Source organism: Lissotriton helveticus, chromosome 10 (assembly GCF_964261635.1).
Source record: "Lissotriton helveticus chromosome 10, aLisHel1.1, whole genome shotgun sequence".
NCBI classification, from domain to species: Eukaryota; Metazoa; Chordata; class Amphibia; order Caudata; family Salamandridae; genus Lissotriton; species Lissotriton helveticus.
Genome location: NC_136071.1, coordinates 459,904,834 through 460,049,012, shown reverse-complemented (window position 1 = coordinate 460,049,012; position 144,179 = coordinate 459,904,834).

Sequence of the window (144,179 nt, the reverse complement as noted above, 5' to 3'; positions counted from 1 at the left end):
AATATGTAAGACATATTTTAACTTTACAGAAACATACAGTCACTGGATGTTGTCATCAGTGATGTCATCAGTGATGTCATTTGAGATGTCATCAGTGATGTCATCAGTGATGTCACTGACCATGTCATGAATGATGTAATATGTGACATGATCAGCAGTGGATTGCGGGTGCGCGATATATAGTTAGTGCAACTAACTATATATGCGAATTTCAATGGTTTTGTGTGAGTAAAATAAGGTTTTGTAAATGCTAATTCCTAACTATATATGGTCTATAACCTATGGTTTTTTCAGTGAATTTTCAAGGTTTTGTAAATGCTAATTCCTAACTATATATGGTCTATAACCTATGGTTTTTTCAGTGAATTTCAATGGTTTTTTAATAGCAAATATCAAAAGCTGTAAAATGTATTCTTCTTTTAAAGGAAAAATATATTTTATATCTATTTAATATAATTTTTTTATGTATATAAATTTTTTGAGGGAACAAATTTATCAACTATCATGCTGAAGAAGAGTGTGGGGAAAAAAAAACAAAGAGGAGGACTAAGAGGAAAGAACAATCAGTTCAAAAATACAATTGCTTTAAAGCATGAAGTGCTTTTCCACACATTTACATTTAAATAACCCATATTAGAACATACAAAATATCTACAGAGGAGACGGTGTACATTGAATTTTAGACTCTTCATTGGTACCTACATGTTAGTACTTACATCACCCACACAACACAACAGCTCTATTCAGAGCTACCCTACCTCAAAGCACTCTAAAATATTATTTTACTATTTCCCTTGGTTTTCCCCTTGTTACGCTTTCCGGAACCCTACCCGGTGCGCGGTCCGGGCGCTAACCGTGCAAAAATTTGAAAAAAAAAGGTGTTTTTTTTTTTACATATATGGGCCTCCTCAGCCACCCCCAGAAAACCTAGGGGGTCAGGATATGTCTCCCGTGCCCCCTTATACCCATTCCCAACATTGTTTATCCTCCATCTTGTGACTAAATTCGTCCGAAACACAAGATGGCGGACTCCCGTTACGCTACCGGTGAGCTACCCCTTTCGCGTACCGGGTAGCGCTTCCACCGCAAAAAATCGAAAAAAAATGTATTTTATTCTTTTGCCCCGCGGGGGCCTTTAATAGCCCCCACATCAATCCTAGGGGGTCAGGAGGGGTCTACCTTGCCCCTTTCATTCATTTCCCCCTTCGTTTATTTCCACCTATTGTCTCTCGATCCTACCGAGAGACAAGATGGTGGCCGCTCCGGACTGTTTAGAATGTTGAGAGTCACCGGAGAGCCAATCCGCTTCTCCTCGCGAAGTTCCGTTACGCGTCTGGTACGCGAACCGGGGCGCTAACCGGGACGCTGTCACAGATATATATATTTTTTTGAACGTTAATTTCTCAAAATCCACTGGAGCACATATCTTGAGACCTAGCAAAGGCACATCGGGCAAACAGTCTCTACAATTTTGCCAAGTTTCATAGAAATCCATTCAGCCGTTCGAGCTAAAAGTGAGTCCAACCGCCCTATGGAAAACTCAATGTTAAAAACACGTTTTGGGACACCCCTTTTTTCTCGGCCCCCGCTTGACGAAACCCCCCCAAACTTTCAGGGGACGCTCAGAAACAAAATGTGCCATTTTCCTGAAAATTTCAGCCAATTCCGTCCATCAACGCCAAAGTTATTCAACATAGAATTTTCAGAAATCCCTATTCAAAAAAATCCTAACTATACCTACTGGCGACCGCCAGTAGGTAATATATATATTACCTACTGGCGGTCGCCAGTAGGTATATATAGTTAGGATTTTTTCTCTATGGGATTTTTGAAAATTCTATGTCTAATAACTTTGGCGTTTGTGGACGGAATTGGTTGAAATGTTCAGGAAAATGGCACATTTTGTTTCTGAGCAGCCCCTGAAAATTGGGGGGGGGGTTCGTCCAGGGGGGGTCGAGAAAAAAGGGGGGTCCCAAAACGTGTTTTTAACATTGAGTTTTCCATAGGGCGGTTGGCCTCACTTTTAGCCCGAACGGCTGAATGGATTTGCACGAAACTTGGCAAAATTGTAGGGACTGGTAGCCCGATGTGCCTTTTGTAGGTCTCAATATATGTGCTCCAGTGGATTTTGAGAAATGAACGTTTAAAAAAAGATATATATCTGTAACAGCGGACCGGGCAGCGCTCCAGTACGCGGACTTTTCGCGCAACGGAGCTTTGTGAAGCGAAGCTGATTGGTTCTCCGGCGTCTGTAAACATTCCAAACAGTCCGTAGCGGCCGCCATCTTGTCTCTCGGTAGGATCGAGAGACAAGAGGAGGCCAAAGCGAAGGGGCAAATGACCATAAGGGGGCATAGTAGATTCTCGCTGACCCCCTAGGTTTGATGTGGAGGTTTTAAAAGGGCCCCGCGGGGCAAAAAAAAAAATAATAATAATCGAACAGCTGAATGGATTTGCACGAAACTTGGCAAAATTGTAGGGACTGGTAGCCCGATGTGCCTTTGCTAGGTCTCAATATATGTGCTCCAGTGGATTTTGAGAAATTAACGTTCAAAAAAAGATATATATCTGTAACAGCGCTCCGCTTCGCGTACTTTTCGCGTTACGGAGCTTTGCGAAGCTGATTGGTTCTTCGGCGTCTGTAAACATTCCAAACAGTCCGTAGCGGCCGCCATCTTGTCTCTCGGTAGGATCGAGAGACAAGAGGAGGCCAAAGCGAAGGGGCAAATGACCACAAGGGGGCATAGTAGATCCTCCCTGACCCCCTAGGTTTGATGTGGAGGCTTTAAAAGGGTCTCGCAGGGCAAAAAAAAAATATATCGTTTTTTTGCGTGGAGTGCGCCCGGTTCGCGAACCGGGAAGCGTTCTGGGGAGCGTACTTTCTTGAAAATTAGTGAAAAAAGTTAGAGTAAAATAATAATTGTGAGTGATCAGATGTAGGGTAGCTCTGAGAAGAGCTTTTGGGTTTATGGTACATTTAGGTACTTATAAGTAGGTACCAATGCACAGTCTTAAATTCAGAGTGAAAATTCTGTTGCCCTCATCTGAGAAGTGAACTCCATCTCCTCTGTAGATATCTTGCATGTAGTAACGCAAGTTATTGTTGTACAGGGAGCCCATTCCATGGTCTCTCATGTAAGCTGAAACAGATTTGTTTACATGCTTCCTCGATTTCTCAATTTGTGGACAAAATTGGTTCGACCACCTCCATTTTTGTCTTTGGCATATATTTGAATATACCAATGCAGTCTGAGGAAAAAGTGCCATCAATTGCTCAAAGGTGTCCTTTAAAAGCATTTCCAGACCTACCCCAGTCAAAGTGCCCAAATCATTACCTCCACAGTGCACAATTAACAGGTCAGGTTTTGGCAAATGCATAAAGGTTTTCACCAATGGTATCAATTGGTGACATTTTAATCCTCTGTGGCCAAACCACTTAATTTCCACATCTTGTAAATTGAGGTTAGATAAATTCCTGTTTTCAGCGTACCTCTGAGCCCAATAGATGTAACTATGTCCAACAATCCAGACAGAAAACATGGCGAGAGAAGGTTCTCCTGCAGTCAGATGAAGTGTGGCAATGAAATGGCAGTTGAAAAAATGAGAGTGTAAAATGAAAAAAACTGAGGAGTTTCTGTGTTAATGAAGCAGTAAGAGTGATTGGTGGATTTTGATTGCTGAAAACAGAAAGTTAGGGTGCATGGATGAGTTCGTTGAAAGATGTATTTTGAGTGGCGAAGAAAAAATCATTAAATGAAAGATTGCACTGGATATGCAGGTGCACTGAGAGTTCAGAGTTCAATTGCAACATTGTTGTGTGAACTTGGAAACACCAGAGGTCTTGCAAGAGGTGGTTGCTATGCAGAAAAAGCAGAGAGGGGGCAGAGGGGGGAAGGGTTTTGATTTGAAAAAAAGTGAGGGAAGAGTTTTGATTGGGTGACATGAGAGATATGTGTGAAGAATTACAGCATTTCTGTGCTTTTGATAGCTGCAGACTCTGGAGTGCATACATTTTGCTCTGCTGAAGACAAATTGGAGTGTTTCTGAGACTGTTTTGAAACTCAAAGTATTTGCTAAGGTGAGAAAAGATTTCTTTAATTTAGATAGAAAATAGTGTGCTTTAAGGAGAAAATTATGAAGAAAGTTGTGTTTTTCAAATGTTGCTTTGTCCCAAGTGTTTTACAAATAGATTTTGTTTCTTTGAGAAATTGTAATTGGAGAAAATGTGAAGTATTAGTACTGACAGGGTTTTTATGTGCATAGGAGCTGTGGAGTGTTTTCAAATTATGACTTGTAAATCGTTTTTGAGAAAAAGCAATGGTTTTAATATTGATGACAAGGACATAATGGTGTCTGCTTCTTTATAAGGTAATTGAGAGTCTCTGATGTTATTTTTCCCATTTTAATGTAAGAAGTTTGTCTGTGGAGCAAATTGCTTGTAAATATGCTCCCACCTGTGCATGGCATATTTAGATTTTGAATGTTTGCGTTACATAGGCATGTTAAAGGTGACTGAAACATGCTGCAAAGGCAATCAAAAAACGCTTTTATGTGTCTTAAGGACATTTTAAGTCATTTCCCCATGTGCAGTGTTTTCAAATTATGAGTTGAAAATCGTTTTTGAGGTAAAGGAATGTTTTCAAAATTTATGTGCGCCATATGCCCCCAAATTTCTTTTTCAGGGGTGCAGCAGGGTGTTCTTGAGACACCCCTGCACCCTCGGAAAAATTCGTAATTTGCGATGAGGTAATTGCTAATCGCAAATTGCACCTTCATTCCTATGGGCCTCCTGCTGCATGGAAATGAATGGGTAATTTGTAATTAGCAAATAGCTCATCGCAAACTAGGAATGGTAAAGAATCGCTATTTATTCCTTAAAGTTCGCTATTTAGGAAATGCAAAAAACTTTGATGATACATATGGCGGTTCATCTCTAACAAGATAAGAAGCATAGGGATAGATTTATGATGACTGGCGCATCACCAGGGATGTGTTAGGCATTCTGTGCCGCTGTTCCGCCACCTATGGTGTGCTGCATTTACAATGCGGCGCATCATGGGGCAAAAACAGCACAGATGCGTGACGTATCTGTGCCGTAAAGGTGGCGCATTGCTGGAGTTGTATCGCAAGTGTGATGAAGCTCCAGCAAGGCTCAGGGGTTCCCCTGTCGCAGGGTTTCTGTTCTCACACAGAACTGTGGACAGAGGATTGGAACCTCGGCGAATTAGGGTGCCCCAAAACTCACCTTAGTAATCAAAAACCCCTTAGCAAGCTAGGTACAGTGTCACATTGGATATAACAAACTCTCAATGTTTAGACAATCCAGAATATGAACTTATAGTACCTCAGGATACGTGGAACTCATGAACAGTCGGTCGTTATATATTTCTTAGAAACCAGAACATGGAGTTAAGAAGAACACATGTGTATTTGAAATGTTTATTTACTAATGCCGTCTTCTCAGGCGTAGTATCTTAGATAATACAAGTACACATATTATCAGTAGCAAAATTACCAGCATAGTTACTAGTACATAAAAAGCGAATGGTGACAGTATAATAACATGCTGTAAATGAATAAGAGTTAGCAACACTTATAAGCAGCCGCGGGAGTGGAGGGAGTTACGGTGGGGCAGGGAGGCGGGGAGGGGGAGGGGCAGGGTGGAGAGGGCTCCACCCTGCCCCTCCCCCTCCCCGCCTCCCTGCCCCACCGTAACTCCCTCCACGGCCCGCAGCTGCTTATATCTCACCCTCCCTAATACACATATTATATTATTTGCTAAGAAGGTCTCTTTGGGTTGGTTTAGGGCGGGCCCATACTTTAGTGTCTTAGATTTGAAGGAATCACATCAGCATACAGCAGCTCTCTCTTCATGTGAACCGCATCAACTGTTGTGTATGTGTGTTCGGCAAAGCAATATAAAACCCGCCTCATGCCCAGAATTGGCAGAAGCTGCACTTATGTTATGAGTATGAAGTCGTGGAGATCAGACCTCATAACAATTCTGTATCGTGTTGTTCTTGAAACTTCAGCACTCGCTGTACAGATATAGTTTAACAAGCAAAGCAGATAGTAGAGCAATAACATATTATTCTCATGTAAACCACGATGAACTACTAGGTTGAAAGCTAAAGCAACAACTAAGTGTCGTGTGCAGAAGTTGCAAAAAAGGAAAAATGGCGTTTAAACCGGTAATGAGCCCATGCTAACTTAACACGGTGTAAAGATATCCAGGACCTAGATGACACCTCCCCATGATCCGGAAACGAACTGAATAAGATAATAGAAGTGCCATCTCATGAGAGCAGATTGCAACTTTATATGTGGACGGTCCGCAAGGTAAAACATTAAAAACTAGGAAAATTTAATGCTAAAGAAAAATAAAACAGCCAACTACTTTATCGAGGCTTAAGCCAATAGGCAAGCTAAATAATAAAAACTTGACAAATAAGTCAATGAATTGTCAATGAAATGCTAGTACTCAGCATATCAAACATGAAAAAGGTCTATGACATAACTGTGTATGCAAAATAAGCTGCAACAGCCTCCAATAGGAAGTCACCGTCTTCATCCGAAAAGAGTTCAGCCATCCAATTTAAAAGCGGAAAAGAACATACGTGCTCTCCCAGCACCGGATCCTCTATCACCATCAGAGGACAGCTCGGTGGGTTTTCAAGAAAGCTCTGTTCCAAGAAAGACTGTGTTGCCGCCAGTAAATTCCAGGGACCAATTAGTCCATGCATCAATGCCACAGCCATAATCCTTTCGCCAGGACAAACCAACTTGTGAGTAATGATAGGAGTCATCAGCTGATTAAAGTCGACGTCAGGAGAAACCGGTCCGCAGAGACACAAATCAATGGCCCAATCGAAATCACAGGTCAGGCAGTGAAATACAGGCTGGACACAGGTGAAGTAGGAGAATCGAAAAGATAATCCATATGCCGTGCTTAATATCGCCAACGGCATTGTGCCATAATATTCAAGCATGCGATTGCGGAACAGCGTCAGCAGCTGCAGGGCGGGAGCTTGCACAGGAGGGACATCCATATTTAAAAATGTAAAAAAGCACAAGAGCGTCCGCTGGTAATGCAAGTAAAAATGGGAATCTACCAAGCACAGTGGAAAAAATAGAATGAAAGAAAGCAGGGATGACTCCAAAGATTTTCTCAAATGAAGTCACGAGACCACTGGTAACAACTTTAAAAAAGTGCGCCAGGCCCTTTGTGGAGGACGCGTTAAAGATAGTCCGAACCATGTCGCTGAAATGCAAAGGCGAATCAGTATTTAAAAGGGTCTGCACCTCTGTACGGGTGTTCGCTATGTGAAGCACGAAAGCTTCACGGGCCGAACTCAAGGCCACCTCTCTCTGAGACAAAAGAGCTGTTATTCTTGCCATGCCGTTGAAATGTGCTCCCAAGGTTGGTATTTGTGGCCAGATTGAAAACTCCCTATGTTCATGTGTGGGAGGAAATAGAACATTTCTGCAGCAAATAACCCGTTCACTTACTGTTACGATAAAAGGAATACCTTTAATTAACCCAGAACAATCTTCATTATTGAGCATCAAATAACTACCATTTTCCAACAACTTGAACGTGGGGATGATAGCAGGAACTGGCGTGCCTTGCAACACGCAAGCCATATTTGGTCGGTGTGTGTTGCATGAACCGTGTAACTGTATGTGCCTACACATTAGTGAATGATCTGGCGTCTCAGTGCATTCCTCTCCATTCAGATAAACTTCTTGATCATCTTTGAAAATCTGTATGTGTATGGAAGCGACCAGACCTCATGAAGAAAACCACTACCTAAAGGTTCATAACGACCTATTGGTATATATTTCATACAATTTGAAAACTTATATAAAGCAAAAGGCAGCGTTATTAAACCGTGGATAAGGCACGTGGCCAAAGCAGCCAACCTTTTGGATTTATACTGGAAATGTTAAAGGAAGAATTACGGAGTAGGGCCTGTAAATCTTTAATGGAGAACCGAGTAAAATTACTCCAACCATCATATTCCTATAACTGCGGGATAGTAGGGGTGTTTAATTTTTTAGAAGTAGCCAATCCAAGGCATTTGGTCTGGGAAATTGTTTCATTCACAAACAACATATGATTTGGGATGACACATGCACGGTGCAAAGCCTCAGTGCCTTGTACCTGCCAGGTTTGTGAACCCCAAACTGATGTAGATCCTGGATATCTTTACACTGTGTTAAGTTAGCATGGGCTCATTACTGGTTTAAACGCCATTTTTCCTTTTTTACAACTTCTGCACACGACACTTAGTTGTTGCTTTAGCTTTCAGCCTACCTGCGTCAAGATCTATCAAGCAGGCGCAGGGTTTTGATGCAGCTTTGTCCTATCTGATTGTAAATGCGGCACACCGTGGGTGGCAGAGCAGCGGTGCACGTTAATTGGTGCATCCCTGGGGATGTGCTAGTTAATATGAATCTGCCCCTTTACATTTAATTATGTGCAGGGGACACAGAGTCGGTGAGGTTTATCCAAGGTTAAGAAGAGATGAGTCCTGTTCAGTGAAAAATCAGTAATCAGTTGATTTCGACCTCATCATTGAACTCTTAATTGAAACATCAGTGGATGTTGATCCCTTGGATGATTTCAATCCTGAGGATGAAGAAGAACGTGATGAGGATGCAGATTTGTCAGAATTGTATGACATAGGATGGGAAGCTGACGTGCTTGAGCCTATGGAACTATAAACATTTATTTTATAAATTTATAATAAATAAAAAGTAAATATGTAAACCATTTAATTTAAAAATAAAGACACCTTCAAAAACAGGTTATGTGTAGTGTCTTCAATAAAATATTAAAATATGGTCATAAAATTAGATCAGATTCATATATAAAACAGCACAGGTAAAATGAATATAAATTCCATTTCTTTTCTGCTATTTCTGTATTCTAAATTTGCCATGTACAAAAAATTCTTCTATGTAAAAATGTTAAGTAGTGTGTTAAGTTTTTGATGACTGTTATTAATTTACTGTTGGGTAATAGTGGTTAATAACATTTTTTATTATATTTTACCACAGATTGAACTGCAGATTATTTCAAGATTTTAGGATGCCAAGCAAAGAAAGAGTGAGAAAGGCTGCAAAACGTCAAAGACAGCAGGTGAATGAAAAAAAGCAGCAGTCCTCTAACAAAAAGATTTGTCAAGTCACCAAGAAAGCACCGGGTAAGAGTACAAAAACATTCATAAGAAATATATCTAGTAAAAAAAATATTACTACAGAAAATGTTTCAGTCCAGAAAAGGAGAAGCAATTCAAACGGTAAGGAAAGGCCAATGAGAAATGTTACTGCTAGAGTAAGAGATAACTCTATGCATGAAAGTAGAAGGAAACAACAGTTTAGGGACATTCGTAAACGAATGTTCCGCAACAGGATAATTGGCAATTTGTTAAAAAATATTAAGAAATGTCAACAGAAAGTGGTTTTTTATGAGAGAAAAAAAATAGTTGAGAAAGTTATTGATCAGGCATTTGAAATTAAACGTAAGTTATTTATTTTGACAATCAATAGAATTATGAAGCTAAACAAGGCAATTTATGATTTCAAAAGAAATAGTAGATGGAAGAGAATAGTTAATCGTAGTAATTTTTGTGAAGTTTTTTCTGAAGAATGGATGCATAGTTCAAGCTCTGAGGCATTTTTTAATGAGGAGAGTTATTTCCAGGATAATGATTTGGTGCATGCAGTTGACACCAGTGGTCGAGCTTATGAAGTGAAAGATGGTTGTCCAGTTGAAAAAGAAAAACTTGTGACAACAGAGATAGAAGAGGTGTTAGGTAATGAAGTTTTAGGGAGACGTCCTAAGGGTCCTGTGTACACCTGGAAGTGTAGTAGTATTTGCAGTGTACGACAGGATTCCATCAATTTGCTTTGTGATTTTATACGGTCATTTAATAAGAAAAGTTTGAAGCAGAAAATGAAGTTGTTGCAAGAATTAGATCCTTGCAGAGTGAGAGAAGTGATAGGTTTGCATGGTCATTCACTGGCTTGTCTTTCCAGGAGAGTATGCCAGAGTGTTTTTCATCATTTCAGGATGCTAGCAGTGCATCATAATAAAGTGAGGAAATTAGTTAGAATGTTGTATTATGCTAAGAGTCCAGCAATTATGCTTAAACAATTATGCGCTGCTCTTTTGCATGGTTCTGAAATAGATGTGAAGAATATATGTGAAGAAATTGAGTTTTTTTACTTTGGAAGTAAAGAGGAGAATGTTGAAATTGACCAAGAATAAGAGAGTAATGTGGAAGATAGTGTACAGGTTTCCAGTACAGATAATTTCCAGAGGGAAATTGCGACGTTTGAGGTGAAATCAAGTGAGAGGCCAAATTTCACTTGTGTGTGTTGTCGACGCACTTATTATAAGAATCAGACTAAGTTAGTGGATTTATATGGAAAAAGTGAAAGGGAAAATAATAGTGAATGGAAGGATTTTACAACATACTTGATGGTAGAAAATTGTTTTGATTTGGGATTGGATCAACGTGTGTGTACTTATTGTTGTAACAAATTAAATCAAAACCAGATGCCTGCTAGAGCAGTTCATAATAATCTGGAATTGGTTGAGATTCCTTCTGAATTGAAGGATTTAAATACTTATGAATCTATTTTGATTCAAAGTATCCATCCCTTTCAGGCTATTGTAAGAATGGAGCCAAAGACAGGGAAATTGCCTCCATCAGATTTACAGAGAGGATTAAAGGGAAGAGTTGTTTATTTGCCTCTAGATTTGAAGAAAAACATTAACACAATTGGAGTAGAAAAAGTGGAAGAGGAACCTCTTGTTATCTTAGTTAATGGGGTTCCGACAAAGAATAAGAAAATATGGCAAGATTTAGTAGATGTTAGGAAAGTCAAAAGGGCAACATTGTATTTGAAAAAATATAATAAATACTATAAAAATGTATATGTTGCAGAAGAGGAAGTAAGTGAGGAAGAGGATAGCGATTTGTGTGCTGGTCAAATTGAGAAAGTAGAACCCTGTACTAGTGAAGAAATATATGAACATTATAGTGTTCATCCTTTGCATTCCAAGGAAGTCATGGGGAAAGCTATTGAGTTGTTTCAAATGAAACAAGCGAAAGGGAGTCCCATTAGTGTTTGGGAGGAAAGTTTGGAAGCTCGGTGTTTCCCACAGCTTTTTCCAACAGGTCAGGGAGGAAGATATGATGAGCGACCTCATCAAATTCCTGCTTCTGAATACCGGACTTTGCGATTGTATGCAGGAGATCCTAGGTTTCGACAATGCATTCCTTATTTGTTTCATCTCCTGTTTGAAAGCGATCTGTCTGGACTGTCATATGCAGTGAACCACATCTTGAAAAGTGGTATACACATGCAAAACATCTCGGCAAGTGACTTTATGGATAAAGTCAATGTCCAAGACAGTATTTTGGATTCTCACCTGATTAATCTCATGGCGTGTCAGCGTGGTACTAATGAGTACTGGTACCGTCGTCATGGTGATTTAAAATGTATGCTGAGGAACTTAGGAACTGCCACATGGTTCCTCACTTTGAGCTGTGCTGAGTATGGCTGGGAAGACTTACTTGAATTTCTACAAGAGGCAAATGCTAACGTAGAAAACATCGAATTCAAGACACCCGGAGAACTGTGCTCTTTGGATCCAGTCAATGTATGTAGGTACTTCAATCATAGATTAGAAGGTATGATGTCTTTCATCATGAATAAGAAGAATCCACCTCTTGGAGAGGTGTTGGATTTCTTCTGGAGGAAGGAGTACCAAGCAAGAGGTGCTCCTCATATACATATGTTGCTGTGGATCAAGAATGCACCTAAATTTGGAACGGATGCAGAAGACTCAGTGATGAGTTCCATAGAACAGTATTCTACGTGTGCTGTTCCAAACGTAAAGGAGAAAAAAAGCCTAAGAGAAAAAGTTCTACATTTCCAAAGCCATCGATGTGGAAAGTACTGTCGTCGTAAATTCCGGAACAAAGACAAGTTCTACACCAAATGTCGTTTCGGCTTTCCACGACCGGTGATTTCTAAAGGAAGAGTGAACAGTTTGATGTCTTCGCTGCGACATAATGTGATGAAGAAATCACCTAAAAACACATACAATTTGAAGAGGAACGAAGAGTCTAAGTACATCAACGACTACAACCCGGTGATTTTATCCATGTGGAATGCTAACATGGATATACAGTTTGTGGCTGATAACTGTATGGCTGTGGCTCGGTATGTGACATCTTACATCACCAAAAAAGAGAAGACAGAATTGAAGGATATGTGGGAGGACATTTCCCATGAAAAGAGCCTCAGCAAGAAGTTGTACAGTTTCAGTCTGAAGATGTTGTCGCATCGAGAAATCGGAGCTTATGAATGTTCTGACCGGTTGTCTTCAGCAAGTCTCTATGCCAAGTCCAGGAGTATCGTTTGGGCGAGTGTTGGTCTTGCTGCAACGCGTAATCGAGTTCTGAAACCTGTGCGGGAAATTGAGTATTTGGCGGAAAAGGAGCCAAACAGTACCGACATTTTGAAGAGCAACATGTTGGATACATATTATCCAAATCGAAGCAGTCACCTCGAGAATGTTTGTCTGTATGAGGTTCTGCAAAATTACATATTCAAGAGGAACATCAAAGAAGATACTGAGAAAGGAGTGTATGCTGTAATAGGAAGTGAGGGATGTCTGGTCAAGCAAAGAAAATGCCACTTGATAAACCATCGAAAATTGAGTGGCGAATCTCCTGAAAAAAAGGAGTTTTTCTATTTAGCACTTTTGCAACTTTTTAAGCCTTGGCGTGCAGAAGAGGAACTGCTTGGAGATTTCCTTTGTTACGAAGACTCATTCAATGCTGCCAAGGAGACCATAGAATGTCCTGCTTTTCCCAAATATGTAGAAATGTTGAATGTGGAAATTGAGCAGGAAGCAACGATTGCAGCCAAGATTGCCAGAGACAGTTCTCAGGACAGTCAGAGTTCTGCTTCATTGAGTCAGGATCCACTAGGAGGACCTCTTATCGAAAATGAAGCTGCCACTGCTATGAATGAAGTGGAAAGAGCCATGGCACATGCTCAGGAGGATGCGGTTAACTTAGAAGAGTTGGAAAGACAACTCAACGTTGAGCAGAGGAAAATATATGACGAACTTACCATGCAAATTGATCATGTATTAAGTCATGACAAGAAAGAGTGCTCATGTACGTCGTTGAAGCCTGTCCGACTGTACGTGAGTGGAGAAGCGGGAACTGGAAAAAGTTTCCTTATTAAAGCAATTTCATGTTATTTGCAGGAAAGGACAGAGTCATCGCTGTCTTGTGTTGTCACCGCTCCAACTGGACTGGCAGCACATAACATTAAAGGGATTACTTTACATCGTTTACTGATGCTGCCAGTGGAGCATGACAACAAATTAGAATATCACAAGCTATCTGGAGATGCTTGTTTTGAAGTTTCAAGAGTCTTGAGGAAAATGAAACTTCTTATCATTGACGAAGTAAGCATGGTTTCCAATGTCATGCTTGCCTTTGTGCATTTGAGAATGCAAGAAGTTCTCAAAACAGAGTATGATGTGTTTTTTGGTGGCAAACACATCATTGTTTTCAGAGATCTTCTGCAGCTGACACCAGTGAAAGGGCAACCTGTGTTCAAAATGCTCACGCATGAAGATACCAGGAAGTGCTTAGGGAGCATTGGCAACGTCAATATATGGTTAAACTTCAATTATGCTGAACTGCATGAAAATATGCGTCAGGCAAAGGATGAAGTTTACAAGACTATTCTACAAGATGTTAGAATTGAAAAAGTGACCGAGCATGGGAAAGAAGCTTTACATGCACGATTACTGACAAATTTATATCCAGACGAAGATGTTGTGCCTGAGAATATTTTTCAGAAAGTTACTGAGAAAAAATCTGGAATATGTTTGATGCCAACTCTTGCAGAATGTGCCAAATTCAACAACAAAATGTTGCATTTAGAAAAGCAAGAGATTGTGAAACTGGAAGCTATTGACAGAGTAGAGCATATGGGATCAACAATTATTTTGTCTGAGAATCTGAAAACAAAATTGGATTCATTAGAGAAGAGTATATCTAAAACTGCGGGTTTTGAAAAGACTCTGAATGTGTGCTTGAACTGCCGTATAATTTTAAGAAGGAATTTACATGTTGAAAGAGGTCTGGTAAATGGATCAATGGGTAATGTTGTTGATTTTGTGAAATACAGAAATAGAGATGGAATTGAATTTTTAAAAATTAAATTTGATGGCATTGAGGAAGTACAGCTAATTGCTCGTTGTTCTGCTAGATTTTTGCTTGTAAAAGACTTATATGTTCGTCGTAAGCAGTTTCCTGTTTGCTTGGCATATGCGGTGACAATCCATAAATCGCAAGGTTTAAGTGTAGACTGTGCATTGGTGAATATTGGCAGTTCTGTGTTCAAGGAGGGTATGGCATATGTGGCATTGTCACGAGTTAGAACTTTATCGGGATTGTACTTGATTGAGTGTGATGTCACAAACATTTGTGCGGATCTAGATTGTGTTAAGGAATACAATAGGTTAAGAAGAGAGTATGCGCCACATTTGCCTCAGTATCCTTTGTTTGAGAAACGTGTGGTAGGCCGGAAACGAAGAAATGTGACCAATACTGGGGAGGTTGTAGCAAAAAGACGAAAAGTCGATGAACCTGAAATTATAAGCAGAAACAAAAAGGATTCTGTTGAAGATGTTGTTGGTTTTCAATTTGAAAACAGTTCTGGTGTCAACTGCTATGCTAATGTAGTGGTTAATGTTTTATTTTCTCTAGAAAATGTAAAAGAAGAGATTGTGGTCAATTCTGATCAAAGATTTTGCAGTTTGTTAAATTCTGTGTTAGAGAAATGTAGCACTGATAGAACAAACATAGAAAGTGTGTCTGAAATTCGAAATCTGTTAGACAGATGTTCAGGCCAAACACAATTCTCTCAAAATAGTCAGCAAGATTGTCAGGAGTTTTTAATGTATATGCTTGATGTATTGCATGATGAAGGTGTAGATGTAGATCACCTGTTTGGGCTTTCTTATCAATGGCAGCATGACTGCGAGAACTGTAGGGTATCAAGTACTACTAGTGTAGACTCAGAAAGATTTATATATTTAACTTTGCCAGACAGTAAATCAGTCTCTTTTAATAAGCTAGTAAAAGCAGCTGATCACAACATGGAGTGTAGCCAATGTAAATCTGAAATGATGTCCACATTATTTATACGAACATATGGCCAGTATGTCATTTTAATGTTCCAACGATGTAGGCCTGATGGAACAAAATTGACAACTTTAATTAAAAATGTTGTGGCTTCACAGTTGTCAATATCAGGAAGGACTTTTGTAACTGTAGCAATTATATATCATGATGGTCCTTCAATAACATCAGGACATTATACAGCTTATTTAAAGTGTAGAAATGGCTGGTCATTCTGCAATGATGCTGTTTTAATTTTCAAAAAATAATTGCCGTATGACCTTAAAAACTGTTACCTGGTGTTTTTAAAACCAAAATTTTAGGGAAAGAATCTCGGGATGTGCTCTGAGGAATTTCAAGAAGTTCTAATGGCTCCTACACGATTTGGCCTTGAGGATAAGTGTAGTACAGAGACATAACTTCTTACCATAACACTGGACGTCATGGAGAAATACGTGAACTTTGAATGAGTTCAGAAAAACTGTTTCTTTTTATAAGCTAATTGAAGCAGCCAATTAACATGGAGTAGAGGGAATGTAAGTCTGCAATGCTGTCTACTGTTTTACATTGCTTTGTGATTAAAAGTGATGTAGAGATTTAAAAATGTGTACTAGTCATAAAGGTAGTCTAAGTCTGCTTCATAGTAAGCAGTATCAGCGTGATAGGAAATGTAGAACATGATTGAGCAAGAAGGGGAAGATATTACTAGTCCAGGATTGTGAAAATGATCTTCAACATTTTAATTGTGAAAGTTGCGGAAATACAACATGACGGGATTGGCTTAAAAGAATTCTAAGAGTTATAAATGCCTCAGACACGATTTGGCCTTGTGGAAACGTGTGGTAGAGAGCGAGAAGTCATTTATTGTATGTAACATGTTTTTGAAAACGATGGAGGTTTTCTTTCAGAAAGTGGCGGGTTGAAAGTAATAACAACACAACAGAGTGTAAGCTGTTCATAGGACATCCTTGGCCGTCATGGAAAGTAAGTTAACTTTAAGGAGTTCTGAATTCTGATTTGTTATGTTGTATGGGTTTTTTAAACACAATCATTTTGATTGTGTTTTTTTTCCCCGCTGTTATATGATGAATACCTTCAAGTCACTGTTTTAGTGAAATTTGATACATTCTGAGAACAGCAAAAATAAACCATTTAACATGTATAATTAATTCTGTTCTGTTTGCATTTATGATGTACATGTAGAACTGTGTAGGAGGCATGGAGAAGGTGAGGCTTCTGTAAGTGTCAAAGTTGTTGCATACAGTGCTCATATTCTACGTAGTCTTTTATATTTCATTACTTTCACTGTTTCTCACTGATCTAACATTTTTTTTTTAAAAAGAACAGTAAGTATAAGGGAAGGAAACAGACAGTTATGTTAAAAGAAACACAGCTATAGGGAATAAACTAGGGATACTGTTACCCGCAATCCTCTGCTGATGATGTCACTGAGCATTTCATGAATGATGTAATATGTGACATCATCAGCAGTGGATTACGGGTAATAGTATCTCTAGTTTACTCCCCTATAGCTGTCTTTCTTTTAACATAACTGTCTGTTTCCTTCCCTTATACTTACTGTTCTTTTTTAAAAAAAAAATTTTTTGGGTTCGCTTCCGGTTCGCGTACCGGGGAGCGAACTGGGAAGCGAACTAAGAGAAATAGAGGTTGGCACAGTTCCAAATATTGTACCAATTTTTTAATAACGGGGAGGTAGTTCTGAAAAGAACTTTTTTTTTATTGTTTTTGTTGTTTTATATTTTTTTTATTATTTTTCTGAACTTTTTTTTACTTTTTTTGAATTTTTCTGAACAGTTTTATATATTTTTTGTTTTTTTTTCGGAGGGAGCAACGAAAACGATTCATTGTAAAGGGCTCAAAAGGAGCAACAAAACAAAAAAAAAGAATTTATTATTTGGGGCGTTTCGTACAAACTTGCATAGAAGAGGACATTTTGGCAATCCTGATGAGACTCCATTCCAACAATTATGCCCGCGTTAGGTGTGGCAAAGGTGGCAAGCTAACCGAAAGGTTCCCCGTTCGCAGAGGTGTAAGACAGGGTTGTGTGCTTGCACCTACCCTGTTTTGTATCTTTGTGAACGGGGTAGTTGCCCACCTCAACAGGATTGCTAATTCTGATGCCCCAAAGTTGACTGGCAACAGGGTGCCCGCAATTATGTTTGCGGACGACACCCTGCTGCTGTCTAAATCCCCGATGGGGATCCAACGTATTTTGGATGGCTTCCTAGACTTCTGCTCTGAGAGGGGATTGGAAATAAATCCCCAAAAAACCAAATTCATGATTCTAAATCCTAGCGCCCGAAATAGAGCCCCTCCCAACCTAGGAATGATCCAGTTAGAACGGGTCCATAACATTGAATACTTGGGCATTACTATAAATGAATATTTCGCTTGGTCATCCCACCAGGCCAAAATGACCATCAAACTGGCACAGTTGGCGGGTGGCACTTTGCGCCTGGCGAATAAATCAAGCTATCGACCACTTGCCCCAATTATTCACATATACAAGATGCAAGCGAGAGCAGGGGTTACTTATGGGGGTGAGCTGTGGGGCTACATTCAACACCCGAAGTTACAGGTCAGCGAGAACAAATTTTTGAGACAGCTAGTTGCCCTTCCCCAGAGTACCCCACTACTTCCACTCAGGTTAGATCTGGGTATTACTCCAATAACAGAGGAGCTGGGACTCAAACCCCTAAAATTCTGGAGGCGTTTGTGGTCTAGCCCTGATCTTATAACCTATAGAGAGGAACTACAGGAATTCCTGGAAATAGGGAAGATAAAGAAGATTCCTTGGCTGATCTATGTCAAGGGAAGGTTCGAAGAAATTGGGCTCCCAGAACTATGGACTGACCCTATTAATTCATGTACGAAAACTTCTAAGAAGGCACTTACGAGTGCCTACAACGACATGATGCTTACCAGAGCCTTCAATAATTCCTGTGAGGGGTCCTTGACAAAATCATTCCTGAAAATTAATATGGATGAAATTAGTATGTAGTAACTGGTATTGGTGTGTCATGATGTCATCAGTGATGTCATTTGAGATGTCATCAGTGATGTCATCAGTGATGTCATTTGAGATGTCATCAGTGATGTCATCAGTGATGTCACTGACCATGTCATGAATGATGTAATATGTGACATCATCAGCAGTGGATTGCGGGTGCGCGATATATAGTTAGTGCAACTAACTATATATGGAATTTCAATGGTTTTGTGTGAGTAAAATAAGGTTTTCTAAATGCTAATTCCTAACTATATATTGTCTATAACCTATGGTTTTTTCAGTGAATTTTCAAGGTTTTGTAAATGCTAATTCCTAACTATATATGGTCTATAACCTATGGTTTTTTCAGTGAATTTTCAAGGTTTTGTAAATGCTAATTCCTAACTATATATGGTCTATAACCTATGGTTTTTTCAGTGAATTTCAATGGTTTTTTAATAGCAAATATCATAAGCTGTCGAATGTCAAGTACGTGGTAAGTAAAAACATTTTCGTGTTTATGCACACTGATCTGCTTTGATTGCTGCCCCCCACCCCTCATTTCTATTAGGAGTACTCTCTCTTTGCAGATAGTGAAGGGTAGTTAACGCAGCCCTTTGCCCCCTTTGTAATCCGTCGTGCCTGCTTCTCTCTCCATTTGATTGATTGTTCTCTTTGGTTCATTCTCTATTTACAAACAAGCACAGAGTCGCAATACTCTGTTTAGTCTTTGCAGATAGCGAAAAATCGTGTAAAAAAAACAAAAGGAATCGAGCAAAATCAGTAGGCCACAAATGGGATCTCTTTTGACCTCGCTAAAATAGAAACATTAGGAACAACCTGTTGAAAATAGCAATGCGTATGTATATAAGCGGCGTTCATTTGTGTTCACAGTACCCCTTGTTGATTGTTTCAATCGAGCATTGAATTGTTCGAAGTTAATTCTCTTAAGGATCTTCTCTACCTGCAAACGAGGAAGAATAGGAATATTCTATCTCCCTTTGCAGATAGTGAAGGGTAGGTAACGCAAGCCTTTAACACGTCGTACCTATTTCATTCCTCATTGATTGATTGATTGTCCGAACATTGACTGTTTGGGAATTAGTTCTTTTTGGAGGTATTCCCTGTTTGCAAATAAACGTAGGAAAATCTTTGCAAGTAGTGAAAGGGTACGTAATGCGGACGTTCTCCCCCGTTGTAATCTGTCATGCCTATCTACTCCCCACTGATTGATGCACCTTTTTCACCCGGACCATTTACTAGAGATACGTCATCTGGCCCGACCAGAGAGCACCCCTAGTGAAAAGGACATATGCAATAATAACGAAGTGATCACTGTATCCTGTTAACAGAAACTTTACCATGAAACAACCTGGAAAGAAAAAAATAGGAAAACGAAAATCAGTACGCCACTGATGAACATGAACTTTTATTAAACAACGAACAAAGAAACGATAACATAACGTAATGATAAAACCTATTAATGTCCTAGAAACAAGAAAACGTTAAAATATGCCAGTGGTGAGAGACCAGAAAAACAGTAAGAGAAACCAAATCACCCCTCGCTGTCCCACCGCCTGCCACGCCAAAAAAATCGATAGACTAGGGAAAATGCAAGTCAGTAGAACATCCACCCCCACTCTGGAAACTTCCAAGGTGGGGCAGGGTTCCGGCTACGCCCAGCCGGGAGCAGCCCATATAAGGCAGGTCCTGCTGCCACGCCTCGGCCAGGAGATCCTAACGTAGGGTGTAGCCGAAGGAGAGGCCGAGGCCAGCGGGACCCGGCCAGGGGATTGCCTTTACAACGCTGAACAGTTGCAGGGGGTGGGGAATGTCTCCTCGACCCTCCCCTCTCTCTCCCAGTCCGGCCGCGGTGGCCCTTGAGAGTTGCAGGTAGTCCGGCCACATGCTCTTCCGGTCCGACCACCAACGGTCGGGGGGCCGAGGCCGACGGGATCCGGCTGCAGCCGATAAACCAAGAAACCCGTTCATGGGGCCAGAGCCAGGGGCGTCCGGCCGACATCCACCGGAAGCCCGGCCCGAAGACGGACGGGACACTTCTTTCTTTTATAATGGCTGCGACAACACTGGGGGGGGATGTCTTGCACATGCCTCCGACCCCCCCCTCGTCCTCATCGCCTGGTCCGGCCATAACAAATCTCAAGCGAGACGCCGTGGGGTGCACTGGGAGGGAGAGACGGTGCGAACAGGCCTCTCCCGCCTCCCCAGGTGGAGACTTCCCAGCTGCACCCTCAGCGCTCCAGGCGCCCGGAAAACGGTTCTTCCACTGTGGCCATGCTGCAACGTCTCGCCCGGCAGGGTGGAGCCCGTCCGCTCATGTGACCCCGCGATCGCCGGTAGCTGCCGAACTCTCAAAATGGCGTTCGACCTGGCAAGAGCGGGCCCAGCATAAAGAAATGGCCCGGTCACTGGTTGACTCCACCACCGTAGTCCTCCACGACCTTGAAGATTCTAGAGGAGCCGCGGGAGTCTCCGACCCCCGATGGGGAATGACTGCCATGATCGCCCGTGGAGTGACGAAACTGTATCCGCGGGACGTCGGCGCTCCCATGCTGGCGCCAGCCTCACTTTGAATTACTAGCATCCTGCAGACCTCACTTCCGGTGAAAGCACAGTGTGACCCGGTAGGAAAAATTATTGCACCCCCTCCCCTTTTTGACTGATAGTTCAAACCACCGATCCTTTCCTTTGCCCTTTTAACGGAACTTTGGACTGCCTCCCCCTCTTTTACATTTTCTAGAGAAAACAAAACATTAACCACTACATTAGCATAGCAGTTGACACCAGAACTGTTTTCAAATTGAAAACCAACAACATCTTCAACAGAATCCTTTTTGTTTCTGCTGTGACCCTGCTACAGCACAGGCATTGTCCCCAGCAGTAACTCTGCAATGCCGGTAAGAATAGCTGTGGTGCCTACTGGACTCACTCACCCCCGCGGCGCCCCACGCCGTTTTTTGCTGGGCGGCAACTTACTAGACATCACTTTCGTGCCATCTAGATTTCAGCGCGTTCTGCTGCCTTGGAACTATTCGCACAACAGACCGCTACTGACAAGAATATTTCATTATTGGTGCTGTCAATTTCAATAAATCTATTGGATAATTAAAAAGAAATTGCCACGGTCTCTTCGTTGTTTAAATGTTTTTACTGTTTTTGTTTTGTTGTATATATTTATATGTTATTAAAGTTTTATATTCCTACTACTTTGTTGGAGTGCTATATATTTTTAATGTGACACATAATTGTAAAAACTTTGATGTACAAAGAGTCATTCCTGGAATCTTCCGCTTCAGGCTCGGTCCCCTCCCCAATCACAATACAGGATGGTTTTCAGATAGTAGGAACACCTGTGGTGTGACGGATCTCATCGGGTGTGGGCCTTGATCTACTATAACTCCTTTGAAGAGGGGTGATTCTTTACAGCTGGGGCCATAAACTACATCTGCAGGGCTAGCTGATAGCCTGGACAATCGGACACAGAGAAAGAGGAGTGTCAGAGGGTGCGGTAGTGAATAGGGCGAAAGGGAGGTGTCGGGCGGGCACAGAGTGTGATTCTCAGGGAAGAGCAGCGCAGATGGGGGGAGGTTTATTGCCCATGCATAAGACAGAGAGCGGTGGTGACCAGTGCCTAGGGAAGATGCTTGCGTGGGTGAGGAGCCATGCTACGAATCGACAGCGTGCAGAGAGTGGGTCTGGTCAAGACATCTAAAATGGCTGCCATGCACGACAAAAGTGTGGCATTTCAAAAAAGGCAAGATGGCGCAGACAATGTTTTTCAACACTTCCTCATTTCCTTCGAATCGAACGTTAACAGACGTTGGGGCATATTACCAAAGTTAAGCGATATTTATCGCTAACGATGCTTACCAACCAATTTTTTACCACTAAGCATCGTCAGAAATTATCGAAGATAAACCTTACTATTATCAAGGTTTATCGCAAATGCGATAATAAACGGCCGCAATGCATGAATATCGCTAAAAACTCAGCGATATTCATGCATTACCGAGCTAATGCTCTTAGCCATGTTATCCACCTCCCATTGGATAACATGGCTAAGAACTGCTCAGGGCAGGTGTTACTTTTTGGAGATATTCGCGCTTAGCGCGAATATCTCCAAAAGTTGGTAATAGGAGATAGATATCTTGCATGTTGTAATGCAAGTTATTGTGGTATATGGAACTCATACCATAATCTCTCAGGAAAGCAGAAACTGATCCTTTTGGGACCGCCTAAAAAGGCCTAGGGGGTGAGGAGTACTCTACTTTGCCCCCTTTTCACGTTCCGAACTATTTTATTTTACTCTCTTCTGTAATTACACAAAATAGCAGCGATAAGATGCATCGGAGACACACAGTGAGAGAAAGGAGGCCGGAGATGAAGAAGACATGTCAAATACACATTGGAGATAATATAGTGGCAGAAGGGAAGTAAATATGAGTAAACTTACCATGTAACATAAAAATGTTGCACTCTATACTATAAGTCTCATTTTATACTACAATCACTTCGCTACAACCTCATAAATTAAAAATAAAAATGAATAATGTCTCAAACAATTTTTGAATTCTAAATATAAATTTATTCTTCAGAATTTTCTAAATTTGAAAGAACTAGTAACATGTCCTCATCAGCAATGTCCTCATTAAAAGTCTCCAATGATGATTCTTGTAACTCTATGGTCTCCAAACACTCGATAAATTCGCCATCAAGAGATTGATCAAAAAAATCATTCAAGTCATCTCCTCCTTGTGACAATATTTCATTATTGGTGCTGTCAATTTCAATCAATGTAGTGGAATCATTCAAGTCATCTCCTCGTGACAATATTTCATTATTGGTGCTCTCAATTTCAATCAATGTAGTGGAATCATTCAAGTCATCTCCTCCTTGTGACAATATTTCATTATTGGTGCTGTCCATTTCAATCAATCTAATGGAATCATACAAGCCATCTCCTCCTTGTGACAATATTTCATTATTGGTGCTCTCAATTTCAATCAATGTAGTGGAATCATTCAAGTCATCTCCTTGTGACAATATTTCATTCTTGGTGCTGTCCATTTCAATCAATCTAATGGAATCATACAAGTCATGTCCTCCTTGTGACAATATTTCATTATTGGTGCTCTCAATTTCAATCAATGTGTTGGACAATTCAAAAGAAATTGCCACGTCTCTTCATTGTGAGCCATTTTATTTTGAAATTGCTTGCTGTAAATTGCAGAAAAAAATAATCACTTTCATTTATCGTTTTTAGTAATACATAATATAAAACTAACTTTATCAAGTATTTAGTATAACAGAAGGACTGCAAATAAATAACAGAAAACATTTTTCAAATTATCTTCAAGTGTACAACATAGTTCCCCTTACAAATTAACAACTCACCTTTTTAAAGGAGCAGAAGTGTTAGTACTGTGTAAATCAAACACCAGAAATTCACCACCAAAAATTCCTCACAAATGTACCTCAGACAGTAGTATCACAAAATGGCTGTGGTTTCCTCTCATTTGACATATATACATAACCAATTAACTTTCATCACACACAAATACAAAACCAAAGTAACATTTTAATTGGTTCTAAATTTCAACACTTTCAAATGTGTTTTCCCCATGCAATTTTCCATAGGACATTTACATACGTCTACAGCCTGAATGGCTGAACGGAATTACACCAAACATGGCAAAATGGTACATCAAACCTAAGAGGTCAGGAAGGATCTACTATGCCCCCTTATGGTCATTTCCCCCTTCGCTTTGGCCTCCTCTTGTCTCTCAATCCTACCGAGGGACAAGATGGCGGCCGCTACGGACTGTTTGGAATGTTGACAGACGCCGGAGAACCAATCAGCTTCGCAAAGCTCCGTAACGCGAAAAGTACGCGAAGCGGAGCGCTGTTACAGATATATATCTTTTTTTGAACGTTAATTTCTCAAAATCCACTGGAGCACATATATTGAGACCTAGCAAAGGCACATCGGGCTACCAGTCCCTAATATTTTGCCAAGTTTCGTGCAAATCCATTCAGCCGTTCGATTATTATTATTTTGTTTTTTTTTTGCCCCGCGGGGCCCTTTTAAAACCTCCACATCAAACCTAGGGGGTCAGCGAGGATCTACTATGCCCCCTTATAGTTATTTCCCCCTTTGTTTTGACCTCCTCTTGTCTCTCGATCCTACCGAGAGACAAGATGGCGGCCGCTACGGACTGTTTGGAATGTTGACAGACGCCGGAGAACCAATCAGCTTCGCTTCACAAAGCTCCGTTGCGCGAAAAGTCCGCGAACCAGAGCGCTGCCCGGTCCGCTGTTACAGATATATATCTTTTTTTAAACGTTAATTTCTCAAAATCCAATGGAGCACATATATTGAGACCTACAAAAGGCACATCGGGCTACCAGTCCCTACAATTTTGCCAAGTTTCGTGCAAATCCATTCAGCCGTTCGGGCTAAAAGTGAGGCCAACCGCCCTATGGAAAACTCAATGATAAAAACACGTTTTGGGACCCCCCTTTTTTCTCGGCCCCCCCTTGACGAACCCCCCCCAAATTTTCAAGGGCTACTCAGAAACAAAATGTGCCATTTTCCTGAAAATATCAGCCGATTCCGTCCACAAACGCCAAAGTTATTAGACATAGAATTTTCAAAAATCCCATAGAGATAAAATCCTAACTATATATACCTACTGGCGACCGCCAGTAGGTAATATATATATATATTACCTACTGGCGGTCGCCAGTAGGTAATATACATTTTGTTTCTGAGTAGCCCTTGAAAATTTGGGGGGGGTTCGTCAAGGGGGGGCCGAGAAAAAAGGGGGGTCCCAAAACGTGTTTTTAACATTGAGTTTTCCATAGGGCGGTTGGCCTCACTTTTAGCCCGAACGGCTGAATGGATTTGCACGAAACTTGGCAAAATTGTAGGGACTGGTAGCCCGATGTGCCTTTTGTAGGTCTCAATATATGTGCTACAGTGGATTTTGAGAAATTAACGTTTAAAAAAAGATATATATCTGTAACAGCGGACCGGGCAGCGCTCCGCTACGCGTACTTTTCGCGCAACGGAGCTTTGTGAAGCGAAGCTGATTGGTTCTCCGGCGTCTGTCAACATTCCAAACAGTCCGTAGCGGCCGCCATCTTGTCTCTCGGTAGGATCGAGAGACAAGAGGAGGCCAAAGCGAAGGGGCAAATGACCATAAGGGGGCATAGTACATTGTCGCTCACCCCCTAGGTTTGATGTGGAGGTTTTAAAAGGGCCCCGCGGGGCAAAAAAAAATAAAAATAATAATAATCGAACAGCTGAATGGATTTGCACGAAACTTGGCAAAATTGTAGGGACTGGTAGCCCGATGTGCCTTTGCTAGATCTCAATATATGTGCTCCAGTGGATTTTGAGAAATTAACGTTCAAAAAAAGGTATATATCTGTAACAGCGCACCGCTTCGCGTACTTTTCGCGTTACGGAGCTTTGCGAAGCGAAGCTGATTGGCTCTCCGGTGTCTGTAAACATTCCAAACAGTCCGTAGCGGCCGCCATCTTGTCTCTCGGTAGGATCGAACAGCTGAATGGATTTGCACGAAACTTGGCAAAATTGTAGGGACTGGTAGCCCGATGTGCCTTTGCTAGGTCTCAATATATGTGCTTCAGTGCATTTTGAGAAATTAACGTTCAGAAACAAGATATATATCTGTAACAGCGCTCCGCTTCGCGGAGATAAAATTATATGTGTATTACCTAGCTGTTGCTAACACCAGTTAGCGACGGCTAGTAGAAGATAGCGACCATCTTGGGCCCCACTTTGCATGTGAGTGATATTTATCACTAATGACATGCAAAGTGGGCATGCCAAGATGTTAGCGACTGGAAACAGTCGCTAACATCGCTATCTCCTATTATCAACTTTTGGAAATATTCGAGATAAGGGCCAATATCTCCAAAAGCTACCACCTGCCCTGAGCAGTTCTTAGCCATGTTATCCAATGGGAGGTGGATAACATGGCTAAGAGCATTAGCTCGGTAATGCATGAATATCGCTGAGTTTTCAGCGATATTAATGCATTGCGGTCGTTTTTTATCGTATTACCGATAAACCTTGATAATAGCAAGGTTTATCTGCGATAATTTCTGACGGTAAAAAAATCGTTGCTAAGCATCGTTAGGGATAAATATCGCTTAACTTTGGTAATATGCCCCAACGTCTGTTAACGTTCGATTCGAAGGAAATCAGGAAGTGTTGAAAAACATTGTCTGCGCCATCTTGTCTTTTTTCAAATGCCACACTTTTGTCGTGCACGGCAGCCATTTTAGATGCCTTGACCAGACCCACTCTGTGCACGCTGTCGATCCTTAGCATGGCTCCCCACCCTCGCAAGCATCTCCCCCAGGCAGTGGTCACCCCCGCTCTCTGTCTTATGCATGGGTAATAAACCTCCCCCATCTGCGCTGCTGTTCCCTGAGAATCACACCCTGTGCCCGCCCGACACCTCCCTTTCGCCCTATTCACTACCGCACCCTCTGACACTCCTTTTCCTCTGTGTCCGATTGTCCAGGCTGGTCCTAGGGTATCAGCTAGCCCTGCAGATGTAGTTTATGGCCACAGCTGTAAAGAATCACCCCTCTTCAAAGGAGTTATAGTAGATCAAGGCCCACACTCGATGAGATCCGTCACAGCAGAAGCGTTGCTATTATCTGAAAACCATCCTGTATTGTGATTGGGGAGGGGACCGAGCCTGAAGCGGAAGATTCCAGGGATGACTGTTTGTACATCAAAGTTTTTACAATTATGTGTCACATTAAAAATATATAGCACTCCGACAAAGTAGTAAGATTATAAAACTTTAATAATTTATAAATATATACAAGAAAACAAAAATAGTAATAACATATAAACATTTTTAGGGAAAAACAACGAAGTAGCGGTCGGCTGTGCGAATAGTCCCAACGCAGCACAACGTCCAGATTTCCGGCGTGGGGCGTCGCGGGGGGTGGGTCATCAGTAGCAAACTGTTGTGCGAATAGTTCCAAGGCAGCAGAACGCGCCGAAATCTAGATGACACGAAAGTGATGTCTAGTAAGTTGCCACCCAGCAAATAACGGCATGGGGCGTCGCGGGGGGTGGGTCATCAGTAGCAAACTGTTGCGCGAATAGTTCCAAGGCAGCAGAACGATGGCACCAAGGTGATGTCCAGTAAGTTGCCGCACTGGTTTTGGTATCCTACAATGCTGCTCCGAATAACGGCGTGGAGCGCCCCGGGGGAGGCGGCGTGAACGGGCCTCTCCAGGTGGAGTGTCATCTGTTGTAGTGGGGCGCCCCTTTACCGTTTCAGTTGCCATTCCGTCCGTTTTTGGTCCACTGTGTCAAAAGCCGCAATTCAGCTGAGTTGCGCCCACTCTTGCGGTGCAGCGATAGGCGGCTGTCACAGGACTCTCAAAATGGCGGCAGGCTGTTTCCTTTTTGGGCCTGGTCCACTGAAATGGCCCTGGGACACCTTGGAAATCGGTCGCTTGTCTGCTAGGTCTTGGACCCCATTCTCGAAAGCGTCCCCTCCGCCTTGAGAATTCATCAAAAGTTTTGGGGGCTCCGACTCCTGCAGGCTTCTGGTGGGGAGCGGCTGCCATGATTGCTCGCGGAATGACCACGACTGAGCTACGAGATGGTGGTGCTTTCATGCTGACGCCAGCTTCAGTCTGAAACATCCAGAAACAAGGTGGGGCTTTCATCGTTTGGGAAAAAAAAAAAGTTTTCATCCTATGAAAAGTGTTGTTTTTAGGTCACATGATCAAGCCTTCCATCATTAGGAAACCAAAAGTAAAATGAACCAATGAAAAGTTTTATAAACAAGTCACATGACCTGTTATGCGGCATAGGGTGTAAAATGCGGAGAAAATACGTTGGCACGTGAGGCAGCGTCAGTAGCGGACCGATGTGCGAATAGGCCGAAGGCAACACAACGCGCCAAGATCCGGATGGCACCGAGGTGGTGTCCAGCAAGTTGCAGCACTGGTGTGGCCATCCTACAATGCTGAAAGTCGGCGTGGGGCGCCCCGTTGGCCTGTGAGTTTGCGTCAGTAGCGGACCGATGTGCGAATAGGCCGAAGGCAGCACAACGCGCCAAGATCCGGATGGCACCGAGGTGGTGTCTAGTAAGTTGCCGCACTGGTGTGGCTATCTAACAATGCTGAAAGTCGGCGTGGGGCGCCCCGTTGGCCTGTGAGTTTGCGTCAGTAGCGGACCGATGTGCGAATAGGCCGAAGGCAGCACAACGCGCCAAGATCCGGATGGCACCGAGGTGGTGTCTAGTAAGTTGCCGCACTGGTGTGGCCATCCAACAATGCTGAAAGTCGGCGTGGGGCGCCCCGTTGGCCTGTGAGTTTGCGTCAGTAGCGGACCGATGTGCGAATAGGCTGAAGGCAGCACAACGCGCCAAGATCCGGATGGCACCGAGGTGGTGTCTAGTAAGTTGCCGCACTGGTGTGGCCATCCTACAATGCTGAAAGTCGGCGTGGGGCGCCCCGTTGGCCTGTGAGATGGCGTCAGTAGCGGACCGATGTGCGAATAGGCCGAAGGCAGCTCAACGCGCCAAGATCCGGATGGCACCGAGGTGGTGTCTAGTAAGTTGCCGCACTGGTGTGGCCATCCAACAATGCTGAAAGTCGGCGTGGGGCGCCCCGTTGGCCTGTGAGTTTGCGTCAGTAGCGGACCGATGTGCGAATAGGCCGAAGGCAGCACAACGCGCCAAGATCCGGATGGCACCGAGGTGGTGTCTAGTAAGTTGCCGCACTGGTGTGGCCATCCTACAATGCTGAAAGTCGGCGTGGGGCGCCCCGTTGGCCTGTGAGATGGCGTCAGTAGCGGACCGATGTGCGAATGGGGCCAAAGGCAGCGCAACAATATTTTCTGATTTGAAGACACCACAAGGCGCTGAGATGCCAAGATCCGGATGGCACCGAGGTGGTGTCTAGCAAGTTGTGGCACTGGTGTGGTCATCGTACAATGGTAAAAGTCGGCGTGGGGCGCCCTGTTGGCCTGTGAGATGGTGTCAGTAGCGGACTGATGTGTGAATGGGGCCAAAGGCAGCGCAACAATATTTTCTACTATATTTTCGGAGTAGAAGACACCACAAGGCGCTGAGATGCCAAGATCCGGATGGCACCGAGGTGATGTCTAAGTTGCGGACCGATGTGCGAATGGGGCCAAAGGTAGCGTAACAAGATTTTCTGTATGGAAGATACCACTAGGCGTTGAGATGCCAAGATTCGGATGGCACCGAGGTGATGTCTAGCAAGTTGTGCCACTGGTGTGGCCATCGTACAATGGTAAAAGTCGGCGTGGGGCGCCCTATTGGCCTGTGAGATGGTGTCAGTAGCGGACTGATGTGCGAATGGGGCCAAAGGCAGCGCAACAATATTTTCTGACTGACACCACAAGGCGCTGAGATGCCAAGATCCGGATGGCATCGAGGTGATGTCTAAGTTGCGGACTGATGTGCGAATGGGGCCAAAGGCAGCGTAACAATATTTTCTGTATGGAAGATACCACTAGGCGTTGAGATGCCAAGATTCGGATGGCACCGAGGTGATATCTAGCAAGTTGGTGTGGTCATCCTACAATGCTGAAACTCGGCGTGGGTCACCCCATTAGCCTGTGAGATGGCGTCAGTAGCGGACCGATGTGCGAATAGGCCGAAGGCAGCACAACGCGCCAAGATCCGGATGTCACCGTGGTGGTTTCATAGTTGAGAGGCACTTCATCTGCAGTGGGGCGCCGAGATCCGGATGGCACCGAGGTGATGTCTAGCAAGTTGCTGTACTGGTGTGGTCATCCTACAATGCTGAAATGTAGTGGGGCGCCCATTTACCGTTTCAGTTGCCATTCAGCTGAGTTTCGGCTGCTCTTGATGCTACAGCGACAGGCGGCTGCAAGAGGACTCTCAAAATGGCGGCCTGTTCTTTGGATTTGGGCCTGGTCCACTAAAATTGTCCTGGGACACCTTAGAACTCGGACGCTCGATTTTTTTTTCCTTTCCTGTACATGCAAAAAAAGGTAAATGCCCGGTATGTTACACGCTTCATCTGCCACGATGAACTCTCCAGAGGAACCGAAAAAAAATATAGTTGTGGTAACTATACCATGCATCGTCATATGGAGAGGTGGCACCAATTAATTATAGTGCTGCATAAAAGAGAGATTTGGAGGAGAACCCCTGACCTGCTAGTACATTCATCAAAGAAGTGGCACTGAGAGCTTCAGAGGCAAGGGAAACGGTCCCAAATATTTAGAAGAACTTTGGAAAGATTAAAATGACATGTTTAGATTGTGGTAAATTAATTTCATGTGGGCAGATGAGTGTTACTCTAATAAATACAGCATATGAACATCATCCTAGTCGATGGTTGGTAGAGACATTTTGACTATATCCTGGACCTGCCCGTCCTCGCCCAAAATGGCGCCGGAATGAATGGGACTCGTAACTCCTTGTTGTGTACTGGTTGCAGAACCTTGAAATCACGAGATACGTATGCAGTTTTGAAGCACATGGCGGGCGGGGACGAGAATTGATTGAATATTTCGACATCCCTATTGATATTAAGTTCTGATGTGTTATTGATTACTGTACTGTTGAAAATTCGAATTAACGTCACCCATGGTACTTGCCCGCAAATGTATATCTAGATAATTTTATTGTAACTGGCCCTGTCGTATTTTAATTATAAAATGTACGTCCACCGATTCCGTAACTGTTAGACACCTTAGTTTTTGCAACCTAATGGCCCGCCCGTTACGTTCCTCTACAGTGTAAATGTCTATTCATCATATACGATTACAGTTTGCTCCGTGGCAGGCCCACGTGGTTATAGGCTCGTATTTGTATAATGAAATTTTCACAATAAAGGTTTTTAAAAGAAAACATGGTAGTAGTGTATACATTGGTAAAGTTTTTAATAATAGTCACTGTTTTAGAATCATTAAAAGGCAAGTGAAATAAAGCAGACCAATTACATGAAGGGTAAAAGGTATAATACGAAGGAACGCAGTAAAGATAAATGGTCAAGGGCTGTTGTGTTTTCTATTCCTGCAACATTAAGTGATCGATAAGAATCTCATATTCAGGCGTATCGGCGACTAAGACAGCAGGTCGACCCTCTTTTGCTCAACGGCTCCGTCATGGGACGAAGAAACGCTCTTTTTCTCGAAAAAAGAATATATTTTACTTGCAGGACAGTTGTAAAATTTCCGGGAAAGTACATTAGCCTGGAACATTATAACATCTATTTAAGAGAAAATAATGTTCGGAAGTAATTAAAAGCGTAATTTTTAGGTCATATGACCAAGCCTTTCATCATTAGAATAAGAAAAGTAAAATGAACCAATGAAAAGTTTTATTAACAAGTCACATGACTTGTTATGCTTACGTTACGCGCTGCGCGCCCCGGATGACTTCCGGATGCGCTAACGCGGCGCGTCATATGACGCATTACGTGACAACGCAGGTCCAGAATATAGTCAAAATGTCTCCACCAACCAGCGGTCGGAACACAACCCCTTTCAGCAGGCTAAATAGTTCTGTTAAATGACAACAGAAGGGACAGGCAACAAGAACCATCAGTCAAAGAGGGGAGGGCTAGTTCTTCTCTACCGGGTTACATTGGGGCGCTACCGGAACTGATCGAATTGGTAGTCTACAGTGTTTCTGGATGTTTCAGACCGAAACTGGGGTTAGCATGAGAGCAGCACCATTTCGTAGCTCCGTTGTGGCCATTCCGCAACCAATCATGGCAGCCGCTCTTTATCGTTATTTTGGGCGGGGTGGGTGGCGGAGCCGAGCTGTTTTGCAGCCATCATTGTGTGGAGTTCAGTTCATCTCACTAGTTTTGTATTTGTCATGAGGGGTTGTTCCTAATGTTTCTATTTTAGCGAGGTCAAAAAGAGATCCCATTAGTGGCCTACTGATTTTGCTCGATTCTTTTTCTTTTTTTTACACGATTTTTCGTTATCTGCAAAGACTAAACAGAGTATTGCGACTCTGTGTTTGTTTGTAAATAGAGAATGAACCAAAGAGAACTAATTCTAAAACAGTAAATACTTGGATAACAATCAATCAAATGGAGAGAGAAGTAGGCACGACGGATTACAACGGGGGCAAAGGCCTGCGTTAACTACCTTTCACTATCTGCAAAGAGAGAGTACTCCTAATAGAAATGAGGGGGGGGGGGGCACCATTCAAAGCAGATCAGTGTGCATAAACACGAAAATGTTTTCACTTACCACGTACTTGACATTCGACAGCTTATGATGTTTGGTATTAAAAAACCATTGAAATTCACTGAAAAAACCATAGGTTATAGACCATATATAGTTAGGAATTAGCATTTACAAAACCTTGAAAATTCACTGAAAAAACCATAGGTTATAGACCATATATAGTTAGGAATTAGCATTTGAAAAACCTTATTTTACTCACACAAAACCATTGAAATTCCATATATAGTTAGTTGCACTAACTATATATCGCGCACCCGCAATCCACTGCTGATCATGTCACATATTACATCATTCATGACATGGTCAGTGACATCACTGATGACATCACTGATGACATCTCAAATGACATCACTGATGACATCACTGATGACATCTCATTTGACATCAATGACCACATCACTGATGATATCATTCATGTGACAATACAATGCATCTCCTCACATTTTAATATAACCTCTGTTTCACCCAGTGTTAAATACAGAGTATAATTTTTGAAACCATTGACACACCAATACTAGTTACTACATACGTACTCACTGATTCCTACGTCTACACACACATTCACTCATTCACCCATACAATCATTCATACATACAATCACTCATCTTTACAACACTATCATATGCACTCATACACCTATACAGACACTCACACTCTGCCACTCATCCATGGAGTTACTCACACACCTAGTCAGTCCTGTAAAGAATCAATCACACTTCCATTTTCTTGTCTATACAGTTAAACATAGAGCACCTTACATTTTCAAACATATAGTAACACATACTTACTTTCTTATACAATCATTGATACAAGTACACATTGATCTGCACAGAGTCACACACCTCCCAGCCAGCCACACACACACTCAGTCTCCCATACAAATACTTGGACAATCAATCAATAACCCATATAGTTAATCATATAGCTACTGATCAACACATGCAGTAGTTTACAGAACAACAGACATAATGATGCACAAATTAAGACAGTTTAGTCACTAACCCATGCACTCAGTGAGACACATTTAATCACTCACTCATACATTCAGTCATGCACCTACTAAATCCTTCGTCCAGACAGTTATACATCTACTCATTCTTCAATATCTAAAACATATTTAAACTTTACAGAAACACACAGTCACTGGATGATGTCATCAGTGATGTCATCAGTGATGTCATTTGAGATGTCATCAGTGATGTCATCAGTGATGTCACTGACCATGTCATGAATGATGTAATATGTGACATGATCAGCAGTGGATTGCGGGTGCGCGATATATAGTTAGTGCAACTAACTATATATGGAATTTCAATGGTTTTGTGTGAGTAAAATAAGGTTTTTCAAATGCTAATTCCTAACTATATATGGTCTATAACCTATGGTTTTTTCAGTGAATATATATATATATATATATATTACCTACTGGCGGTCGCCAGTAGGTATATATAGTTAGGATTTTTTCTCTATGGGATTTTTGAAAATTCTATGTCTAATAACTTTGGCGTTTGTGGACGGAATTGGCTGAAATTTTCTGGAAAATGGAACATTTTGTTTCTGAGCAGCCCCTGAAAATTTGGGGGGGGGTTCGTCAAGGGGGGGCCGAGAAAAAAGGGGGGTCCCAAAACGTGTTTTTAACATTGAGTTTTCCATAGGGCGGTTGGCCTCACTTTTAGCCCGAACAGCTGAATGGATTTCCACAAAACTTGGCAAAATTGTAGGGACTGGTAGCCCGATGTGCCTTTTCTAGGTCTCAATATATGTGCTTCAGTGGATTTTGAGAAATTAACGTTCAAAAAAAGATATATATCTGTAACAGCGGACCAGGCAGCGCTCCGGTTCGCGGACTTTACGCGTAACGGAACTTCGCGTAGCGAAGCTGATTGGCTCTCCGGTGTCTGTCAACATTCTAAACAGTCCGGAGCGGCCGCCATCTTGTCTCTCGGTAGGATTAAGAGACAAGAGGAGGCCAAAACAAAGGGGGAAATGACCATAATGGGGCATAGTAGATCCTCCCTGACCCCCTAGGTTTAATGTGGAGGCTTTAAAAGGGCCCCGCGGGGCAAAAAATGAAAAAAAAATTTGTTTTTTTGCGTGGGTAGCGCCCGGTTCGCGAACCGGGAAGCGTTCTGGGCAGCATACTATAAGGAAAAAAGAATGATAGACTTTTCAAATACTGTATGTTAATTGATTGTTGGTTTTGTTGATTATTTTTTAATTTTTTTATTGTTTAAGCAATTATTTATTATTGTGATTGTGTTTGAAAATTTAATAACATTTCTAACATTTAACTAGTTTATGAATTACATATAAAAATGATTAAAGACTCAAACAATTTTTTAATATTACATACAATTTTATTTTTCGGATTGTTTTTCAAAATTTAATAGAACGTCTAGCATTTGACTGTCCGATATGTCCTCTTGTTGAGTGAACATAAGTTCCCACATTTGACCGTCATCATAATGAAGTAAATGATCCACAGATTCTACACATTGAACTAATTCATGGTCCCGTGATTCATCCATGAAATCTGAGTCATCATTGTCCTCAATATCTTTTTCTGTGTTGTTCTCCAGAACAATTTCGAAGGAAACATTCTGCTCACCTTCCATTTTATTGCTGTAATTTGCATAAAAAAAATATATATCAGTAGAGATAGGGCACTGTTGGGTTTAAGTTCAGACAGGTACTTGTGAGGCGTGAAGTAGTACTATTAAAAAGTGCCTGTGAAGAAGCCTAAGTAAATTCATAATTATACCACAGAAACCTAAATCAATCGTTCTGGGCAGCGTACTATAAGGAAAAAAGAATGATAGACTTTTCAAATACTGTATGTTAATTGATTGTTGGTTTTGTTGATTATTTTTTAATTTTTTTATTGTTTAAGCAATTATTTATTATTGTGATTGTGTTTGAAAATTTAATAACATTTCTAACATTTAACTAGTTTATGAATTACATATAAAAATGATTAAAGACTCAAACAATTTTTTAATATTACATACAATTTTATTTTTCGGATTGTTTTTCAAAATTTAATAGAACGTCTAGCATTTGACTGTCCGATATATCCTCTTGTTGAGTGAACATAAGTTCCCACATTTGACCGTCATCATAATGAAGTAAATGATCCACAGATTCTACACATTGAACTAATTCATGGTCCGGTGATTCATCCATGAAATCTGAGTCATCATTGTCCTCAATATCTTTTTCTGTGTTGTTCTCCAGAACAATTTCGAAGGAAACATTCTCCTCACCTTCCATTTTATTGCTGTAATTTGCATAAAAAATAAATATATCAGTAGAGATAGGGCACTGTTGGGTTTAAGTTCAGACAGGTACTTGTGAGGCGTGAAGTAGTACTATTAAAAAGTGCCTGTGAAGAAGCCTAAGTAAATTCATAATTATACCACAGAAACCTAAATCAATCCATAATTATAATAAACAAGCCTTTCTCAATGTCTAACTCTTACAGAGGGATAGTATATAACTATCTGAAAATGTTTTCAAATTTATAAAATAATATCTCATCTTCTAAAAACAAGTTTAAGTTGTGAGTGAAAATGATCTTGCAATGTAGTTCAGGAAGTAGTAGTCAAAATGGCTGTGTGTCTCTCTCTTCCTTTATATATATTCAGGTACATAGCCAATCAAATGTCAGGTAAAAAAAAGTAGAAAATTAAAGTAACATTTTAATTGGTTGTCAATTCCAACACTTCAGATGTGTTTTGTGAAGTAATTTACCTCAGGGTATTTAGAGAGGTCTACAGGCTAAATGGTTAAATGGAATTTCAATCAAATTTGTGAAAATGGTAGGCATTGGTATGTAGTATGAGGTAATCTATATTTGGTGAAATTGTCTCCAGTCGCTTTTCTGTAAACTACTTTCCCACCTTTTTTGATGGTGCGCTTCCCAGGGAGCGACCCGGTACGCGAACTGGCGAGCGCCCCGGTTCGCGAACCTTAAGCGTTACGGGAGTCCACCATTTTGTGTTTCGGTGGAATTAAGATACAAGATGGAGGGCAAATAATGTTCAGAATGGGTAGAAGGGGGCACGGTAGACTTATCTTGACCCCCTAGGTTTTCTGAGGGTGGCTGAGGAGGCCCATATGTGCGAAAAAAATACATTTTAAAAAAAAATTTAGCGAGGTTAGCTCCCGGTTCGCGTACCGGGTAGCGCCCCAGGGAGCGTACTTTGTTGAAAATTAGTGAAAAATGTTAGAGTAAAATAATAATTGTGAGTGATCAGATGTAGGGTAGCTCTGAGAAGAGCTTTTGGGTTTATGGTACATTTAGGTACTTATAAGTAGGTACCAATGCACAGTCTTAAATTCAGAATGAAAATTCTGTTGCCCTCATCTGAGAAGTGAACTCCATCTCCTCGGTAGATATCTTGCATGTAGTAACGCAAGTTATTGTTGTACAGGGAGCCCATTCCATGGTCTCTCATGTAAGCTGAAACAGATTTGTTTACATGCTTCCTCGACTTCTCAATTTGTGGACAAAATTGGTTCGACCACCTCCATTTCTGTCTTTGGCATATATTTGAATATACCAAGGCAGTTTGAGGAAAAAGTGCCATCAATTGCTCAAAGGTGTCCTTTAAAAGCATTTCCAGACCTACCCCAGTCAAAGTGCCTAAATCATTACCTCCACAGTGCACAATTAACAGGTCAGGTTTTGGCAAATGCATAAAGGTTTTCACCAATGGTATCAATTGGTGACATTTTAATCCTCTGTGGCCAAACCACTTAATTTCCACATCTTGTAAATTGAGGTTAGGTAAATTCCTGTTCTCAGCATACCTCTGAGCCCAATAGATGTAACTATGTCCAACAATCAAGACAGAAAACATGGTGAGAGAAGGTTCTCCTGCAGTCAGATGAAGTGTGGCAATGAAATGGCAGTTGAAAAAATAAGAGTTTAAAATGAAAAAAACTGTGGAGTTTCTGTGTTAATGAAGCAGTAACAGTGATTGGTGGATTTTGATTGCTGAAAACAGAAAGTTAGGGTGCATGGATGAGTTGTTTGAAAGATGTATTTTGAGTGGTCAAGAAAAAATCATTAAATGAAAGAATGCACTGGATATGAGGTGCACTGAGAGTTCAGAGTTCAATTGCAACATTGTTGTGTGAACTTGCAAACACCAGAGGTCTTCCAAGACGTGGTTGCCATGCAGAAAAGGCAGAAAGGGCAGAGGGGGGAAGGGTTTTCATTTGAAAAAAAGTGAGGGAAGAGTTTTGATTGGGTGACATGAGAGATATGTGTGAAGAATTACAGCATTTCTGTGCTTTTGATAGCTGCAGACTCTGGAGTGCATACCTTTTGCTCTGCTGAAGATAAATTGGTGTGTTTCTGAGACTGTTTTGAAACTCAAAGTATTTGCTAAGGTGAGAAAAGATTTCTTTAATTTAGATAGAGAATAGTGTGCTTTAAGGAGAAAATTATGAAGAAAGTTGTGTTCTTCAAATGTTGCTTTGTCTCAAGTGTTTTACAAATAGATTTTGTTTCTTTGAGAAAATGTAATTGGAGAAAATGTGAAGTATTAGTACTGACAGGGTGTTATTGTGCATAGGAGCTGTGGAGTCTTTTCAAATTATGACTTGAAAATCGTTTTTGAGGAAAATGAATGGTTATAATATTTATGACAAGGACATAATGGTGTATGCTTCATTATAAGGCAATTGAGTGTCTCTGATGTTATTTTTCCCATTTTAATGTAAGACCTTTCTCTGTGGAGCAAATTGCTTGTAAATATGCTCCCACCTGTGCATGGCAAATTTAGATTTTGAATGTTTGCGTTACATAGCCATGTTAAAAGTGACACAAACATGCTGCAAAGGCAATCAAAAAACGCTTTTATGTGTCTTAAGGACATTTTAAGTCATTTCTCCATGTGCAGTGTTTTGAAATTATGATTTGAAAATCGTTTTTGGGGAAAAGGAATGGTTTTTAAATTTATGACAAGGACATAATGGTGTATGCTTCTTTATAAGGCATTTCAGTGTCTCTGATGTCATTTTTCCCATATTACATTAAAAGACCTTTCTCCGTGGGGCACATTCCTTGTAAATATGCTCCCACCTGTGCATGGCAAATTTAGATTTTGAATGTTTGTGTTACATAGCCATGTTAAAAGTGACCCAACCATGCTGGAAAGGCAATCAAAAAACGCTTTCATGTGTCTTAAGGACATTTTAAGTCATTTCCCCATGTGCAGTGTTTTCAAATTATGATTTGAAAATCGTTTTTGGGGAAAAGGAATGGTTTGTAAATTTATGACAAGGATATAATGGTGTATGCTTCTTTATAAGGCATTTCAGTGTCTCTGATGTCATTTTTCCCATATTACATTAAAAGACCTTTCCCCGTGGGGCACATTCCTTGTAAATATGGTCCCACCTGTGCATGGTAAATTTAGATTTTGACTGTTTGAGTTACATAGCCATGTTAAAAATGACCCAAAAACTTGCAAAGGCTTTAAAAAAACACTTTCATGTGTCTTAAGGACATTTTAAGTCATTTCCCCGTGGGCAGTGTTTTCAAATTATGACTTGAAAATCGTTTTTGAGGTAAAGGAATGTTGTTAAAATTTATGTGCGCCATATGCCCCCAAATTTCTTTTTCAGGGGTGCAGCAGGGTGTTCTTGAGACACCCCTGCACCTTTGGAAAAATTCCTAATTTGCGATGAGCTAATTGCTAATCGCAAATTGCACCTTCATTCCTATGGGCCTCCTGGCCCATGGAAATGAATGGGTAATTTGCAATTAGCAATTTGCTCATCGCAAATTAGGAATGGTAAAGAATCGCTATTTATTCCTTAAAATTCGCTATTTTGGAAATGCAAAATAGTTTGATGATACATATGGCGGTTCATCTCTAACAAGATAAGAAGCTTAGGGATACATTTATGATGACTGGCGCAATGAAGTGGACATCACTTACTTCATTGGTAAAGCTTTACATGTATTATCTCCTCTGTATTCTTCATCAAGCGTAACTTTCATCTGCAATCCTGAGTAGGCCTCCCCTTAAACAAACCTCTGGATAGGGCACACCTTATCGTCATCCTGAATTAATCATTTAAAATGCTAGGGACAGATTTATGATAGGTGAATGCCTCTTTTGCGCCACTGTGTGTCACTTTTGTGATGCAGCGGCGGTGCAAAAGATTTGCTATGAGGCGACAAAATTACAAATTGATGCATTTAGGCAGATGTGTCATGGTGTAAAAAACACCGTGCCACATGAAACTGATGCAGCAGTGATGCAAAAGATGCACCATGTTGCAAGACAGGCCTCACTTGGGGCCATATGTATGAAGCTAATTAGCATTTGCAAAGGCCGAAGTTCTGTGAATTTCGGCCTTTGCGAATGCTAATTAGACAAATGGTATGTATCAAACAAGTTTGATGCAAAATAAGGAATAGCAAAAATTGCTATTCTTTATTTTGCGATTGCACTGAAGGATTTGCAAATTTTGTGATTTTTAAATGCAATGTATCAAACAAAAAATATGCAAAAAACTGCCATTAAGGATTTGCAAATTACCACCAACTTCTAGTTGGTGATAATTTGCGAATTCTTTTCAAAAAGCTTTTATTCCAAAAAACAAAAGGTGCCATATGACGCCCATACATGCCCTTAGGGCATGTATGTGCACCATATGCCTCCAAATTTCTTTTTCAGGGGCTGCAGCAGGGTGTTCTTGAGACACCCCTGCACCCTTGGAAAAATTCCTAATTTGCGATGAGCTAATTGCTAATCGCAAATTGCACCTTCATTCCTATGGGCCTCCTGGCCCATGGAAATGAATGGGTAATTTGCAATTAGCAATTTGCTCATTGCAAATTAGGAATGGTAAAGAATCGCTATTTATTCCTTAAAATTCGCTATTTAGGAAATGCAAAATAGTTTGATGATACATATGGCAGTTCATCTCTAACAAGATAAGAAGCATAGGGATAGATTTATGATGACTGGCACAATGAAGTGGACATAACTTACTTCATTGGTAGGCATTTACATGTATTATCTGCTCTGTATTGTTCATCAAGTGTAACTTTGATCTGCAATCCTGAGTAGGCCTCACCTTAAACAAACCTCTGGATAGGCCACACTTTATCGTCATCCTGAATTAATCATTTAAAATGCTAGGGACAGATTTATGATAGGTGTATGCCTCTTTTGCGCCACTGTGCGTCACTTTTCTGATGCAGCGGCGGTGCAAAAGATTTGCTATGATGCGACAAAATTACAAATTGATGCATTTAGGCAGATGTGTCATGGTGTAAAAAAACCGTGCCACATGAAACCGATGCAGCAGTGATGCAAAAGATGCACCATGTTGCAAGACAGGCCTCACTTGGGGCCATATGTATCAAGCTAATTAGCATTCGCAAAGGCCAAAATTCTGTGAATTTCAGCCTTTGCGAATGCTAATTAGACAAATGGTATGTATCAAACAAGTTTGATGCAAAATAAGGAATAGCAAAATTTTGCTATTCCTTATTTTGCGATTGCACTGAAGGATTTGCAAATTTTGCGATTCCTTAAATGCAATGTATCAAACAAAAAATATGCAAAAAACTGCCATTAAGGATTTGCAAATTACCACCAACTTCTAGTTGGTGATAATTTGCGAATTCTTTTCAAAAAGCTTTTATTCCAAAAAACAAAAGGTGCCATATGACGCCCATACATGCCCTTAGGGCATGTATGTGCACCATATGCCTCCAAATTTCTTTTTCAGGGGCTGCAGCAGGGTGTTCTTGAGACACCCCTGCACCCTTGGAAAAATTCCTAATTTGCGATGAGCTAATTGCTAATCGCAAATTGCACCTTCATTCCTATGGGCCTCCTGGCCCATGGAAATGAATGGGTAATTTGCAATTAGCAATTTGCTCATTGCAAATTAGGAATGGTAAAGAATCGCTATTTATTCCTTAAAATTCGCTATTTAGGAAATGCAAAATAGTTTGATGATACATATGGCGGTTCATCTGTAACAAGATAAGAAGCTTAGGGATACATTCATGATGACTGGCGCAATAAAGTGGACATTACTTACTTCATTGGTAGGCCTTTACATGTATTATCTCCTCTGTATTCTTCATCAAGCGTAACTTTAATCTGCAATCCTGAGTAGGCCTCACCTTAAACAAACCTCTGGATAGGCCACACCTTATCGTCATCCTGAATTAATCATTTAAAATGCTAGGGACAGATTTATGATAGGTGTATGCCTCTTTTGCGCCACTGTGCGTCACTTTTCTGATGCAGCGGCGGTGCAAAAGATTTGCTATGAGGCGACAAAATTACAAATTGATGCATTTAGGCAGATGTGTCATGGTGTAAAAAAAACGTGCCACATGAAACCGATGCAGCAGTGATGCAAAAGATGCACCATGTTGTAAGACAGGCCTCACTTGGGGCCATATGTATCAAGCTAATTAGCATTCGCAAAGGTCAAAATTCTGCGAATTTCGGCCTTTGCGAATGCTAATTAGACAAATGGTATGTATCAAACAAGTTAGATGCAAAATAAGGAATAGCAAAAATTGCTATTCCTTATTTTGCGATTGTACTGAAGGATTTGCAAATTTTGCGATTCCTTAAATGCAATGTATCAAACAAAAAATATGCAAAAAATGCCATTAAGGATTTGCAAATTACCCCCAACTTCTAGTTGGTGGTAATTTGCGAATTCTTTTCAAAAAGCTTTTTTTCCAAAAAACAAAAGGTGCCATATGACGCCCATACATGCCCTTAGGGCATGTATGTGCGCCATATGCCCCCAAATTTCTTTTTCAGGGGTGCAGCAGGGTGTTCTTGAGACACCCCTGCACCTTTGGAAAAATTCCTAATTTGCGATGAGCTAATTGCTAATTGCAAATTGCACCTTCATTCCTATGGGCCTCCTGGCCCATGGAAATGAATGGGTAATTTGCAATTAGCAATTTGCTCATCGCAAATTAGGAATGGTAAAGAATTGCTATTTATCCCTTAAAATTCGCTATTTAGGAAATGCAAAATAGTTTGATGATACATATGGCGGTTCATCTCTAACAAGATAAGAAGCTTAGGGATAGATTTATGATGACTGGCGCATCACCAGGGATGTGCCAGTCATCCTGCGCTGCTGTTCCGCCACCCATGGTGTGCTGCATTTACAATGCGGCGCAGCATGGGGCAAAAATGGCACAGATGCGTGACGCATCTGTGCCGTAAAGGTGGCGCATTGCTGGAGTTGTATCGCAAGTGTGATGCAGCTCCAGCAAGGCTCAGGGGTGCCCCATCTCCACAATGTTGTGTCAAGACCTATGCCTGCTTCAAGCAGGCGCAGGGTTTTGATGTAGCTTTCTCCTATCTGATTGTAAATGCGGCACACCATGGAGTGGCAGAGCAGCGGTGCACGTTAACTGGTGCATGCCTGGGGATGTGCCATTTAACATAAATCTGCCCCTTTACATTTAAGTATGTGCAGGGGACACAGAGTCGGTGAGGCTTATCCAAGGTTAAGAAGAGATGAGTCCTGTTCACTGAAAAATTAGACATAGGCTTCACCTGCTCAGCATCATTGGACATGGCTATATAATAGCTGCAAAATGTTACTCTTGTTAAACAATTTTACTATTATAATCTCTGAGATTTGTCTCTTACTCTGCAACATCTCATTGTTGTTATCTTTCTTTAAAGATAAAGACAACATCAACATGAGCGACAATCAGCAATCAGTTGATTTTGACCTCATCATTGAACTCGTAATTGAAACATCAGTGGATGTTGATCCCTTGGATGATTTAAATTCTGAGGATGAAGAAGAACGTGATGAGGATGCAGATTTGTCCGAATTATATGACATAGGATGGGAAGCTGACGTGCTTGAGCCTATGGAACTATAAACATTTATTTTAAAAATTTATAATAAATAAAAAGTAAAAATGTAAACCGTTAATTTAAAAATAAAGACACCTTCAAAAACAGGTTATGTGTAGTGTCTTCAATAAAATATTAAAATATGCTCATAAAATTAGATCAGATTCACATATAAAATAGCACAGGTAACATGAATATAAATTCCATTTCTTTTCTGCTATTTCTGTATTCTAAATTTGCCAAGCACTAAAAAATCTTCTATGTAAAAATGTCAAGTAGTGTTTTTAAGTTTTTGATTACTGTTATTGATTTACTGTTGGGTAATAGTGGTTAATAACATTTTTTATTATATTTTACCACAGATTCAACTGCAGATCATTTCAAGATTTCAGCATGCCAACCAAAGAAAGAGTGAGAAAGGCTGCAAAACGTCAAAGACAGCAGGTTAATGAAAAAAAGCAGCAGTCCTCTAACAAAAAGATTTGTCAAGTCACCAAGAAAGCACCGGGTAAGAGTACAAAAACATTTATAAGAAATATTTGTAGTAAAAAAAATATTACTACAGAAAATGTTTCAGTCCAGAAAAAGAGAAGCAATTTAAACGGAAAGGAAATGCCAATCAAAAATGTTACTGCTAGAGCAAGAGATAACTCTGTGCATGATAGTAGAAGGAAACAACAGTTTAGGGACATTCGTAAACGAATGTTCCGCAACAGGATAATTGGCAATTTGTTAAAAAATATTAAGAAAGGTCAACAGAAAGTGGTTTTTTATAAGAGAAAAAAAAAGTTGAGAAAGTTATTGATCAGGCATTTGAAATTAAACGTAATTTATTTATTTTGATAATCAATAGAATTAGGAAGCTAAACAAGGCAATTTATGATTTCAAAAGAAATAGTAGATGGAAGAGAATAGTTAATCATAGTAATTTTTGTGAAGTTTTTTCTGGAGAATGGATGCATAGTTCAAGCTGTGAGGCATTTTTTAATGAGGAGAGTTATTTCCAGGATAATGATTTGGTGCATGCAGTTGACACCAGTGGTCGAGCTTATGAAGTGAAAGATGGTTGTCCAGTTGAAAAAGAAAAACTTGTGACAACAGAGGCAGAAGAGGTGTTAGGTAATGAGGTTTTAGGAAGACGTGCTAAGGGTCCTGTGTACACCTGGAAGTGTAGTAGTATTTGCAGTGTGCGACAGGATTCCATCAATTTGCTTTGTGATTTTGTACGGTCATTTAATAAGAAAAGTTTGAAGCAGAAAATGAGGTTGTTGCAAGAATTAGATCCTTGCAGAGTGAGAGAAGTGACAGGTTTGCATGGTCATTCACTGGCTTGTCTTTCCAGGAGAGTATGCCAGAGTGTTTTTCATCATTTCAGGATGCTAGCAGTGCATCATAATAAAGTGAGGAAATTAGTTAGAATGTTGTATTATGCTAAGAGTCCAGCAATTATGCTTAAACAATTATGCGCTGCTCTTTTGCATGGTTCTGAAATAGATGTGAAGAATATATGTGAAGAAATTGAGTTTTGTTACTTTGGAAGTAAAGAGGAGAATGTTGAAATTGACCAAGAAGAAGCAGGTAATGTGGAAGATAGTGTACAGGTTTCCAGTACAGATAATTTCCAGAGGGAAATTGCGACGTTTCAGGTCAAATCAAGTGAGAGGCCAAATTTCACTTGTGTGTGTTGTCGACGCACTTATTATAAGAATCAGACTAAGTTAGTGGATTTATATGCAAAAAGTGAAAGGGAAAATAATAGTGAATGGAAGGATTTCGCAACATACTTGATGGCAGAAAATTGTTTTGATTTGGGATTGGATCAACGTGTGTGTACTTATTGTTGTTGCAAATTAAATCAAAACCAGATGCCTGCTAGAGCAGTTCATAATAATCTGGAATTGGTTGAGATTCCTTCTGAATTGAAGGATTTAAATACTTATGAATCTATTTTGATTCAAAGTATCCATCCCTTTCAGGCTATTGTAAGAATGGAGCCAAAGACAGGGAAATTGCCTCCATCAGATTTACAGAGACGATTAAAGGGAAGAGTTGTTTATTTGCCTCTAGATTTGAAGAAAAACATTAACACAATTGGAGTAGAAAAAGTGGAAGAGGAACCTCTGGTTATCTTAGTTAATGGGGTTCCGACAAAGAATAAGAAAATATGGCAAGATTTAGTGGATGTTAGGAAAGTTAAAAAGGCAACATTGTATTTGAAAAAAAAAAAAAAATACTATAAGAATGTATATGTTGCAGAAGAGGAAGTAAGTGAGGAAGAGGATAGCGATTTGTGTGCTGGTCAAATTGAGAAAGTAGAACCCTCTACTGGTGAAGAAATATATGAACATTATAGTGTTCATCCTTTGCATTCCAAGGAAGTCATGGGGAATGCTATTGAGTTGTTTCAAATGAAACAAGCCAAAGGGAGTCCCATTAGTGTTTGGGAGGAAAGTTTGGAAGCTCGGTGTTTCCCACAGCTTTTTCCAACAGGTAAGGGAGGAAGATATAATGAGCGACCTCATCAAATTCCTGCTTCTGAATACCGGACTTTGCGATTGTATGCAGGAGATGCTAGGTTTCGACAATGCATTCCTTATTTGTTTCATCTCCTGTTTGAAAGCGATCTGTCTGGACTGTCATATGCAGTGAACCACATCTTGAAAAGTGGTATACACATGCAAAACATCTCGGCAAGTGACTTTATGGATAAAGTCAATGTCCAAGACAGTATTTTGGATTCTCACCTGATTAATCTCATGGCGTGTCAGCGTGGTACTAATGAGTACTGGTACCGTCGTCATGGTGATTTAAAATGTATGCTGAGGAACTTAGGAACTCCCACATGGTTCCTCACTCTGAGCTGTGCCGAGTATGGCTGGGAAGACTTACTTGAATTTCTACGAGAGGCAAATGCTAATGTAGAAAACATCGAATTCAAGACACCCGGAGAACTGTGCTCTTTGGATCCAGTCAATGTATGTAGGTACTTCAATCATAGATTTGAAGCTATGATGTCTTTCATCATGAATAAGAAGAATCCACCTCTTGGAGAGGTGTTGGATTTCTTCTGGAGAAAGGAGTACCAAGCAAGAGGTGCTCCTCATATACATATGTTGCTGTGGATCAAGGATGCACCTAAATTTGGAACGGATCCAGAAGACTCAGTGATGAGTTTTATACAACAGTATTCTACGTGTGCTGTTCCAAACGCAAAGGAGAAGAAAAGCCTAAGAGAAAAAGTTCTGCGTTTCCAAAGCCATCGATGTGGAAAGTACTGTCGTCGTAAATTCCGAAACAAGGACAAGTTCTACACCAAATGTCATTTCGGCTTTCCACGACCGGTGATTTCTAAAGGAAGAGTAAACAGTTTGATGTCTTCGCTGCGACATAATGTGATGAAGAAATCACTTAAAAACACATACAATTTGAAGAGGAACGAAGAGTTGAAGTACATCAACGACTGCAACCCGGTGATTTTGTCCATGTGGAATGCTAACATGGATATACAGTTTGTGGCTGATAACTGTATGGCTGTGGCTCGGTATGTGACGTCTTACATTACCAAAAAAGAGAAGACAGAATTGAAGGATATGTGGGAGGACATTTCCCATGAAAAGAGCCTCAGCAAGAAGTTGTACAGTTTCAGTCTGAAGATGTTGTCGCATCGAGAAATTGGAGCGTACGAATGTTCTGACCGGTTGTCTTCAGCAAGTCTCTATGCCAAGTCCAGGAGTATCGTTTGGGCGAGTCTTGGTCTTGCTGCAACGCGTAATCGAGTTCTCAAACCTGTGCGGGAAATTGAGTATTTGGCGGAAAAGGAGCCAAACAGTACCGACATTTTGAAGACCAACATGTTGGATACATATTATCCAAATCGAAGCATTCACCTCGAGAATGTTTGTTTATATGAGGTTCTTCAAAATTACATATTCAAGAGGAACATCAAAGAAGATACTGAGAAAGGAGTGTATGCTGTAATAGGAAGTGAGGGATGTCTGGTCAAGCAAAGAAAATGCCACTTGGTAAACCATCGAAAATTGAGTGGCGAATCTCCTGAAAAAAAGGAGTTTTTCTATTTAGCACTTTTGCAACTTTTCAAGCCTTGGCGTGCAGAAGAGGAACTGCTTGGAGATTTTCTCTGTTACGAAGACTCTTTCAATGCCGCCAAGGAGACCATAGAATGTCCTGCTTTTCCCAAATATGTAGAAATGTTGAATGCGGAAATTGAGCAGGAAGCAATGATTGCAGCCGAGATTACCAGAGACAGTTCTCAGGACAGTCAGAGTTCTGCTTCATTGAGTCAGGATCCACTAGGAGGACCTGTTATCGAAAATGAAGCTGCCACTGCTATGAATGAAGTGGAAAGAGCCATGGCACATGCTCAGGAGGATGCGGTTAACTTAGAAGAGTTGGAAAGACAACTCAACGTTGAGCAGAGGAAAATATATGACGAAGTTACCATGCAAATTGATCATGGATTAAGTCATGACAAGAAAGAGTGCTCATGTACGTCGTTGAAGCCTGTCCGACTGTACGTGAGTGGAGAAGCGGGAACTGGAAAAAGTTTCCTTATTAAAGCAATTTCATGTTATTTGCAGGAAAGGACAGAGTCATCGCTGTCTTGTGTTGTCACCGCTCCAACTGGACTGGCAGCACATAACATTAAAGGGATTACTTTACATCGTTTACTGATGCTGCCAGTGGAGAATGACAACAAATTACAATATCACAAGCTATCTGGAGATGCTTGTTTTGAAGTTTCAAGAATCTTGAGGAAAATGAAACTTCTTATCATTGACGAAGTAAGCATGATTTCCAATGTCATGCTTGCCTTTGTGCATTTGAGAATGCAAGAAGTTCTCAAAACAGAGTATGATGTGTTATTTGGTGGCAAACACATCATTGTTTTCGGAGATCTTCTGCAGCTGACACCAGTGAAAGGGCAACCTGTGTTCAAAATGCTCACGCATGAAGATACCAGGAAGTGCCTAGGCAGCATTGGCAACGTCAATATATGGTTAAACTTCAATTATGCTGAACTGCATGAAAATATGCGTCAGGCGAAGGATGAAGTTTACACGACTATTCTACAAGATGTTAGAATTGGAAAAGTGACCGAGCATGGGAAAGAAGCTTTACATGCACGATTACTGTCAAATGTATATCCAGAACAAGATGTTGTGCCTGAGAATATTTTTCAGAAAATTACTGAGAAGAAATCTGGAATATGTTTGATGCCAACTCTTGCAGAATATGCCAAATTCAACAACAAAATGTTGCATTTAGAAAAGCAAGAGATTGTGAAACTGGAAGCTATTGACAGAGTAGAGCATATGGGATCAACAATTATTTTGTCTGAGAATCTGAAAACAAAATTGGATTCATTAGAGAAGAGTATATCTAAAACTGCAGGTTTTGAAAAGACTCTGAATGTGTGCTTGAACTGCCGTATAATTTTAAGAAGGAATTTACATGTTGAAAGAGGTCTGGTAAATGGATCAATGGGTAATGTTGTCGATTTTGTAAAATACAGAAATAGCGATGGAATTGAATTTTTAAAAATTAAATTTGATGGCATTGAGGAAGTACAGCTAATTGGTCGTTGTTCTGCTAGATTTTTGCTTGTAAAAGACTTATATGTTCGCCGTAAGCAGTTTCCTGTTTGCTTGGCATATGCGGTGACAATCCATAAATCGCAAGGTTTAAGTGTAGACAGTGCATTGGTGAATATTGGCAGTTCTGTGTTCAAGGAGGGTATGGCATATGTGGCATTGTCACGAGTTAGAACTTTATCGGGATTGTACTTGATTGAGTGTGATGTCACAAGCATTTGTGCGGATCTAGATTGTGTTAAGGAATACAATAGGTTAAGAAGAGAGTATGCGCCACATTTGCCTCAATATCCTTTGTTTGAGAAACGTGTGGTAGGCCGGAAACGAAGAAATGTGACCAATACTGGGGAGGTTGTAGCAAAAAGACGAAAAGTCGATGAACCTGAAATTATAAGCAGAAACAAAAAGGATTCTGTTGAAGATGTTGTTGGTTTTCAATTTGAAAACAGTTCTGGTGTCAACTGCTATGCTAATGTAGTGGTTAATGTTTTGTTTTCTCTAGAAAATGTAAAAGAAGAGATTGTGGTCAATTCTGATCAAAGATTTTGCAATTTGTTAAATTCTGTCTTAGAAAAATGTAGCACTGATAGAACAAACATAGAAAGTGTGTCTGAAATTCGAAATCTGTTAGACAGATGTTCAGGCCAAACACAATTCTCTCAAAATATTCAGCAAGATTGTCAGGAGTTTTTAATGTATATGCTTGATGTATTGCATGCTGAAGGTGTAGATGTAGATCAGCTGTTTTGGGCTTTCTTATCAATGGCAGCATGACTGCGAGAACTGTAGGGTATCAAGTACTACTAGTGTAGACTCAGAAAGATTTATATATTTAACTTTGCCAGACAGTAAATCAGTCTCCTTTAATAAGCTAGTAAAAGCAGCTGATCACAACGTGGAGTGTAGCCAATGTAAATCTGAAATGATGTCCACATTATTTATACGAACATATGGCCAGTATGTCATTTTAATGTTCCAACGATGTAGGCCTGATGGAACAAAATTGACAACTTTAATTAAAAATGTTGTGGCTTCGCAGTTGTCAATATCAGGAAGGACTTTTGTAACTGCAGCAATTATATATCATGACGGTCCTTCAACAACATCAGGACATTACACAGCTTATTTAAAGTCTAGAAATGGCTGGTCATTCTGCAATGATTCTGTTTTAATTTTCAAAAAAAATTGCCGTATGACCGTAAAAACTCTTACCTGGTGTTTTTAAAACCAAAATTTTAGGGAAAGAATCTCGGGATGTGCTCTGAGGAATTTCAAGAAGTTCTAATGGCTCCTATACGATTTGGCCTTGAGGATAAGTGTAGTTCAGAGACATAACTTCTAACCATAAGACTGGACGTCATGGAGAAATAAGTGCACTTTGAATGAGTTCAGAAAAACTATTTCTTTTTATAAGCTAATTGAAGCAGCCAATCAAAACATAGAGTAGAGGGAATGTAAGTCTGCAATGCTGTCTACTGTTTTACATTGCTTTGTGATTAAAAGTGATGTAGAGAATTAAATAATTGTAGTAGTCATAGAGGTAGTGTAAGTCTGCTTCATAGTAAGCAGTATCAGTGTCATAGGAAATGTAGAACATGACTGAGGAAGAAGGGGAAGATATTACTAGTCCAGGATTGTGAAAATGATCTTCAACATTTTAATTCTGAAAGTTGCGGAAATGCCAAATGACGGGATTGGCTTACAAGAAATCCAAGAGTTATAAATGGCTCTGACAAGATTTGGCCTTGTGGAAACTTGTGGTAGAGAGCAAGAAGTCATTTATTGTATGTAACATGTTTTTCAAAACGATGGAGGTTTTCTTTCAGAAAGTGGCGGGCTGAAAGTAATAACAGCGCAACAGAGTGTAAGCTGTTCATAGGACATCCTTTGACGTCATGGAAAGTAAGTTAACTTTAAGGAGTTCTGAATTCTGATTTGTTATGTTGTATGGGTTTTTTAAACACAATCATTTTGATTGTGTTTTTTTTTCCCCGCTGTTATATGATGAATACCTTCAAGTCACTGTTTTTAGTGAAATTTGATACATTCTGAGAACAGCAAAAATAAACCATTTAACATGTATAATTAATTCTGTACTGTTTCCATTTATGATGTACATTTAGAACTGTGTAGGAGGCATGGGGAAGGAGAGGCTTCTGTAAGTGTCAAAGTTCTTGCATACAGTGCTCATTTTCTATGTAGTCTTTCATATTATAGACTACATTTCCACAATGAGATACCTAAGCAAAGGAAACACAGGTCATATGATTGTGGAATGAGCAAAAAAATTTGCATGTTTTTCAATTATATTACCTGTGTTTCCTAACATTACACACCACATTGTGTAGATGAGGTTTAGGCCTGTTCCTGGAGACAGAGGAGGTCTGACATTTTTTCAAGAGTGCAGTGGACATTACTCACTTCGTTGGTAGGCCTCCACATGTATTATCTTCTCTGTATTCTTCAACAAACCTAAATTCCATCTGCAACCCTGAGTAGGACTTACCTGAAACAAATCTGTGGATAGGTTACACCTTATTGGCATCTTGAAACAATCATTTAAAATGTTAGGGTCAGATTTATGGTGGCCGTGCGCCTCTTTTGCTCCATTGTGGGTCACTTTTGTGTCAAAGATGCACCATGTTGCAAGATAGGTTTCAGTTCATCTCCAGCAAGATACCATCAGTTTAAAATGTATATAATTAGCATTGTGTAGGGGGCATGCAGAAGCAAAAGCTTTTATAAGTGTCAAAGTTGTTGCATGCAGTGCTGCACTTCTAGGTACTGTTTAATATGCTGGACTACATCTGCACTATGAGATACCTAAGCAAAGGCAACACAGGTGATGTGATTGTGAAATGAGGAAAAGAAACTCCACATTTTTCAATTACATCACCTGTGTTTCCTAAGTTTATGAATGACATTGTGCAGATGAAGTTTAGGTCTGTCCACGGACACAGAAGAGGTCTGGCCTTTGTTCAAGAGTGAAGTGGACATGACTCACTTCATTGGTAGGCCTTCACATGTATTATGACCTCTGTTCTCTTCAAACAACTCGAAATTTCATTTGGAACCCTGAGTAGGTCTCACCTCAAACAAACCTCTGGATAGGACACATCTTATTGGCATCCTGAAGCAATCATTTAAAATGTTAGTGTCTTGTGACACTTTTCTGAGACAACAGCAGTGCAAAAGATGCACCATGTTTTAAGATAGGCCTCACTTCATCTGCATCAAGATACTGTTAGTTTAAAATGTATATCTTTAGGACTGTGTAGGGGGCCTGGAGAAGCAGAAGCTTCTGTCAGTGTCAAAGTTGTTGAAAAACTGTTTGTCCTTCAATCTTTTCCCTTGTCTTTTGTAATTTTTAAATACATGTTTTAATATTTTTCAAATGTTTGTTCTCTCTTTCACAGATTGAAAGTATAAAAACAAAAAGTGAGTAATTTAACGACAATTATAAGGTAAATGTTTTGTATTCTTTTCGTTACATTTCTATCACATTCACCTACTATTAGTTCCACAGCTTCATTTCTTTAACCCTCAGTTTCCTGCCTTTGCTACTTTCCTCATTCCTTTCTCTATTACCTACTTACTCAACTCCTTCCACTCTTTTTCTCAGTCCCTCTCTTCTCATAGTTCCTCACTCTTGTTCACTCACTCCGTCTCTATTACTCTTAGTGTCTTTGACTGATCACTTTTTCACTACTTGTTCATAATGCTTTCTCTGTGTAGTTGAAGCACACTAAGGGGCATATTATGAACACAGCCAATAAAATTATTGCTGTTTTTATTGGCAGAAAACTGGTGCAAAAGTGGTTTTAGCGGCAGTTTTCTGCCGCAAAAGCGGCTTTGGTGACATATTTCTGCCGATAAAAGCTGCAAAACTTTTATTGCCTATGTTGATGATATGGCTCTATGTTATTTACATTTCTTTGCTGTTTCAATTAATCTTTTTCTGTTATTTTTTGTTTTCTGTTTTCTATTTTTTCTCTCTGTTATTCCCCATGTTTTAATCTTATTTTGAACATTCACTCACATTCTCCAAGAAACTCTTCTTTGTTATTGTTCTACTCTCTTTTTTTCTTTCACTTCCTTATCTATTTTGTTTTCCACAATTATACCCTCTTCCGTCTTTTCTTCGGTAAATAGATCTATTAAACAGTATCTCTGGTTTACTCCCTATAGCTGTCTTTCTTTTAACATTACTCTCTGTTTACTTTCCTTATACTTACTCTTCTTTTTTTTATTTTTTTTATTTTTTTGGTTCGCTCCCGGTTCGCGAACCGGGAAGCGAACTGGGAAGCGAACTAAAAGAAATAGAGCTTGCTAGAGTGCTAAACATTCTAGCAATTTTTTTTGAAAGGGGAGGTAGTTCTGAAAAGAACTTTTTTTAATGTTTTTGTTGTTTTATATTTTTTTTTATTTTTTGTACATTTTTTGTTTTTTTGTATTTTTTGAACAATTTTATATTTTTTTTGGTTTTTTTTGGGGGGGAAACAACAAAAAACAGGCATTGAAAAGGGCTCAACAGGAGCAAAAAAAAAATTACTGTGTGGGGCGGTTAGGGCAATTATGATTGTTATAAGCCAGGTTGATGGAATTAATACTCATGTTGCCACATGATATCAATGCACCGCAGTGCAGACAAGTATATTTCATATGCCCAAAATTCTCCTGGATGTTTGGCATGGTTTCCCGTGCCTCTGCTGCTGTCAATGATAGTAACGATGTTGACCTGGCCACAGGAGTTGCTGTTGGGTTTTGTTCCATGTCACGAATTTCCGCCCGGCTGTAATTGAGTGGATGCCTCCTGCTCATGTGCCGATGCATGGTATAGTTCCCATAGCTATACTTTTTATCAGTCCCTCTTGATAATTTGTCTTTGCAAATGAGGCAGGTGACATACCTCGCATTCACTTTCTTCTGCCCTGGAGGGATTGAAAAAAACTGCCAAATGAAACTGGCTTTCCTATGGGAAACCCGGGGCACCTCTTCCAAGAACTGTGGTCCTTCTCTATCCTCATCCTCTATTTCTTCCTCTTCCTCCTCTGTGTTGGTGATGACCTGGGGAGGTGGTCCTCTCTTCCCATGAGGAGGTGGAGGTGGTGGTGGGGGTGCACCAGCTGAAGCAAGTACTGAAGCCATTGCTCTACTATGAATAAAGGTCTTCCTCTCACAATGATGAAAGTCAGAGTGAGGAAAGAAGGAGGGGTTTTCATCATTTGGGAAAAACAATAGTTCTAAACCAATGAAAAGTGTTATTTTTAGGTCACCTGACCTAGCCTTACATGATTATGAAACCAAAAATTAAATGAACCAATGAAAAGTTTTATTAACAAGTCACATGACCTCTCACGCTTATGTTACGCGCTGCGGAACGCGCCCCGGATCGCTTCCGGGTCGCTGCGCTTCGCGCCTCGGTTCGCGCCTCGGTTCGCGCTCCGGAGCACTTCCGGGTGCGCTAACGCGGCGCGTCATAAGACGCATTACGCGGCAACGCGATACGTCGCACTTTCGCGAAGCGCCGCGGATCGCTTCCGGGGAGCTGCGCTTCGCGTCTCAGTTCGCGTACCGGAGCACTTCCGGGTGCGCTAACGCAGCGCGTCATAAGACGCATTACGCGACAACGTGATACGTCGCGCTTCCGCGACGCGTCACGATGTTGGTTTCTAACGCGGCAGTTGCGCTAATGGAACGTTTACTGGTTCGCGGACCGGGTCGCGGCATCAAATTGAGCTAACGGAAAGCTTCCCAGTTCGCGAACCGGGTGCGAAACCAAAAAAATATTTTAAAGAAAATTATTAATAAACATATAAAATATATTTTTGGATTTAAAGAAGAATACATTTTACAGCTATAGATATTAGCTTTTAAAAAACCAATGAAATTCACTGAAAAAACCATAGGTTATAGACCATATATAGTTAGGAATTAGCATTTACAAAACCTTGAAAATTCACTGAAAAAACCATAGGTTATAGACCATATATAGTTAGGAATTAGCATTTAAAAAACCTTATTTTACTCACACAAAACCATTGAAATTCCATATATAGTTAGTTGTACTAACTATATATCGCGCACCCGCAATCCACTGCTGATGATGTCACATATTACATCATTCATGACATGGTCAGTGACATCACTGATGACATCACTGATGACATCTCAAATGACATCACTGATGACATCACTGATGACATCTCATTTGACATCAATGACCACATCACTGATGATATCATTCATGTGACAATACAATGCATCTCCTCACATTTTAATATAACCTCTGTTACACTCAGTGTTAAATACAGAGTATAATTTTTGAAACCATTGACACACCAATACTAGTTACTACATACGCACCCACTGATTCGTACGTCTACACACACATTCACTCATTCACCCATACAATCATTCATACATACAATCAATCATCTTTACAACACTATCATATGCACTCATACACCTATACAGACACTCACACTCTGCCACTCATCCATGGAGTTACTCACACACCTAGTCAGTCCTGTAAAGCATCAATCACACTTCCATTTTCTAATCTATACATTTAAACATAGAGCACCTTACGTTTTCAACCATATACTAACACATACTTAGTCTCTTATACAATCATTGATACAAGTACACATTGATCTGCACAGAGTCACACACCTCCCAGCCAGCCACACACACACTCAGTCTCCCATGCAAATACTTGGGCAATCAATCAATAACCCATATAGTTACTCATATAGCTACTGATCAACACATGCTGCAGTTTACAGAACAACAGACATAATGATGCACAAATTAAGACAGTTTAGTCACTAACCCATGCACTCAGTGAGACACATTTAATCACTCACTCATACATTCAGTCATGCACCTACTAAATCCTTCGTCCAGACACTTATACTTCCACTCATTCTTCAATATGTAAGACATATTTTAACTTTACAGAAACACACAGTCACTGGATGTTGTCATCAGTGATGTCATCAGTGATGTCATTTGAGATGTCATCAGTGATGTCATCAGTGATGTCACTGACCATGTCATGAATGATGTAATATGTGACATCATCAGCAGTGGATTGCGGGTGCGCGATATATAGTTAGTGCAACTAACTATATATGGAATTTCAATGGTTTTGTGTGAGTAAAATAAGGTTTTTTAAATGCTAATCCTAACTATATATGGTCTATAACCTATGGTTTTTTCAGTGAATATATAATATGTGACATCATCAGCAGTGGATTGCGGGTGCGCGATATATAGTTAGTGCAACTAACTATATATGGAATTTCAATGGTTTTGTGTGAGTAAAATAAGGTTTTTTAAATGCTAATCCTAACTATATATGGTCTATAACCTATGGTTTTTTCAGTGAATATATATATATATGTTTTTTTCAGTGAATATATATATATATATATATATTCACTGAAAAAACCATAGGTTATAGACCATATATAGTTAGGATTAGCATTTAAAAAACCTTATTTTACTCACACAAAACCATTGAATTTCCATATATAGTTAGTTGCACTAACTATATATCGCGCACCCGCAATCCACTGCTGATGATGTCACATATTACATCATTCATGACATGGTCAGTGACATCACTGATGACATCACTGATGACATCTCAAATGACATCACTGATGACATCACTGATGACATCTCAAATTACATCACTGATGACATCACTGATGACATCTCATTTGACATCATTCTTGTGCTAATACGATAAACCTCTTCAGACTCTAATATAACCTTAGATACACTCAGTGTATACAGAAACTCACACACTGTCACTCATCCATGGAGTTACTCACACACCTAGTCAGTCATGCAAAGAAACAATCTCACCTCCATTTCTTCAACTATACAGTTATACACACCTTACTTATTCAAACATATACTAACACATATTTACTCTCTTATACAATCCCTGATACAAGTTCACAATGATCCATACAACCACTCACACATTCAGTGGCTCTCATGCACAGTTATTTATATATGCCAACTCTCACATGTACTGTGTTTTACATATGTACTTACTATGACATGTAGCATTGAGATATCCATTCACTCATCAATACACTCATGGACACAGTCAACTGCCCATGTAGCTGTTTCCACATGCACTCTTGAACTCATACACCTAGTGAATCAACTGCTCACACATCTATGCACAGAGTCACACACCTCCCAGCCACCCACACACAAACTCAATCTCCCATACAAATACTTGGGCAACCAATCAATAACACATATAGCCTCTCGTATAGCTAATGATCAACACATGCAGCAGTTTACATCACAACAGACACAATGATGTACAAATTAAGACAGTTTAGTCACTAACCCATGCATTCAGTGAGACACATTTAATCACTCACTCATACAGTCAGTCACGCACCTACTAAATCCTTCATCCAGACACTTATACATCCACTCATTCTTCAATATGTAAGACATATTTTAACTTTACAGAAACATACAGTCACTGGATGTTGTCATCAGTGATGTCATTTGAGATGTCATCAGTGACGTCATCAGTGATGTCACTGACCATGTCATGAATGATGTAATATGTGACATTATCAGCAGTGGATTGCGGGTGCGCGATATATAGTTAGTGCAACTAACTATATATGGAATTTCAATGGTTTTGTGTGAGTAAAATAAGGTTTTTTAAATGCTAATCCTAACTATATATGGTCTATAACCTATGGTTTTTTCAGTGAATTTTCAAGGTTTTTTAAATGCTAATTCCTAACTATATATGGTCTCTAACCTATGGTTTTTTCAGTGAATTTCAATGGTTTTTTAATAGCAAATATCATAAGCTGTCGAATGTCAAGTACGTGGTAAGTAAAAACATTTTCGTGTTTATGCACACTGATCTGCTTTGAATGCTGCCCCCCCCTCATTTCTATTAGGAGTACTCTCTCTTTGCAGATAGTGAAGGGTAGTTAACGCAGGCCTTTGCCCCCGTTGTAATCCGTCGTGCCTGCTTCTCTCTCCATTTGATTGATTGTTATCCAAGCATTTACTGTTTTAGAATTGGTTCTCTTTGGTTCATTCTCTATTTACAAACAAGCACAGAGTCGCAATACTCTGTTTAGTCTTTGCAGATAGTGAAAAATCGTGTAAAAAAACAAAAGGAATCGAGCAAAATCAGTAGGCCACTAATGGGATCTCTTTTTGACCTCGCTAAAATAGAAACATTAGGAACAACCCCTCATGAGAAATACGAAACTAGTGAGATGAACTGAACTCCACACCATGATGGCTGCAAGACAGCTCGGCTCCGCCACCCACCCCGCCCAAAATAACGACAAACCCTATGCAAATATTATAAATATATACAACACACCAGCAAAGTAACAGGTTAAAACGTTTTATTAAATAACTATTTACATAACTATTTTATACTTTTTGTTGCCCGATCCGGCTAGCTCAATCGATCGAGCATGAAACTCATGCACTCTGATAGTTCAAAGTTTTGAGGAGTGCTTGTTAGACTGTCTGAAGCTTATTTGCACCTGCTACAGCTTCACTATTCTCAATGTAAGTGGGGGCTGTTTGAGGACGTGACTGCATTTGAAAACAATGTGATGCGGTGCCTCCCTGAACCGCTTGACGGAGGCCCCCGAGGGACGGTGTGATGGCGCGGACTCGGAGGGGGCCTATTCACTACCACACCCTCTGACACTCCTCTTCCTATGTGTCCGATTGTCCAGGCCAGTCCCAGGCTATCACCTAGCCCTGCAGATGTAGTTTATGGCCCCAGCTGTAAAGAATCACCCCTCTTCAAAGGAGTTACAGTAGATCAAGGCCCCCACCCGATGAGATCCGTCACACCACACGCGTTCCTACTATCTGAAAACCATCCTGTATTGTGATTGGGGAGGGGACCGAGCCTGAAGCGGAAGATTCCAGGGATGCCTCTTTGTACATCAAAGTTTTTACAATTATGTGTCACATTAAAAATATATAGCACTCCAACAAAGTAGTAGGATTATAAAACTTTAATAACTTATAAATATATACAACGCAACAAAAACAGTAAATACATTTAAACATTTTGTTGAAAAAAGAAGCAACAATGGTCAGTAGCTGTGTTTTGTGCGAATAGTCCCAAGGCAGCACAACGTGCTGAGTTCTGGACGGCACCCAGGTGATGTTGTGGTTTTTTCAGTGAATTTCATTGGTTTTTTAAAAGCTAATATCTATAGCTGTAAAATGTATTCTTCTTTAAATCCAAAAATATATTTTATATGTTTATTAATAATTTTTTTTAAATATTTTTTTTGTTTCGCTCCCGGTCCGCGAACCGGGAAGCTTTCCGTTAGCTCAAATTGATGCCGCGACCCGGTCCGCGAACCGGTAAGAAATCAACATAGTGACGGTATCGCGTTGCCGCGTAATGCGTCTTATGACGTACTGCGTTAGCGCACCCGGAAGTGCCCCGGGGCGCGGACCGAGGCGCGAAACGCAGCTCCCCGGAAGCGATCCGCGGCGCGTCGCGAAAGCGCGACGTATCGCGTTGCCGCGTAATGCGTCTTGTGACGTACTGCGTTAGCGCACCCGGAAGTGCCCCGGGGCGCGGACCGAGGCGCGAAACGCAGCTCCCGCGTTGCCGCGTAATGCGTCTTATGACGTACCGCGTTAGCGCACCCGGAAGTGCCCCGGGGCGCGGACCGAGGCGCGAAGCGCAGCGACCCGGAAGCTATCCGGGGCGCGGACCGCAGCGCGTAACGTAAGCATAACAGGTCATGTGACTTGTTAATAACACTTTTCATTGGTTCATTTCACTTTTGGTTTCATAATGATGTAAGGCTAGGTCAAGTGACCTAAAAATAACACTTTTCATTGGTTGAGAAGTATTGTTTTTCCCAAATGATGAAAACCCCTCCTTCTTTCCTCACTCTGACTTTCATCATTGTGAGAGGAAGACCTATTTTGCTTGTTGGAAAATGGCTTCATTGGTAGCTTCAGCTGGTGCACCCCCACCACCACCTCCACCTCCTCATGGGAAGAGAGGACCACCTCCCCAGGTCATGACCAACACTGAGGAGGAAGAGGAAGAAATGGATGAAGAGGAGGGAGAAGAACCACAGTTCTTAGAAGAGGTGCCCCGGGTTTCCCGAAAGAAAGCCAGTTTCATCTGGCAGTTTTATTCGATCCCTCCTGGCCAAAAAAAAGTCAATGCGAGGTATGTCACCTGCCTCATATGCAAAGAAAAATTGTCCAGAGGGACGGACAAGAAATATAGTTACGGAAATCATACCATGCACAGGCACATGACAAGGAAGCATCCACTAAATTACAGCCGGGCGGAAATAAGGGATTTGCAGGACAATCCAAGATCAACTCCTGTGGCCAGACCAAGAATACCAATTTCATTAACACCAGAAGAGGCACGGGAAACTGTGCCAAATATTCAAGAAAATTTTGGGCACATGATTCACTCTTGTATGCACTGTCGTGCATTGTTAGCTTGTGGCAACATGAGCATAAATGCTATAAACCTGGCATATGAACACCATAATTGCCCTAACCGCCCCCAGTAATTTTTTTTTTGCTCCTGTTGAGCCCTTTTCAATGCCTGTTTTTTGTTGTTTCCCCCCCCCAAAAAAAAACAAAAAAAATATAAAATCGTTCCAAAAATACAAAAAAACAAAAAATGTTAAAAAAATAAAAAAATATATAAAACAACAAAAATATAAAAAAAAAAGTTCTTTTCAGAACTACCTTCCCTTTCAAAAAAAATTGCTAGAATGTTTAGCACTCTGGCAAGCTCTATTTCTTTTGGTTCGCTCCCCGGTTAGCTTCCCGGTACGCGGACCGGGAGCTAACCAAAAAAAAATAAAAAATAAAAAAAGTGTAAGTATAAGGAAAGTAAACAGAGAGTGATGTTAAAAGAAAGACAGCTATAGGGAGTAAAGAAGAGATACTGTTTAATAGATCTATTTACCGAAGAAAAGACGGAAGAGGGTATAATTGTGAAAAACAAAATAGATAACGAAGTGAAAGAAAAAAAAAGAGAGTATAACATTAACAAAGAAGAGTTTCTTGGAGAATGTGAGTGAATGTTCAAAATAAGATTAAAACATGAGGAATAACAGAGAGAAAAAATAGAAAACAGAAAACAAAAAATAACAGAAAAAGATTAATTGAAACAGCAAAGAAATGTAAGTAACATAGAGCCATATCATCAACATAGGCAATAAAAGTTTTGCAGCTTTTATTGGCAGAAATGTGTCGCTAAAGCTGCTTTTGCGGCAGAAAACTGCCGCTAAAACCACTTTTGCACCAGTTTTCTGCCAATAAAAAGAGCAATATTTTATTGGCTGTGTTCATAATATTCCCCTTAGTGTGCTTCAACTACACAGAGAAAGCATTATGAACAAGTAGTGATAGAGTGATCAGTCAAAGACACTAAGAGTAATAGAGACGGAGTGAGTGAACAAGAGTGAGGAACTATGAGAAGAGAGGGACTGAGAAAAAGAGTGGAAGGAGTTGAGTAAGTAGGTAATAGAGAAAGGAATGAGGGAAGTAGCAAAGGCAGGAAACTGAGGGTTAAAGAAATGAAGCAGTGGAACTAATAGTAGTTAAATGTGATAGAAATGTAACGAAAAGAGTACAAAATATTTACCTTATAATTGTCGTTAAATTACTCACTTTTTGTTTTTATACTTTCAATCTGTGAAAGAGAGAACAAACATTTGAAAAATATTAAAACATGTATTTAAAAATTACAAAAGACAAGGGAAAAGATTGAAGGACAAACAGTTTTTCAACAACTTTGACACTTACAGAAGCTTCTGCTTCTCCAGGCCCCCTACACAGTCCTAAAGATATACATTTTAAACTAACAGTATCTTGATGCAGATGAAGTGAGGCCTATCTTAAAACATGGTGCATCTTTTGCATTGCTGTTGTTTCAGAAAAGTGTCGCAAGACACTAAAATTTTAAATAATTGCTTCAGGATGCCAATAAGATGTCTCCTATCCAGAGGTTTGTTTGAGGTGAGGCCTACTCAGGGTTGCAGATGAGATTTACACTTGTTGAAGAGTACAGAGGAGATAATATATGTGAAGGTCTACCAATGAAGTGAGTCATGTCCACTGCACTCTTGAACAAAGTCCAAACCTCCTATGTTTCCCTGGACAGACCTAAACTTGATCTGCACAATGTGATTCGTAATGATAGGAAACACAGGTGATGTAATTGAAATACGTGCAATTTATTTTGCTCATTTCACAATCACATCACTTGTGTTTCCTTTGCTTAGGTATCTCATTGTGCAGATGTAGTCTAGCATATGAAAGAATACGCAGAAGTGCAGCACTGCATGCAACAACTTTGACACTTACAGAAGCCTCACCTTCTCCATGCCTCCTACACAGTTCTACATATACATCATAAATGGAAACAGTACAGAATTAATTATACATGTTAAATGGTTTATTTTTGCTGTTCTCAGAATGTATCAAAATTCACTAAAAACAGTGACTTGAAGGTATTCATCATATAACAGCGGGAAAAAAAAACACAATCAAAATGATTGTGTTTAAAAAACCCATACAACATAACAAATCAGAATTCAGAACTCCTTAAAGTTAACTTACTTTCCATGACGTCAAAGGATGTCCTATGAACAGCTTACACTCTTTTGTGCTGTTATTACTTTCAGCCCGCCACTTTCTGAAAGAAAATCTCCATCGTTTTTAAAAACATGTTACATGCAATAAATGACTTCTTGCTCTCTACCACAAGTTTCCACAAGGCCAAATCTTGTCAGAGCCATTTTTAACTCTTGGATTTCTTGTAAGCCAATCCCGTCATTTGGCATTTCCGCAACTTTCAGAATTAAAATGTTGAAGATCATTTTCACAATCCTGGAATAGTAATATCTTCCCCTTCTTGCTCAGTCATGTTCTACATTTCCTATGACACTGATACTGCTTACTATGAAGCAGACTTACACTACCTCTATGACTACTACAATTATTTAATTCTCTACATCACTTTTAATCACAAAGCAATGTAAAACAGTAGACAGCATTGCAGACTTACATTCCCTCTACTCCATGTTTTGATTGGCTGCTTCAATTAGCTTATAAAAAGAAACAGTTTTTCTGAACTCATTCAAAGTGCACGTATTTCTCCATGACGTCCAGTCTTATGGTTAGAAGTTATGTCTCTGAACTACACTTATCCTCAAGGCCAAATTGTGTAGGAGCCATTAGAACTTCTTGAAATTCCACAGAGCACATCCCGAGATTATTTCCCTAAAATTTGGGTTTTAAAAACACCAGGTAAGAGTTTTTAAGGTCATACGGCAATTTTTATTTGAAAATTAAAACAGAATCATTGCAGAATGACCAGCCATTTCTAGACTTTAAATAAGCTGTGTAATGTCCTGATGTTATTGAAGGGCCGTCGTGATATATAATTGCTGCAGTTACAAAAGTCCTTCCTGATATTGACAACTGCGAAGCTACAAAATTTTTAATTAAAGTTGTCAATTTTGTTCCATCAGGCCTACATCGTTGGAACATTAAAATGACATACTGGCCATATGTTCATATAAATAATGTGGACATCATTTCAGATTTACATTGGCTACACTCCATGTTGTGATCAGCTGCTTTTACTAGCTTATTAAAGGAGACTGATTTACTGTCTGGCAAAGTTAAATATATAAATCTTTCTGAGTCTACACTAGTAGTACTTGATACCATACAGTTCTCGCAGTCATGCTGCCATTGATAAGAAAGCCCAAACAGCTGATCTACATCTACACCTTCAGCATGTAATACATCAAGCATATACATTAAAAACTCCTGACAATCTTGCTGAATATTTTGAGAGAATTGTGTTTGGCCTGAACATCTGTCTAACAGATTTCGAATTTCAGACACACTTTCTATGTTTCTTCTATCAGTGCTACATTTCTCTAACACAGAATTTAACAAACTGCAAAATCTTTGATCAGAATTGACCACAATCTCTTCTTTTACATTTTCTAGAGAAAACAAAACATTAACCACTACATTAGCATAGCAGTTGACACCAGAACTGTTTTCAAACTGAAAACCAACAACATCTTCAACAGAATCCTTTTTCTTTCTGCTTGTAATTTTAGGTTCATTGACTTTTTGTCTTTTTGCTACAACCTCCCCAGTATTGGTCACATTTCTTCGTTTCCGGCCTACCACACGTTTCTCAAACAAAGGATACTGAGGCAAATGTGGCGCATACTCTCTTCTTAACCTATTGTATTCCTTAACACAATCTAGATCCGCACAAATGTTTGTGACATCACACTCAATCAAGTACAATCCCGATAAAGTTCTAACTCGTGACAATGCCACATATGCCATACCCTCCTTGAACACAGAACTGCCAATATTCACCAATGCACTGTCTACACTTAAACCTTGCGATTTATGGATTGTCACCGCATATGCCAAGCAAACAGGAAACTGCTTACGGCGAACATATAAGTCTTTTACAAGCAAAAATCTAGCAGAACAACGACCAATTAGCTGTACTTCCTCAATGCCATCAAATTTAATTTTTAAAAATTCAATTCCATCTCTATTTCTGTATTTCACAAAATCAACAACATTACCCATTGATCCATTTACCAGACCTCTTTCAACATGTAAATTCCTTCTTAAAATTATACGGCAGTTCAAGCACACATTCAGAGTCTTTTCAAAACCTGCAGTTTTAGATATACTCTTCTCTAATGAATCCAATTTTGTTTTCAGATTCTCAGACAAAATAATTGTTGATCCCATATGCTCTACTCTGTCAATAGCTTCCAGTTTCACAATCTCTTGCTTTTCTAAATGCAACATTTTGTTGTTAAATTTGGCACATTCTGCAAGAGTTGGCATCAAACATATTCCAGATTTCTTCTCAGTAATTTTCTGAAAAATATTCTCAGGCACAACATCTTGTTCTGGATATAAATTTGACAGTAATCGTGCATGTAAAGCTTCTTTGTCATGCTCGGTCACTTTTCCAATTCTAACATCTTGTAGAATAGTCTTGTAAACTTCATCCTTCGCCTGACGCATATTTTCATGCAGTTCAGCATAATTGAAGTTTAACCATATATTGACGTTGCCAATGCTGCCTAGGCACTTCCTGGTATCTTCATGCGTGAGCATTTTGAACACAGGTTGCCCTTTCACTGGTGTCAGCTGCAGAAGATCTCCGAAAACAATGATGTGTTTGCCACCAAATAACACATCATACTCTGTTTTGAGAACTTCTTGCATTCTCAAATGCACAAAGGCAAGCATGACATTGGAAACCATGTTTACTTCGTCAATGATAAGAAGTTTCATTTTCCTCAAGATTCTTGAAACTTCAAAACAAGCATCTCCAGATAGCTTGTGATATTGTAATTTGTTGTCATGCTCCACTGGCAGCATCAGTAAACGATGTAAAGTAATCCCTTTAATATTATGTGCTGCCAGTCCAGTTGGAGCAGTGACAACACAAGACAGCGATGACTCTGTCCTTTCCTGCAAATAGCATGAAATTGCTTTAATGAGGAAACTTTTTCCAGTTCCCGCTTCTCCACTCACGTACAGTCGGACAGGCTTCAACGACGTACATGAGCACTCTTTCTTATCATGACTTAATCCATGATCAATTTGCATGGTAACTTCGTCATATATTTTCCTCTGCTCAACGTTGAGTTGTCTTTCCAACTCTTCTAAGTTAACCGCATCCTCTTGAGCATGTGCCATGGCTCTTTCCACTTCATTCATAGCAGTGGCAGCTTCATTTTCAATAACAGGTCCTCCTAGTGGATCCTGACTCAATGAAGCAGAACTCTGACTGTCCTGAGAACTGTCTCTGGCAATCTCGGCTGCAATCGTTGCTTCCTGCTCAATTTCCGCATTCAACATTTCTACATATTTGGGAAAAGCAGGACATTCTATGGTCTCCTTGGCGGCATTGAAAGAGTCTTCGTAACAGAGAAAATCTCCAAGCAGTTCCTCTTCTGCACGCCAAGGCTTGAAAAGTTGCAAAAATGCTAAATAGAAAAACTCCTTTTTTCAGGAGATTCACCACTCAATTTTCGATGGTTTACCAAGTGGCATTTTCTTTGCTTGACGAGACATCCCTCACTTCCTATTACAGCATACACTCCTTTCTCAGTATCTTCTTTGATGTTCCTCTTGAATATGTAATTTTGAAGAACCTCATACAGACAAACATTCTCGAGGTGAATGCTTCGATTTGGATAATATGTATCCAACATGTTGGTCTTCAAAATGTCGGTACTGTTTGGCTCCTTTTCCGCCAAATACTCAATTTCCCGGACAGGTTTGAGAACTCGATTACGCGTTGCAGCAAGACCAAGACTCGCCCAAACGATACTCCTGGACTTGGCATAGAGACTTGCTGAAGACAAACGGTCAGAACATTCGTACGCTCCGATTTCTCGATGCGACAACATCTTCAGACTGAAACTGTACAACTTCTTGCTGAGGCTCTTTTCATGGGAAATGTCCTCCCACATATCCTTCAATTCTGTCTTCTCTTTTTTGGTGATGTAAGACGTCACATACCGAGCCACAGCCATACAGTTATCAGCCACAAACTGTATATCCATGTTAGCATTCCACATGGACAAAATCACCGGGTTGTAGTCATTGATGTACTTGGACTCTTCGTTCCTCTTCAAATTGTATGTGTTTTTAGGTGATTTCTTCATGACATTGTGTCGCAGCGAAGACATCAAACTGTTTACTCTTCCTTTAGAAATCACCGGTCGTGGAAAGCCGAAACGACATTTAGTGTAGAACTTGTCCTTGTTTCGGAATTTACGACGGCAGTACTTTCCACATCGATGGCTTTGGAAACGCAGAACTTTTTCTCTTAGGCTTTTCTTCTCCTTTGCGTTTGGAACAGCACACGTAGAATACTGTTGGATGAAACTCATCACTGAGTCTTCTGGATCCGTTCCAAATTTAGGTGCATCCTTGATCCACAGCAACATATGTATATGAGGAGCACCTCTTGCTTGGTACTCCTTTCTCCAGAAGAAATCCAACACCTCTCCAAGAGGTGGATTCTTCTTATTCATGATGAAAGACATCATAGTTTCAAATCTATGATTGAAGTACCTACATACATTGACTGGATCCAAAGAGCACAGTTCTCCGGGTGTCTTGAATTCGATGTTATCTACGTTAGCATTTGCCTCTCGTAGAAATTCAAGTAAGTCTTCCCAGCCATACTCGGCACAGCTCAGAGCGAGGAACCATGTGGGAGTACCTAAGTTCCTCAGCATACATTTTAAATCACCATGACGACGGTACCAGTACTCATTAGTACCACGCTGACACGCCATGAGATTAATCAGGTGAGAATCCAAAATACTGTCTTGGACATTGACTTTATCCATAAAGTCACTTGCCGAGATGTTTTGCATGTGTATACCACTTTTCAAGATGTGGTTCACTGCATATGACAGTCCAGACAGATCGCTTTCAAACAGGAGATGAAACAAATAAGGAATGCATTGTCGAAACCTAGCATCTCCTGCATACAATCGCAAAGTCCGGTATTCAGAAGCAGGAATTTGATGAGGTCGCTCATCATATCTTCCTCCCTGACCTGTTGGAAAAAGCTGTGGGAAACACCGAGCTTCCAAACTTTCCTCCCAAACACTAATGGGACTCCCTTTGGCTTGTTTCATTTGAAACAACTCAATAGCATTCCCCATGACTTCCTTGGAATGCAAAGGATGAACACTATAATGTTCATATATTTCTTCACTAGTAGAGGGTTCTACTTTCTCAATTTGACCAGCACACAAATCGCTATCCTCTTCCTCACTTACTTCCTCTTCTGCAACATATACATTCTTATAGTATTTATTATTTTTTTTCAAATACAATGTTGCCTTTTTAACTTTCCTAACATCTACTAAATCTTGCCATATTTTCTTATTCTTTGTCGGAACCCCATTAACTAAGATAACCAGAGGTTCCTCTTCCACTTTTTCTACTCCAATTGTGTTAATGTTTTTCTTCAAATCTAGAGGCAAATAAACAACTCTTCCCTTTAATCCTCTCTGTAAATCTGATGGAGGCAATTTCCCTGTCTTTGGCTCCATTCTTACAATAGCCTGAAAGGGATGGATACTTTGAATCAAAATAGATTCATAAGTATTTAAATCCTTCAATTCAGAAGGAATCTCAACCAATTCCAGATTATTATGAACTGCTCTAGCAGGCATCTGGTTTTGATTTAATTTGCAACAACAATAAGTACACACACGTTGATCGAATCCCAAATCAAAACAATTTTCTACCATCAAGTATGTTGCAAAATCCTTCCATTCACTATTATTTTCCCTTTCACTTTTTGCATATAAATCCACTAACTTAGTCTGATTCTTATAATAAGTGCGTCGACAACACACACAAGTGAAATTAGGCCTCTCACTTGATTTCACCTGAAACGTCACAATTTCCTTCTGAAAATTATCTGTACTGGAAACCTGTACACTATCTTCCACATTACCCTCTTCTTCTTGGTCAATTTCAACATTCTCCTCTTTACTTCCAAAGTAACAAAACTCAATTTCTTCACATATATTCTTCACATCTATTTCAGAACCATGCAAAAGAGCTGCGCATAATTGTTTAAGCATAATTGCTGGACTCTTAGCATAATACAACATTCTAACTAATTTCCTCACTTTATTATGATGCACTGCTAGCATCCTGAAATGATGAAAAACACTCTGGCATACTCTCCTGGAAAGACAAGCCAGTGAATGACCATGCAAACCTGTCACTTCTCTCACTCTACAAGGATCTAATTCTTGCAACAACCTTATTTTCTGCTTCAAACTTTTCTTATTAAATGACCGTACAAAATCACAAAGCAAATTGATGGAATCCTGTCGCACACTACAAATACTACTACACTTCCAGGTGTACACAGGACCCTTAGCACGTCTTCCTAAAACCTCATTACCTAACACCTCTTCTGTCTCTGTTGTCACAAGTTTTTCTTTTTCAACTGGACAACCATCTTTCACTTCATAAGCACGACCACTGGTGTCAACTGCATGCACCAAATCATTATCCTGGAAATAACTCTCCTCATTAAAAAATGCCTCACAGCTTGAACTATGCATCCATTCTCCAGAAAAAACTTCACAAAAATTACTACGATTAACTATTCTCTTCCATCTACTATTTCTTTTGAAATCATAAATTGCCTTGTTTAGCTTCCTAATTCTATTGATTATCAAAATAAATAACTTACGTTAAATTTCAAATGCCTGATCAATAACTTTCTCAACTTTTTTTTTTCTCTTATAAAAAACCAGTTTCTGTTGACCTTTCTTAATATTTTTTTAACAAATTGCCAATTATCCTGTTGCGGAACATTCGTTTACGAATGTCCCTAAACTGTTGTTTCCTTCTACTATCATGCACAGAGTTATCTCTTGCTCTAGCAGTAACATTTTTGATTGGCCTTTCCTTTCCATTTGATTTGCTTCTCTTTTTATGGACTGAAACATTTTCTGTAGTAATATTTTTTTTACTACACATATTTCTTATGAAATATTTTGTGCTCTTACCCGGTGCTTTCTTCGTGACTTGACAAATCTTTTTGTTAGAGGACTGCTGCTTATTTTGTTTCACCTGCTGTCTTTGACGTTTTGCAGCCTTTCTCTGTCTTTCTATTGTTGGCATGGTGAAATCTTGAAATGATCTGCAGTTGAATCTGTGGTAAAATATAATAAAAAATATTAATAACCATTATTACCAAACAGTAAATCAATAACAGTGATCAAAAACTTAACACACTACTTGACATTTTAAATAGAAGATTTTTTAGTCCTTGGCAAATTTACAATACAGAAATAGCAGAAAAGAAATGACATTTATATTTATGTTACCTGTGCTATTTTATATGTGAATCTGATCTAATTTTATGAGCATATTTTAATATTTTATTGAAGACACTACACATAACCTGTTTTTGAAGGTGTCTTTATTTTTAAATTAAACGGTTTACATTTTTACTTTTTATTAATTATAAATTTTAAAAATAAATGTTTATATTTCCATAGGCTCAAGCAGGTCAGCTTCCCACCCTATGTCATATAATTCGGACAAATCTGCATCCTCATCACGCTCTTCTTCATCCTCAGGATTTAAATCATCCAAGGGATCAACATCCACTGATGTTTCAATTACAAGTTCAATGATGAGGTCAAAATCAACTGATTGCAGATTGTCGCTCATGTTGATGTTGTCTTTATCTTTAAAGAAAGATAACAACAATGAGATGTTGCAGAGTAAGAGACAAATCTCAGAGATTATAATAGTAAAATTGTTTAACAAGAGTAATATTTTGCAGCTATTATTTAGCCATGTCCAGCAATGCTGAGCAGGTGGAGACTATGTCTAATTTTTCAGTGAACAGGACTCATCTCTTCTTAACCTTGGATAAGCCTCACCGACGTTGTGTGTCCTGCACATACTTAAATGTAAAGGGGCAGATTTATGTTAAATGGCACATCCCCAGGCATGCACCAGTTAACGTGCACCGCTGCTCTGCCACCCATGGTGTGCCGTATTTACAATCAGATAGGAGAAAGCTGCGTCAAAACCCTGCGCCTGCTTTAAGCAGGCATAGGTCTTGACGCAACATTGTGGAGATGGGGCACCCCTGAGCCTTGCTTGAGCTGCATCGCACTTGCGATACAACTCCAGCAATCACTACCTTTACAGCACAGATACGTCACGCATCTGTGCCATTTTTGCCCCATGATGCCCCGCATTGTAAATGCAGCACACCATGGGTGGCGGAACAGCGGCGCAGGATGACTTACACATCCCTGGTGATGCACCAGTCATCATAAATCTATCCCTAAGCTTCTTATCTTGTTACAGATGAACCGCCATATGTACCATCAAACTATTTTGCATTTCCTAAATAGCAAATTTTAAGGAATAAATAGCAATTCTTTACCATTCCTAATTTGCAATGAGCAAATTGCTAATTGCAAGTTACCCATTCATTTCCATGGGCTAGGAGGCTCATAGGAATGAAGGTTTAATTTGCGATTAGCAATTTGCTCATCACAAATTAGGAATTTTTCCAAGGGTGCAGGGGTGTCTCAAGAACACCCTGCTGCACCCCTGAAAAAGAAATATGGGGGCATATGGCACACATACATGCCCTAAGGGCATGTGTTGGCGTCATATGGGACCTTTTGTTTTTTTGAAAAAAAGCTTTTTGAAAAGAATTCACAAATTACCACCAATTTACCACAATAGTTTCCAAATCCTTAATGTCATTTTTTACATATTTTTTGTTTGATACATTGCATTTAAGTAATCACAAAATTTGCAAATCCTTCAGTGCAATCGCAAAATAAGGAATAGCAAATTTTGCTACTCCTTATTTTGCATCAAACTTGTTTGATACATACCATTTGTCTAATTAACATTCGCAAAGGCCGAAATTCGCTGAATTTTGATCTTTGCGAATGCTAATTAGCTTGATACATATGGCCCCAAGTGAGCCTGTCTTGCAACATGGTGCATCTTTTGCATCACTGCTGCATCGGTTTCATGTGGTACGTTTTTTTTACACCATGACATATCTGCCTAAATGCATCAATTTGTAATTTTGTCGCCTCATAGCAAATCTTTTGCACCGCCGCTGCATCATAAAAGTGACGCACAGTGGCACAAAAGAGGCATACACCTATCATAAATCTGTCCCTAGCATTTTAAATGATTAATCCAGGATGACGATAAGGTGTGGCCTATCCAAAGGTTTGTTTAAGGTGAGGCCTACTCAGGATTGCAGATTAAAGTTACGCTTGATGAAGAATACAGAGGAGATAATACATGTAAAGGCCTACCAATGAAGTAAGTAATGTCCACTTTATTGCGCCAGTCATCATAAATGTATCCCTAAGCTTCTTATCTTGTTACAGATGAACCACCATATGTACCATCAAACTATTTTGCATTTCCTAAATAGCAAATTTTAAGGAATAAATAGCAATTCTTTACCATTCCTAATTTGCAATGAGCAAATTGCTAATTGCAAATTACCCATTCATTTCCATGGGCTAGGAGGCTCATAGGAATGAAGGTTGCAATTTGCGATTAGCAATTAGCTCATCACAAAATAGGAATTTTTTCAAGCGTGCAGGGGTATCTCAAGAACACCCTGCTGCACCCCTGAAAAAGAAATTTGGGGGCATATGGCACACATACATGCCCTAAGGACATGTATTGGCGTCATATGGCACCTTTTGTTTTTTGGAAATAAATGCTTTTTGAAAAGAATTCGCAAATTAACACAAACTAGAAGTTGGTTGTAGTTTCCAAATCCTTAATGTCATTTTTTACATATTTCTTGTTTGATACATTGCATTTAAGGAATCGCAAAATTTGCAAATCCTTCAGTGCAATCGCAAAATAAGGAATAGCAAATTTTGAATTAAGGACATTTTAAGTCATTTCCACATGTGCAGCGTTTTCAAATTATGATTTGAAAATCGTTTTTGGGGAAAAGTAATGGTTTGCAAATTTATGACAAGGACATAATGGTGTATGCTTCTGTATAAGGCATTTCAGTGTCTCTGATGTCATTTTTCCCATATTACATTATAAGACCTTTCCCCATGGAGCACATTCCTTGTAAATATGCTCCCACCTGTGCATGGTGAATTTAGATTTTGACTGTTTGAGTCACATAGCCATGTTAAAAGTGACCCAAAAAAATTGGAAACGCTTTAAAAAAACACATTCATGTGTCTTAAGGACATTTTAAGTCATTTCCCCGTGGACAGTGTTTTGTAAGTGGCGCAAAAGAGTCATACACCTATCATAAATCTGTCCCTAGCATTTTAAATGATTAATTCAGGATGACGATAAGGTGTGGCCTATCCAGAGGTTTTTTTAAGGTGAGGCCTACTCAGGATTGCAGATTAAAGTTACGCTTGATGAAGAATACAGAGGACATAATACATGTAAAACTCTACCACTGAAGTAAGTGATGTCCACTTCATTGCGCCAGTCATCATAAATGTATCCCTAAGCTTCTTATCTTGTTAGACATCAACCGCCATATGTATCATATAACTATTTTGCATTTTCAAAATAGCGAATTTTAAGGAATAAATAGCGATTCTTTACCATTCCAAATTTGCGATGAGCAAATTGCTAATTGCAAATTACCCATTCATTTCCATGGGCCAGGATGCCCATATGAATGAAGGTGCAATTTACGATTAGCAATTAGCTCATCGCAAATTAGGAATTTTTCCAAAGGTGCAGGGGTGTCTCAATAACACCCTGCTGCACCCCTGAAAAAGAAATTTGGGGGCATATGGCGCACATAAATTTTAACAACATTCCTTTACCTCAAAAACGATTTTCAATTCATAATTTGAAAACACTGCCCACAGGGAAATTACTTAAAATGTCCTTAAGACACATGAAAGTGTTTTTTTATTGCCTTTCCAGCATGGTTGGGTCACTTTTAACATGGCTATGTAACACAAACATTTAAAATCTAAATTTGCCATGCACAGGTCGGAGCATATTTACAAGCAACTTGCGCCACAGAGAAAGGTCTTACATTAAAATGGGAAAAATAACATCAGGGACAGTCAATTGCCGTATAAAGAAGCATACACCATTATGTCCTTGTCATAAATTTAAAAACAATTCCTTTTCCCCAAAAACGATTTTCAAATCATAATTTCAAAACACTGCACATGGGAAAATTACTTAAAATGTCCTTAAGACACATAAAAGCGTTTTTTGATTGCCTTTGCAGCATGTTTGTATCACTTTTAACATGGCTATGTAACACAAACATTCAAAATCTAAATTTTCCATGCACAGGTGGGAGCATATTTACAAGCAATTTGCGCCACATAATTCATAATTTTCTCCTTAAAGCACACTATTCTCTATCTAAATTAAAAAAATATTTTCTCACCTTAGCAAATACTTTGAGTTTGAAAACAGTCTCAGAAACACACCAATTTGTCTTCAGCAGAGCAAAAGGTATGCACTCCAGAGTCTGCACCTATCAAAAGCACAGAAATGCTGTAATTCTTCACACATATCTCTCATGTCACCCAATCAAAACTCTTCCCTCACTTTTTTTCAAATGAAAACCCTTCCCCCCCTCTGCCATTTCATGCCTTTTCTGCATGGCAACCACCTCTTGGAAGACCTCTGTTGTTTGCAAGTTCACACAACAATGTTGCAATTGAACTCTGAACTCTCAGTGCACCTGCATATCCAGTGCATTCTTTCATTTAATGATTTTTTATTGACCACTCAAAATACATCTTTCAAAGAACACATCCGTGCACCCTAACTTTCTGTTTTCAGCAATCAAAATCCACCAATCACTGTTACTGCTTCATGAACAAAGAAACTCCACAGTTTTTTTCATTTTAAACTCTCATTTTTTCAACTGCCATTTCATTGCCACACTTCATCTGACTGCAGGAGAACCTTCTCTCACCATGTTTTCTGTCTGGATTGTTGGACATAGTTATATCCACTGGGCTCACAGGTATGCTGAGAACAGAAAATTACCTAACCTCAATTTACAAGATGTGGAAATTAAGTGGTTTGGCCACAGAGGATTAAAATGTCACCAATTGATACCATTGGTGAAAACCTTTATGCATTTGCCCAAACCTGACCTGTTAATTGTGCACTGTGGAGGTAATGATTTGGGCACTTTGACTGGGGTAGGTCTAGAAATGCTTTTAAAGGACACCTTTGAGCAATTGATGGCACTTTTTCCTCAGACTGCCTTGGTATATTCAAATATATGCCAAAGACAGAAATGGAGGTGGTCAAACCAATTTTGTCCACAAATTGAGAAGTCGAGGAAGCATGTAAACAAATCTGTTTCAGCTTACATGAGAGACCATGGAATGGGCTCCATGTACAACAATAACTTGCGTTACTACATGCAAGATATCTACAGAGGAGATGGAGTTCACTTCTCAGATGAGGGCAACAGAATTTTCACTCTGAATTTAAGACTGTGCATTGGTACCTACTTATAAGTACCTAAATGTACCATAAACCCAAAAGCTCTTCTCAGAGCTACCCTACATCTGATCACTCACAATTATTATTTTACTCTAACATTTTTCACTAATTTTCAACAAAGTACGCTCCCTGGGGCGCTACCCGGTACGCGAACCGGGAGCTAACCTCGCGAATTTTTTTAAAAAAAATGTTTTTTTTTCGCACATATAAGCCTCCTCAGCCACCCTCAGAAAACCTAGGGGGTCAAGATAAGTCTACCGTGCCCCCTTCTACCCATTCTGAACATTATTTGCCCTCCATCTTGTATCTTAATTCGACCGAAACACAAAATGGTGGACTCCCGGAACGCTTAAGGTTCGCGAACCGGGGCGCTCAACGGTTCGCGTACCGGGTCGCTCCCTGGGAAGCGCACCATCAAAAAAGGTGGGAAAGTAGTTCACAGAAAAGCCACTGGAGACAATTTTACCAAATATAGATTAGCTCATACTACATACCAATCCCTACCATTTTCACAAATTTGGTTGGAATTCCATTGAGCCATTTAGCCTGTAGACCTCTCTAAATACCGTGAGGTAAATTACTTCACAAAACACATCTGAAGTGTTGGAATTGACAACCAATGAAAATGTTACTTTCATTTTCTACTTTTTTTACCTGACATTTCATTGGTTATATACCTGAATATATATAAAGGAAGAGAAGAAAACACAGCCATTTTGACTACTACTTCTTGGTGTACATTTCAATAGTATTTTCACTAATTCCTTCAACTTCTTTCTAAAGGTAAGTTTTTATTTTTAAAACTGAAGTATATTGTGCACTATAAGTTAATATGGTAAACTTTTTCTGATAGTTATATACTGTCCCTCTGTAGTAGTTATAGGTTTAGATAGACTTCTCTGTTATAGTTATGGATGGAGTTAGGCTTCTCTTGTATAATTATGAATTTACTTACGTTAAATCACATACACTTTTTTATATTCCTACTTCCACTCTGATACTATACACTGCCCAAAGATAAATTCACTGATAAAAACTGCCTATCTAAAATTAATCCCAACAGTGCCCTATCTCTACTAATATATATTTTTTTAATCTAAATTTCAGGCAAAATGGAAGGCGAACAGAAAGTTGAATTTCAAATTGTCCTGCAAGAGAGCAGCCAAGAAATCATTGATGAAAATGATATTGAATTTTTCGATGAAACTTGGGACAAAGAACTACTGCAATGTGTGCAAGCAGTAGATAACCTCCTTGAAAATGAGGACATTTTACACCCTCAGAGACTACAATGTATATTCAATGATAATTATGAAATTTCTGACAATGAAATGTTAGAAAGTTTAATAAATTATGAAACACAATCACAATAAAAAAAAATGCTTAAAAAATAAAGAAAATAAAAAATAATCAACAAAACCAACAATCAATTAACATACAGCATTTGAAAACTCTATCATTCATTTTTCATTGTAGTACGCTGCCCAGAACGCTTCCCGGTTCGCGGACCGGGCGCTACCCACGCAAAAAAACAAAAAAAATTCTTTTTTTTTTTTTGCCCCGCGGGGCCCTTTTAAAGCCTCCACATTAAACCTAGGGGGTCAGGGAGGATCTACTATGCCCCCTTATGGTTATTTCCCCCTTTGTTTTGGCCTCCTCTTGTCTCTCAATCCTACCGAGAGACAAGATGGCGGCCGCTCCGGACTGTTTAGAATGTTGACAGACACCGGAGAGCCAATCAGCTTTGCTACGCGAAGTTCTGATACGCGCCCCGGTCCGCGAACCGGGGCGCTGCCCGGTCCGCTGTTACAGATATATATCTTTTTTTAAACGTTAATTTCTCAAAATCCACTGGAGCACATATATTGAGACCTACAAAAGGCACATCGGGCTACCAGTCCCTACAATTTTGCCAAGTTTCGTGCAAATCCATTCAGCCGTTCGGGCTAAAAGTGAGGCCAACCGCCCTATGGAAAACTCAATGTGAAAAACACGTTTTGGGACCCCCCTTTTTTCTCGACCCCCCCTGGACGAACCCCCCCCAAATTTCCAGGGGCTGCTCAGAAACAAAATGTTCCATTTTCCAGAAAATTTCAGCCAATTCCGTCCACAAACGCCAAAGTTATTAGACATAGAATTTTCAAAAATCCCATAGAGAAAAAATCCTAACTATATATACCTACTGGCGACCGCCAGTAGGTAATATATATATATATATATATATATAACATTTCTATGGCAAAATGAACCCCCTCATTTTGTTCCTTTGCAAATTAAATGTTTTAAGTGTTAACACTTTATTCCAATCAAGATGACTTCAGGTGTGCCATACTTTTGTCATAAGTAAGACTGTTAGCGCTCTAGTTGTTCTTTAGAACACTCTGGGACATTCTGTCACTGGGCTATAGTTGGGCTACATCTGGCTGATATTTGGGCTACATTTGGGCTCTTTTGTCTCTGGTGGCCATCTTTGGGCTACATTGGGCTACATTGGGCTACATTTGGGCTCCAACATATATATAGCCCAATGTAGCCCAATATATATTTTTCAAAGTTAATTTTCGTAAAAACCACTGGAGCATATATCTTGAGACATAGCAAAGGCACATCGGGCTACCAGTCCCTACAATTTTGCCAAGTTTTGTGGAAATCCATTCAGCCGTTCGAGCTAAAAGTGAGGCCAACCGCCCTATGGAAAACTCAATGTTAAAAACACGTTTTGGGACCCCCCTTTTTTCTCGGCCCCCCCTTAACGAAACCCCCCCCAAATTTTCAGGGGCTGCTCAGAAACAAAATGTGCCATTTTCCTGAAAATTTCAGCCAATTCCGTCCACAAACGCCAAAGTTATTAGACATAGAATTTTCAGAAATCCCATAGAGAAAAAATCCTAACTATATATACCTACTGGCTATCGCCAGTAGGTAATATATATATATATATATATATATATATATATATATATATATATATATATATATATATATATATATATATATATATATATATTCACTGAAAAAACCATAGGTTATAGACCATATATAGTTAGGGATTAGCATTTACAAAACCTTATTTTACTCACACAAAACCATTGAAATTCGATATATAGTTAGTTGTACTAACTATATATCGCGCACCCGCAATCCACTGCTGATCATGTCACATATTACATCATTCATGACATGGTCAGTGACATCACTGATGACATCACTGATGACATCTCAAATGACATCACTGATGACATCACTGATGACATCTCAAATGACATCACTGATGACATCACTGATGACATCTCAAATGACATCACTGATGACATCACTGATGACATCTCATTTGACATTACTGATCACATCACTGATGACATCATTCATGTGATAATACGATGAACCTCTTCAGACTCTAATATAACCTTAGATACACTCAGTGTAAACACAGACTCGCAGATTGTCACTCATCCATGAAGTTACACACACACCTAGTCAGTCATGCAAACAATCAATCACACCTCCATTTCCTTAACTATACAGTTAAACACACCTTACTTATTCAAACATATACTAAACATATTTACTCACTTATACAATCCTGGATACAAGAGCACAATGATCCATACAGCCACTCACACATTCACTGGCTCTTATGCACAGTTATTTATATATGTCAACTCTCACATGTACTGTGTTTTACATATGTACTTACTTTGACATGTAGCACTGAGATATCCATTCACTCACCAATACAGTCATGCACACAGTCAACCACCCATACAGCTGTTTCCACATGCACTTTTGAACCCATACATTATGCACAGAGTCATACACCTTCCCAGCCACCCACACACACTCCCAGTTTCCCATACAAATGCTTGGGCAACCAATCAATAACCCATATAGTTACTCATATAGCTACTGATCAACACATGCAGCAGTTTACAGAACAACAGACATAATGATGCACAAATTAAGACAGTTTAGTCACTAACCCATGCACTCAATGAGACACATTTAACCACTCACTCATACAGTCAGTCAGTCATGCACCTACTAAATCCTTCATCCAGACACTTATACATCCACTCATTCTTCAATATGTAAGACATATTTTAACTTTACAGAAAAATACAGTCACTGGATGTTGTCATCAGTGATGTCATCAGTGATGTCATTTGAGATGTCATCAGTGATGTCATCAGTGATGTCATTTGAGATGTCATCAGTGATGTCATCAGTGATGTCATTTGAGATGTCATCAGTGATGTCACCAGTGATGTCACTGACCATGTCATGAATGATGTAATATGTGACATGATCAGCAGTGGATTGCGGGTGCGCGATATATAGTTAGTACAACTAACTATATATGGAATTTCAATGGTTTTGTGTGAGTAAAATAAGGTTTTGTAAATGCTAATCCCTAACTATATATGGTCTATAACCTATGGTTTTTTCAGTGAATTTTCAAGGTTTTGTAAATGCTAATTCCTAACTATATATGGTCTATAACCTATGGTTTTTTCAGTGAATTTCAATGGTTTTTTAATAGCAAATATCAAAACCTTTACAATGTATTCTTCTTTAAATTGAAAAATATTTTTTACATGTTTTTAATACAATTTTTTTTTATTATTTTTATTGTTTCGCTCCCGGTACGCGAACCGGTTAGCTTCCCGTTAGCTCAATTCGGAGCCGCGACCCGGTCCGCGAACCGGTAAACGTTCCGTTTGCGCAACTGTCGCGTTAGAAAACAACATCGTGACGCGTCGCGTCAGCATGACGTTTCGCGTTCTCGCGTGATACGTCATATGACGTGCTACGTTAGCGTACCCGGAAGCGCAGCGGTACGCGAACCGGAAGCGATCCGCGGCGCGGCGCCGACCGCGTAACGTAAACACAGCACGTCATGTGACTCGGTAATAACACTTTTCATTGGTTCATTTCACTTTTGGTTTCCTAATGATGTAATACTAGGTCATGTGATCTAAAATGAACACTTTTCATTGGTTTAGAACTTTTGCTTTTACCAAATGATGAAAACCCCTCCTTCTTTCCTCACTCTGACTTTCATCTTGGTGAGAGAAAGACCCTTTATTTACACTTTGACATGGCTTCATTAGTAGCTTCAGCTGGTTCTAACCCACCACCTCCACCAAATCCAAATAAGAGAGGACCACCTGCTGAAGTAATTTTGCAAGAAGAGGAAGAACAGGAAGAGGAGGAAGAGGAGGAAGAGCCAAGGTTTTTGCCAGAGGAGCCCAGGAGGTACAATCGAAAAGAGAATTACATTTGGCAATTCTATAAATTTCCTGAGGGGCAAAAAAAAGTGAATGCACGCTACGTGTTTTGCCGTATATGCGGTGATAGATTGTCAAGGGGAACTGAAAAAAAATACAGTTACGGCAATCACACTATGCATCGGCATATGAGTAGGTGGCACCCAAATAATTATAGTGCTGCCCAGCTACGTGATGAGCAACAAAATCCCCTTCCAATGGCAAGAAGATCGGTTGTTCCAGAGGTGTCGGGACCAGAGGCGAGGGAGATGATCCCAAACATTCAAATGTTGTTTGGGCACGTTAAGCAAGTGTGCGTGCACTGCGGCGATTTCATCTGCTACAGGGAAAGTAGCATCATTTTGATTATGAGAGCTATTCAGAATCATGTTAATGTTTGTCCGAAACGCCCCAAAAAATAAATTCTTTTTTTTTTGTTGCTCCTGTTGAGCCCTTTACAATGGATTGTTTTTGTTTCCCCCCCCCCAAAAAAAACCAAAAAAAATATTAAAACGTTCAGAAAATACAAAAAAAGTAAAAAAATGTTCAAAAAATAATAAAAAAAATATAAAACAACAAAAACATAAAAAAAAGTTCTTTTCAGAACTACCTCCCCGTTATAAAAAAATTGGTAGAATATTTGGAACTCTGCCAACCTCTATTTCTTTTAGTTCGCTCCCCGGAGCGCTACCCGGTACGCGTACCGGAAGCTAACCAAAAAAAATATTTTTTAAAAAAAAGAACAGTAAGTATAAGGTAAGCAAACAGACAGTTATGTGAAAAGAAAGACAGCTCTAGGGAGTAAACAAGAGATACTGTTACCTACAATCCACTGCTGATGATGTCACATATTACATCATTCATGACATGGTCAGTAACATCATCAGCAGTGGATTGCGGGTAACAGTATCCTTAGTTTACTCCCTATAGCTGTCTTTCTTTTAACATAACTGTCTGTTTCCTTCCCTTATAGTTACTGTTCTTTTTTTTAAATTTTTTTTTTGATCAGTCAGAAACAGTGACATTAATAGAAACAGAGAGAGTGAACAAGAGTGAAGAACTATGGTCCTCCTCAGCCACCCTCAGAAAACCAAGGGGGTCAAGATACATCTACCGTGCCCCCTTCTACCCATTCTGAACATTATTTGCCCTCCATCTTGTATCTTGATTCGACCGAAACACAAAATGGTGGACTCCCGTAACGCTGCTGGTTTGCGAACCGGGCCACTTCCCGGGAAGCGTTCCAAAAAAAAAGTGGGAAAGTAATTCACAGACACTAAGAGTAATAGAGACGGAGTGAGTGAACAAGACTGAGGAACTATGAGAACAGAGGGACTGAGAAAAAGAGTGGAAGGAGTTGAGTAAGTAGGTAATAGAGAAAGGAATGAGGAAAGTAGCAAAGGCAGGAAACTGAGGGTTAAAGAAGTGAAGCAGTGGATCTAATAGTAGGTGAATGTGATAGAAATGTAACGAAAAGAGTACAACTATTTACCTTATAATTGCCGTTAAATTACTCACTTTTTATTTTTATACTTTCAATCTGTGAAAGAGAGAACCAACATTTGAAAAATATTAAAACATGTATTTAAAAATTACAAAAGACAAGGGAAAAGATTGAAGGACAAATAGTTTTTCAACAACTTTGACACTGACAGAAGCTTCTGCTTCTCCAGGTCCCCTACACAGTCCTAAAGATATACATTTTAAACTAACAGTATCTTGATACAGATGAAGTGAGGCCTATCTTAAAACATGGTGCAGCTTTTGCATTGCTCTTGTTTCAGAAAAGTGTCGCTTCAGGATGCCAATAACATGTCTCCTATCCAGAGGTTTGTTTAAGGTGAGGCCTACTCAGAGTTCAAGATGAGATTTACACTTGTTGAAGTGTACAGAGGCGATAATATCTGTGAAAGTCTACCAATGAAGTGAGTCATGTCCACTGCACTCTTCAACAAAGTAGAAACCTCCTATGTTTCCCTGGACAGACCTAAACTTGATCTGCACAATGTGATTCGTAATGATAGGAAACACAGGTGATGTAATTGAAATACGTGCAATTTATTTTGCTCATTTCTCAATCACATCACTTGCGTTTCCTTTGCTTAGGTATCTCATTGTGCAGATGTAGTCTAGCATATGAAAGAATACGCAGAAGTGCAGCACTGCATGCAACAACTTTGACACTTACAGAAGCCTCACCTTCTCCATGCCTCCTACACAGTTCTACATATACATCATAAATGCAAACAGTACAGAATTAATTATACATGTTAAATGGTTTATTTTTGCTGTTCTCAGAATGTATCAAAATTCACTAAAAACAGTGACTTGAAGGTATTCATCATGTAACAGCGGGGAAAAAAAACACAATCAAAATGATTGTGTTTAAAAAACCCATACAACATCAGAAATCAAAATTCAGAACTCCTTAAAGTTAACTTACTTTCCATGACGTCCAAGGATGTCCTATGAACAGCTTACACTCTTTTGTGCTGTTATTACTTTCAGCCCGCCACTTTCTGAAAGAAAATCTCCATCGTTTTTAAAAACACGTTACATGCAATAAATGACTTCTTGCTCTCTACCACAATTTTCCACAAGGCCAAATCTTGTCAGAGCCATTTATAACTCTTGGATTTCTTGTAAGCCAATCCCGTCATTTGGCATTTCCGCAACTTTCAGAATTAAAATGTTGAAGATCATTTTCACAATCCTGGAATAGTAATATCTTCCCCTTCTTGCTCAGTCATGTTCTACTTTTCCTATGACACTGATACAAGCAGACTTACACTACCTCTATGACTACTACAATTATTTAATTCTCTACATCACTTTTAATCACAAAGCAATGTAAAACAGTAGACAGCATTGCAGACTTACATTCCCTCTACTCCATGTTTTGATTGGCTGCTTCAATTAGTTTATAAAAAGAAACAGTTTTTCTGAACTCATTCAAAGTGCACGTATTTCTCCATAATGTCCAGTCCTATGGTTAGAAGTTATGTCTCTGAACTACACTTATCCTCAAGGCCAAATTGTGTAGGAGCCATTAGAACTTCTTGAAATTCCACAGAGCACATCCCGAGATTCTTTCCCTAAAATTTTGGTTTTAAAAACACCAGGTAAGAGTTTTTAAGGTCATACGGCAATTTTATTTTGAAAATTAAAACAGAATCATTGCAGAATGACCAGCCATTTCTAGACTTTAAATAAGCTGTGTAATGTCCTGATGTTATTGAAGGGCCGTCATGATATATAATTGCTGCAGTTACAAAAGTCCTTCCTGATATTGACAACTGCGAAGCTACAAAATTTTTAATTAAAGTTGTCAATTTTGTTCCATCAGGCCTACATCGTTGGAACATTAAAATGACGTACTGGCCATATGTTCGTATAAATAATGTGGACATCATTTCAGATTTACATTGGCTACACTCCATGTTGTGATCAGCTGCTTTTACTAGCTTATTAAAGGAGACTGATTTACTGTCTGGCAAAGTTAAATATATAAATCTTTCTGAGTCTACACTAGTAGTACTTGATACCATACAGTTCTCGCAGTCATGCTGCCATTGATAAGAAAGCCCAAACAGCTGATCTACATCTACACCTTCAGCATGTAATACATCAAGCATATACATTAAAAACTCCTGACAATCTTGCTGAATATTTTGAGAGAATTGTGTTTGGCCTGAACATCTGTCTAACAGATTTCGAATTTCAGACACACTTTCTATGTTTCTTCTATCAGTGGTACATTTCTCTAACACAGAATTTAACAAACTGCAAAATCTTTGATCAGAATTGACCACAATCTCTTCTTTTACATTTTGTAGAGAAAATAAAACATTAACCACTACATTAGCATAGCAGTTGACACCAGAACTGTTTTCAAACTGAAAACCAACAACATCTTCAACAGAATCCTTTTTGTTTCTGCTTGTAATTTTAGGTTCATTGACTTTTTGTCTTTTTGCTACAACCTCCCCAGTATTGTTCTCATTTCTTCGTTTCCGGCCTACCACACGTTTCTCAAACAAAGGATACTGAGGCAAATGTGGCGCATACTCTCTTCTTAACCTATTGTATTCCTTAACACAATCTAGATCCGCACAAATGTTTGTGACATCACACTCAATCAAGTACAATCCCGATAAAGTTCTAACTCATGACAATGCCACATATGCCATACCCTCCTTGAACACAGAACTGCCAATATTCACCAATGCACTGTCTACGCTTAAACCTTGCGATTTATGAATTGTCACCGCATATGCCAAGCAAACAGGAAACTGCTTACGGCGAACATATAAGTCTTTTACAAGCAAAAATCTAGCAGAACAACGAGCAATTAGCTGTACTTCCTCAATGCCATCAAATTTAATTTTTAAAAATTCAATTCCATCTCTATTTCTGTATTTCACAAAATCAACAACATTACCCATTGATCCATTTACCAGACCTCTTTCAACATGTAAATTCCTTCTTAAAATTATACGGCAGTTCAAGCACACATTCAGAGTCTTTTCAAAACCTGCAGTTTTAGATATACTCTTCTCTAATGAATCCAATTTTGTTTTCAGATTCTCAGACAAAATAATTGTTGATCCCATATGCTCTACTCTATCAATAGCTTCCAGTTTCACAATCTCTTGCTTTTCTAAATGCAACATTTTGTTGTTAAATTTGGCACATTCTGCAAGAGTTGGCATCAAACATATTCCAGATTTCTTCTCAGTAATTTTCTGAAAAATATTCTCAGGCACAACATCTTGTTCTGGATATAAATTTGACAGTAATAGTGCATGTAAAGCTTCTTTCCCATGCTCGGTCACTTTTCCAATTCTAACATCTTGTAGAATAGTCTTGTAAACTTCATCCTTCGCCTGACGCATATTTTCACGCAGTTCAGCATAATTGAAGTTTAACCATATATTGACGTTGCCAATGCTGCCTAGGCACTTCCTGGTATCTTCATGCGTGAGCATTTTGAACACAGGTTGCCCTTTCACTGGTGTCAGCTGCAAAAGATCTCCGAAAACAATGATGTGTTTGCCACCAAATAACACATCATACTCTGTTTTGAGACCTTCTTGCATCCTCAAATGCACAAAGGCAAGCATGACATTGGAAACCATGCTTACTTCGTCAATGATAAGAAGTTTCATTTTCCTCAAGATTCTTGAAACTTCAAAACAAGCATCTCCAGATAGCTTGTGATATTGTAATTTGTTGTCATGCTCCACTGGCAGCATCAGTAAACGATGTAAAGTAATCCCTTTAATATTATGTGCTGCCAGTCCAGTTGGAGCAGTGACAACACAAGACAGCGATGACTCTGTCCTTTCCTGCAAATAGCATGAAATTGCTTTAATGAGGAAACTTTTTCCAGTTCCCGCTTCTCCACTCACGTACAGTCGGACAGGCTTCAACGACGTACATGAGCACTCTTTCTTATCATGACTTAATCCATGATCAATTTGCATGGTAACTTCGTCATATATTTTCCTCTGCTCAACGTTAAGTTGTCTTTCCAACTCTTCTAAGTTAACCGCATCCTCCTGAGCATGTGCCATGGCTCTTTCCACTTCATTCATAGCAGTGGCAGCTTCATTTTCAATAACAGGTCCTCCTAGTGGATCCTGACTCAATGAAGCAGAACTCTGACTGTCCTGAGAACTGTCTCTGGCAATCTCGGCTGCAATCGTTGCTTCCTGCTCAATTTCCGCATTCAACATTTCTACATATTTGGGAAAAGCAGGACATTCTATGGTCTCCTTGGCGGCATTGAAAGAGTCTTCGTAACAGAGGAAATCTCCAAGCAGTTCCTCTTCTGCACGCCAAGGCTTGAAAAGTTGCAAAAGTGCTAAATAGAAAAACTCCTTTTTTTCAGGAGATTCGCCACTCAATTTTCGATGGTTTACCAAGTGGCATTTTCTTTGCTTGACCAGACATCCCTCACTTCCTATTACAGCATACACTCCTTTCTCAGTATCTTCTTTGATGTTCCTCTTGAATATGTAATTTTGCAGAACCTCATACAGACAAACATTCTCGAGGTGACTGCTTCGATTTGGATAATATGTATCCAACATGTTTGTCTTCAAAATGTCGGTACTGTTTGGCTCCTTTTCCGCCAAATACTCAATTTCCCGCACAGGTTTGAGAACTCGATTACGCGTTGCAGCAAGACCAAGACTCGCCCAAACGATACTCCTGGACTTGGCATAGAGACTTGCTGAAGACAACCGGTCAGAACATTCGTACGCTCCGATTTCTCGATGCGACAACATCTTCAGACTGAAACTGTACAACTTCTTGCTGAGGCTCTTTTCATGAGAAATGTCCTCCCACATATCCTTCAATTCTGTCTTCTCTTTTTTGGTGATGTAAGACGTCACATACCGAGCCACAGCCATACAGTTATCAGCCACAAACTGTATATCCATGTTAGCATTCCACATGGACAAAATCACCGGGTTGTAGTCGTTGATGTACTTGGACTCTTCGTTCCTCTTCAAATTGTAAGTGTTTTTAGGTGATTTCTTCATGACATTGTGTCGCAGCGAAGACATCAAACTGTTTACTCTTCCTTTATAAATCACCGGTCGTGGAAAGCCGAAACGACATTTAGTGTAGAACTTGTCCTTGTTTCGGAATGTACGACGGCAGTACTTTCCACATCGATGGCTTTGGAAACGCTGAACTTTTTCTCTTAGGCTTTTCTTCTCCTTTGCGTTTGGAACAGCACACGTAGAATACTGTTGGATGAAACTCATCACTGAGTCTTCTGGATCCGTTCCAAATTTAGGTGCATCCTTGATCCACAGCAACATATGTATATGAGGAGCACCTCTTGCTTGGTACTCTTTTCTCCAGAAGAAATCCAACACCTCTCCAAGAGGTGGATTCTTCTTATTCATGATGAAAGACATCATAGCTTCAAATCTATGATTGAAGTACCTACATACATTGACTGGATCCAAAGAGCACAGTTCTCCGGGTGTCTTGAATTCGATGTTATCTACGTTAGCATTTGCCTCTCGTAGAAATTCAAGTAAGTCTTCCCAGCCATACTCGGCACAGCTCAGAGTGAGGAACCATGTGGGAGTACCTAAGTTCCTCAGCATACATTTTAAATCACCATGACGACGGTACCAGTACTCATTAGTACCACGCTGACACGCCATGAGATTAATCAGGTGAGAATCCAAAATACTATCTTGGACATTGACTTTATCCATAAAGTCACTTGCCGAGATGTTTTGCATGTGTATACCACTTTTCAAGATGTGGTTCACTGCATATGACAGTCCAGACAGATCGCTTTCAAACAGGAGATGAAACAAATAAGGAATGCATTGTCGAAACCTAGCATCTCCTGCATACAATCGCAAAGTCCGGTATTCAGAAGCAGGAATTTGATGAGGTCGCTCATCATATCTTCCTCCCTGACCTGTTGGAAAAAGCTGTGGGAAACACCGAGCTTCCAAACTTTCCTCCCAAACACTAATGGGACTCCCTTTGGCTTGTTTCATTTGAAACAACTCAATAGCATTCCCCATGACTTCCTTGGAATGCAAAGGATGAACACTATAATGTTCATATATTTCTTCACTAGTAGAGGGTTCTACTTTCTCAATTTGACCAGCACACAAATCGCTATCCTCTTCCTCACTTACTTCCTCTTCTGCAACATATACATTCTTATAGTATTTATTATTTTTTTTCAAATACAATGTTGCCTTTTTAACTTTCCTAACATCTACTAAATCTTGCCATATTTTCTTATTCTTTGTCGGAACCCCATTAACTAAGATAACCAGAGGTTCCTCTTCCACTTTTTCTACTCCAATTGTGTTAATGTTTTTCTTCAAATCTAGAGGCAAATAAACAACTCTTCCCTTTAATCCTCTCTGTAAATCTGATGGAGGCAATTTCCCTGTCTTTGGCTCCATTCTTACAATAGCCTGAAAGGGATGGATACTTTGAATCAAAATAGATTCATAAGTATTTAAATCCTTCAATTCAGAAGGAATCTCAACCAATTCCAGATTATTATGAACTGCTCTAGCAGGCATCTGGTTTTGATTTAATTTGCAACAACAATAAGTACACACACGTTGATCCAATCCCAAATCAAAACAATTTTCTACCATCAAGTATGTTGCGAAATCCTTCCATTCACTATTATTTTCCCTTTCACTTTTTGCATATAAATCCACTAACTTAGTCTGATTCTTATAATAAGTGCGTCGACAACACACACAAGTGAAATTCGGCCTCTCACTTGATTTCACCTCAAACGTCGCAATTTCCCTCTGGAAATTATCTGTACTGGAAACCTGTACACTATCTTCCACAAGACCCTCTTCTTCTTGCTCAATTTCAACATTCTCCTCTTTACTTCCAAAGTAACAAAACTCAATTTCTTCACATATATTCTTCACATCTATTTCAGAACCATGCAAAAGAGCAGCGCATAATTGTTTAAGCATAATTGCTGGACTCTTAGCATAATACAACATTCTACATTTCCTCACTTTGTTATGATGCACTGCTAGCATCCTGAAATGATGAAAAACACTCTGGCATACTCTCCTGGAAAGACAAGCCAGTGAATGTCCATGCAAACCTGTCACTTCTCTTACTCTGCAAGGATCTAATTCTTGCAACAACATCATTTTCTGCTTCAAACTTTTCTTATTAAATGACCGTACAAAATCACAAAGCAAATTGATGGAATCCTGTCGCACACTGCAAATACTACTACACTTCCAGGTGTACACAGGACCCTTAGCACGTCTTCCTAAAACCTCATTACCTAACACCTCTTCTGCCTCTGTTGTCACAAGTTTTTCTTTTTCAACTGGACAACCATCTTTCACTTCATAAGCACGACCACTGGTGTCAACTGCATTCACCAAATCATTATCCTGGAAATAACTCTCCTCATTAAAAAATGCCTCACAGCTTGAACTATGCATCCATTCTCCAGAAAAAACTTCACAAAAATTACTACGATTAACTATTCTCTTCCATCTACTATTTCTTTTGAAATCAAAAATTGCCTTGTTTAGCTTCCTAATTCTATTGATTATCAAAATTAATAACTTACGTTTAATTTCAAATGCCTGATCAATAACTTTCTCAACTTTTTTTTTTGTCTTATAAAAAACTAGTTTATGTTGACCTTTCTTAATATTTTTTAACAAATTGCCAATTATCCTGTTCCGGAACATTCGTTTACGAATCTCCCTAAACTGTTGTTTCCTTCTACTATCATGCACAGAGTTATCTCTTGCTCTAGCAGTAACATTTTTCATTGGCCTTTCTTTTCCATTTGATTTCCTTCTCGTTTTATGGACTGAAACATTTTCTGTAGTAATATTTTTTTTATTACACATATTTCTTATAAAGTGTTTTGTGCTCTTACCCGGTGCTTTCTTCGTGACTTGACAAATCTTTTTGTTAGAGGACTGCTGCGTATTATTTTTCACCTGCTGTCTTTGACGTTTTGCAGCCTTTCTCTGTCTTTCTATTGTAGGCATGGTGAAATCTTGAAATGATCTGCAGTTGAATCTGTGGAAAAATATAATAAATAATGTTATTAACCATTATTACCAAACAGTAAATCAGTAACAGTGATAAAAAACTTAACACACTACTTGACATTTTAATTAGAAGATTTTTTAGTCGTTGGCAAATTTACAATACAGAAATACCAGAAAAGAAATGACATTTATATTTATGTTACCTATGCTATTTTATATGTGAATCTGATCTAATTTTATGAGCATATTTTAATATTTTATTGAAGACACTACACATAACCTGCTTTTGAAGGTGTCTTTATTTTTAAATTAAACGGTTTACCTTTTTACTTTTTATTAATTATAAATTTTAAAAATAAATGTTTATATTTCCAAAGGCTCAAGCAGGTCAGCTTCCCATCCTATATCATATAATTCGGACAAATCTGCATCCTCATCACGCTCTTCTTCATCCTCATGATTTAAATCATCCAATGGATCAACATCCACTGATGTTTCAATTACAAGTTCAATGATGAGGTCAAAATCAACTGATTGCAGATTGTCGCTCATGTTGAGGTTGTCTTTATCTTTAAAGAAAGATAACAACAATGAGATGTTGCAGAGTAAGAGACAAATCTCACAGATTATAATAGTAAAATTGTTTAACAAGAGTAACATTTTGCAGCTATTATTTAGCCATGTCCAGCGATGCTGAGCAGGTGAAGCCTATGTCTAATTTTTCACTGAACAGGACTCATCTGTTCTTAACCTTGGATAAGCCTCACCGACTCTGTGTCCCCTGCACATACTTAAATGTAAAGGGGCAGATTTATGTTAAATGGCACATCCCCAGGCATGCACCAGTTAACGTGCACCACTGCTCTGCCACCCATGGTGTGCCGCATTTACAATCAGATAGGAGAAACCTGTGTCAAAACCCTGCGCCTGCTTGAAGCAGGCATAGGTCTTGACGCAACATTGTGGAGATGGTGCACCCCTGAGCCTTGCTGGAGCTGCATCGCACTTGCGATACAACTCCAGCAATGCGCCACCTTAACGGCACAGATGCGTCAAGCATCTGTGCCGTTTTTGCCCCATGCTGCGCCGCATTGTAAATGCAGCACACCATGGGTGGCGGAACAGCAGCGCAAGATGACTGGCACATCCCTGGTGATGCACCAGTCATCATAAATCTATCCCTAAGCTTCTTATCTTGTTAGAGATGAACTGCCATATGTATCATCAAAATATTTTGCATTTCCTAAATAGCGAATTTTAAGGAATAAATAGCGATTCTTTACCATTCCTAATTTGCGATGAGCAAATTGCTAATTGCAAGTTACCCATTCATTTCCATGGGCTAGGAGGCTCATAGGAATGAAGGTTTAATTTGCGATTAGCAATTTGCTCATCACAAATTAGGAATTTTTCCAAGGGTGCAGGGGTGTCTCAAGAACACCCTGGCGCACCCCTGAAAAAGAAATTTGGGGGCATATGGCACACATACATGCCCTAAGGGCATGTGTTGGCGTCATATGGGACCTTTTGTTTTTTTAAAAAAAAGCTTTTTGAAAAGAATTCACAAATTACCACCAATTTACCACAATAGTTTCCAAATCCTTAATGTCATTTTTTACATATTTTTTGTTTGATACATTGCATTTAAGTAGTCACAAAATTTGCAAATCCTTCAGTGCAATTGCAAAATAAGGAATAGCAAATTTTGCTACTCCTTATTTTGCATCAAACTTGTTTGATACATACCATTTGTCTAATTAACATTCGCAAAGGCCAAAATTCGTAGAATTTTGATCTTTGCGAATGCTAATTAGCTTGATACATATGGCCCCAAGTGAGGCCTGTCTTACGACATGGTGCATCTTTTGCATCACTGCTGCATCGGTTTCATGTGGTACGTTTTTTTTACACCATGACATATCTGCCTAAATGCATCAATTTGTAATGTTGTCGCCTCATAGCAAATCTTTTGCACCACCGCTGCATCATAAAAGTGACGCACAGTGGCACAAAAGAGGCATACACCTATCATAAATCTGTCCCTAGCATTTTAAATGATTAATCCAGGATGACGATAAAGTGTGGCCTATCCAGAGGTTTGTTTAAGGTGAGGCCTACTCAGGATTGCAGATTAAAGTTACGCTTGATGAAGAATACAGAGGAGATAATACATGTAAAGGCCTACCAATGAAGTAAGTAATGTGCACTTTATTGCGCCAGTCATCATAAATGTATCCCTAAGCTTCTTATCTTGTTACAGATCAACCACCATATCTACCATCAAACTATTTTGCATTTCCTAAATAGCAAATTTTAAGGAATAAATAGGAATTCTTTACTATTCCTAATTTGCAATGAGCAAATTGCTAATTGCAAATTACCCATTCATTTCCATGGGCTAGGAGGCTCATAGGAATGAAGGTTGCAATTTGCGATTAGCAATTAGCTCATCACAAAATAGGAATTTTTTCAAGCGTGCAGGGGTATCTCAAGAACACCCTGCTGCACCCCTGAAAAATAAATTTGGGGTCATATGGCACACCTACTTGCCCTAAGGGCATGTATGGGCGTCATATGGGACCTTTTGTTTTTTGGAAAAAAATGCTTTTTGAAAAGAATTCGCAAATTACCACAAACTAGAAGTTGGTGGTAGTTTCCAAATCCTTAATATCATTTTTTACATATTTTTTGTTTGATACATTGCATTTAAGGAATCGCACATTTTGAATTAAGGACATTTTAAGTCATTTCCACATGTGCAGTGTTTTCAAATTATGATTTGAAAATCGTTTTTGGGGAAAAGTAATGGTTTGCAAATTTATGACAAGGACATAATGGTGTATGCTTCTCTATAAGGCATTTCAGTGTCTCTGATGTCATTTTTCCCATATTACATTATAAGACCTTTCCCCATGGAGCACATTCCTTGTAAATATGCTCCCACCTGTGCATGGCGAATTTAGATTTTGACTGTTTGAGTCACATAGCCATGTTAAAAGTGACCCAAAAAAATTGCAAACGTTTTAAAAAAACACATTCATGTGTCTTAAGGACATTTTAAGTCATTTCCCCATGGACAATGTTTTCTAAGTGGCGCAAAAGAGGCATACACCTATCATAAATCTGTCCCTAGCATTTTAAATGATTAAATCAAGATAACAATAAGATGTGGCCTATCCAGAGGTTTGTTTAAAGTGAGGCCTACTCAGGATTGCAGATTAAAGTTACGCTTGATGAAGAATACAGAGGAGATAATACATGTAAAGCTCTACCAATGAAGTAAGTGATTTCTACTTCATTGCGCCAGTCATCATAAATGTATGCCTAAGCTTCTTATCTTGTTAGACATCAACCGCCATATGTATCATATAACTATATTGCATTTCCAAAAAAGCGAATTTTAAGGAATAAATAGCGATTCTTTACCATTCCAAATTTGCGATGAGAAAATTGCTAATTGCAAATTACCCATTCATTTCCATGGGCTAGGAGGCTCATATAAATGAAGGTGCAATTTGCGATTAACAATGTGCTCATCACAAATTAGGAATTTTTCCAAAGCTGCAGGGGTGTCTCAATAACACCCTGCTGCACCCCTGAAAAAGAAATTTGGGGGCATATGGCGCACATAAATTTTAACAACATTCCTTTACCTCAAAAACGATTTTCAAATCATAATTTCAAAACACTACACATGGGAAAATTACTTAAAATGTCCTTAAGACACATAAAAGCGTTTTTTGATTGCCTTTCCTGCATGGTTGGGTCACTTTTAACATGGCTATGTAACACAAACATTCAAAATCTAAATTTTCCATGCACATGTGGGAGCATATTTACAAGCAATTTGCGCCACAGAGAAAGGTCTTACACTAAAATGAGAAAAATAACATCAGGGACAGTCAATTGCCTTATAAAGAAGCATACACCATTATGTCCTTGTCATGAATTTAAAAACAATTCCTTTACCCCAAAACCGATTTTCAAATCATAATTTCAAAACACTGCACATGGGAAAATGACTTAAAATGTCATTAAGACACATGAAAGCGTTTTTTGATTGCCTTTCCAGCATGGTTGGGTCACTTTTAACATGGCTATGTAACACAAACATTTAAAATTTAAAATTACCATGCACAGGTGGGAGCATATTTACAAGCAATTTGCGCCACAGAGAAAAGTCTTACATTAAAATGGGAAAAATAACATCAGGGACAGTCAATTGCCTTATAAAGAAGCATACACCGTTATGTCCTTGTCATAAATGTAAAAACAATTCCTTTACCTCAAAAACGATTTTCAATTCATAATTTCAAAACACTGCACATGGGAAAATTACTTAAAATGTCCTTAAGACACATAAAAGCGTTTTTTGATTGCCTTTCCTGCATGGTTGGGTCACTTTTAACATGGCTATGTAACACAAACATTCAAAATCTAAATTTTCCATGCACAGGTGGGAGCATATTTACAAGCAATTTGCGCCACATAATTCATAATTTTCTCCTTAAAGCACACTATTCTCTATCTAAATTAAAGAAATATTTTCTCACCTTAGCAAATACTTTGAGTTTGAAAACAGTCTCAGAAACACACCAATTTGTCTTCAGCAGAGCAAAAGGTATGCACTCCAGAGTCTGCAGCTATCAAAAGCACAGAAATGCTGTAATTCTTCACACATATTTCTCATGTCACCCAATCAAAACTCTTCCCTCACTTTTTTTCAAATGAAAACCCTTCCCCCCTCTGCCCTTTCTGTCTTTTCTGCATGGCAACCACCTCTTGGAAGACTTCTGGTGTTTGCAAGTTCACACAACTTTGTTGCAATTGAACTCTGAACTCTCAGTGCACCTGCATATCCAGTGCATTCTTTCATTTAATGATTTTTTATTGACCATTCAAAATACATCTTTCAAAGAACACATCCGTGCACCCTAACTTTCTGTTTTCAGCAATCAAAATCCACCAATCACTGTTACTGCTTCATGAACACAGAAACTCCACAGTTTTTTTCATTTTAAACTCTCATTTTTTCAACTGCCATTTCATTGCCACACTTCATCTGACTGCAGGAGAACCTTCTCTCACCATGTTTTCTGTCTGGATTGTTGGACATAGTTATATTCACTGGGCTCAAAGGTACGTTGAAAACAGGAAATTACCTAACCTCAATTTACAAGATGTGGAAATTAAGTGGTTTGGCCACAGAGGATTAAAATGTCACCAATTGATACCATTGGTGAAAACCTTTATGCATTTGCCCAAACCTGACCTGTTAATTGTGCACTGTGGAGGTAATGACTTGGGCACTTTGACTGGTGTAGGTCTGGAAATGCTTTTAAAGGACACCTTTGAGCAATTAATGGCACTTTTTCCTCAGACTGCCTTGGTATATTCAAATATATGCCAAAGACAGAAATGGAGGTGGTCAAACCAATTTTGTCCACAAATTGAGAAGTCGAGGAAGCATGTAAACAAATCTGTTTCAGCTTACATGAGAGACCATGGAATGGGCTCCCTGTACAACAATAACTTGCGTTACTACATGCAAGATATCTACAGAGGAGATGGAGTTCACTTCTCAGATGAGGGCAACAGAGTTTTCACTCTGAATTTAAGAATGTGCATTGGTACCTACTTATAAGTACCTAAATGTACCATAAACCCAAAAGCTCTTCTCAGAGCTACCCTACATCTAATCACTCACAATTATTATTTTACTCTAACATTTTCACTAATTTTCAACAAAGTACGCTCCCCGGGGCGCTACCCGGTACGCGAACCGGGAGCTAACCTCGCGAAATTTTTAAAAAAAATGTTTTTTTTCGCACATATGGGCCTCCTCAGCCACCCTCACAAAACCTAGGGGGTCAAGATAAGTCTACCGTGCCCCCTTCTACCCATTCTGAACATTATTTACCCTCCATCTTGTATCTTAATTCGACCGAAATACAAAATGGTGGACTCCCGTAACGCTTAAGGTACGCGAACCGGGGCGCTCAACGGTTCGCGTACCGGGTCGCTCCCTGGGAAGCGCACCATCAAAAAAGGTGGGAAAGTAGTTCACAGAAAAGCCACTGGAGACAATTTCACCAAATATAGATTAGCTCATACTACATACCAATCCCTACCATTTTCACAAATTTGATTGGAATTCCATTTAGTCATTTAGCCTGTAGACCTCTCTAAATACCCTGAGGTAAATTACTTCACAAAACACATCTGAAGTGTTGGAATTGACAACCAATGAAAATGTTACTTTCATTTTCTATTTTTTTTACCTGACATTTCATTGGTTATATACCTGAATATATATAAAGGAAGAGAAGAAAACACAGCCATTTTGACTACTACTTCTTGCTGTACATTTCAATAGTATTTTCACTAATTCCTTCAACTTCTTTCTAAAGGTAAGTTTTTATTTTTAAAACTGAAGTATATTGTGCACTATAAGTTAATATGGTAAACTTTTTCTGATAGATATATACTATCCTTCTGTAGTAGTTATAGATTTAGAGAGACTTCTCTGTTATAGTTAAGGATGGAGTTAGGCTTCTCTTGTATAATTATGAATTTACTTACGTTAAATCACATACACATTTTTATATTCCTACTTCCACTCTGATACTATACACTGCCCAAAGATAAATTCACTGATAAAAAATGCCTATCTAAAATTATTCCCAACATTGCCCTATCTCTACTAATATATATTTTTTTAATTCAAATTTCAGGCAAAATGGAAGGCGAAAACCAAGTTTCTTTTGAAATGGACCTGCAAGACAGCAGCCAAGAATTGATTGATACAATTGATCAAATTGACATTGAATTTTTCGATGAAACTTGGGACAATGAACTACTGCAATGTGTACAAGCAGTAGATAACCTCCTTGCAAATGAGGACATTTTACACCCTCAGAGACTACAATGTATATTCCATGATAATTATGAAATTTCTGACAATGAAATGTTAGAAAGTTTAATAAATTATGAAACACAATCACATTAAAAAAAATGCTTAAAAAATAAAGAAAATAAAAAATAATCAACAAAAACAACAATCAATTAACATACAGCATTTGAAAAGTCTATCATTCATTTTTCATTGCAGTACGCTGCCCAGAACGCTTCCCGGTTCGCGGACCGGGCGCTCCCCACGCAAAAAAAAATACAATTTTTTTTGTTTTTTTTGCCCCGCGGGGCCCTTTTAAAACCTCCACATTAAACCTAGGGGGTCAGGGAGGATCTAGTATGCCCCCTTATGGTCATTTTCGCCTTTGTTTTGGCCTCCTCTTGTCTCTCAATCCTACCGAGAGACAAGATGGCGGCCGCTCCGGACTGTTTAGAATGTTGACAGACACCGGAGAGCCAATCAGCTTAGCTACGCGAAGTTCCGGTACGCTTAAGGTCCACGGACCGGAGCGCTGCCCGGAGCGCGCTTACAGATATATATCTTTTTTTAAACGTTAATTTCTCAAAATCCACTGGAGCACATATATTGAGACCTAGAAAAGGCACATCGGGCTACCAGTCCCTACAATTTTGCCAAGTTTCGTGCAAATCCATTCAGCCGTTCGGGCTAAAAGTGAGGCCAACCGTCCTATGGAAAACTCAATGTTAAAAACACGTTTTGGGACCCCCCTTTTTTCTCGGCCCCCCCTGGACGAACCCCCCCCAAATTTTCAGGGGCTGCTCAGAAACAAAATGTTCCATTTTCCAGAAAATTTCTGCCAATTCCGTCCTCAAACGCCAAAGTTATTAGACATAGAATTTTCAAAAATCCCATAGGGAAAAAATCCTAACTATATATACCTACTGGCGACCGCCAGTAGGTATATATATATATATATATATATATATATATATATATATATATATATTAACATTTTCATGCACATGTAAGAGCATATTTACAAGCAATTTGCGCCACAGAGAAAGGTCTTACACTAAAATGAGAAAAATAACATCAGGAACAGTCAATTGCCTTATAAAGAACCATACACCATTATGTCCTTGTCATGATTTTATAAACAATTCCTTTTCCCCAAAAACGATTTTAAAATCATAATTTCTAAACACTGCACATGGGAAAATGACTTAAAATGTCATTAAAACACATGAAAGCGTTTTTTGATTGCCTTCCCAGCATGGTTTGGTCACTTTTAACATGGCTATTTAACACAAACATTCAAAATCTAAATTTTCCATGCACATGTGAGAGCATATTTACAAGCAATTTGCGCCACAGAGAAAGGTCTTACACTAAAATGAGAAAAATAACATCAAGGACAGTCAATTGCCTTATAAAGAACCATACACCATTATATCCTTGTCATGAATTTAAAAACAATTCCTTTTCCACAAAAACGATTTTCAAATCATAATTTCTAAACACTGCACATCAGAAAATGACTTAAAATGTCATTAAAACACATGAAATCATTTTTTGATTGGCTTTTCAGCATGGTTGCGTCACTTTTAACATGGCTATGTAACACAAACATTCAAAATCAAAATTTTCCATGCACATGTGAGAGCATATTTACAAGCAATTTGCGCCACATAAATCATAATTTTCTCCTTAAAGCACACTATTCTCTATCTAAAGTAAAGAAATATTTTCTCACCTTAGCAAATACTTTGAGTTTGAAAACAGTCTAAGAAACACACCAATTTGTCTTCAGCAGAGTAAAAGGTATGCACTCCAGAGTCTGCAGCTATCAAAAGCACAGAAATGGTGTAATTCTTCACACATATTTCTCATGTCACCCAATCAAAACTCTTCCCTCACTTTTTTTCAAATGAAAACCCTTCCCCCTCTGCCCTTTCTGCCTATTTTCCATAGCAACCACCTCTTGGAGAAACTCTGGTGTTTGCAAATTCACACAACAATGTTGCAATTGAACTCTGAACTCTCAGTGCACCTGCATATCCAGTGCTTTCTTTCATTTAATGATTTTTTATTGACCACTCAAAATACATCTTTCAAACAACACATCTGTACACCCTAACTTTCTGTTTTCATCAATCAAAATCCACCAATCACTGTTACTACTTCATGAACACAGAAACTCCACAGTTTTTTTCATTTCAAACTCTCATTTTTTCAACTGCCATTTCATTGCCACACTTCATCTGACTGCAGGAGAACCTTCTCTCACCATGTTTTCTGTCTGGATTGTTGGTCATAGTTATATTCACTGGGCTCAAAGGTACGTTGAAAGCAGGAATTTACCTAACCTCAATTTACAAGATGTGGAAATTAAGTGGTTTGGCCACAGAGGATTAAAATGTCACCAATTGATACCATTGGTGAAAACCTTTATGCATTTGCCAAAACCTGACCTGTTAATTGTGCACTGTGGAGGTAATGACTTGGGCACTTTGACTGGTGTAGGTCTGGAAATGCTTTTAAAGGACACCTTTGAGCAATTAATGGCACTTTTTCCTCAGACTGCCTTGGTATATTCAAATATATGCCAAAGACAGAAATGGAGGTGGTCAAACCAATTTTGTCCACAAATTGAGAAGTCGAGGAAGCATGTAAACAAATCTGTTTCAGCTTACATGAGAGACCATGGAATGGGCTCCCTGTACAACAATAACTTGCGTTACTACATGCAAGATATCTACAGAGGAGATGGAGTTCACTTCTCAGATGAGGGCAACAGAGTTTTCACTCTGAATTTAAAAATGTGCATTGGTACCTACTTATAAGTACCAAAATGTACCATAAACCCAAAAGCTCTTCTCAGAGCTACCCTACATCTAATCACTCACAATTATTATTTTACTCTAACTTTTTTCACTAATTTTCAACAAAGTACACTCCCTGGGGCGCTACCCGGTACGCGTACCGGGAGCTAACCTCGCGAAATTTTTTAAAAAAATGTTTTTTTTTCGCACATATAAACCTCCTCAGCCACCCTCAGAAAACCTAGGGGGTCAAGATAAGTCTACCGTGCCCCCTTCTACCCATTCTGAACATTATTTGCCCTCCATCTTGTATCTTAATTCGACCGAAACACAAAATGGTGGACTCCCGGAACGCTTAAGGTACGCGAACCGGGGCGCTCAACGGTTCGCGTACCGGGTCGCTCCCTGGGAAGCGCACCATCAAAAAAGGTGGGAAAGTAGTTCACAGAAAAGCCACTGGAGACAATTTCACCAAATATAGATTAGCTCATACTACATACCAATCCCTACCATTTTCACAAATTTGATTGGAATTCCATTTAGCCATTTAGCCTGTAGACCTCTCTAAATACCGTGAGGTAAATTACTTCACAAAACACATCTGAAATGTTGGAATTGACAACCAATTAAAATGTTACTTTCATTTTCTACTTTTTTTACCTCACATTTGATTGGTTATGTACCCGAATATATATAAAGGAAGAGAAGGAAACACAGCCATTTTGACTACTACTTCCTGGTGTACATTTCAATAGGATTTTCATTAATAACTTCAACTTCTTTTTAAAGGTAAGTTGTTATTTTTAAAACTGAAGTATATTGTGCACTTTAAGTTAATATGGCAAACTTTTTCTGTTAGTTATATACTATCCCTCTGTAGTACTTATAAATTTAGATACACTTTTTTATATTCCTACTTCCACTCTGATACTATACACTGCCCAAAGATAAATTCTCTGTTAAAAACTGCCTATCTAAAATTAATCCCAACAGTGCCCTACCTCTACTAATATATATTTTTTTTATGCAAATTTCAGGGAAAATGGAAAGTGAACAAAACATTTCATTTGAAATTGTCCTTCCAGAGTCCAACACAGAAATCATTGATCCAAATGAGATTGAATTTATGGATGAAACTTGGGACCAAGAACTACTGCAATGTGTACAAGCAGTAGATAACCTCCTTGCAAATGAGGACATTTTACAACCTCAGAGACTACAATCTATATTCCATGATTATTATGAAATTTCTGACAATGAAATGTTAGAAAGTTTAATAAATTATGAAACACAATAAAAAAAGCTTAAAAATAATAATAATCAACAAAACCAACAATCAATTAACATACAGCATTTGAAAAGTCTATCATTCATTTTTCATTGTGGTACGCTCCCCAGAACGCTTCCCGGTTCGCGTACCGGGCGCTAACCACCGGTTCGCGGGGCCCCTTTAAAGCCTCCACATCAAACCTAGGGGGTCAGGGAGGATCTACTATGCCCCCTTATGGTCATTTCCCCCTTTGTTTTGGCCTCCTCTTGTCACTCGATCCTACCGAGAGACAAGATGGCGGCCGCTCCGGACTGTTTAGAATGTTGACAGACACCGGAGAGCCAATCAACTTCGCTACGCGAAGTTCCGTTACGCGTCAAGTACGCGTACCGGGGCGCTGCCCGGTCCGCGCTTACAGATATATATCTTTTTTTGAACGTTATTTTCTCAAAATCCACTGCAGCACATATATTGAGACCTACAAAAGGCACATCGGGCTACCAGTCCCTACAATTTTGCCAAGTTTCGTGCAAATCCATTCAGCCGTTCGGGCTAAAAGTGAGGCTAACCGCCCTATGGAAAACTCAATGTTAAAAACACGTTTTGGGACCCCCCTTTTTTCTCGGCCCCCCCTGGACCAACTCCCCCCAAATTTCCAGTGGCTGCTCAGAAACAAAATGTTCCATTTTGCTGAAAATTTCAGCCAATTCCGTCCACAAACGCCAAAGTTATTAGACATAGAATTTTCAAAAAACCCATAGAGAAAAAATCCTAACTATATATACCTACTGGCGACCGCCAGTAGGTAATATAAAATTGAACTATATATATTTTAAATTAGTTAATAATTATTTTACATTTAAAGAAAGAAATGTTTAAAATGCACTACTTTTAAGGTGATATTTTTTTAAAAACCTATATTTGTTTATGTTTTTCGACAATATTGTTGTCATCATATGTTTGGAATTTATATTATTAGTATAGGATCACAATATTTAACAGCAATATTTTTGACACAATGCTTCTGGATCCCAATGACGTTGACCACAATATGGCCCTAATATTCTGTCTCTGATCCCCTTACTGAATGGCTTAATTATGATGTGAGTTGGGTGCATCCAATGTGTTACTTTGCATAGCTGTGCTCCGCAGCCCATAGTATTTGACGACACTGTGTGGCAGGCAAATGTGGTAGGTGCTGGAGAGGGAAGACTGAGCTAATTGTAAAAAGCCCATCAACATTTTTTTTAATACTATTATTCCGACCTAAGACATCCACTTTGGTTCTGGGTTTTATGGCAGGCCAAAGGCAGGACTACAGGAAAGCGTGCAATCCCATGACGTGACACCTTGAATGCAGGTCACAGAGAAGGCACTACTCCACACCATAGTTAATTAGTCTTTTTTGGGGCAGGCTAATGTCGGTGCGTCATTTTTTCCCATGTTAAAAGTGACGCACCGGCGGCGCAAGGCCTTCATAAATCTGCCCCTAAGTGTACCTGGAAACAAAGACACATTGGTCGTTGTTTTCATATGTTATATGGCTATGTTGTATTAGCATACAACACATGCAATTACGTTTTGGTAACCACATAGAGATATTTGTATCTCACAAGTGTAAGGACCCAACGTCCCTTAGGCAATTCTTTACGGGTGGCAACATTTACAGATCTTGATGTACTAATAAAGGCGACACAGACAATAGCTATTATTTCTGCTAATCAAAGGCTTGCAGGAAGGAAAACGTTTTGGACAGCATCTCAGCGTCAAACGTGTTTCAATTACACCTGTGAATTGTGCACATGTTTGCTTAAGCTACCATTTTTTTTAATGTTTGTTCAGGTGCTATACCTTATAATTGGTTATGTTTTAATAGTTAAAAAGAGTTTCCTTCTTCTCATAAATGAAGCCTCCATCCAGCGATAAGACATACATAGTTGCACACCTGGCTGTTGCTTAGCAACAGCAGTTATCAGATTTCTGTAGAGGAAGCTCTGAAAGTTTGATGATTGGTTTTCTAGAAATCCACATAGGTTCAAATGAAAGCCATGGGCACATTCATACTGGTGAAAGAATGCCTTTAACTATGCCAAACATAGGCGTTCGTTGGCGTTCCATCGTGGGACTGCACAGAAGCTGATTTGCTGAAAGAGTGCAGCAAGAGGGTAAGTGGAGATGAGGAAAGCGCAATGTTCCAGTTCTGATTGGCTCCCCAGTGACTGGCCGACACAAACACAGTGATCAGATGCCTTCAGGTAATTAATATTTGAGAACTGTTTGTTTTTCTCTGTGTTTGCCTGTAATTTTCTATCTTCTGAACTCCTGGGTTGTAACTTTATTTACTATAAATGTTCATAACATGCTTTTACATATACACATCCCTCTCCAATCCAAGAACTTTCGAAATAGTTGTTGTAACACATCTGTACTGTAATACTGCAGCAGTACGGATGATGAAAAATTATTCTTTAAACAACGGTTCTGAAATGCACAATTACAAAATTGAGCTCAATGGAAAGCTTACTATGAGTTATTTTCAAAGATATTTGTTTGCGAGTAAAACACAGGGCAATTATGTCCAATAATCTGACATTAGTATCTTAAGTCCCTCCTAATGTCAGTAATAAACTGGCTGAAAGGAGAGAGGGGAGAGATACTGAGCAGCGGCCAGAGCAGTTGACTCTGGAGTGGGTGGATCACGGTTTGACCCCCTGGCACATGCTGCAGCTCAACTCAGAGCCATGTGACTCTGGGCATTAGGTCACATAATCTCCCTGACAGCCCCCAGCGCATTGAAACTTTAAGGAGTGATATGTTTGCGCTTTACAAATAAAGATTACATAGAATTGTGTAGATAAATCACTTAGTAACTAACAAGTGGTGGTGTTAGAAGAACACAGATTAATTGTAGGATACAAAGCGATCCAATAAAAGCATCTCTTACTCTCTACATAAGCCTATGTGAGTCTTATATAGACCTTGGAGAAGACACCGCCTCCTCCTGGGCATATATTTATTTATTTATATTTATTTTTGTATGCATTTTTATATAGTGCAGACTTTACCCGAAGGTGTCAGAGCGCTTCACAAAAGGAATATAACTGATAAATGAGGAAAACATTACAAGTGAACACATTACAAAAGCAAACGTTAAGTTACATGAGGCAAAAGTGACAATTGTGAGCAAACAAAATACAAGAGGTAGCAAACGGTGCGTACAGGAGGAAAAAGTGACATGTGTGCATGTTACAAAAGCGTACAAAGTACCAGTAGAGGTATAATACTGCAATATATGGCAGAAACTCAAACACAAGAACAAACGTTACGTAGGCAATGGTGGCACTTATGCAAGTATCTAAAGCAAACAAAATGTAAGAGGTAGCAAACAGTGTGTTACAAAAGAAAAGTGATGTGTGCATGTAGAAGGGTAATACTGCAATAAATGGCAGACTCTCAAACCACAAGAACACACTGGGAAGGCACTTCCATAGTCATAGAGAATAGAATTTTCTATAATGAAAGGTCTTCCTTCAGATAATAAAGAGGGCGTGAATTAAATTTGGAAGTGTCTTTAAAGGAGGAGGACTTTGAGGTCAGTTTTGAAGGCCTGGAAGGAGGAGGTTGTCCGGAGCTGAAGAGGAAGTGAGTACCAGATTCTCACCGCGTTGCCTGAAAAGGATTGGGCCATCGATCTTTCTTTCTTGAAAGTGGGAGGTTCAAGCAGTACATTTTCCACATTACGAGATGGTCTAGAGCCTCCAAGGGGTTTCAGTTTATTCGCCAGGTAGCGAGGAGAGGAGGAGTGCAAGGCTTTGTGGGTGATGCAGGCAGTCTTGTAGATAGATCTTGCCTCGATGGGAAGCCAGCGGAGGGTGGATATCATGGGTGTGATGTGGTCGCTTCTTTTGGCCCCATAAATGAAATGAACTGCTGAATGGAGAACATATTTAAGGGGGGAGAGGTGGGATTTGGGAGGCCAGTAAGAAGAGAATTGCAGTAGTCCAGTCTGGAGAGAACCAGCGATTGGACCAGGGTTTTAAGGTCATGCTCCGGGAAGAAGCGACGAATCCCCCAAAGAAGGCGCAGTTGGTATCGAGCAGACTTTGCAATTGAATTAATGTGGGAGAGTAGATTGAGTTTTGTGTCGAGTATGACACCAAGGGATTTTGCGCGGTCGACAATGATGGGTTTATTGTTTAGTAGATTCATCTGGTCCATCCATGATTGAACCGGGAGAGGTGAAAGTGAGGAGGAGAGGAGGAGGAATTCAGTTTTGGAGGGATTCAGAATCAGTTGATGTGTTGACATCCAGTTTTGAATGGAGTCCAGAGTAGAGCTTAGGACGGAGAGATCGTGAGTGGAGGCAACCTTGAGGAAGATTTGAGTGTCGTCTGCGTAGAGAAGGGAACAACCTTTACAACGCAGCTTTTACAACGCACTACCATTACAACAAAACTTTTACAACGCAAAATCCATTACAACGCATGCATTTACAACGCAGTCATTACAACGCATGACACTACAACGCACACCACTACAACGCATGCCATTACAACGCAGTCATTACAACGCATACCATTACAACGCATAGCATTACAACACATAGTACCCTTACACTATCCAACACTTACCCTACTGTTGCACCCCCTGGAGTTAGAATAGTAATTTTTACCCCTACACTATCCAACACTTACCCTAAGGTTGCACCCCCTGGAGTTAGAATAGTAATCTTTACCCCTACACTATCCAACACTTACCTTACAAGCAATGTAATGTAATTCGTTGTAATGGTATGCGTTGTAAATGTAGTATGCGTTGTAGTGGAATGCGTTGTAAAGGTAGTTTCAAAGAATTCGTTGTAATGGCATGCGTTGTAATGGTGTGCGTTGTAATGGATGTTGCGGTGTAAAAAATGCGTTGTAAAGGTAGGCGTTGTAAAAGTATGCGTTGTAACATCATACATCCGTGTAGAGATGATAGTGGACCCCAGATTTACTTAGGAGATTTCCCAGAGGTTCTAAATAGAGATTGAACAAGGTGGGTGCAAGTATAGAGCCTTGAGGAACACCTTGACCTACCGCCAAAGGAGATGAAAGACTGTTTGCTATTTTGATCATTTGGGATTTATCAGAGAGGAAGGAAGCAAACCATTTAAGCACAGTGCCCTCCATGCCCATTCTCTGTTGAAGAGTGTTGAGGAGAGGGTTGTGATTGACAGTGTCAAAGGCTGCAGAAAGGTCAAGGAGAATTAGAAGACAGGACCCCCCCGAATCGAGTATCTGCAGGGCGTCATCAATCACTTGCAGCAGGGCTGTTTCAGTGCAGCAGTTTTGGATGAAGCTGGATTCAAAATTGTCAAGAAGATCATTGTCCTTGATAGGACGAGAGAGTTGTTTCGCTACACATCTTTCTGTGATCTTCGCAAGAGTAGGTTAGTGATGGGGCGGAAGTTGTTGAGGCCATTCGAATCAGCAGTGGGTTTTTTAAGCAGAGGGGTGACCTGCCCAGTTTTGAAGGGAACAGGAAGGGAGCCTTGACAGAGCAAGAGGTTGACCAGAGGGGTGCAATAGGGAAGCAAATGGGTATAGAAGTCAATGGCACTAGGGATGGGGTCAGGAGAGTGGTTGGAGCGCTTTGTTTTGAGGATGCAATTAAGGAGGGCATCTTCAGAGATGGGGTCGAAGTTCTGCCAAATGGCTAGTGATTTGCGCTCCTCTGGAGGGGTAGGATGAGTGACCTGATCCATAAGTGATTTCACTTTTTCGTCAAACAATACTTCGAAATCCACTGCTTTCTTTGTAGAATCCTCCAACTTGGAGGTTGGGGGAGAGCAGTTAGCATTCTTGATGAGTCAAGGAGGGTTCTGAAGTGCGATGCTTTCCCAAGGAAGATGTGCTTGTGGTACTTGGAACTTGCTGAACGAAGCGTGACCAAATTATTGGTGATGGGCTCTTGCCTCCATTATTTCTCCAGGAGTCTTAGGTGCTTTCTTTCTTCATAGAGGGATTTGTTGAACCAAGGTGCTGAGGGAATGGGCCTTTTCTTTTTGCTTTGGAGTGGAGCGGAACAACGTTATTGATTTCAACTGCAAGGACTGAGAGGCATTGGGAGGTGAGTTTGTCAACATCTAGGTTCGGGTCTAGCCTTGGAAGTGACAGCAAAGCTGATTCACAGAGGGAAACTGTGTCAATATTTTTAAAGTCACAGAACCAGGAGGTAGCCCTCTTAGGTTGGCCAAAAGTTATAGAGTGTGCTAGGTGAAGAGAGAATGGGATGAGGAGGTGGTCAGACCAGTCTATATGAATAGGGGTAGCGATAGAAAGCACGCCTGCTTTAGAAATAACAAGGTCCAGGATTGAGCCCTTAGAGTGTGTTGATTCTGTGCAGTGTTGGATAAGATTGTTTGAAGGGAGGAAGGTGGCTAGAAAATTCACGGAAGAGTCTTGCGGTGAGCCCCAGTGGAGATTGAAGTCACCCACGAAGGTCTGATTGTCACTTTGCGAGTATTGGTCGCTGATGAAGTCAGTGAATTCCTCCATAAATGAAGGGCCGCGGGCGGTAAATGGCATGGAATCTGAGGGGTGAGCAGTGGTGTAGTTGAAGCTCAAGAGATAGCATTCAAAAGTGCGGAAGGCGCTGATAGGAAAAGCCTTAAGTTGAAGGGAGTTGCTAAAGATGATTGCAACACCTCCCCCAACTTTGTCATTTCTTTCATTCCTAAAAATAGAATAGCCTGTGGGTAATAGGAGATCAAACATAGAGTGGGAGGTATCGTTGAACCAGGTCTCTATTAGGAAGAGCATGTCAATATTGTGAAGGGTTATGGTATTGGAGATTTCAAGTTTGTGTTTTATTGCAGATCTGCAGTTGTGGAGCAGACAGCGCAGCTCTGTCAAGACTGTTTTGGTGACGGGGGCACTTGGGCTAAGAAGGGTGATAGGGATATTGTACTTATACGGGGGTGCACGGGAGGGTGTAGGTGGATGCTTGGTACTGACAGAGGAGATGGTCAAAATAGTGCAGATAGTTGGGTTACTCGGAGATGCAAGTTGAAGAAGGGTGGTGTTCAAGGGCTTGTGTGAGTTAACGATGTTTGTAGACAACAGGTTAGGCTTGGCTATGATGGGGTGAGGGGGCGAGATGCATCTCGTGCGAAGGTGATAGTTTTCCAAAGGAGTTGAGGTGAAAGGAAAAGTGGAAATCCTGGAGCTTAAAAGTGAAATGGTAGCTACAAGCTGGGAGATGGAGGTGATAAGAGAGCCTAGCTAATTTTCAAGAGAGAGTAGGGCAGAGCACGGAATGTTGGGTGTCTTGATGGCAACAGGAGGGGGTGAAATTGGTGGTGGAAGGCAGGGAGAGGTGGGGGACCGGAGGAGAGTTGGGGTATAGGGTTCATAGATGGGGAAAGGTGGAGTTTGATAGCGGGAGTTGGTGTATCAGAGGTGAAGGGAGAGTTGTCTGTGTTGGCTTTGCACGAAGGAAAGGAATTAAGGACATATTTAGGGGGAGATGGGTGCGGATCAAGGCGGTGGGGTAGAAGGAGAGGGGAGGACTGTGTGGTGTCATAGGAATGTAGGAGGTTTGGGAGGAAAAGAGGGGAGGTGGTTGAAGAGGTTCTGTCGGCTAGGAGAGGTGGCTGTGTGGGAACAGGCATCTTGCAGAGTGAGGGGGTTGGGAGAAGGGGAAGTTGAAGGAAGGAAATGGTTCTGCTGGGCCTGATGGAGGGAAATGAAAAGGGTTACCAAGGGGGAAAAGGGGGTAGCACAGCATTGCTGCAGGAGTGGGGGGGAAGGAGAGAGATGCAATGGGTTTGTGGAGAAATCGGGGTGAGAAGCGAGTGGAGGAAGGGGTAGAGAAGAGGGGAAGAGGGAGGAATGAGGGAAGCATACGGAAAGTTAACCTGGGGAGAAGGTTGGAGGAGAGGTGGACTAAAAAGGGGAGTGGCAGGTAGGAATAGGGGGAGGAGATGAGATTGGAGCACCGGGACAGTGCAGATTGGACGAGGAGCGTATTAGCTAGTGGTAATGCTGAAGTGATGAAGGGGGGGCACACTGTGAAGTGGGAGGAAAGTGAGAGGAGGGCACAGGGGAGGGGGAGGGAAAGGGACGACCTGTGCTTCTCGAGGGTACAGCCTATTAGAGTGTACGGGGGTCAGGGGAGGAGAAAGGCAGTAAAGGGTGGAGCTAGATGGAGAGTCAAGGGATAACCCGGTCGCAGAGGAGGGAAGTAGGGAGGGGAAGAGGTGGTCAAAGAGAGAGAGACAGGTGTCTTTGCCTTGGATCATGACAGTACCGTTGTTATGGAGTGAGATAGTGAGGGAGCCGTTGAAACATGCAGAGGGGGACATTTTTTGTTGTTTCCCATGAGGGACAGAGGAGGAGGTGGTGACGTTAAGGGAATTATATAAGCTAGTGGACCAAGAGGGGGGTTGTGAGTGAAGAAAATGAAATCATTTTTGAGCCTCCCAAAACGACCATTGTAAAATTGATCAACAAAAAGGGAATCATGGAAACGTTCAATAGTGTTATGCTTTAATCGTTTTACTGAAGCTTTACTCTGGTCAGGAGGATAAATGATTTTGTAGCATTTAATTTCAGCCTTAACTTGAGTTGTGGCCAAGTTGGGAAAATGAGGAGGAGGAGTGCGGGGGGATAGGAGAAGGGTGTTACTAGGAAAGCGGTGGTGAAGAGAAGTATAAGGACAAAAAGGACAAAAAGGGGGCACATATTCCAGATGTTGGGCGAGGATATCTGAACTAATGTGCCGTCCGGGAAGTGAGGTGGGTATATGTTGGGCCCTTCATCTAGGTATACATGATGCCACCTGGCACTAGGTAATATTTACGAGGGAATTGTTTACATATGATAGGACCAACTGGACCACTGTCAGAACCATCAAAAAGCAAATTTAGTCAAAGTAAAACAGATTATAAACGAACACCCAGTGACCACTGGTGATCACTGTACATAGCATCAGCCTGTAACAGAACCATATTCGGCACCAACTGCATTGTATGCCCATAATCTCAACAGACTACTATTTGACCCTAATCTCCTGAGAATCACTAACATTTGGGGCAAAGAGCATAGGGTGGAACAAAATCTGACTAGCAAAAACAAAATATGCACGACAACCTCGTCATCATAAGGCCACCTTTAGAGGTACTCAGAACAGGGTGCATAAATCATACAACATGAAAAACATTTCCTAGCACCACATATACATAAAAGTGCCTGGCGCCCTACAAACCACGCAGTCTCCCTGGCCATTTGGCCATCTCAGAGGGGGACTCCAATGCCATGAATCCATAAAGTTAAGGCTGCTGCCAATGCAGCGAGAGTCCTAACTCAATCAGAACTGTTCCCACGGATAAAGTGGCCTAAACGGTGCAGCTGGCACTACTTGCTGCGCAGCTGTAAAAGGCCGAAACGATGCAGCTAGCACTGCCTGCTGCACAGCTGTTAATGGCCTAAACGGTGCAGCTGGCACTACTTGCTGCGCAGCTGTAAAAGGCCTAAACGGGGCAGCTGGCACCACTTGCTGCGCAGCTGTAAATGAGGGAAAGGCTGCCAGGGCACTCAATGTGCCCTTTAAATAGATAGGTAGAGATGTTGCAGCTGCCCACGCTGTTGCGGCGCAGGTGTACTTGATCTATTGTCCGATGGTAATGTTTTTTCAGTGGCACATGGATGATGTTAAGATGAGAATTCCTGGACCAGATATGTGGGATACTGTCAGTTTGTCCATACCAAGATGGCCCCCAAATGCAGAGGGAGGATCCAGCCCATTTCACTCTCTATGCACAGTAGAGCATAGGGACTAGGGAGGAGGGGGCACCTCTCTTCAATTTCGTTGCCAAAGGACAAGATAGATGCCCAAAAGCAAAGAATAAAGATGAACAAAATGGACGACGTCCCTCAATGTATACACCAGAGCTAGGGAACACGAGACCATGTGCGTGGTCCTTAAATTTGCCCGCAAACACAGAGGTTAGGAAGAAAAGGAAAGTCTGAGCCTTTCAAGCAGCTCTTGATGTGATTCAGAGCATGTGTCTGGGAAATGCCAGAGTAAAAACTGGGATTCTAAACAAAAAGGAAATCTGAGCCTTTCAGGCAGCATGGCCAGATCACTGAAGGACCCCGCCGGTAGGCCCGTAAAGCTCTTCAAATACTTCTGCAAAAGCACAAGGCGATTGTTAATTGAGAGATACTGACGGCCATGTTGAAGTCAGGCAGCTGGCTTGGGGGAACAGCATGAAAGGCAGAGGTAGCCAGGGGCTGCACTCCCAACCAAAGGAAAAGAAGCCAAAGAAAGAGCGCTCCTCCTACCTCAACTTCTGTGGGTGAGGAAAACAGGACCCAGACCCCTTCTGCCAGGTTCACACTAAGGGCCTGAATATGAGTTGGAGGTCCATCGGACCACCAAACTCACGGTGGCAAGGTGGCAATTACCGCACTGGCAGTTTGCTGCATTACTACTGCGACAATCCCACTGCCAGAGGACAGCTACAACTGTCTGGGATCTGTTGTGCGGCCGCCTGGCCCAGCACTATGCTGGTGGTGCTGATACGGCACAGCCAAGCTTATTACGAGTTTCTACACAGTCACAGTTCTCATGGATGATACCTGTGGCAGTGAGGAAACTAAGGGGGCCCTACACAGCCTGTGTTGCCTCTGAGACCATGGGATGCATGTGAGGTGGCACATGGTGTTCCCCTCTGTCTGCATGCAACCCCAGTTCCTACACAGCATGGCATACTGGGACCATGTCGTGCATGAACGTGCTTTGCTACACCCATTGTGTTGCCTTTCTAACAGGCACTGCTGTGGGACTGCCAAATCACCACCAACCAGACCACAAATTAACTAACCCTGAGCATAGTTTGTGTAGTAGCGCTATGCGTAGCTACGTGAAGTGCACTTCGCACTACACGTAGCTACGCGAACTGCTTAGTGCATTGTGCAAAATGCTGTTAGCACTGATTACACAGTGCCGGATGCTTGTCCGCACTGTGCACTCAGTGCAAACAGCATCGTGCACAGTGCAAGCGGTCATTTTCTGACGCTCGAGTAGATTTCTACTCGAGTGACAACTTTCTCAACACGGACTGGTAGTTTCTCATGGCGAGTGGTCAAGAAACCTGACCTCCCTGCGTTTACAATCTCGCCGGGAGATTTATTTTCCATGCTCGCTATCGGCAACTTGATGTTGCTTATCACGAACAAGGAAAAAGTCTCGCCGGGATGTCATTTTGCTCGCTCGTGGTCACCAACTTGACGTTCAGGACCGTGACCAAGCAAAGAATGACCGTTATGCTATGCTACACGTGTTTGCACTGTGCTACGTGCAATTCACCTAGTGTGAAGTAGTGCATACTTCACAAACTACGTGAGCGTAGCGTAGTACTTCACCCAGGGTTAAAATGAACTAGTAATCCGGTAGGCAGTGTCCAGTTGAGTTTGGCAGTGTGGAAGCAGGGCAGTGGCATGGCAGCCAGCTCCCACACCACCAAACTCATAATCAGGTCCTAAGGCTCCTGGTGCTATTATCATTAACAAGGATTCCACGGGCACTAATGCAAGCTTTGAAAATGTCCCCTAACCCATAGGTTAATACTAAAAAAAGCTTTAATCAGATTGACATAGACTACTCTGACCCCCAGGTGCTACTGCACTTTCTGCATGATTGAAAGCTTTACCCATGGTTAGCACTACCTTGATAAAACAGCTGATTGATATGGCGGTCCATCTAGTTTTCCTTGTGGAACCCAAAGTTACAGAATATTAATGGTATTTTCCTATATAACACTTACACTTGATTGCATGGCGAAAATATGAGTGTTATTGTTGTTTTCTGGGGAGAGGACTATGCAGGAGCATTAGCAGTTCTTTGATGGTGTGTTCCTCTTCACATGCCATGTTAGAATCAGGGGTTGAAGTCACTCTATTGTAACTTGACTAGCCTTGGGGTGATCACTGGTATAGGGGAAGGATGATTCTGCCATCTGATTGATGGTATACCCGTCTCTATCTTTTTCATCTAATTAGTAGACAGGAAGTGGAGGCAAAATGCATGAAGAAAACCTATTATCTCATTCCATCTAAGTTAAAATAAAAATGTAACAAACTTAGTGTTGCAGAGTGGGTACACCGAGTTGTTGGAGTATCAAAATACATTACAGAGAAGTAAAGTAATACTGCTTGATCTGATGGAGCAAGGGAAAGGAGACGAAAGTTAGGAGAAAAAGGGGGGAAAGAAAGATGGAAAAGGGAAAGGGAAGAAAACCCCATGTTAAACATTATAAGCACAAAAACTATAGTTATTCATGAAAGTTCCTACTACATTAAAATAGGCTATAGCCATAGAATAAAAATAATTAAAAGCAACAGTATTTATAAAGTCAAGGAGGTTTGGACACTTCTTCAATGTAGGGGTAATGTGAAGGTGTTGTTTTAGCTGAGGCATTAAAAAATTTAGTAATGGGCAACCAAAGTATATCTCTTTTAATAGCAAGCGTGATCGGGTGTACAACAGCCCTATCCAATCTGTGGTTGTAGCAAACATTTACCACCATGGATACAGCAGAGGTATTTTTCCAGGACTTAGTGATATGTTGAAACACAACAGCTATAAGTAAATCAATAATACAAATATCAGTGACATGAGAGGACCAAACTTCGGAGATGACACCTAGAAAAATATGGGAAAGAGATGAAGGAAAACGGGTGTGACAAATAGTATTAATTTGTTGCCCGACTCGGGTCCAAAATATATGAATGGCTTGGCACTCAAATAACATATGCTTGAGATCTGCTGATAGGGCAGTATAAGAACTACAAGTAGAGGGGATGGGAGGAGCAATAGTATTTAGTTTAGCTGGAGTGATGAGAAGTCTATTATACATAAAGAACAAAGTTTGAGTAGTATTGGCTGCTCTAGAAGACTTCCTTATTTTAGTCCAGATCATAGTCCATAGTGGAATAGGAAAAGAGTCTCCCAAATCAGATTCCCAAATACATTCCATCTGCGATTTGTCACGATTAATGGGGATATCTATTAAATTTTGTAAAATAGAGATGCGGAAGGGGAGTTACATGGAAAGGATTTTGTGATAGGCGGTGAAGAGGTGAATGTGCGATTAGAAGCTAAAGTATTATAAGAGACTTGAGCAACTGCAATCAGAGACATATATTTAGATTGATATGAAGCGGGAAGAGAAACGCAGGCTTGTATTATTTAAATAGGAATACAAACACCATCCTGAAAAACTTGGTGAGCCCACCATAGGCAGTAAGATAACCAATCTTTCCAGAAAATAAACCTGTTTTTAAGTTTGATATGCTTATTATACCAAATTGAAGAATTTAAAAATTGTGCAGGTCATCCTGAGCAGATGAGAAGATCGGGTTGAAGACTGTACGAGAGTTTTAAAGAATAGGAAGAGATAACAAGAAGGGAAGATGAGAAAGAGAGACATATTCTTCAAAAGAAAAGGGGTGAAAAGAGAATTTTTCAATATCTATCCGCAAAGGATAAAGGTTAGAATCAATTTCATTATCAGACAATAAAAAAGAAGCATGTTTAAGAAAAAATGAAGTGTGATAAGAATAAAAATCTGGAAAATCGACTCCACCCATGTGTTTTTTTTTGGAGTTTGCAAAGAGAAATTCGAGCCTATTTGATATGCCACAAAAATTTCGAAACAACATTATAGATGCTTTTGTAGAAAGATTTAGGAATATTATTCATTATATTAGATAGATAAAACAATAAAACTGGAACAAGCATCATTTTTATAGTGTTGAGTCAACGCCACCAGGATAAAAATAAGGGGTGCCAACGTGACTTGGAAGCAATTAAAGTTGATTGTAATTCTTTCAGATTTGAAACAACTGTATCTTTAATAGAAGGATTGAACCATAGTCCAAGGTATTTAATTTTGACTGGGTTCCAGTGAAAAGAAGAAGCTAAAAAGTTGGTATGAAAGCAGAGTGTGTTTATTGGAAGGATTTCACACTTGTCAGCATTAGGTTTATAACCTGAAACAAGAGCAAAATCATTTACGTCTGATAGAAACGCTGGCAAGGAAGTGTGTAGATTGGAAATAAATAATAAGATGTAATCTGCATAGACTAAGTGTTTTAAATCGTTGACACCATAGGAAAAACCTGTAATGTCAGCATTCAATCAAATCTTTGTTAAAAAAGGTTCTGGGGCAAGGATAAATAAGAGTGGAGAAAGGGGGCAACCTTGCCGAACTCCTCTATGAAGAGGAAAAGAAGGGGATACAAGACTGTTAGCTAGAATGAAAAATCTGGGGGAGGAATAAAGCAGAGAGACATAATTGATACATTTTGGGCCAAAGCCGAACCAAGCATGTGTGGAGAAGATAAAGGGCCAACAGACTCTATCAAAAACTTTTTCTGTGTCTAGTGAGATTGCTGCTAGCAATTTTTTATATTATTTACATTTACTTAAGACATTGAAAAATAATTGAGTACTGTCGGATAAATGTCTGCCCTTAATAAAACCACATTGTTCTTTTCCAATCAAGTGGGGCAATAAACAATCCAAACGAAGGGCAAAAATTTCCACAAATATTTTATAACCTAAATTAATCAAAGCGATGGGTCTGTAATTTTTACCCAGTGTGTGATCCTTGTTATCATTAGGGAGAAGACAAATTAAAGCCTCCTGAAAAGATCCTCCCGATTGCTGGGTTGTGATAAAATATAAAAATAACTGATGTAATTAGGGAAGTAGAAGCTGGGAAAAATGTGTGTAGAATTCAATGGTGAATCCATCAGGTCCTGGAGCTTTCCCTTTTTTAATAGATTGAATAGCAGCAAAGATATCATATTGTTGAATATCAGCTTCTAAAGAAGAGAAATCTACATCAAAAGAAGAAGGTGGGGAAATAGAAGATACATAATGAGTAATAAATATCAGTTTGTTGGGAAGGAGATTCAGGAGTATAAAGGTTTTGATAAAAATTATTAAATTCTAAAAGAATGTCCTCATTTTTATGAACTGTAGAATTGTGTAAAGTCAAGATTGATTCAAGTTTAGTGTGTTCTTTTTTAAATTTGAGATAATTGGCAAGAAGATTGCAAGCTTTATTTTGGGCACTGTAATACTTAGGATTGGATTCAAGTAAATGTAGATTAGCAGACTCAGTTGAGAGTTTATTAAAAGTAAATTTGGCCTGAATAAGTTCAGCCAAATCAAATTTGGCCCGTGTAGAATAATAGGAATGTTCCAATTGCTTAATGCGTGAATTAAGCAATCGTATGTTTTGAGAGAAAGATTTCCATTTCTGACCTACAAACGAAATAATGGAGTCTCTAGAGGCAGCTTTAAATGTGTCCCAAATAAGTTGAGGAGAGGTATGAGGGGATACATTATCTATAAAAAAGGTGTCAGCAAATTTCTGGAATGCAGGTGTAAATTTAGGATCCAAGAGAAGGGATTTATTAAATCTCCATCTCTGAGTACCTTCAATAGGGGAGAGTAAGTCTAGGTCTAAGGAGACAGGGGCATGGTCTGCAATTAAGATAGATCCTATATCGGAATGGGAAAGATGTTGGGTAAGGGCGTTAGAGATATATTAGTGATCTATTCAAGATTGAGAGGAATGAACGGGAGAAAAATAAGTATATTTTTGGAGAGTGGGGTGACATAATCTCCAATCATCAAAAAGGGATCTCTGAGCTATAGTAGAACTGAAGTGAGTGTGAATGGGAGAGGGAATACATTTAGAATTAGAACGTCTATCTATAAAAGGGTCAACAACCATATTACAATCTCCACCAAGTATCAGATAGTCATTAGTTTATGTCATCAATTTAGATGAAATCTGGGTCCAAAAGAGCTTATCAGGTTTAGTGGGTGCATATAAATTAAAAATGGTCAAAGGAATTATAATAATTAGTAAAGAAACAGAAACCCATCTACCATCAGAATCTGTCTCTTGGTGAATAAGTTGGACATCCAAACGCTTATGACACAGAATAGCTACACCATTTTGTTTCCCAGAACCAGCAGATGCAAAATTATGACCCACCCATTGCCGCTGCACTTTAGCTATCTCTTTACTTGTCACATGAATTTCTTGCAATAAAACAATATCACCTTTTAACCCAGCAATGTGCGATAAAACATGTTGCCGTTTTATGGGAGAACCTAAAACTTTAACATTCCAGGATATAACTTTTAATAGCATCTTAAGAATGCAAAAAGATTAGGAGAGCTTGATATGATAAAACTGCAATTAGCAAAATACAACAATGAAATATGTGTAAGCTTCCCCAGAAAGAGGAATCCAATAGAGTGACAGTAAAAAGAAAGAAAGAGATAAAGAGATAAAGTAGGGAATGTAGAGACAAAAGATCGAGAACCAAGCAATAGTGAAAAGGAAAGAAGGAGGCTGGATAGAGGGAAAGAAAAGAAAAGAGGGATAGGAGGGAAAAGTTGGAATATGTATGTAGAGATGGAAAAGCGAATCAAGTAAGAAATAAGTTATAGAGAAGATATAGAGAAAATACAAATAATGAACATGAGGGTGGTGGAGCCACATAAGGATTATGGCACGGTCAATCAGGAAAGCTCCAGGACAAAGACGGGAGAGGGAGACATCATCCAGGTGTGAAAAGGGATCACATATCAGAAGATCACGACAAACCGCACCTGGGAGTGAAAAGGAAGTTGGTTATATGAGGTACAACAAAACAATTACAACAATGTCAATAGAAATAGAATACAAATAACAAAAAACAAGAAGTACAATCAAAGAACAATAAAAGATAGCAATAAAAGTAGAATGCAAATAATAGCAAACAACAAGGAAACAATCAAGTAATCGATGAACGAGAGACATCCAAGTTTTCCAGGAAGTGTTGTAGACAAGCAGGATCTTCATATGTAGTGGTTTTATTGTTGTAAGTAATCTTCATGAGGCTAGGACAAAAAAAAACATATCTAGCATTCAAACTATGAAGAGCAGGTCTCATGTCCCAGAAAAATGGCCATTGGTCAGCTGTCACTTTGGCATGATCCTGAGCAAAGAAGATATTAGACCCTTGCCAGGAAATGTTCCCTTTATGTCTAGCAGCATGCAGTACCTTTAGCAAATCGGTGTATTCCCAAAAATATAGTATAACACCTCTTGGTTTGGTTGAGGAGGTTGATGATCGTGGGCTTTGCCCCAAATGATGAGCTCTCTGGAAATGTAATTTTGGAATTTCAGGAAAACCCAAAAGACTTGGAAGAAACAATAGAAAAATAGGAGAGAGAATCTGAATCTTCAAGACGCTCTGCAAGACCATAAATGAGTAAATTGGAGCTCTGTGTCCCACATTCACACTCCACTGCCGCTGTGAGCCTCGCTGCTGGGGACTGCCCGCGTTCCTATTCCACTGGCACTGTGAGCCTCGCTGCTCGGGATTGACTGCCTGCCTGCTCCGCTGAAAGGGTTGCTCGCGGGACTGTTGTTGATGGCGGCCTGTGGGGTTGCGGTACCCTAACTGAGGCAGCGTCCATCGCGCTGAGGATATTTCTGGTCGAGTAGCGATCTGATTCCAAGGAAGCGTGGTCAAGCACAAGGTGCAGGGATCAGAGGAGGAGTTCACGAGCATGGGAGACGGGGGACAGAGCAGCCAGGAGCAGGGAGCTTAAGCTAGAGCAGGTAGTTATCGCTGACACGCTTGCTTGCTCACCATCGCCTCCCATGCTCCCTATTGACAACAGCTGTGTGTGACCACGGTGTGAATTCGCTTAGCTGACTCTGGGCTCTGTGTGGCTTTGCTTGTCTCCTGTGGCCCATTGCGTGTAATCGCCAAAACAGCTGAAAACCACCGCAAAGAGCCTGGAAAGGAGCCCCTCTGTCGGAAGGAGCTGACTGTTGATAGCTGATAGTAGCCGGCCCAGAGCACTAGCAGGCTTGGGGCAAAAATGGTGAGGGTTAGACTCAAGGGGTTTCTGATGTGCACTTGTGATCACTGGCAGCTCAGGTAGTAGTAGCAGCACTGCAGATTGGAAAGCTGAGTGAAACAGACTGTATTGGCTTGTAGAGGAGCAGTCCAGAGCAGTGAGGAGTCGAGGCATTGTGGGACAGGTATTGAAAGGTTTTGAGGGTTTGATGGTATAAAAAATACTACAAGAAACAACAAAGGGCTCATTGTTCTGCCCCCGCCTCCCTGTGGCTTAGTCGGCGGCCGGTAAATCAGTCTTCGGCTCGGGTCCGTCTGAGGATTGTACTTGTATGTTGGAGAGGAGCCGCTTTGCCTGAGTTGAAGAGGACGCTGTCAGCAGAGGGACTTCAAGTCCCAGATAGCCAGTGTATCGCCCGCTCCTGTGCCTGCTTTACCCCACACCGGAGCCTTAAAAAATCTTGCCTCTCCCGCTTTGCGGGAGCCACTGCGCCTGAGTTGAAGAGGACGCTGTCAGCAGCTGTGTAAGTTTGGTTACTATCTTTTGCAGGACCTCTGAACTGCACTCCTTCCTTTGCCAAAATGACTTCTAGGTAGAGCAAAAGTAGAGTGGCTGGGGAAAGTGTTGCTGGGACATTGGATCACTTTCTAATCAGAACCAGCTCAGTTTTAGCGCATGATATTGATCTGACAGAGCACCGTCTCTCCTTATATTTCCTGCATACTAAACGATCATCATTAGGTGGGCTGACATCCGCACGCTCCCTGGAACACCCACCGCCATTGTGTTTGCATCCCCTGACCCTCTAAATGGCTTTACTCAATCCTTATCAGTGCCACAGGATGTAACATCGTATTGGAGGATACAACCAGACCTGTATCTGAGGAGGTGGCACAAGAGGATGTGTCCCGTGGTACTCTTCCTGGTATTTCCACTATGTCAGTGCGTAAACCACCAACCCAGACCACGGTCCTAACCCCAGAGCCGGCTGTAAAGAGGAAGAGGGGAGGTGGCCCACAAAGACAGAAAATCCCCAAAATGCAAAAGCTTAATATGAATGGTGGGGTAGCTGCCCCCTCGCCCTCAGTCCCTCCGCCCAATTCTTTGACTCCTGCCGTCTTGAACATTGATTCACTGGGGGCCCTCCTTTCTGATGCGTACAAGGCAATGTTGCTCAAAGTAGAGAAACTTGTATTATCATCGATATTTCTGATTTTTGATAGACTGACTGCTATTGAGGAAAGACTATCAAATTTTTAATTGTGTGCTGCTACCAATTTTTCTACCATCGAGGTATTGTTGGGGAAAACTTGCCACCCCCCTGAAATTGTAACCAATGTTTTGAATGTCCCTGTTAACCATATATCCACCACTGTCCAGTCCTCCTCATCTAATCCTTCCCTCCTCCCTGCTTTGCCTCCTTCATATATTTCCCCACCTCCTCCGAATTGTAGGCATAGTGGGGGGGTAGTGGTCCAGAGGCTGATTCTGTTCCATTGTGTGGTCATTAAGGTGAGATTGGGAATTTATCAAGTGAATTTGCGCAGCTTATCCTGAGTACTCCAAGGAGGGAGGGTAGTAGTCCAGGGGGCAGGTTTTCAAGCAACCCCAAACAAGATCAACGTAATGGTAGGACCAGAACTCAGTTTAATGCCCCCTATGGGCACTCTAATCGAGACCTCCTACCAGCTCACTTCTCTAAAGGTCGTAATGAGGGCTCTACGATCTTACAACTTCCATCGGCTGCTGCTCCTCTGGTGGTGGTTTTAAAGAATGTTCCACAGCTATTGGAGGGGCAAACAGAATCTTTTGAGCAGTTAATGTTTAAAGCCAAGCATTGGCTTAGCGCCCAATTGAAGGATGTGGGGGCACCGAGGTGAGATATCTGTAATCAAATGATTATGGCAATACATGTATCATGGGTGGGACACTCCACTAAGGATGGGTGGGGTGACTATGTAGTTGCCAATTTTAACAATCCCATGTTGTCAGATTTTTATTGAGTTATTTGGGGAGCAGGAACCAATGGCGCCTACCTGGGAAAATCTATTTACTGCCTTTGGGTTCTTTTGATAGATCGAGCCATCCTTCTTTGAAAGGGGGCGCTGTTGGACCTGAAACACAAAGACCCATACGTGGCCCCTTTGATCTCAATCTTGCCAACAGATTTGCTCCATTGTCTGGCCTAGATTTGTGCGATTGACTGTCTCCCGTAGTCCTACCTGTGATAGAGGCCCAAATTACCCATCCGGTACCCTCACCTACGACTGCCCCAAGCTCTCATCAGGATATCCGAGGGGGGTCTGTGCATGCAGAGGCCCCATTATTATTGGACCAGGTTGATGGTAATGTCATATTTAGTTTGCTTTCATGGAATATTACTGGTCTTCCAACGAAGACCAGTTCCTCTGATTGGTCTATTTTCATTGAGACCTATGATATTATCGCCTTCCAGGAGACCTGGTCTCTGAGTACTGTTTTTCGACAAGGTTACCTGGCCTTTGGTAAACTTGCTATTTCAAACCCAAGGGGCGTCCATCTGGAGGATTTTTAGTCTGGGTAAGACAGCAATTGGGTCTCCAGGTTGAAGAACTTGGTATTGATAACGTAGATATCCAGGTCTTAAAAATAAGTTTGAACACAGTCCTGGTTTTATACTTGTTAATGTCTATGCTAGAGGTATGGCAGGAGGGAAAAGAAATTGGGTTATCGCAGGGGATTTTAATTGTACGTTTGAGCCTTTAGGTCTTGAAGATGCCAGCCTCACTAGTGATGAGGATATGAGTTGGGGCGTTCCTACCTTAATGCTCCCCCAATCAATAAATGGACCAAGGCAGTATTACAACTTAAGAGCCTGACAATCGAGGGTGGGCTCCGGGCAGTCAACGGGCGAACTAAATTGGACGGTAAAGGCAATCCCACCTTCAATAACGGGAGAAGAAGTAGTAGGATTGACTATATTCATATCAACCTTGAATTGTGGTCCAGACTAAAGGATATGGAGGTTGTAAACAGACCAGGGAGTGACCACAACCCATTGTCGCTGACTTTAGAAGTTAAGGGTCATTTGCCGGGGAGGGATGGCACGGAGTTTGTCACGGCAGATGCTGTAATGTCACTTGACAGCCATAGACTAATTTGGGCATGGGTATCTGAGAATGAAGACACTATGACACAGATAAGGTCCACTCTCGAAGAGTCTCTTGCAGACTAATCTCAGCTAGACTACGATGAGGCTAGTCTGACAACTCTTACCGAAGTACATGAGTCTCTGTTCATTAAGCTAAAAAGTTACTTCATAAAGAAAGTAAAAAGATCAACTGTGCCTCCCTCCCAAAAAGCAGCTAAATGGTATGATGGGGTGTGTAGGCTTGCTTTTAGACAATTATCTCAAGAAATAAGGGCTGGATATATTATGGAGATAAGGGAACTTAGGGCAGTATACAAGGCCACCCAACTGAGGGCACAAAAGGTGTTTGACGAAAATAGATAGAGGGACGTCCTCGAGGCAACTAATGGGCATTTAATTAAACAGGGCAATGGCAGTGCTGGTTCGGCCCCTACTAATAACATCCCCCCGGAAGTGTGTGCCGCACACTATCAGGCCCAATTTTTAGTCCCTGGACTAAGTCCTGGCCATCAGCCTTGCATAGAGTAGGACTTAGCCCTATTTTTTGCCCTAGGCGAAATTGAGAGAGCTCTTGATGGAGTGGCTGCAGGCAAAGCAACGGGGCCGGAATGTATTCCGGTGGACATATATTAATCAGACCGGGAGAACTGGCTAAAATATCTTCAAATCCTTGCAAATGGCTTGGCCAAAGGCGCCCCCTTTCCAGAATCCTGCCGTGGGGCAGAAATTATCCCCATCTATAAAAAGGGGGTTTGCGCCTGTCCATCTAATTATAGGCCCACAAGCCTTATAGATACTCTTCAGAAATGTTTGGCGAGACTAGTGCTAAGCAGGGTAAACAGGTGGATTGATGAGAAAAATATATTATCTACCTTCCAAGCGGGATTTTGTTCCCATCGTAGCACAATCGATCAAGCTTTTAGATTCCTGATGATTTACTGAAATACTGTGGTCTTAGCGGGAGGGACACTTTATGCAGCATTCGTAGATCTTAAATCTGCTTTTGATCAAGTCCCCCGATATAAGATGTGGGAAACCCTTAGGGAAGCAGGGAGGCCCACTGAGATACTATCCTTTATAGTAAAACTACATGAATCAACACATGCCCAAGTATACTGGGGTCTGCAAGGTGAGCTAACAGACCTCTTCCCTGTGAACAGGGGAGTAAGACAGGATGTTTGCTGGCCCTGACTCTTTTCTCATTGTTCATAAATATTGTTATCGCATATTACACTGATTATTCCACGGACGCAACCACTCTTGCTGGATACAGAATACCACTATTAATGTTTACAGACGACACTTTAATTTGGTCTAAGACTCAATCTGGTCTGCAACGTGCGCTAGACCGGTTCACTTTGTTCTGCAATAAGCATGAATTAGTAGTTAACGTTGATAAGACAAAGTTCATGGTCTTGCACAGACATAAAGTTGTGAAAGCTAGAGTGGAAATGAATAATGTCCCTCTGGAACAAACTGACTCCTTTGCTTATCTGGGCGTTACTTTGGGCAAACGTTTGAACTGGAAGACACAGTTAGATCTATTAGTACTAAGGCATAATCAGTTGGCCGGTGCCCTTTTAAAAGAATTCTGGCAGTCCCAAACTAAACCAGTGGGACTGCCGCTATCTATTTACCAAGGGAATGTTAGAGCTTCTATAATTTATGGGGCGGAACTCTGGGGGTTTGAAAATCTAGTTTATTCGGTCATAGCCCAGAATAAGTTCTTGAAGGCAATGACCAGCCTACCCCAATCTTCTCCTCTTAGCCCTTATTTTTAGATTTAAGATGTATACCCTTTGAAGAGGCCGCAGGTTTTAGACTACTTGCCTACTGGCGAAGACTTTGGACTTCCCCAGAGCATGCACCCTATGCAAGAGCCAGCAAGTCCATTAGAGAAGCTGATATGTTAAATAAAATCTCTTGGCTACGGAAGATTAAGGCACTGCTACTAGATCTGGGCCTTATTCATCTGTGGGCTGACCCAGAAGGAAATTCTTTCCCATCGAAAAAAGACTTGAAAGCTATTTACAGGGACAAGGCTTTTGTAAAGTCACTGTCATCTGTTGTTAGTGGTTCGCTGACATCCCTCTTTTTAGATTTTAAGTGTGACTATAAGTATGAGGCCTATTGGGATATTATCACATGTCCTGGTGATAGGAAACTTTTCCACCAATTTAGAGCGGTACACTCCCCTCAAAATTCTTTATCAATCAGTGGGGGGAAGACCGGGACTCAAAATGTGATATTTGTCCTTTAGAGGATGAGACCGTAACCCTGCTTATAGGGGCCCTCGACAGAAATGGCTGAAGCCGGTCTGTAGATTGCTGGGTACAAGATCCTACCAAACAGCTTTGCGCATTCTCAAAACCGGAACTTCTGAAGTCATTGTTATCGCCATGGTTAAGTTCTTGAGCTGGGCCTGGGTTGTTAGAAGAAAGAACCAGCGATGCTTCACAAACTCTATTTGGTCTTACTGTGTACTGCTGCCTGAATATCGCTTGACTATGTACTCTCCTTCTTATATTAACTCTGTTTTTTAATTGTTTTGGGGTTTTAAATGAAATGTCTTTTTTAAACAACATTTTGTATGAGATTTTATGTTTTTATATTAGATTGTACTGTTTTTTATGTGTCTTTGTATGATTGATTATAATCGAATAAAGACGAAATCAACTACGAGTAAATTGTTGGGTTGATTACGGTTTTCTAGATTTTCCACTTGTTGGGCCCGATTCACAGAACTAACTTAGGACAAAATCCTAAACTTACTACTCATGGTATTCACAGAATGCACTTACGGCTGTCCTAAGTTTACATCAGTACCTGGGCAGGAATTTCCGCACCAGGAGTGTAAGCCCTGTACCCGGAGTGTAAGCTCCACACCCGGAGAGGAAGCTCCACAGCCGGAGCGGAATTTCCACCATCGTGCCAGAATCTCTGATTCCAGGCAGGAATACCCACAATCTGGTGTTAATTGACTATACCTGATGCATTGTGGGTATTCCAGCCTGGAAGCGGAGATTCTGCCCGATGGTGGAAATTCTGCTCCAGGTGTGGAGCTTCCATTCCGGGTGCCGAGCTTACACTCCGGGTGCGGATATTCTGGCCCGAGTGCAGACGTAAACTTCGGACAGTCGTAAGTGGATTCTGTGAATACCATGAGTAGTAAGTTTAGGATTTTGTTCTAAGTTAGTTCTGTGAATTAGGCCCATTGTTTCAGGTGGGAAATCTCTAGAAGCATTGATGGCACTTGTTGGTAACAATCTGAACAGAATCAATTTGTTTTCCCAAGTAATTAATATTTTGCTCCATATGTGACAATTTGTCTTCGATACCTTGGAGACGAATATTAGTTTCCTCCATGTAAGGCTTGAGAGCACGTAGTTCCTCGGGAATTAATTCCATAGATATTGGTGTCAAAGAAATGGACGGAGAAGGTGGGTCTTTCCTGACATGTTGACCTGACACAGCTGGTGAGGCAGAGGATTTTTTAGATGACAGTTTAGAAGCAGTGTGAGGTTTAGTAGATGTTGCACCACCAGAGGCAGAAAGACCAGAATCTAAGTCCTCCATATTCTCTTGTAAGGTAATGAAAGGATTATAGTCCTCTAATGTAGAACAATCAAGAGGTGTACCAGTACTTCGGGTGGAGTGTGCAGTTGCCATATAAAACGCCGTAACAGGAATTTACTAGTGAGATAAATGTAGTGTATGAGTACACTCTGCCTAGGGGACTCAGTGAGTCAAAAAATATCTTAGCAAGCAGTTTCCACAGAAAGATGATAAGCAATTGTATACAACATTGAGGGAAAATTAAATAAAAAACTATTTCATGGAGAATTACGTTTCCAAGGTTAGCAGTTACCAGAGAACATGAAAATCAATAAATAAGGGCAACAAAAAAAAACCCAGCTGATGGTGGATTATAGGGCATGAGGAGAGTCAGTGTCCGGGCGGCACAAACGAAGTAAACAAAATGGCGGCTGCATGGAATGAAGCCCGGCAGAGCGGGAAAAGAAACTGTAGAAAGCACTCACCCCAGACACTTGTAGGCAGTTCAGGGGACACAGGAGTACTTCATTATGATTTGCGTGCGGTTTGCAGGACCGGAAAATGGATAGCGCCGCTATGAGGAGATCCGTCTCCCGACACCGTCACGGAGCTCTACGCCAAGGTGGCCATTTTTGCTGGTGCCGAAGCCATATCCCTAGAGAACACATTTCTGAGGTGGTAGTTCGATGCAACGGCTTTCACAAATATGGATACTGGAAATGATTCCCCCCAAAGGAGGTGCTGTGCCATTTTCCACATTAAAACAGTGTTCTTTCCTCAAAACATCGATTTGTAGCTTTTCTGGGTAAGGCCATCTTGGTTGACGGGGAGAGGTCTTCCAGAAGGAGGCCGACTCAACATCTCCAATGCCCTTGCTTACAGCATCATATTTACTTGATTGATCTAGTTATTCCACCAATGGAAACATTACACCCCACACTCAAAATGCTGCTGTGGGCATACAGGCATCTGCAATTATTCTGTGGCTATCCTGTTACCACCCACTTCTAAATCAAGTTATGTGTCTCTACTACATTTAATAAGAAATTGCATTAGCTGAATGTTAACGCATATCAGGGACAGTGGGCTCCATATAATTTGACACTATTTTGCACAATATTGATAAAAATTAGGAGAGTGTCTTATAATACTCAGCCTATGCTCAACTCTTCTACATAATCATCTGAACTTAGGTTTAGAGATATAAGGGAGAACATTAGAAAACTTTAATTGACTAATCATAGCCAACAGAGTTTTCTGGGTATTTAAAAACACAATTTTGGTGTAAAATGTGTCCCATGGGGTTATATATGAAACGTCCTGTCCATCCATGAGTCATGGCAAACGCAATAGAGCCAAACAGCAGATTTGCACTGGTTTTCAAGATTCAACAACACTGTCATGCTCTAGGTTACAGAGACTTCATTGGAAGAGAGTATTAATGGCAGCAGTCCTGTGATTGCTAAGAGGTGTGACACGAGTTTATTTACCGCACATACATTACAAATATGCATATGGATTCTGCTGTCAATCAGGATCCCAATAACATATCTCAAAGGAGATATTCTAGTATGCTTATTGCCATGGATATTACGTTAACAAATGTGTCAATGCAAAAAGCCATTCCAACTGAGATTTGAAACCTCTTCTCACCAGATGGCTCTCAAAGACCTCTTAAGTATAGCTTGTGTGTCATTGACAGGGAAATTAGTGAACATGGCTCAGACCAAATGGGGTTCTTAAAGTCCTAAAGTCCTGTCTACATTATTTTGCAGCAAGTGCATTGTTGCCCACTTAGACCCGAGTTAGCAAAGGGTGTGACAGGGTCACCTAAGTGCTAGTGAGGGTTGTCTGGAGCAGACTACCACTATATAATATCTGTTGACAGTCACAACAAAGGCTGTACAGTTTTGCATTAAAATAAGTTAATTTCCAGGTTCTCTTTTTAATTTCATAAAGGAATACACAGTACAGGCATGCTGACTGACATCCAAATAAGAATAAATTGATTTTTTGATTCAAATAAAATTAGATGTGTCCATTTGTTCTGTTAAACAGTCCTAATATTAATAAATACATTGATTTCACTTGTCTAGCTATGATGTTATCTTCATGGTTGGTTTTCAGGATAATTTTTAATGACGCTCCAGCTAAGGGACAAAGGGATCAAAAGTAACATTACCTAATATTTTTACTAATGAAAAAAGGAGCACATGTTTTAAGCACAGTGATTGCTGTTTATCAAGTAGGGATTTTACTCAAACATTGTTTCATGTCCCATGTTTCATTTCATATTAGGCAAACAGAGCAAAAATAGAGGAAACTGAATTAATCAGATTTATTGTCCCATTTTGAGGTATTTCATTCTCAATGCCAGAAGGATCAAAATCAGTGCAATTGATTATTTGCTCACTGTTGCACATAGAAGAAGTTATCACATTTTATTTTACAAAGAGTACATGCCAAATCTTTCATTAACAGGAAAAAGAAAGTTACTCTCATAGACCACCAGATTCTTCATATAATACATCAAAATAAGGCTTAGAGGTGAGGGCAGAGCACTGGATCTCAATTGTTGTGTCAAGGACTACATGCAGAGAAGGTCTGTTGAACATCCTTTTTGACTATCGCAAAGGAAGGAAGACCCCACCAAGAAGCAAGAGTGCTACCCTACTCCTAATAGAAGACGTGAAAGCAGCCAAATGTCTCTTGAAGATGGTTTAAATAGGCGGGAAAAAACACAAAGAATAAAACTACCTCCTTGAATATTAGTAAAGAAATGAATCACAAAGCTCCAAATTCTCACTGACATTATAGAAGAGGAAAGAGCCACACAGAAGCAGACCAAGTATAAATGACAAATACAAGAAACAGAAATCAGGGACAATAAAAAAGCAAGAGGATGAAGAATGAAACAATATATAAAGAAACAAATATGTTACAAAGCATCAATCACTTATAATGCCTTCTCATATTTGATTAAAATAGGAATTGATATCAATATTTCACATCATCTTGGATTAGTAACCTCAGATAGAATTTTCTGGTTAGACCACCATCTTGAAAAGGGCAGTAGGCAGGCTTGTTCTTGTCTCTTTTCTGAAGGGCATGGCGTGAGGTTGGCACACAACGAAAAGTCCTATTTTAACATCCTATGCCCATGACTCAATTCTGCGGTGTCATCGCCGCTTTTCTTGCCCAACACTCCACATAGTTCATAGATCAGCCTCAATAAAAACACACCCGTAAAATATCTTACAAATAAAATAATTACATTTTTACATGATTAATTATCAATTAAAAATTAATATTAAGTAATAATACAAAATGTACATGTAGATAACTTCCGAGCCAAAATCCCCACAAACCCCATAAACTACACCTAATACTTTACACAATTTAAAAAAAGAATTACATGATAAACATAATTAATGATCTATTAAATAATAATTATTAATTAATCAATAGTTATTAATTATAATGAATCTACTTCCCACGCTGTTCCTCTATAAACCCCACAACCTGCTACAGCACTAAAATACAAATAAAACATTAATTACATTTATATAAAACTAAAAATGTACTAGTTATATCAAAAACGTTAACAATAATGATACAAACAATTTATAACATATACAATTAAAATATTAACTAAAATACATACAAATAAATTAAAAAACAATATTAACAACAATATTTTTGTAAATGATATCTACAGCATAGATACTTTTAACACTGATATTGACAACATAGACATTTTTAACATTGATATTAACAACATAAATATTTTTAACATTGATATTACTCGCTTTAAAATCATCATTCTTGTCAACGATATTTTTGCACACTATATTTCTGCATCACAATAGTTTAAACTCAAACTTTCAGCTCCTCAATATTATTTTCGAGATTTTTCCTGAATACTGAAATAGTAACTAAGCCCTGCACAGACAGGCTGTGGGTAAAATAGTGTGAAGACAGGCTGTGGGTTAAATAGTGTGAAGAAGGAGAATCTCTACTATAGATACAAGTTCCTAGGGCAGGGAAAAGAACAATAATGTACAAAAAAGCCTGGCCTAATTTCAGTTCACGTTTTGATTCACAGGCTATATTAAAAACTTTTTTTTTAAATACATTCATGTACAATTTCATTGTGTTTCGGCTATACAAAGGCATACTAAATCTTTACAATGACAGCACATGATATCTACCCAAAAACATACTTTAGATGGATATATGACACAGGATTATTAAGAACACAAGCCAGTGTGGGCAATCTATAAAGAATATTGACTGAATATTGACTTGCATCAACATTAAACTAAGGCATTGCATTGTTGATATACGCAACATGAATTAACAGACTCCAATGCTATATGATCTAAAAACAGGAAATCCAAATGAAGGATGATTTTTGTTAGATGTCATGGCCTGTCATGGTAAAGATTTAGAGCCTCATTTTGATGGCACACCAACAGGCTGTTGGTGGTGGTCCAACCACTAACTGCTCTTCAGTTCGACCCCCAGATTCTCATCCCACCTGGCAGGCCCACAGCAGTTAAGGGGAAGACTGCTGCCTCCACCAGGATCAGTGATCCTGATGGGGCAGTGGTCGGAATGGTATTCTCGAGTGGCGGCAGTGCCAAGGCAGGAACCTCTGTCGGGATTACTTTCTGACAGCCTTTTCATGTCAGGAAGACTTCCATGAAAAGTTGTAGTAAACAAAATTTGAGAGCCTCAAACAGAGCCCCGTCCTTCGTGAGCCACTGTAATGTGACCCTAGGGGCACATGTAGTCTCCCTATCCACCTCCATGCACCATATACCATGACCAACATGGTGCATAGCACACAGTTCATGGAGGTGCAAGAGGTGTTCCATACCACAGCGGCTTGTGCTGTGGCTCTTCTACTTGGCCACAGCACAAGCTGTCATAGTATAGAGCATTTTCCGACTGCCAGCACGGCAGTCATTTCATAATGCTGCGATCGGACTGTTACCTGCTTTTCAGGCAGTTTCCTTGCCACAGCAACAGCGGATGGTGGTCTCACCATCTGCTATCTAAAGAAGGCCTTTAGTATGGCATGAATGAATGACTGGTTTACTTGGGTGAATATAGTATTATTGTCTATTGCTGTAGCAATATCCTAGGTATAGTTGAAACACAATGATATTGTAGACATATTGTTGGAAATGGCCCCTTTTGCCTTCCTCCTGGATTTTTCCTTACCTGTTTTTGTCTGCTTTATGACTCTGGGCACTTTACCACTGCTGATCAGTGCTAAAGTGCATATGCTCTCCCTGTGTAAATATGACTGTAAATTGGTATATCCCTGGTTGGCTTATTTGGTTTACCTGTTAGTCCCTAGTAGTGTGGCCTGTGTGTGCCCAGTGCTGGTAATCCAAATGCTGCTGGTGGGCCTGCAGCGCTGGTTTGTGCCACCCGCAGAAGCAGCTTGTAAAGTGTACCTCAGACCTGCCATCTTGGCTGTGAAGTGCCCACACTTACCCGCCCCTGAACCTTCCCTTGGCATCATATCCGTCACCCCTATGGTAGGGTGCATTGTGAGTGTATGGTAGGACATGGCTTGATATGTGTAGCATGTCCTGGTAGTAAATTACACCCCATTTTGTTTTTTACTACTGCAAGGCTACCTGTTCTCCATAGGCTAGAAAAGGCAGTTTGATTATTACATCTTATAATCCTAACTGACTCAGGGAACATGGTAGAAATTCGAGTTTAGTGTGCCTGAACTCAGAATGATAAAATACATCTTTTAGCGAAATTGGTTATAACATTCTGTGTTTGAAAATACCACTTTTAGAAAGTAGGTGTTTTCTTGCCTAAGCCTTCCAGTGTGCTCTGCTGTGATCTGTATTGGCTGTCAGGGTTTAGAGGGGCAAGGCAGGCTGAGTCAGACCTGGGTTGAATAGAAATATCTGCATTGAGTATTGGGGAGGGGTAGCTCCTTGACCTCAATAAGGCTGTTCCTGGCAAGGTGAATGCTGGCTCCACCTCCTACTGTGCGTCTGATGGCAGACCCCCACTTTCTGAAAGGAAGGATGCAGCCTGGTAAACAAAGTGCTCCAGGTCTGAGCAGAACTGGTTTTGGCTGGGTTCAGTGACTAGTGACCTTTTAGAACGAAGCCAGGCAGGTTGAAAAGCCTGACTTCCTGTCACATCGAGGCTTCGCGTTCTAGTGTTGCCTTCGTTCCAGTTTACGGACTTCCTCCATCTCGTGGACTTCGAGAGCCTGAATCCTTGGTTGTTTCTCCCTGGAATTCCCCGTTTACTTTCTCTCACGGTTTTCCCGCTTGCCCGCCTGCTTTAGCGGTTACCGTAATTTCCCAGTGTCCTCCGTGTAGCCGGGCGCCTCGGGTGAGTGATATCGTGTGAGCAGGATTTGTTCACCGCTCGGCTCCGCAGACCTGCCGGGTTTTGCTCCGCAGGTCTGCCGGGTCATTTGGGACGGGTTTCATCGGCAGTAGCACTCACTTAGATGGAGTCCCGCTGTGCATGTGAACACTTCCCCTTCATTTTTTCCTCTATTCTTCCCTCATTTAGAGCCTCTTCTGTGCCTGGTCAGCCTTCAGTTTCTATCGCTGCTGAAGAGAATCTTTGCCTGGAAGACCTTGGGTTCATGGTAACAGCGCGTTGCGCTGCTTTAAGTACATTTATACGGTTATTAAGACTACTGGCTATCAAGATTGTATACATTTGTCTTATAGGAAGTGTAAAGAACTATTTAAAAGCCTCATCCTAATCTGTGACTCACAACAGCCTTGGTTAGATTTATGTTTAATGAAGAGATATGGAAGACATTGTATCTAGAAAATTACTTTGTAATGCATAAAATATGTCTTTTCCCTTAGAGAGACTGACAAGTTCTTTATGCCTACACTATCTACACTGAGGTTTCCAGCCCTATTTGAAAGCCTCATGCCTGAGTACTAGGTAATCTTCTGAGATTATAGTTCCTTGAGTTATTCTGATATTTTTCCCTTGTGTCTGATTGCAGTATTCCCTTCCTTTTCAGAAGGTCATACTACATACCTGCCAGCAGTGAGAGGGCAGTAGCACGAAAACTGTCTCCCCCCTTCTTTCCTTGTTTTGTTTCCCTTCTATCCCCTGCTTACCCTTGCGCTCTAGAGTCTGATAGGGGCAATTGGTAGTAAGGGAAGGTTGAGGACCTAGCTACAAGTTCCTGGTATTCCTGGCGCTCCCGTGGAACCATATTGGTAAGATCTTTACAGTTCTACTACATAGAAAAGAGTGCTGAAATCGTTGCTAACGCCCATTTGCGAGCCGCCGTAGCTGAAGAGCGTAGAGAAAATCACTGCGCTGCTGCCACCGAGCCTTCGCAAACCAAAATTCATCGCATCGCACGCTTGCGGGCCACAAAGTGCTCACTAACACCCAAAGATCATCGCATCGTACGTTTGCGGGCTGTCGAGTGCTCGCTAACTCCGGACCCCCGAATCGAGATCATCGCATCATGACATCGCAGTGCGGGCGCGGTGCGTCTGCCATTTTCATTGCATCACACCCGGAGCGCCGCTCCCTCGCAGACCGCCATTTCTTCTCATCGCAACAGGGTCGCACACTCAACAGGCTTGGCGCATCATCTTCCCTTGCGGCAAGGATTCAACAAATCGCCAGCCTCGCGTGAATGAAATCATCGCTACAGCACGTTTGACTGATTTGCATTTGGCTGGGTCCAAACTGAGGTGGCATTTTGTGCAAAATGATGATTGACTGGGATGCAGTAAGCAGTAATTACCAGCTGAGAAAAAAATCAAGCAGTGCATTCATTATTTCTGTATACTTTTGTGTAATTTGTACCCAGGTCACACATCAATCTGTTTAGAATTAATGGAAAATTATTTTTATTTGGGGGAAGTGGGGTTAATGCAGTAATTGTGTATTTAGGACTGTTTGCCAAAGGCCACTCCTTACTATAATGTCAATTATTTAAATGTTTTCTGTTGTCTCCCAGAGAATGGAACTCTCATCTTGGCTGAGGCACATTGCTATGCACTGTCTGGAAATATTCCATATTTAAAAGATGGTATTGATGTCATTGTCATGGATAGCGATACTGGTCCTCCATGTAATACGATCATCCCTTTGACGCGTATTCCATGTGACTAGACTAGTTTCAGGATAGTGTATTATGTGATTATGGGTCACAGCATAACATTTTTGTAAATTTTTGCAACAGACTTTAGTTTGCCTTAGGTCAACAGAGTCTCGTCTAAGGAGTCTTAGATGCTTGTTTTTACAGCATTAAGGTATATTTCCCACAATGCAATAAACATCACTAAATAAATATACAACATCATGTATTGTAGTAGAAACACATCTTAGGATTATATTGAGTTTAAACACAAAGTTTAATTAGGGAAAACTCTAAATTGTATTTTCAGTATTCCAAGGTGCATCAACATTTATTTAAGCAGTATTAAACACACTATAGACATATTATTCCTGTGAGTTGTCTTATTTATATTGCATACTTGCAATCAATAGCTTTATTCAATCACTAAATAATAATCATAGAACCAACTACAATCCATAAAAGCATCATAGCAAATAAAGTCTTGCAGAGTAATCATCATCATAAAACAATACATTCAACACAGATAATCAGACATCAGAATAACTAAATTTACATATAAACTAATCCTCTCATACTGGAGTAAGAATATCAATTACTTCTTATGGCTTCATGCAAATTTACGAAAAGGTACTAGCACTAGAGCAGAACTCAGGGGAGTTGAGGATTTGGAGATACAACACAGCAGGTCTGCACCTTTTTCACAGATCCAAACCCTTCAAAACAGGAATTAACACTTTTATGCTGGAAATTACCCTTGTGCACGGTCACCACCAAATATTTTACCTTCCTCCTCCTCTTTTGCTGAATTTGTTTTTGTAGGCAATAGGACTCTGAGCACCTAACCACTGCTAATCTGTGCTGAAGTGTCTGCTCACTCTCCTAAATGTGGTTTGATTGACTTATTCCCAATTGGCAAATTTAATTCACCTATAAGTCCCTTGTAGAGTGTACTGCCTGTGTCAAGAGCATGTAAATTAAATGCTACTAGTAGGCCCACATTACAACAGAAGAGAGTGGTCCCAGTAGGGCAACTTCTAGGAACACACACAATTAAGTACTAAAAGGAATTGAATTACTTGCACCAAAAATTAATGCTCAATATTATTTATTGCTATTGGACATCCATAGAGGTTTTCAAGCCAGCAAAACATCTGGAAATTACACATAATAGATGTGTCCCCAAAAAAGGAAAGGAAGGGGGAAAAAGTTGCGTGTGTCAAGTGAAGGTTAGGAGTAAAAGGAGAGGTAATGAAAATATATACATCACAACACTATTTACAATGAAAAAGAGTTTATTAAGCCCAACAATTGAGTGTAATCAGATTAACAACCATTGTGAATACTACATAGGCACAGTGCAAAAGCACTGTTGGCCAAACTGGCATCAAATGATGACAAAGTCTATGTTTTGGTCCCAACAATACACAGTCGACTTCAATCCTTACAAAGGGGTCTTCCTCAGGACTGTGTATGGGGCACCCCCAGTCACCATTCACTGGGTGGTCCGAATCATGTTGATGGGCCTACAGGCTTCTAACGCAGAGAATGGGTAGATGGAAGCTTTATCCAAATTGTGATTTCTCCATTTATATTCTTTAAGTAACTTCTTAACTTAAAAGGGACATAATACCATCCAAGGATCTAAAAAACGTTTTGGAAAGAGACGGGGTCACAAAGGTGCCTTAAGCCTTGAGATTGCTGAGTAAAAGTAAGTAAAAGTTTTTTTATTGCACAATTATTTAAAATCATTGCAATATGCAAGAATACAAAAAAACGGTGGTAAAAACATTTGAGGCTGTTAAAAACGAAAACTAAAGCAGTGAATGGGTGGGAAGGGAAAGTAAAAAGACAAGGAAAGTCAAAAATCGATTAATTGCAGGGAATTAAATTCAGGCATTGCACAGAGGGAAAAGTCATGGAATTAATTTCGGTAATGAATTTGACAAAGCGGGTCGCCATTTGAGGCGAATCCCCCCTCATGCATTCCTCAAGTGCTTCTTGGCATGTCCTGATACCTGGAAGGAGCCAAATTGGTCTCAGCCAGAATATTCTTTGTGGCCGCAATTGATGACAAATGCACAAAATGTGAATTAAGTTTTCCTCTCCCCGTTTGCAAAACCGACATTGGGAGGAGGCTCCTATCTTATATCCTTGCCCAAACTTGTATGCTTTCAGCGGAATTAGGCCAAATCGAAATCTCATTAGCTGGTGTTTAATATACGGTTTCATTGCTGATGCAAGATAAGATGGAAGGGTTTTCGGAGCGTATAATTTGGCGGCCCAGGTGCCATGAGAGAGCTTAAGTACCAGTTGTGTGTCCGATTGGTTTGAAAGGATTTTTGCTTGCATGATTAAGAGATTTCCTTTCGTTTCGTTGGGCAGAGAAGAAGACCATATGTCCCCCGCTTCGAGCGATTTGAGGCAGAACGTTAGATATTTATTCTATGATGTAGCGGGGTTGTTGAGGACCAGCCATATACAGCTCTTTAGCGTATGAGAATTTGCTTGTTTCGCTTTTAAGCAATATGTAACGAATCTTGCAGCCATAATCCAACCCATGGAGGATAGAGAGAATTCTTTCCGTATTTGGGCATGGGAAGTCGAATTTAGCAATCGAAAGACCCGGCGGTAACATGATGATTGCGCTCTATCAAGCCAGTTATTCAGTTTGTCCTTGAAGATGATTGCTCCAAAGGCAATTGTGGGCAGAAATTTTGCATTAATCAATTTTATTAATGGGACAAAATCCTGAGAATGTAGGGCATTCTTTGTTCTCATAAAGACCCCCTCTAGACGGCGAGCCACTGTCAGCATCTCAGTTGGATGCACCGAGCATCTACCTTTGTGGTCAATCCAGACACCTAAATATTTATATGTAGGGACAGTCTCCAATTGCTTCCCCTCTATGAACCACAGGATCTTTTTTGTGTTCGTAGGTGAGACTGCCATCGCCTTGGTTTTACCTACGTTTATCTCGAGCATATTGTTTTTACAATACTGGGCGAGAGAATTGAACAGCCTTTGGAGGCCCACCTGAGTTTGGTCTAACAGAATCGTGTCATCCGCATACTGCAGAATTTGGATTTTGCTTTGGCCGATTCCTGGGGGGAAGGCTCTTGATCCAGTTAACCATTCGGGAAGGTCAGCGAGGTACAGATTAAAAAGTAGTGGTGCAAGAGTGCACCCTTGTTTAAGGCCTCTATTTGTGTAAATTTTATTAGAGGTGGTCCATTTTGATGTTACTCTGACCTTGACCCATGTGTCCGTATGAAGGGCTATTAGCGCATTTAGTAGTGCCCACGGAATTCCCCAGTTTGACAGTTTTTCCCATAATTTGGGACGGCTAACACTGTCGAATGCTTTGCGGAAATCAATAAATCCCATGTACAGGGATTTGCCTTTTGCAGCTATGGTAGTCTCCATCAAGTGGACTATCGAAATCAGATTGTCTTCGATGTGGCAGCCTTTTCGGAAGCCAGTTTGGCTGAAGGGGATTAGATTATTCGATTCCACCCATTTTGTAAGTTCTTTCAACAATATGCTTGCATAGGCTTTCCCGTCCACATCGAGTAGAGCTATCATCCGATAGTTATCGGGATCAGAGCGCAAACCTTTTTTATGGAAAGGTACTAAGAGTGATCCTTGCCACGTATGCGGGATGGTACGTCCCAGTATTGCATCTTCAAATAGCGGAGTCAACAGCAAAGCCCATTTTTGTGCAGCAGCTTTAAAGACCTGCGTTGGAATTCCATTGGGGCCTGGAGCACCACCAGAGCGCATTTTCCTTATTACCGCAGCTATTTCTTCTGTTGCTATCTTAATAGGACAGGGCGTGTCTTCCTCCTCGACTTGCTGGTCTAGTGTTAGTTGAACGCCCCTACTGCCCATTGGTACGCCCGATGTTGTATACAGCTCTTTGACATACTTCTCCCAATCAGCGGGGGAGATATTAGTTGCAGTCGGAGGTTTGGCAGCTTTGGATGCCTCATTCACCCAATTCCAAAATGTCCTTTGATCCTTGGTTTTAATTATCTCGAAGGCTGCCGCCCAGTGAAGCTCTTCTTCCTGTCTTTGTAAGGTGAATCTGGCCTTCCTATAGACTTTTCTAGCCGCTGATATATCGCTCTTCGGAGATTTGTGTTGGCTTTCGCTGTACGTATGGGCTCGTTGCAACTTATTAAGTTTACTCTTTGAGAGATTTACAGCTTGTTTTTGCTCCAGCAAGATAGTCGAAACCGGAAGCACCTGCGGAGGGCTACTTGTTATTTTTAATGCCAACTGGTCTCTGAATTTACTCAGTCTTGTTTCCCAGAAGGGACCTGCCAAATAGTCAGCCCCATCTTGGCAATGTTCGGAAAGAAGATTATCAATCTCTGCTTCAAGTACTTCACAATTCTCCTCGGACCATCTCAGTTTTTTTACCTTCTGAAGGTTTGATTCCCATCCAATCAGGGGAATTATTGGGCGATGTTGAGGCCAAAGGGCGATGTTACATACTAGGATGGCATGATCGCTGTCTACAGATGGCGTTACCGAGAACTGGCGCACCAGATGAAAGGCGAGAAGAGATATCCAGATGTAATCTAGAGTAGCCATGCGGAAAGGGGATATATGAGTATAAGCTGCAGGATTATCGGTGGGAAGCCTTCCATTGAGAGCACGCAGACCAGATTGGTTTAGTTTTGTTGCAAGTCTCATTCCGCTAACTTCCTTCCGTTGGTATTGAGACTTTATCTCCGGAATTGCCCACTCTTCATTTCCTAGTGCTATTTGGAAGGATTGGGTTGGGTCCAGGTCTATTAGGTTGCAGTTGAAGTCTCCCATTATCAACCACAAATCATTTGGGAATAGGGATTCCAGATCCTCTATTATGGGAATCAAAGTATTTAAAGTTGCCTCCCGGCGAATTTTTACAGGATGTAGATAGATGCAACCGAGGATGATTTTTTGCCTTATTTTCCCCTTATCGTCGCTCTTGATCTCGATACTGAGAAAAATATAATCGCCCTTCCCATTATAGAGTGTCACTAATTTTGCGTCCAGTGTATTCTTTACGGCGATCTACACGCCCCCGGATGCATGGCCACCTGCTGCAGAAGGAATAGCAAAGGATTCGACTGTAGTGAAATCTTCCCAGGTGGTATTCTCTAAGGCCCAAGTCTCTTGGATCGCAAAGATGTTGTTTAGCTCCTGGAGGTCCTTAATTGTGCGACACATTTTCTCTTTGGTTAGGCCCCTGATGTTCCACGAGCAAATGTTTAAGCATCGAGCTTTGTCATACTTGTGTTTGCTTTCTGACTGGCTTGCCTGTGTACTACCCTAAGGCCTTGAAAAGCCAGGACCAATCATGAGATTTATTTAATTTGAATATGCACTTGCGTGGACCGCCTGCAGCTGTGGTGATTACTTGAAGTGGGGTATCCATCCAGGGTGCTGCTTTTAATTCCTGTCTTGGGCCCCGTAGCATCGACTGTTGTCGCTGTCTTCTCCCTTCCACATTTAAGTCAGAGCCCGTATTGTTGGGCAACGGGGTTTCAAGGTTTTTTTTTAAGAAGGTCGGGTAGTTGAGGGACGTATAGGAACTGACTCGAATGCCCCATTCACTCAGTTGTTTTGAGTTTTTAGCTAGTATTGCCGCAGGCTCTAGATTGGTAAAAATTACCAGAGTTGACTCATTTTTTTGGCCCCAGGCAGGGTCAATAAAAGCCACTGTTTCAATGTCTGCTGTGTTGATGTTTTCTAAGCCTGGCAAATTCTGGCAAAGTTTTAGAACATTTCCCCTGTTGAGGATGTCCCATTGACCCTGCGATTCATATTCTGGATAGAGTAATACTTTTTTATTCTGTCGCTGTAAAAGGCTAGGTTCCTGAATATTAGTAGTAGCTTTATGCAGTTGTGGCCAATTGGGGCCACAAATAGGAGGATCTGTTTGGGGCTTTTCATTGACACGATGTTCTGAATTTTCTAGAACAGTTTGCTTTGAAGTCAAGGAGTGGGTACTTATTAACTGAGCGCTTGTAGCGGATTCTTGAGAGGAAGGTGTTTTAATATTAGGTCCGACCTCCTCTTGTGCGGCCCCTTTGTTGGTTTGACTTTCATCTTCTCTTAATGTTGGTGTTTCTGTGTTAGAGACTCTTTTTATTTGCCCCAGGCCTTCAGCAGTGGGCATGTTTATTCCGCTGGTAACAGCTGAAGAGTTTTTAATGGCAGGTTTAATGGACTTTTCACTTTGAGTCGGATGATTGCTACAAGGCATTTTCATATTGCTGTTATGTTTAGGTGCTTTTTCCTCCTTTAGGTCTATTATTTTCTGTGTAGGATTTTGAATTGGTTTTGATTTTTCAACAATGCCTTTGTGGGGGTCCGTTGATTCGTCTAGCTCCTCCACCTGGTTTGACGAGAGGTTCCTCCCATTTGTTCCGAGCCATTGTAATAGTGCAGTGTTCTTTTTATTAGCTTTATTTAGTTTCTTCAGTTTTTTCTTATTTTTTCTCGACATCGTTGTTCCTTCCTTCAGGGCTTGCTTGGGCTCACTTAAAAGCATGGAAGAGTTTATTGTGGCAAGAGGTTGATCAGGAGGGAGACTTATTGCGGTATTTAATTGTTGCTGATCCTGGTTTGACCTATTGTTATTATTACTGGGGCTAGCTAAGATGTTAAGAGTTGATCTAGATTGAGATTGCTGAGTTTTTTTTCATAAAACTGCATTCGTTCACAGCATTGGGAATGCATGTCTGGTGTGGGTGACAAGTGGACTTTGTGCATTCCCTGCAGACAGCCACACACAAAGGGAGCTTAATTGTGATCTGATGGGTCTTCATGACAGGATGGGAGTTGGACACAGCCTCACACTGATACCTAAATAGACTTCATCCTTTCCCCAAAGGACTGCTTAACCACCTGTAGTGAGTCTGGAGCTAGGGCAGGAAGGGTGAACCTCTGTCTGTACACGTCAAAGCCCTTGTTTGAAGACTCCCCCACTTAAAAGGAACCAGCGGAGAAAAACCTGTATTTCTGACCCTTCCACTCCAGTACACTACTGGACTGGAAGATAACCTGCCAAGAAGAAGGACAGCTCTGCTGAAGAACTCCTTTCCGCTGTGCTGACCTGCTGCTTCCTGGCCTGTCTTTTTTGTACCCAGAACCAAGAGTTACTCCAAAGGACAGCTGTCTAGTCTCCTGATCCAGTGTCCAAGGGACCATTGGAAGTGGGCATGAGGTGTTTTGCTACAGCACTAATGCAGTCTTTACTGTGAAAGCAGAATTGATGCATCACCGCCAACGCATCTCAAAACCAGTGCATTCACCGAGCAAACTGGCGTCTCTTCTACTGCCAAAGCCCTCCATTCAGTCAACGCATCACCATCAGAACTGATGCAAGTATGCGATTTGGTGGATAAAATCCATGCATCACCATTGCAGTGTGGACCGTCAACGATGCATCGTCTTGACTGCATTCCACATCTCATTATCAATGCATCAAGGTACTTTTCCTGTGGGCAAAACCCGGTCCCTATATCTGACCAATGCTCCACAATGGGCGGCCTGAACACATGACTTTGTCCCAGTCCAAGCAACAGGATATCTCAAATGGGTGTTTATAGCTTCTAAGTGTTATTTTAACATCTGGGGCCGAGTACGATGCCGGACGGACCCGAGTCTGTCCGGCATTGTTCGGGAACTGAAACAGAACAACCTCCAGTCATCAGTTCCAGCCCAGGAATTGGGATGCAACTGAACCCTGTTTAGTTGCAATCTTATACTTTGCTATGAGAGCATGCATTCCAAACAGAGTGCATGCTCTCATAGCAAAGAGCAGGGGTGCAATTCCCCCCAGCACCCTGTGCACCTTAAGGTGCCTGCCACTGGGTGCAGGGATCAACAAGGAGGCACCATAGGTGCCCTCAAAGCTACCGTTCAGTGGTCTTGCACCCATGGGGACCCTGCTAAGGGCCTCCACAGCTTTGTCCCAATGCCTTTTTGTGCCGGAAAGGCTGGCGAAACTGCCATCGCAATCCCTCGGCAGGAAAGAGCCGGCCGGGGAATTACTGTGGTCCTTCTGAATGGTGGACGGGCTCTCTGAGCCCATCGTAAGCCATTCGGAAGACTGATTCGGATTGCCTTCCAACCAAACCCATCGATATGGCTCAGTTGGAAGGGAATCTGAATCGGTGAGTACGATGTTGGCAGGAGCCTTTCATGCCCGCATTGTAATCTGGCCCTTAGTCTTTAGAAATGCATATCTCAAGTTCTACTCATGAATCTTTGGCGTTTTGGTCTCGTTTTTGTTATAAAGTTTAGTTTTATTTTTCTATTCTGGTGTGGAGTATTTTTGTGGAGTTTTCACTGGTTGAAGTGTTGCACAAATACTTTACACTTTGCCTCTTAAGTTACACGTGGCTTCCCTGTGCCAAGCTACAAGAGGGTGAGCGCAGGTTAATTTAGAGTGTGTTGTTGACTTATCCTGCTTGGACAGGGTGCATACCAATGCCAACCAGAAACCCAATTTCTAACACTTATGAATGGACAATAACATTTTCAGACAAATATCAAATGGAGCAAACTCTGCAGGGATGTCTCATCGCAAGGATCGACAGAAAGTTGATGGAGTCTTACTTTCACAGAGGTAAGCAAAGATGCAATCTATTGACTCCAATCTAAATCTTGTCAGAAGTGTCCTATCCTATGTACTTGTCATGAAGTTCAAATAATGCTCCAGGGCTGGTAGAGATTGAATCCTAATGTATTCCTGAATGTGAGACTTTTTTTAGCTTCAGTACCTCCTTTTCCCCCATACTAAAATCAGTAAAATACATTTTGATCCAGAATCTGTCCATTTTAGTTAACTCACATGGCATGGAAAACATTGTCAGTCTGTCCAAGGTCATACAAACCTGCTTAATGTAACTAAACCATGGAATCTGGTTGAATAGATCACAAACAAACAATCATCAATAGTATCCCTGTTAAACATGGCATTTGGTTTTACACCAAATTGAACACCATAATAACAAGGAAGCCAGAAGAATCTGGTCCTCCACATAATCAAGTACAAGCTCCTGAAGGACGCCATACGTAGAATAGTTAGATGGAAGGCCCAAAAGATGTCTGGATGCTCTATTTTCCACAGCCGGTAGGCCACTAACCATTTAAACCCCCCACAATCATGAGCCATAGGTTAGAACTTGTTTACATTTTCTTCTGTAAACTTCAAGGAGGGTAGCGATCAGCTTCTTAACAAGTGAAGAGCAAATCAAACACTCACCTCCAGTCAACTGATCTGGGCTTAATCCATCACCATTCTTTAGCTCACTCTGCCACCCCAGTTCAGACACGGCCATATGCAAATAAGTCTGACCCTGTGCCTCATGGGAACAGTCCAGCCCGAACTGCCAAGCCATGCCTTCCCTGGACTGGAAACAAGCATCCTGGGACCAGTTTCGGAGTCATAATTCTCATCAGCCTGGCTATCTTGAATCCAGTGGCAAAGTGACCAAGGGACTCACATCTGAGCATACCCTGCCAACTTAGGGCGAACAAAGCGATACAAAAGGGGAATTGTATTGTCATGGTCTCCACACATAGGGCCTGAATGCCAGTCTGGTGGTTCGAGGACCGCCATCCTCTTAATGGTATAGTGGTCCAGTCACCAGCGGTCTGTGCACCTGATTACGAGAATGGCCATCGATCTGCCCTGGACCATTGATGCTGCCAGGGAACAGCCATTCCCTGAAAGTGGTACGGCGGTCCACAGGTCGCAATATACCTGGCAGGACCACCATAGTACCACCAAGTATATTACTAGTTTCCAGCCCACCAGGGTTTTCATGGTGGTTCCAACTCCATTAAAACCCTGGTGAAAGGGAAACAAAGGTCTCCTGTGCCTCAAATGTGTGCACACAGGTTCCTGCACGGAAGGGACTTGCACATAGGTTCCTGCACGGCATCGACTTTCAAGTCCACGTCATGCGGAAATCTTATTGTGAGGCCGAATTGCGGCACCACTGTCTTTGAAAGAGGGTCTGCCATGCTCTCCACCCGCCATATTATTTAAAAGTTGCAATCTGATGGGCGGGTGAGCGGCAGCAACCTTTGATGGAGCGGTGGGGCAGCGGTTTGCACAGCCGCGCCACCACCCCACCAAAAGTAGTAATGAGGCCTATAGAGAAGAGAAGGGTTGTGATTTAACACCAAGCCTCAGCCATTTACAGGAGCTTGCAGGGTACAGCTTCGAGAGCCTTACTCCCGGCACTCGAACTCTAGAAATGAAAGGCCCAATCTGATGCCTTGTACAGGGCAGAAATTTGCGGATACGCTAGCCTAGATTCTCCTACCATAAGCACACTTCCCTAACACCCATGTTTTATGATTTTAACTTAAAAAGACTGGAAGAAGTAGTTAGACTAAGGCGCCACTCACATTGGTTAAGGATTTGGACCACTGAAGAGATGAGGCCATACCGGATGGCAGCCGAGGAACTGATAGTACTCGAC